Here is a 144,179-nt window from a genome sequence, read left to right on the forward strand (position 1 = left end):
CCCCAATCAAATCCAATGGATAAATTTAACTGGCTGTCCTTCTCCCTGGTCTTGTAGCAGCTAGGCCACATCCCCAAGTAGTACAGCTTCTTCAGCTGCTTCTTCCCTCCAACAGAAGGTGGGGCCATGAGGAAACTTATGACTAGCGATTAGCTTGTGTGCAAGCTGAATTCCCACCTGACCAAGTCGCTGGTGGTGCAAATTTGTGAGCAGAAACAAAATTTAGAAAAAGGTCACACCTTGGCCTAATTGTTAGACTGCATAGCTTGTCTGGGAATGGTCTATTCCCTATATCCAGCTTTAGTGAAGGCTTGATTTATGCATTACGTAGAGACGGCGCCTATTCTTGCAAGTATGTACCAACTGCCAAGTTACTTCAGTGGACTCATTTTCAGCTAAACCTGGCCTCAAAGCATTGTACCACTACCTTACAGTGCTGTGGCAATGTATTGCACCACATCAAGGGACCCCTGCCTTGAACCACAAGAAAAAAAAAAAAAAAGTCAAGGAAAAGGGGTTGCACCTTATTACACGGCCCAGGTAGTACCAGAGTGAGGACTGTCACCATGAGTACAACTGCCACCACTCCTGTCCCCTACCCTTCTCCATATAGGTTAGGACGCAAATCATTGTGTTGTAGTAGTGCTGCACAATGTGGCCTGCAGAGAACCAGAACTTTCCAATGCCATGTATAGGTCTATGCCATTTTGGAGTACAAGACTCTGCACCCATTTCCAGGCAGAAGACAGTGATTACACCATGCCAGGTTTGGTTTTTTTAGAAAAAGTTTTATTTCATTCTCAAAACAGTTAGCTGAAGATGGTCTTGATATTTACAGTCTTTTCTGTCACAGGTAACTTGCTGATCAGTAGAGACCTGGATTTCCGTTGTCTGTGCAGGGCCCAAGTCGTCAGGGTCAGAAGAACTACTGCCACAAACCCCATGGCTATGGCTGCTCCGTTTATCAGAGCCCCCGGCTGGGAAATTCTGAATCCGTAGATGTCTGGAGGTCAACAAGTCAGTGTTAAATGGAAGGTCTGTTCAATTTCGCACATATAAACTCCAATCTAAAAAACACATTAGGTTTTTGAAAGATTTAATTTTTTTTCCCCAGAGCGGTCATTATGCAGCAGGGCACATGTTCTTATGGCAGGGGCAAGGAATGGAGACATTGTAGTGTCATGCAACTAAAATTTTTATAACATGTCCTATTCTTGTCCGCAAGGATAGGACTGTTCTATTAGGGGCCAGCTGTTCCGCAAAATATGGAATGCACATGACACACTTTTATACAGATTTTTTTTGCAGACCGCAAAATACATAGTGAGCATGAGCCCTTGAGTTGTAAGAAACAGCTACTTAGGATATCCTATCAGAAGACTCAGCTTTACTGCACAGACTGGGACACAAGGCAATTTAGATACAGAAAAACAGGAAAAAGGTCCACCAGTTCCCAGAGTGGAAGTTGGAATACTGCAAAAAGTTTCATGTGGATTGTAAAAGAAAATATATCCACAAGAGAGGATAAGTGATTAGTTGGGTTTAACTGCTTAATCTCCCCAATGAGCGAGGCCCATGATCTTCCATTAGAATGGACCAGCAGTCACATGTGGTTGTGCCATTCAGCTCTATGGGAGCTGCTGGAGATACCAGAACACAAACTAAGGCAGGGATCAGCAACTTTTAGAACTCCAGCTGCTGTGAAACTAGCATGCTCCATTCATTTCTATGGGAGTTTGGAGAAGAGCCGAATATGCATGCTGGGAGTTGGTTTCAGAACAGCTGGAATGTCAGCGGTTGGCTACCCCTGCACTAGGGTTTAATGGACGTCTGCTGCTCCAGTTAAATAGGAAACACAAGCCAGCCCCCCCCCCCCCCCCCCATCTCATGATTGGGAGCCTGACCCCACCAGACACTTATTCCCTACACTGCATATATGGGATACGTTGTCTTGAGACAACAAGGCAGTTTATAGCAGCCACTACTTTGGCCATAAAACTGCAGACCCTCTGTGCAACCACAAACTAGACAATGGTCTGGCCTCAGTCATGAACTGCAGTCTCACAATGCTACTGTACACTACAGCGTGGGGAGGCAACGTGGTCGTATTGTGACCTGCCTCTAGCAAGTTCAAACCTGTAGAACTTCTGGCAACATATGTAACCTGAATCCATCACCATACTGTGATATTCGGCCACGTGATGCATTGCCATTAGGCCACAGCCTCATTTAAACAGCATTCAGTATAGAACACACAGCGATAACAACTCACCTTCCCTGTCATTCTGCATCTCTGGCAGAGAGTTGTCGAAGTAGATGGGAACATCTGATGATACCAGCACCACATCACTCTTATTGCTTAACATATAGACAGATCTTTTACCTAAAACAAGATACAATAACTGAATTAAAGTATTACAGCTATATACAGGTGAAACTCGACAAATTAGAATATTGTGCAAAAGTCCATTTAATTTCAGTAATGCAAATTAAAAGGAATTGCATTAATGCAGCTTAAAATTAGAATTTTGTGAAAGGGTTTAATATTCTTGGCTCAAGAATATTGAAATATCTCACTTTGCCTGTAATGAGTCTCATTAGTTTCACCTTTTAAGTTGGATTAAAAATTCTAATTTTTCGAGTTTCACCTGTAGGGTAAATCCTTGTACAATGAGCTCCCTCTAGTGGCAGCTGCAGGTAGACAGAATTTTATCATGTTACACGAAAGCAGTGTGTAGAGAAGTAGGGGGTTTGGAGTTCTGCATAGAAAGAGGATTTTGAGATGATAGTTGAGGTAATCAGGTTGGGCATTTGTAGACTAAACTTACGTCTGTTACACACGGTAGCGCAGTTGTCAATTGCAGAGGGGACACAGGCAGAAGCGCTGCAGTGAATGTATACCTAGAACATAAGGGTTACATGAAGTCTCATGGTCCAGCAAAGGAATTTCCTAGAGTCACACTGTCACATGTGGCCACACGAGGCAGTACGGAGCAGTGTTTTACCCATTTGTACAGTATTTTGGGGGTAGCAAGCCAATAAGCATCTCAGGTCATACCTGTCCTGCAAGAGGCATCTCGGTGTTCTGATCCACAAAGGTAAAAGTCATCACATCAAACCGCGAGTAATAAGAAGGGAAAGGTAAAGCAGAACCTGGAGCTACAGGAATCACATCAGACATGTAGTTGTCACCAATGAATGGACACCTGGAAACAAAGCCAAAAAACCTGTATAGAAGCAGTTCTAAAATACATACACACATCTCTGCTACATCCGTAGCCTTCACTGCCCTTTAAGCTTTCAAGTGAAATGGTCGTCTGGGATTAGACTACAACACAATTGTGAACCTCTAAGGATTTGTACTTACCCATCAATAAGTATTGGCCACTGGATGCTGCTCAGAGGGTCAGGAGATGGCGTGGACCAGCACTGGTGTAGGACAAGGACAAGATTCGGGTCACTTCTCTGCAAGATTCTGACCTCCACATACACTGGATCCCTCAGGATTTTTACCACTGGATAATCCGAGTCTGTATAATAATTGATGTAGCTGGAATCTAGGACAGAAATACTTCAATTACTCTTACCGGTAATATATGTTTTCCATGAGCCCATGACAGCACCTGTGATTGATCCTCAACCTTCCAGATCTTTAAATTGGTCCACTGCCTTCCACCACTCAGTATTTGACAAGATTCCTGGGACCAGCAACACCTATATACAGTGAAACTGAGAACATAAGGAAAACTGTGCCAAATATATGCCCCGGCATATCCCTTTGCCACAGAAATTGACTATATGTAGATAGATTTTTTTATGTTATTTTTTTTAGGGAGGGAATTATGTAGGTGCTGTCATGGGCTCATGGAAAACATTACCAGTAAGAGTAATTGAAGTATTTCCATTATGCCCCATGATAGCACCTGTGAGATTAGACTAGATGACTATTAGGGAGGGACTACAGCACCTCTCTCCCAAAAGACATGTCCTGCATAGATGAAAGGTCCGATCTGTAGTGCTGGTTAAAAGTGGAGGGAGAACTCCACATTGCTGCCCTACAAATTTGTTCAATGGTAGCACACCTTTTCTGCCCAGGAAGAGGCTACTGCCCTAGTGGAATGAGCTGAAAAATCCAAAGGCACCTGACTGAATATGCCAGACCTACCGCTCTCTTAATACATCTGGCTAGGGTACGGCTTGTGACTTTCAAGCCTCTGTTCTGACCCTGAGGCTGAACAAAGTTGTGGGGTTTTCCTAAAGTCAATCGTGTACTCTAAATATGCGCAGACACACCTTCTCACTGAATGCAATAAACAGATGGCTCACTGGATAATCACGACTGGTGCTCAGGTCAAAAAGAACCACCCCTTATTCTTCTCACGTCTAGAGTATGAAAGGACTCCCCCCTCATTCTTTGGGTTTTGACAAAAGGAGGGGAGAACCATTTCCTGAGATCTATGGAATACAGAAACTACTTTGGGTAGGAATGCAGGATCTGGTTTGAACACGATTCTGTCCTCTAGAATTTGGCTGAGTGCCAAGACCTGGACTTTGAGAGTGCTAGGTTTAAGTTTTGTTAAGGCCTTCCTGCAAGAAACTCCGAATTAAAGGAATGTTGGGTGAGCTCAAATCTAGGCCTGGCCCTGCAAACTGAAGGAAGGTCTTCCATACTCAGATTTTGGAGGGGGATCTTTTTCCTACTAGCTAGAAGAGTCCCAATCACTTGTTCTGATAAACCTCTGGACCTGAAGAATGGCCTCTCAAAATCCAGGCCGTCAGGTGCAGGTTCTTCACCTCCGGATGATGTAGAGGGCCCTGATATAGTTAGTCCTGCCTTTCTGGAAGTATCCAGGGATCCACTATTGATAGATAGTCTCCTCAACCAGGCAAACCAGACTCTTCTCGGCCAGAACGGCGCTATTAGGATCACCGTTGCCTGCTCCCTCCTGAATCACTCTGGGCAGTAGGCTGATGGGAGGAAACTCAGACTAGGTCCTTGCCCCATGGTTGTGAGAGCGCATCTGTGCCTATAGACTGATCTTCCCTGCTCAGAGAAAAAAAACTAAAAATATATATCTCACACGCACTGCTCAAAAAAATAAAGGGAACACAAAAATAACACATCCTAGATCTGAATTAAATATTCTTCTGAAATTGTTGTTCTTTCAATAGTTGAATGTGCTGACAACAAAATCACAATAAAAAAAGTAATCAAATTTTTCAACCCATGGAGGTCTGGATTTGGAGTCGCACTCAAAATTAAAGTGGAAAAACACACTACAGGCTGATCCAACTTTGAGAAATATATATATATATATATATATATATATATATATGTCAAAAAAATAAAAGGGAACACTTAAACACCACAATGTAACTCCAAGTCAATCACACTTCTGTGAAATCAAACTTAGGAAGCAACACTGAGTGACAATCAATTTCACATGCTGTTGTGCAAATGGGATAGACAACAGGTGGAAATTATAGGCAATTAGCAAGACACCCCCAATAAAGGAGTGGTTCTGCAGGTGGTGATCACAGACCACTTCTCAGTTCCTATGCTTCCTGGCTGATGTTTTGGTCACTTTTGAATGCTGGCGGAGCTTTCACTCTAGTGGTAGCATGAGACGGAGTCTACAACCCACACAAATGGTTCAGGTAGTGCAGCTTATCCAGGATGGCACATTAATGCGAGCTGTGGCAAGAAGGTTTGCTGTGTGTCAGCGTAGTGTCCAGAGCATGGAGGCGCTACCAGGAGACAGGCCAGTACATCAAGAGACGTGGAGGAGGCCGTAGGAGGGCAACAACCCAGCAGCAGGACCGCTACCTCCACCTTTGTGCAAGGAGGAACAGGAGGAGCACTGCCAGAGCCCTGCAAAATGACCTCCAGCAGGCCACAAATGTGCATGTGTCTGCTCAAACAGTCAGATTCCTCCTAATGAAAGACAATGCTAGACCTCATGTGGCTGGAGTGTGTCAGCAGTTCCTGCAAGATGAAGGCATTAATGTTATGGACTGGCCCACCCGTTCCCCAGACCTGAATCCAATTGAGCACATCTGGGACATCATGTCTCGCTCTATCCACCAACGTCACGTTGCACCACACACTGTCCAGGAGTTGGCAGATGCTTTAGTCCAGGTCTGGGAGGAGATCCCTCAGGAGACCGTCCGCCACCTCATCAGGAGCATGCACAGGCGTTGTAGGGAGGTCATACAGGCACGTGGAGGCCACACATACTACTGAGCCTCATTATTGACTTGTTTTAAAAAGGACATTACATCAAAGTTGGATCAGCCTGTAGTGTGTTTTTCCACTTTAATTTTGAGTGAGACTCCAAATCCAGACCTCCATGGGTTGAAAAATTTGATTTCCATTTTTAAATGTGTGATTTTGTTGTCAGCACATTCAACTATGTAAAGAACAAAGTATTTCAGAAGAATATTTAATTAACTCAGATCTAGGATGTGTTCCCTTTATTTTTTTGAGCAGTGTACATACACTATTAGTAAAAAGATCCTGGATGCTAGCTGCATTAGCTGAGGAAATCTTGTGCCCCCTTGTCTGTTGATATATGCTACTACTGAAGCGTTGTCGGATAGAATCTTGACATGTTTGAGGCAGTGATGGGAGACTTTACTTTAATGCGCACAGGACTGCCCTTAACTCCCTGGCATTTTGGGATTGAGCACTTTGGATTCTTGACCAAGGGCCTTGGAAAAACCCCTAAACTGAATGGCCCCCCTACCCCCAGGGGCTTGTTTTAGTGGTAATTAGGGGGATCCTGCTTCAACCATTCTACTCCCCGACTCAGGTTGGGCGTTTAGCCACCAAGTTAGGGACTGGGTCACTGACCCCAGGATCACAATCTTGCGATCCAGGGATTGCAACTCTCCGTCCCAACTGGACAAAAATGTGCAACTGAAGGATTCTGGACCTGAATTGGGCCTACTTCACAGCAGGAATGCAAGCCGTCAGACCCAGAATAGACATTGCTTTTCTTAGGGACACTTCCTTTGCTCTGCTAAATAGCTCTCCTTTTCTCTACCGGAAGATAGGATTTCTGCGTCTGGAAATCTAGTAAGACTCCTAGGAAAATACATCTGGAGTTGGAATCAGGGATGATTTGTCCCAATTTATTAACCAGCCGAGACTTGTCTGGGTCCCCGGGACCTCCTGTATTTGAGATATTGACACATCTGGGGACTGCCCTACCAAGAGCAGGTCGTCCAGGTGTGGGATTACAATGATGTCTGATCTTCTCATCTCTGCCATTAGTTTCATGGAGAGCCTCGGCGCCTGCGATATCCCAAAGGGAAGTGCTCTGAACTGCAGATGGACAATCGATTCCCCCCATCTTTACTGCTACCCTGAGGTATTTCTGAGATGACGGATGAATGGGTACGTGATAGTAGGCATCTTTTATGTCTATTGAGGCCATCACGCAGTTGGAGAACAGATGAAGGACTGTGGAGGAGATAGACTCCATCCTGAATTTTTGGAACGTCAGATATTGGTTGAGGTTCTTCAGATTTATTATCAGTCAGAATGTACCGTTGGTCTGGGAACCAAAAATAGGGTTGAATAGAAGCCCTCTCCTTGTTAGTTTTCCGGGACTGGTACAAGGACTGCTTTGGCCAGGAGGTTGTTTATTTCTTCCATAAGTGCCACCTGTTTTGGAGAACATTGGTTTATGGATGTGATTTTTAAGGTCTTGGGTGGCAGCTTTTTGAAGTCTAGGCAGTAGCCTTCCTCTAATACTCCTTACCCAGGCACTTGCGGTAATATTTCGCCAGGCAAGAGAAAACAAAGAAAGACGACCGCCTACCTGGGGCCTGGCGTCATTGCTGAGGGGAACTCGAAGTCTGAGGTCTGGATTTAAACATCACACTTTGACTTATCCGATCTCCATTACTTTTGATCCCAAAACCCCTTTTTCTCGCTGTTCCAAAAGGGCTTCCCCCATTTAGGAAAGGACGGTGTTGGAAATCTTTTTATCTGATGCCTTATCTAAAATGTCGTCCAAAGCTGACCCAAACAAGAAAATAATTCTTGACAAGGAAGGGCACACAGCTTAGACTTTGATGCCACATCACCCTTCCAACCATAGGGACCTTCTGGCTGAACTAGATAGTGCAGCTGCTCTAGCGGATAGTCTCAATGCATCAGAAATAAAGTCTACTGCTCTGGACATTGTTGGATAGCTTCCAGAAACTGTTCCCTAGGAGTCTTGTTCTCTATATGAGACTTTAGTTCCTCCAACCAGAATTTTAATGACCTTGCCACTGAAGTAGTTGCTAGATTTGGTTTGAAGGCTGACGTGGACACCTCCCAATTTCCTAATTAGGCGTCTTCCCTTTTGTCCATTGGATCCTTAAGGAATCCTAAATACTCAAAGCGAATAGCTGATTTTTTTATTTATTTTGCTACAGGGGCGTTTACCCTAGGTACCTCCTGCCAAGCTGATACTTAGTCATCAAAGGGATACTCTCTTAACTGCTCTAGGGATAAAGAATTTTTTGTCTGGCTTTTCCCATTCATGCTTAATCAGGTCTTTGATACAATCCTGAATGGGGAACACCCTAGACTTTGGCTTCAGGCTTTCAAACATGAGTTCTTGCCTAGACCTGCCCTCCTTTTCCTCCTCCAGCTCCATCGTGGATCTAACCGCCTTCAATAGTAGATCTGTATCCCTCTTTCATGTAATGTGTATGGAGGCCTCCCAACGGCAAGTGTTTGGGAGGCAAGGATTGGGCAGTTCGATTTCAATGGCCTGTCTCTGTATGGGGGAAGGGGGGGCATTCAATGCATATGGTCATCTGTAGGCTGATTCGAGGAGACTTTAGTCCTCTAGGCACTCCTCTGAGGCACAGAGTGTGGAATTGTAGGGGCGCTACTGTGAGCTAAAGCAAGATCAAACAATTTTATGGAGTTTTAGGCTCTGCACATATTTGATCCTTATGGATGAGATGTACACCCCTGTGACTTGGGATGGTAATCTATAGTGGCATTTCCCAAAGTTTATACTTCTCAGTATACATTTTGGTGACTCCTGCTGTATAGGAGAGCCAGATGTGCCATGCTGAAGCATACCAGCCTGATGTGAAGGACACTGCCTCCTTTGGATAAATGAGGGTATATGGATACAAACAAACCATCAGCACCCAGGCGTATAGATTAAGTGCAGCATTTAGATGCAGTGTGCACAGAGCCTGTAGAACACAATCATGTCGGCGTACACTTCCATATGCTCATTTTTGGGGGGCTGCTCAGAGAGTCAGGGAATTGCAGCTACTGCAAGATCATTCCTAGCCGACTGCCTGCTCTAGTATTGGACTATGCCAAAAATATTAATGTATGCAGATTTTAGGGTCCATTAGCAAAATTTTGTAATGGGGACCCCCTGCCCCACTTAGCTTCACAGTATGCAGCAAACATTTAGTGTAGAATGCAAAGTGCTGATTAATTTGTGATTTTTTTAAAATAAAAATTACCCTCCACTTCACACATTTGTTAGAAAGTGGAACATGTGCTTAAAAAGGCTCATCCTGGAAAGGATATGGTGAACCATCCCAACACCCCTGACGATCAGCTGTTTCAGGGAGCTGCTGTACTTGGTATTGCAGCTCATCCCCATTGACTTGAATGATGTGGCCGAGTTGCAACTAAGCCGCGTGAACGACGTATGAGATGTCACATGGCCTAGAAAGCAGCCTCAGCGTGCAGGTTCTTCCAATAGCTGATTAGCAAGGGTGTCAGATCCCCGCAGATTGACATTTATGGCCTATCTTAAAAACACGTTAATATCTGTTGATTAATAACCCCTTTTAAAATGGTAATCTCTGATCATATTTACATGAATACAATTTCCCATAGATTGTATAAAGTTGCTTCCTGCAGCCACCAATAGGGGGAGCTCAATACATAGGAATTTATAGTTACTAGTGAATAGAATCTCAGCTGTAAATGCTCTGCACTGAGCTCCCACAGTGGCGACTGATTGAGAATGCAGCAAATCTGTCAGGACCAGAAGACATTTCCCATAACAATCCTCAGCTACTCCTGCTAGCAGATCAGACACCATGTAAAGTGACTTTCTTTAAGGAATTTCATTTATGCAACAATTCTTATCCACAGTCATCACAATATCTTACCTAAACTGATTCTCAATTCAAAGTTAATAGGTCCTATACTTGACACAGGTGGTGGGGGTGGTAGGGTCACTACATCCACTTTCAAGGGGAGTAAGCCGCTAACTGCAAAACTACAGCGAACCAATAATCTGTGGAATAAAAGTACAAGTAAGATCCAGATACATTATTACTGCAGACACTAGTCCTTACATTACAGTCTCTACCACCCAAGTATCTCCCTTGCTGCCCCTCTAGTTTATGGAGAATTTGGCAGCAAGTATTTTATTTTCCTACAGTACCTCCGCAGGAGACATTGAGTACTGCAATTAATGCACAGAGCAAGTCATAAGATGCTGTCCTGAATAAAGATCCTGTAATTCAATATTATCCAAAGATATCTGAAAATGGGCTCTTAATTACCTGCAGAGTATCTTCAACTGAATAGACCTCAGAGGACATTCCACAGTTAAAGGGGTCATGCCAAGTTATCAAATGGTTTCCTCGTTCATAGTATAGGGAATAACTGAGCTGCAGGCCACACATGGAACTTTTGCTCAATTCATTCTCTATGGGCTGGGGTAGGGGGGAAACAGGACCCCAGTTCAGGATCAGTGGGTGTCCCAGCACTTGAACCTCCACAGATCAGTTATTCCCCATCCTGTGGGCAAGGAGACAAATTTGCCACAACTCCTTGAAGTCCACTATTGGACTATTGGAGTCTAGGGACTACACTGGGTAGGAGCCATGCTGTAGACCTACAAGCCACAGAAATGCTAATAGATCCCACATTTCCAGGAGGAATAGGACAAATCCTAAGCAGAACAGAGCCCTGTTGTAGTATTTTCTGAGCCCAGCTGTGTCCATAGTTTAGTTACCTGAAGGTGGAGTCTCTGGTTATTGCTATACTGTTCCAGGTCATCAAGGTTTTGGATGCCACCAGCTGGTTCTCATACACTGCCTGGTCCCCAACCAGCTACAAGATAGTAATTCAGCAGTTACCAAGTTTGACATTTATGGAATCCACAGAAGAAATGCTACAAATGCCCAGTGGTGTGGGTCTGACCTGAGAGCCCATCTCAAGAACAGGGCTCCATCTTGAGGCTGTTGTGATTACAGGTGGTCATGCATGTCCCTCTCCATTCACTTCTATGGGAGTCACTATATACACACTACATCCCTTCTCTGTACCCTGCCTACAGAGATTAGCGCCTGTCAGATGGTCCCATCATTGAGACCTGCACCTATATGGAGAACAGAGCCCTGAAAGTGGAGGGTGCACTGTACATGCACAGCTGTGCTCCATTCATTTTCTATGGGGCCACCAAAAATATCCAGGCCCTGGCTCAGCCATTTCAGTCGGGCCCATAGAAGTGAATGGGTGCAGTGGTTGCTCATGGAGAGCACGCTTGGTAGTGACCGGACCAGTCCTCCACCCACCACCTTGCAGGGCACTATTCCCCATTGTCCAAGATAAGAACCAGATGAGCACTGGTGCAGGCCTTAATAATCAACTGCAATTCTACTCCTAAGAGGAAGCCAGTCCTGGCATTACCAATATCACTCATAGCAGTATTTAACATTATACAGCACTATTACTGCTTTTTGGTCACTGTATGGTGGTACCATTTGAGTACTGTACAGTATATTTCAGTAGTGTGTAGAACTAGTATTAAAAAAGGCATAGTATTAGAAATACCATGGCTGCCTTCCAAAAAAAGGGTGCCTCACCTGGTTGTGTGAGGAACCATTTTTTGGAATTAACCATGCTTTTCTAAGGTAACCACATGATATCAATATCTGGGAGATTTACAGCACCATACTGGACAAGGCCAATTAGTCACCATATGTAATTGGTGCACACAGGTCACCCCATTGATGACCGCCCAGGACACCATTCAGTTCAAGCCCTACCTGTCTGCAGTTCCCAGGAAGAATTAAAGGGGGACAATTCAGTGGCAGACAGAAGGAAGTCTATGGTTTGAACAGCTCCATATGGATTTTCCCAATGGCATTAATATACCACGACTTACCTTGTAGGTGGTTCCACAAGCAGAAATCGGGAACTGGTAGAGGAGGAAATAGCCATTGCTAGCTGTTGGATTACATTCTGGGCCACCATTTTGGAGCAGTCGCACAGATGTCAGGTTCAGCGGGGGCACAGTCAAGGTGTTTGGAAGGGCAATGGAGAAGAGGCCGTCTGATGTGCAGCGGGCAGTCACTGGGGAAGAGAAAAGGACATTACAAGGGTTACCAACCAAAACAGAATTATAAGTGGTAAAGTATCTAGGCTACCTCCATAAAAAAAAATATATATCTTGGTAGCCAGCCATAGACACTCAACCTGTCAAACAAGCCATTACACAAGATATCAGGACCAGACTTCGAGCAGTGAGGATGCATGTCCCCCTCACAGTGCAAGAGGGGAAGTGGTGATGGGGAAGGATGGAACGAAGCAGGGCTCCGATTGCAGAAAGGAAGGTAGCAATGAACTTGCCATGATCAACCCTGTCAGAATAATTGCCTGGATCAACAACCTCTCTCCAGAAGAAGTCTAGTAATTCTATTCTTGGCCCCTTTAGATCTTTCCACCACCTCCGGCAGAGTTCCATAGCCTCACTACTCTTACAGTAAAGAATCCTCTGTGTGTAGAAACCTTCCCTCTAGATGTAGAGGATGTCCCCTTGTCCGTCCTGGATATAAATAGCTGAAGATCTCTGTAGTGACCCCTGATATTCATAGTCATTAGATTAGGTAGTCCTCCCATTCCAGTTATTACTTCAGCTGCACGCTCCAGCTCTACCTTGTGCATCGGGGCCCAGTACTCCATGTGCAGTCTGATTAGAGACAAAAGAGACAATGATTACACGCACACTTACCTTGGTTTCCATAGTAGCATGGAGTAATACTGTCAGCAGGATCATAGCAGCAGCCCATAGTTGCACACGAGTCCTGAGAACTTATACAGCTCAGTCTGTCTGGCATTAGGATGGAATCACACTGGCTTGGAATTGGAGAGTCATGGTCTGAAAATATAAATAAAATTTAAAAGTCCCAAATAGTGGATTAGGCAACATTGCAACTCTGCTGTTCCAATAAGAAAACAGAACTGAAAATAAAATCCCCAAGAGCACCCATCAGGGCTAATTCTATTAAACCAGGCATACTGGTAGGGTTGAGACTCTTGTGAAAATCTGTTTGTTGCAGTGCAGAGAACTAGGAACCACCCCACAGTGCACTGAAGCCCTCCTTAGTATAAAACTATAAAGTATTGTCAGTACCACCACAAGTAAAGCGACATTATAAATCAGCAGGAACAGGCCCTGCAGAGTTTTTTTTTTTGTGAGAGGTGTATTGTAAGGGTATTTTTTTTACTACAGATTGGTTCTGTCCCTTTAATTCTGTTTCTTATTACCATTGTGTAATGATTTGCCATGTAATCTAGTATCCATCCATCATTGTGCCGTGAATCACGTGATGAGGGCGTCTTGGTCTGTAAGGGTATGTTCATTTTTTTAGTGTGGATTCTATGCCAAATGCAGAGTTCTTCCTTATTGATTTTCACTAGGTGAGGAAGCTTGTAATCACTGAAAGATGTTTTATACCCTTTAGGTCACAGTAAAGTCAGACCCATTCCAAGCTTTGCTACAACTCCTTCCAATGTTGACACTCCCGCTTCCCATTTTTGAAAATAAGGGAATTGTCTGAAGGACCTCCATCAGTAGCCTGGCTAGGATTCTGCACCCCCATAGGCAAAGCAACACTAATACAAGTGCCACCTGTAGAAGTCAAGAAAACCAGGACTGGTCCATATTAGTTTATAGCTCATTCCTTATGTAGGGATGAGAAGGTATCATTTGCATTAGATATTACTTCAGTCTAAGCAAGGCTTGTACTCACAGATTCCCACAGCACAAGTCATCTCCTTCCGCACAGTGACTTTCTTTCCACCATTTTGTTTCTTAGTGAGCCCAAGAGTAAACACAAAGTGGGTGTCCTGAAAATTTAAAGAAAAAAATAAAAACGAGGACGTGGCCAATACTAAACAAAGTTCTCCATCACTGAAGACTGCAGAATTAACAACCCCCCAGTGCATCCTGGCCAAAAGGAGGAGTAATAAGAGAGCAGGTCACCTACTACAGCGTCCCTAATCCTCTCCCTGACTCCTCACTGTATGAGCAGCGGACCCCGATGGTAGGATGACTCACTCAGGATTCCTAAAGACCCCAAGTTGCCCTGGTAATCCCTCACCAAGGAGCAGGGAAGAGACGACCTGTTCATCCCAGTAATGGAGGAACAGGAGTCTGAGGCCAGGCTGTAAGGAGAGGGGAACACAAAGCATAAGGAGATGGCAGGTAAGCGAAACCCATAACACACTTACCTGCCAAAGACACTGACTGGAACCCGTGCACTAGTGCTGCTGTCCACACCAACATTAAAAAAGGACACAGCACACACCACAAACCACACAGGAACCCAGGGCACCCTTCGCTGAAATAAACATGACAGGGGAATGTCTAGTAAACATGCTGGACACTAAAAACCACCAGACATGTAACGCCAAACTAGACATACCAACTCTGAACATAACCCAGTGGCGTAACTGCCGGGGAAGCGGCTGCTTCAGGGCCCCGGCAGCGTGTGTGACAGTTTTAAAGTTAGTTAAATATGATCAATTCTTGTCTTAATGTTCAGGGCCCCTTCACAGCAGCGGACCCCCTCGCTAAGGTCTCCTGATGTGTCTGGGATTCGAACCCACAACCTCCATGTACAATGTATCAGAGGCAAAGCATTTACTCACACAACCATAAGGGCTGCAATACTACTGATAAGTGTACATCTATACACATGACAGCTGCCCCAGCACACTCAGCTCTACTACATCTATACACATGACAGCTGCCCCAGCACACTCAGTTCTGCTATATCTATATATCTACTGTATAGCAATACTCAGAGATATAGATGTAGCAGAGCTGGGTGTGCTGGGGCAGCTGTCATATATAGAGATATAGCAGAGCTGAGTGTGCTGGGACAGCTGTCATGTGTATAGATGTAGACTTAGCCAGCTATAACAGTAGAAGTCTCATTTTTTTCAGTCAGCAGCAAGGCAGCTCTTATGGTTGAGTGGTTAGGTGCAGATACAGAAGGTCGTGGGTTCGAATCCCAGCAGAAACTTTTCTGAAATACAAGCACTGACTCCATATATGGACATACAGGGCGGGACACAGGAAGAGGCTGACATGGAGGTAAGTATGTGTTTTTTTAATACCCGACCGTTACTGCCATGGGGGGAGCGGGAGGCACTTGATACTGGCACATGGGTGGAAGGCACTTGATACGGGCATGTGGGAGGGGGGTTTGGCACTATGATACTGGCACATGGGGGGAGAGGCACTTGATACTGGGACATGGGGGGGTGAAGAGAGGCACTTGATACTGGCACATGATGAGGGGTCATCTATGGGGACACTTAATGGCACATTATTGGGGGCATTATGGGGGACACTAGGCTGGCAGCCTATCAGAGGCCGGACACTGAGGGGCATCTACTGGGGCATTTTATACTGGGACATTAGCTCAACTGGGGGCATTTTTGCACTGTCACATTATAATGAGAATTATTTCTACTGGGGGGCATTATGGTGGGCTTTATTACTCCCCCATGGTATGAACCCCTAGTAGCAGCACCAGCCTCTCCCTGCTCTGCTATTCCTCTGCCCCTTCTCCAAATCCTTATTATGAAATCTCTCATTAGGATAAAGCACAACATAAGCTCCACCGAGACCCCCGGGCAAAGTGTGGAAGTGGCGTCCGAGATCCCCAAGTCAAGTAACTAAGTTTTCATATGAAATATGTTTATGTTATAAACATAGTCTACACTGTGCCCCACAATATACCGCTACACTGTGCCAAAGGAGTGGGTTTACACAGGAGGAGGGAGGTGCGAAGCGCGCTGGGGGGCCATTACAAATATTTGCTGTGGGGCCCAGTCACTTCTAGTTACACCCCTGCCCACTCCATACAAATATGGACAGGAAGGGAAGGACACACCGGGATAACATTGATGACCACAAGGGTGGCCCTCACTGGACAGAAGCAAAGCTCCAGCACCAACAGCTGAAGTACAACTCACTCCAGCCAGAAAACCACAGAAGATAAGCCAAGTGACCACACCCAGTCAGGGAGTTAACCCTTACAGCACCAGACAGAGGCAGGCTACAACTTAAAGGGGAAGTGCACACACAAAACACGTAGCCACCTGCAACAGCATGCGTGACAACCATGTCACGGCAATCACCTAGAAGGCTGAGACACTGCCACCGCATGCTCACAGCAACATGTTGCCGCGGGCAACCGCAAGTGTAGCAACAATGTCACAGCGTACACCATAGGCAGTGACACAAATCCATGTTCTGGAGCAATAGGCACCATATTCTGCTGCATTGATTCTTCTAGGAGAAGATACCTCCATAGTGCTGTGGCACATGCCACTTTTGGAATTGGTGGCACTTTCTGGAACCACCACACAAGACCCATAGATAACTCCTCCGTATACTTACAGTTTGAGACACATAGCAGCCATCATAAGAAATTCCAACAATTGCAGAACCATCATATTTCTTGGTCACCCAAATACCACAAGATGGGTCATTTCTCAGAGGCTCCATTTTGCCATCTTTATCTAAATAAAGCAAGGGAAACGTGGGTGAGTAGATGGAATCAGCACTACAGGGAGATCTCCTGTGAAGCAATGCTGTAATGTCAGATGTGGCCACCTATGTGTTGTCAGAATGGACCTGTGTTCTGGTGCTAAAATGCTTAGACAGGATCTAGTTCTTTCTGCTATTGGGAAACCTCTTTCTAACCCCTCCATTGTGCCAGAGGTGCCACAGAGGATATCCAGGACAGCCACTAACAAGAGTACGGAGCAGCTCGACTATAAAGGGGACACGACAGACCCTTCAGTTGTCCAAAAGTTGGGGTGCCAGTAATTAAACCAAATTTATAAACTATACCATGTATGAGCTACCGATCATTTATTTCCAGAAACCCCTGTAAGGGTCTAGTCACATACAAAATCATGATGTAATGTGTGAAAACCAATGGGAAGGCCCATTGCACATAGAATACGGCCAACAAAAGCACAAGTTTTGATTTGTATTTTTATAGCAGAGGGGTTAGCCCTTTCCAGCTACTCTTGATCAATGCGTTTGTGAGACTACTACATGGCACTTAACACCAGGCATAATAAAGCCCCTGCTCTGGCAGTGGTTCCTGCCGAAGTTTTGAAGAGGCACCGGCCTTACATTTAGGTCATTTTCTACACCTAAACCAGGCATAAATGAGACTGTCTGCTGGCCCATCCCCACCCACTTTAGACCTGGCACAAGATGGGAAAAGTCAAATTGTGGATATTGTGTGCCATTTTCAAGGTATTCTTAATTGTTGGCCAAGTCTTTTGTGCTGTCCATAAAATGGCTGCTGATTGAGGGTCACGTGACCAGCAAAATAACTCAGCCTCCCCCATTCAAATACACACCTGCACTAAATTCTCAACATTGCAAGTGCAGAAGTGGTGTCTTTCAGTGGAGAAGACAGAGTGATGTGTCTGGAGTTTTCTGGTCACATGACCCTCCAGAGGCCACAGCAAAGATGATTTGCCCAACAAGGGGACATAAAGTTATGAAATAAAGCAAACACAGAAAATCAAAGGGTATAGTAGTAAGTGTCGTAGTCATCATACATATTTGTGAAGAGTAGCCAGGAAGTGGCCAACCCCTTTAAGAACCCTCATCTGTAAAACTGTGCCAGAAGACATGAATTTCAGCGAGATGTGGTTTTGGCCACGTTGTTAGATTACATCCTTAGGGCTCATTTTACACAACAGGCACCAGCCATTTGTGCACCGCATCACGGATGCAGACCTATTCACTTGAATGGGTCCATAATCAGGAAGGAGTGGTGTGGAATGGAGGCACGGAACCCCCACAGAAACACTATGGAGTGCTTTGTGGGTTTTCCATCCGTGCCTCTGCACCACAAATTTAATTTTTTTCATGCATTCTATTTTTTTGCAGTGCAGACAGAAAACGGACCCATTCAAGTTGAGTCTGCATTCATCTGCGCCAGCCATGTGGACAGTGCCCATAATTTGCATTCCCCAATGCACAGACGGTACATGTTCATGAGCCCTTAAGGCATGTCCAGCTAAACCACCTGGCCATATCTAGGGTACAGCCAGATGGTCAGGTTTTTTTACGCAGTTTTTGAAGCCAGAACAAGGAGTGGATAACAAAAAACCCAACCTTTTATATTCTACTGCAGCCGTGCCCCAAGAGGACATGCACATTGTAGTGTAATTCATAGCTCCCAACTTCTTGTACATTCAAAGAGGGACACTTGTTCATTGTCCATTTTTCCTGCATATCTAAACATTAGTTCTTATTAAATGCAAAAATCTGTACAAATTCAAATTAGATCAAATGAAATAAGATATGGGAGCGAGACAAACTTTCTGGATCAATATTGTAACTGCAATAATGAAAGTCCATACCTCAGATCAAAAAGAGGGACATTTATACAGCAGAGAGGGACTTTGAACTGAGGGACTGTCCCCCCCAAAAGAGGGTCATGGATTTTCCCTGAATCCCACCCAGCGAAAACTGCACCGAAAGTATGAATAGCACTCATGGGAGGGGGAAGCTTGTGAAGCACGAGTACTGTGTGGTCACTGAGCTCTAGTTACACAGCACTGTTCAGTGGGTCTGTATGATCAGTGGCCACACGGTATTGAAGATGCTACACGGCCATTAACACTACAGACCCACTGAATAGTGCGGCCTCAGTTTAGAGCTTGCTGTGGCCCATACAGCTGCACAGTACTCAAACACAGCGTTGCATGCACCCAGGGCAGTCTTTAATATTGATTGGACCCTGGGCAAAAATTTACTTGGGCCCCCTGGATCCTGCCTTCACACACACCTTAGCAGGCAATCACGCCCTCCACCACAACACAAAAAATCCACACATCTGGTAGAGTACAGTGAATGACCAAATACTTCCAGTTCTGAAGACTCCAGCGGCTCAGGATCAGTGCTCTGGGCAGCTGGGCTCAGGCTGGAAGTGGGCACCGCTCTGTAGTTTACAGTATATTAACATAACAGCCCCTGTCACCTTTTTCTGATGTAATCTTCACACAAAAGAGCTCCACAGTTAACTTCTACAACACTCCACAGGACCTGTGATGACCTCATAGCCATGTGACCAGTAATTGCTAGGTTACTGGTCACATGGTGATGATGTCATTCAGGTCCTAAATCACAACTTCAACACAGTACGATCATGATGCCTGGAATCCTGGTAGAGCTGACAGCCTGACACCCGGGGCAGCTGCCCCTTGGTAAAGACGGCCCTGCATGCACCATATTTATATGTGCCCGATTTTCATTCACAGGCAACATTTAGGTGCACCTGTGAGGCCTGGGCCTTGTCAGTCTTGGGTGGGACTAAAAGCCTCCTCCCATTGCAAGCATGGCTGCCTGCTGGAGAGAACTGGGAGTTTACAGGGGCGTAAGGTCGGCCTCACAGCAATTTGCCCACTGGCTCCTGGTATTGCCCATACACTTTTGGCCTCGGACAGCTCATAGAGTCCCATGGCTTTCAGTATCACTCCTACGCTGACGACAAAAATCTACCTCTGGTCCAGACATCACCACCTTACCATCAAGAATCCCACAATGTCTATCTTCTATATCCTCCCTCTTCGCCTTCTAAAACTTAACATGGATAAAACAGAATTCCTAATCTTTCTCCCCACCCGACCCATCTATCACGATCAATGGCTGCACTCTCCCCGGTCAACCAAGTCCGCTGCCTTGGATTCTGCCCTCTCCTTCAGACCGCACATCCAAGCCCTTTCCACCTCCAACTCAAAAACATCTCCTGCATCCGCGCTTTCCTTAACTTTGAATCTGTGAAAATGCTTGTACATGCCCTCATCATCTCCCACCTAGATTACTGCAACACTCTGGCCTTCCATCTAGCACTCACACCCCTCCAATCTGCTGCCTGACTTATCCACCTTTTACCCTATTACTCCTCTGCCAATCCCCTCACTGGCTCCCCATTGCCCAGCGAATTCACTCCAAAGTACTAACAAATACATACAAGGCCGTCCATAACCTGTCCCCTCCTAACATCTCTGAGCTACTTTCCCGGTACATCCCCACACGCACTCTCCGATCCTCACAAGACCTTCTCTCATCGCCTCTTCCCACAATCGACTCCAAGATTTCTCCCGTGCATCCCCCATCATATCAGACTCACCTACAGTGGAATCCTTCAAAAAAAAAAAAAAAAACTGAAAACCCACCTCTTCAGACAAGCCTACAACCAGTGACCCTGCTGCCTCCATGACCAACTTCACTCACACCTACTGTGTCCTTCTCCCATACCATGTAGATTGTAGGCCCTCTCCTTCTGTACCAGTTTGTAACCAGTCTTGTTTATGATTAGTGCAATTGTCTGTATTATGCATGTATACCTCTTCTCATACGTACATCGCTATGGAATGAATGGCGCTTTAATAATTAATAATACTGCACAGGTAGGTTAGCGTTAGGTCCCAAGCTACTTGAGATATCTTGGTGTGGTGCTCAGACATGTCCTTCAGTTAAGGATATATTGGCTAAATTCTCAATTTTATCAGTTTGAGGGTTTAGTCAGACTTGTTTGCATCCACAGTGGTGCACCTTCCTTATTAAAGGGCTTCTGTCACCCCACTAAAGTCATTTTTTATATATTATTTTTTGGCAACTTAAATTCCTTATAATGCGATATATCAATATATAGTGCTCTTACTCATTTTGGTTCAGCAGTTTCTAAAAGACTTAATATGTAAATGAGCTCTCTACCAGCAAGTAGAGCGGCTACTTGCTGGTAGCAGCCACATCCTCCTTTCATAAAGACGCCCCCTCCTCATGTTGATTGACAGGGCCAGTGAACGCGATAGTCCTCTGGCTAGCCCTGTCTGCATTCAAAATCTGGCGCCTGCGCCGTACCCGTCTTCAGTCGGCGCAAGTGCACGAGGAGGATGCTCGCTCAGCCGCTCCATCCTCAGTGCGCCTGGTGTAGATGTCAAGTCATCGGCGCATTGAGGATGGAGCAGCCGAGCGAGCGTCCTCAGTGCGCCAACTGAAGACAGGCACGGCGCAGGCGCCAGATTTTGAATGCACAGGGCCAGCCAGAGGATGCTTTAAATAAATAAACCACCACATGGAGGCAATTTCCTGGTCACATGACCCTCCATCAGCCGCCATTTTATGGACAGTACAAAAGATTTACCTAACAAGGTGACACAGCTTATGAAATGACACAATATTAACAATGGCTATATTAGCTATTGCAATATAGTCATCTTATATACACATTGGTCACCAGTAGCCAGACCATGGCCAACCCCTTTAAGATGTTACATTCAGACCCTCACTGTACAATAACTATTACAAGCCCTGTGGTTGGGAGGACAATGGACCATCAAGATGTGGGACATGGTTACCTCTGGGTACCCCTACAGATGCATCAACAATTTTCTGTGGTAACTGGGGCTTCACATCTCTCCCATCCCAGTCTACAGGTCACCCACAAGGGGAGTACAGACCAGTACAAGTCAGCAGGTCATCACAGCCTCCTAACACAACATGCATGAGACACACCAAACACTTACTTAAAACCTTCATCGTGGAATTCTGCTTCAGGTGCTGGGGCACGATGATCTGCATGTTCTCCTCCCCACATTGTACCTCTGGAAGTTCTTGGAGGCCATGGCTGTTGTCAGCTAAAGCCCTCAGTATCTGAGCAGCTATGACCACCAACTTCCACCACTCCATCCTGACCTCATGCCAAACCACCTGCCATGAGCTCTTATATAGTGATGGGATCAGCCACATCCCCACCTGTGCATCCATTAACCCTTTCATAGTTGTCTCATCTAAGGCAAAGACAGAGTTCAGCTGCGGCTTCACCTTTTTTTTTCATTCACCTCCATACAAACACATTTGGATATTGAAGGGAATTTGAATATATTTTTTGCAGTTGCCATATATTTTGGCCATTGGACCCCCATGGAGCTACATTAGGTGTGATATCACCTCACCATATTATGCCAAGGCCCCATGTCGCTTGCCATAAGTGTGATGGTTGGGGGCACTGCATGCGTACGTGATACAATGAATTAATATAACCAAAACTGGTGTAAAGTAGAGCTGGCTTAGTTGCCCATAGCAACCAATCAGATTCCAGCTTTCAATTTTCACAGCTCCTTTGGAAAATGAAAGGTGGAATCTGATTGGTTGCTATGGGCAACTAAGCCAGTTTTCCTTTACACCAGTTTTGGTAAATCTCCCCCATAAAGTTTTTCGTAATGTTTTTCCCTCCCACAGTCCCTACATGCAAGTTTGTGCTGAGTTCTTCCATGAGATTGTGTCACAAGCCATGTCATTGTGGATTCCAGCACGTGAGGCCTCGTTCATATTTCAGTTTGATGTCCATGGAAAAATCCCCCCGTGTTTCTTCCGTGAAGGATCCATGTTTGGTCCATAGGTCATCCATATTCCGCAGACACTGCTCAGTTGAAAATAAATTTCCAGATCATCTCCCACCAGTGATCATCGAAAAACAGACCAAAGAAAGATGCCGTCCGTGTTGTGTCAGTGGCTTTTCACTGACATAGGGCTCATGCACACGACCGTATGTACTTTGCAGTCCACAAAAGACGGATCCGTAAAAAATGCGGATGACATCCGTGTGCATTCCGTATTTTGCGGAATGGAACAGCTGGCCCCTAATAGAACCGCCCTATCCTTGTCCGTAATGCGGACAATAATAGGACATGTTCTATTTATTTGCGGAACGGACATACAGTGTACATGGAGTAACTTCCATTTTATTTATTTTTTGAAATTGAAATGAATGGTTCTGCAAACGATCCGCAAAAAAAAAGCGTAACGGACACGGAAAGAAAATACGTTCGTGTGCATGAGCCCCTATAGACTTCAATGCGCATCACAGACTAAAGAAGTGCACGTCTCCTTGTTTTTTTTCACTTAGGCCTCTTTCACACGAGCGAGTTTTCCACACGGGTGCAATGCATGACGTGAACGCACAGAACCCGCACTGAATCCTGACCCATTCATTTCAATGGGTCTGTGCACATGAGCGTTGGTTTTCATGCATCATTTCTGAGTTGCGTGAAAATGACAGCATGTTCTATATTCTGTGTTTTCACGCAGACCTGGCGCCATAGAAGTGAATGGGGTTTCAGTGAAAAACGCATTTCATCCGGATGTAACCTGGATAAAATCCGGATGCAATGCGTTTTTCACTGAAGGTTGCTAGAAGATGTTGTTTATAATTCTTCAGTTTTTTTCACGCAAGTGAAAAACCCATCAACACTGATTGCACCCGTGCGGAATTTTTTTTAACACTGAACGGAATAGCAGACAAAACTGACTGAACTTTTTCGCAAAATGGTGCGAAATTCACTGAACGCATCCTGAGAGAATCCATAACGCTCCTGTGAAAGAGGCCTCAAGGGTAGGTTCACATCACTGTTTCGTTAAAAACAGGTCTTTTAGGCTACATGCACACGAACGTTAGGGCTCCGCATGTGGATAGCAGACCCATTCACTTGAATGGGGTCCGTGATCCGCATCGGACGGCCCGCACCGCAAAAAAGTAGTGCATGCGCTACTTTTTGGCGGTGCGGAGGCACGGCCAGAAACACCACGCAGTGCTTCAGTGGGGTTCCGATCCGTGCCTCCGTTCCGCATCTCCATGATTGCGGACCCATTCAAGTGAATGGGTCCGCGATCCGTGAAGCGGAATGCACACGGCCGGTGCCTGTGTATTGCGGACTCGCTGTATGCGGGCCGCAATACGGCCACGGGGGGGGGGGGGGCACACGGTCGTGTGCATGTAGCATTATTTTGAGCATCCTTTGTGCTCATTTTGCATCCGTTTAACCATTTCCATCTGAGATCCATCATTTTAGAGGAAAGTCCTTCATGTATATGTGAGATTGTGAAACAGCTATTTCTGCATAATGTCTGTATTTAAACTGTCATTTGGCATTCCGGGCACTAGAGGCCACTGTTTTGCAGCTACAGCCAGCACACTCTGAGATTTGAATATGTAAAACAGATGATGACTCATGCTGCTGCCTGTGAGTGAACCAGGAAGTGTTGATCTGGCATGGAGGAAGGATTCTGCTGTGAGGGACTGAATCCGATTCCATCCTGGCTTGCAGATGTCCGGTAGTTAATGGACACTCAGAAGGAGGAGAGTAGCTGTTATATCCTTTCTGTATCCAGCTCTTTTGAAAGAGAGTTTGTCCCAGGAAGACCAGTCCAGTATGTGGACAGAAGGCCTCACTATCAAGCAAGGCCACACGGTTGCTGAGAAGCTGGTGGCAATCTCTGGTAGGCTGCATCCTCGGGCCCAGAACGGACACAGGTCAGTACACCTGGTTACTGATTGCAATATATTGTGTGGCGCCTGAAGTTACCGAGACTAGCCTAGGCCTAGCATTAGTTAGTCAGTTAGGATTTATATAGTTTTGCTAGGATTTACTGTACTGGACTGCAGCGCAGTTATTGACTTGCAGGCTCTGCTGCGTTTGCCACTGGCTAGGGGTGTCCTCTGTAGCTGCACAGCACAACTTGCAGGCTCTGCTGTGTCCGCCATCGGCTAGGCCTGTCCATTGGGCAGGGACATTTACTGTGGGTCCGGGATATAGCGTTTCTATGCTTATGTTATTACTTGTTGTTTAAGTAAAGTTTTCTGTTCTTGCATATTAAGCTGGTGTCAGTGTCGCTTTCCTTGTCTGTAACTTCGCTGTATTCTGGGGAGCCCACCCCGGTACACGGCTTACATATACAAAACAACATGGTGAGCCTACCCTCACCACAGTCAGTGAAAAACTACTGGCGTATGAATGAACACATTAAAATCAATGGGTACGTGTGTTATCTGTCAGTGAAGAAAAATAATGTGAACGAGGCCTGAGGATACGGCCACACGGGCAGGTTTCTGCAGGCGGTTTTGGAAGCCAGATTCAGGAGTGGATCATAAAAAGGAGAGAAGGCATGAAGGAAAGATATGACTTCTCTTTTTTGAATACACTCCTGGTTTTGGCTTCCACACCAGCATGCAGAAACCTGACCAAGTGGCTGTACTCTAAGGTAAGGGCTACACGGCGACACTGGTCATTCAACACCTGCCGCGGCCAGGATCGCTGAGTAGTGGAAATGAAAGGGATTGCCACAGCAGTCGCAAGAAATCCAGTCGTGTTGCATTTCTTGCGACTGCCGCAGCGATCCTGGTTGCGACAGGTGTTGAATGACCAGTGTCACCGTGTAGCCCACAGCGACATGTGTCTCGCAAGACAATTTTAGAACTGCGATTTGGCTGTGAAAACACAATCAAGTCACAGGCAAGTCACATGTTGCATGCAACTTCTATTCAAGTCAGTGGAGAAAAAAATCACGTGTGACTTGCGACGTACAACACAAAATTTTGCGACACCATTGACAAACATTACATGACATCACTGGCATAGCTATAGGGGTCACACACAGCGGTCTCAGTTGCGACCAGGCCACTAAGCCAGTGGGGCTCAAAGGGCCCCCCTCGGCAGTGGCGCTGTATTTTTCCCTTTATAAGATGCAGTGCAGCGCTAGTATGCAGGAGGCGGGGGAGTGATGCGCTGTGAGCGCTGTACTTACCCCTCCTCCTGCTCGCTTTTCTTAGGTCCCGCGCTGCTGTTTCCCGGCAGCCTACAGCGTCAGGATGTACGAGCTCACTGTGACCTGACGCTGCAGGCATTCAGGTGACTGTGCAGCGTGGGCTCCAAGAGGAGAGCCTGGGAGACCACCGGACCTGGAGAGCGAGGGCAGAGCAGGAGAGGTGAGTTAATTTATTTATTTTAAAGTCCTGACCTGAGATCTGATTGGGGAGTGTCTTATCTGAGGTCTGAAGATCTAAAGGGGGTCTTATCTGAGGTCTGATATTGGGGGGTGAGGTCTAATGGGGGTCTGGTCTGAGATAGAGGTTTCTGAAATGAAGGTCTAATGAGGGTCTGAAACTGGGGTCTGACATAGAGGGTTTGGTCTGAGATGGGAGGGTCTCGCCTGAGGTTTGATATGGGGGTCTGATCTGAAAGGAAAGGGGGTATTTTTTGTACTGGCGCACACAATATAAGGCGGAATTTTGTTCTGGCGGACTATCTGTGTGATACTAGTATTTTTGGGGGGACTTTTTCTGCAGTATAGTATTTGGGGGGCACAGCAGGCACAGTATTGGGGTTGGCAGGATGGGATGTTCAGATGGTGGGAGAATGATGGAAAAGTAGGAAACTAAGATGTATGTTTGTTAAACTCTGCAGAGGAGAGATGGCTGAAATAAATCATCATGGCGGTCTGGTCTGGAAGGAGAAAATGAGGAAGGAGAATATCTACATCAGAGGAGACATCACTAGATGTAAGAGGTACACATGTGAGGTTGTATTACCCAGTATGTTCTGTAGCGCTGTATGTAATATTTTCCAAATATGTCTTTAAAGGGGTTGTCCGTTTTTTGTTTTTTTTAAATATGCGCTGCCTTCTCTGCTCTGTTTAACTGCTCATCACCGCAATTGCTGCGGCGAGCAGGTAACCAGAGCAGAGAAATCTCTCAAATGAACGCTGCCATCTCTTCAGACAGCTGTTTGTCTTGCATTGCTATGGGCAATAGCAGTAATTTGGGTGCAGACCCTTTAAGAGTCTCTAGCAAGCTCTCAGGCAGCGTTACTCTTAATAGAAGTCTTGGGAACCTTTTTCAAGATGGCGGCACACCTTTGCTTCTGGTTGGGTCCGGCCAGTGTTTCCCTACCTCCAGGGACTTTTATCGAGCTCTATAGTTCCACTAGGTGGGCTTTGACTTCAACAGAGTAGACAGGCCATTTCCTTTCTCGTAGACTCCTCAATCTTCAAGTGCTTGGTGGGTTGGGTGCAGCTTCGTCAATAAGATGACAGCAAGCGGGATGTCAGTAACTGCAATAACACATCTGTAGCACAGTGTGGCTGGTGAATCCCCACTACAAGCACCTTTAGCACAATAAAGTCTCTTTTCAAGCCAGAACAAACACTGTAGGACACAGAGGGCAGGAACCTGTTTGACGGAAAAATAACTGCAGCAGGCAGCCCATAGTTGCTGCTCAATCAAGTTCAGTAAACACGAGATGTTCTCGGAGACTGTTTAGACTGCAACCAAAATGCTGTGTGCCCTCACTGAGAGACTGCAACCAATACAGTGTGTGTTCTTTAAGACAGGCTGTAACCAAAATCCTGTGTGCCCTCTAATAGACTGTTCTGTTGCCACTAGTGACCAACAAGCTCTGTGCCTTTAATAGAATATGTAATTGCCAGGCCTTCTACCAATTTCAACTGTAACCATCAAGCGCAGTGCCCTCTGTTTGAGTAAAGCTTAATAAAATTTCACTGCCACATGGCTGCCTCTTCACTTTGCCGGTGTCCAATATTATGATCAAGGGCCACACACACCTGACTCTCTTACAGAAGTCCTTCCTTTATACTTTCCATTCTTATGAATCTGCTATGTGTGACTCCAGCCTTAGGGTCCATTCACACGTCCGCAATTTAGTTCCACATTTTGCGGAATGGAATTGCGGACCCATTCATTTCTATGGGGCAGCACAATGTGCTGATCGGATACGGAATTGCGGACACGCACTTCCGGGTCCGCAATTCCGTTCCCGAAAAAAATAGAACATGTCCTATTCTTGTCCGCAATTGCAGACAAGAATAGGCATTTTCTATTAAGTGCCGGCGATGTGCGGTCTGCAAAATGCGGAATGCACATCGCCGATGTCCGTGTTTTGCGGATCCGCAAAACACACACAAACATCTGAATGGAGCCTTAAAGGGGTTGGTTGTCCAACAAAATATGAGAGGGGGCTGGACAGTGATCCCCATCAGATGACATTTCATATACAGCATACACACATGACCGCTGCCAGCCAATCAGTGGTCTCAGCGGTAAGGTGTGCACGGGCAGCGTTAACGGCGGAGGCCATTGATTGTCCAGCAGCAGTACCGCGAGAATGTCATCACTTCCAACGTGACAGGATGAGGAGCCATGGTGGTAGAACCATCAAAAGGTGACCGCTTCTATGTTAGTGTTTTAAACGCTGTCCAGCCGCCCTCTTATTTTTAATGGATGACGGACAACCCCTTTAGACTTGGCTTAGCATAGAGCATGTGTCAGAAAAACACAATGTTTTTTGGAGGAAAATAAAGAAAACAAGCCCCCCCCCCCCCCCCCCCCCAAAGAGGCTCTTCGCTATTGGACTTGAAAAACAACAGAAAAAAATATATTTAAAAAAGTAATGAAGAGAAATGCCACCAAACATAATACCAACCAACCTGTTCTTCTACATCTTCATAATCTATATCTGGGACAATGACTAGCGGAGACAGAAGTATGACTGCGGGATCATCCACTGATCATCTTCGGTTTAGGCCTGTATTACACCAACAGATTATCTGATCAATATCCGTATAATCAGACCAAAAGATGTGTGTGTGTAATCGGCCATCTGACCAATGATTGGTCCAAAAATCTGTGAGATAAGGCTACAGGCGGGGATCAGCAAAAACGCTTCCGTCGTAATATTACAACCGTCTGCATCCGTTATGAATAGATCCGGTTGTATTATCTCTAAACTAGCCAAGACGGATCAGTCTCTAAAACCATTGTAAGTCAACGGGTGGGGGGGCGGATCCGTTTTATTTTGTGTCAGAGAAAACGCCTCCGTCTCCATTGACTTACATTGTGTGTCATGACGGATCCGTCCCGCTCCGCACCACATCACGGACAGAAAGCATTATGGTGCACTACGTTTCGTTCAGTTCTGTCCACATTGACAATGAACAGGGACAAAACTGAAGTGTTCCCCCCTATTGAGACCCTATGACAGATCTCAACAGCGGAAAGGGAAAGCGCAAGTGTGAAAGTAGCCTTAGCTGCCTGCCTCGGGGCTGCTTCACAAACAGTTATGTACCTGGCATTTTTGGCCAGACTTTATGGGTCGACCCCCCCCCCCCCCCCCCCCCCCATATAGCGTGCTTTAGCACCTTGTGACCTTGTGTTTGTTATTGGTGTTTTATGCACGCCTGCCACTTTTTATTTTTTTTACTAGGAAAGTATGTGCCTGCCGTGAGGTCTGTTCATCTGTAGACCTATATTGGGAAAAAAAAGCACTTAAAAAACACTGGACATGCCCTTGATGAAGAAAAAAACTAACAATCGAGGTCTATGGGAGAAAAACACCATGCCCAGAGAATGCTGAGACTTGGCCCAAAAGAAGGATCTCGAGGGTGAAAAAAAAATGCCACTACAAACTATATGCTTCCGGGCAACATGCGAAGCTGGCTTTATTTGGCTATAAAAACGCACCAAAAAAAACCAACCCATAGTGGTCAGTATTTCAGTGCGGATGGTGGCCATCATACAGCCAGAACCCGACTGTGTATGGCGCAAGCTCAGCTTGTGAGCCTACTCGACACACTCCCCGATCGCGGACGTACAGTCATGTGAAAAAATTAGGACACCCTTTGAAAGCATGTGGTTTTTTGTAACATTTTTAATAAATGGTTATTTCATCTCCGTTTCAACAATACAGAGAGATTAAAGTAATCCAACTAAACAAAGAAAACTGAAGAAAAGTCTTTTCAAGATCTTCTGTAAATGTCATTCTACAAAAATGCCTATTCTAACTGAGGAAAAAGATAGGACACCCTTGCCCCTAATAGCGAGTGTTACCTCCTTTGGCTGAAATAACTGCAGTGAGACGGTTCTTGTAGCCATCTACCAGTCTTCGACATCGGTCTGAGGAAATTTTACCCCACTCCTCAATGCAGAACTTTTTCAGCTGTGAGATGTTTGAGGGGTTTCTTGCACGTACAGCCCTTTTCAAGTCACCCCACAGCATCTCAATGGGATTCAAATCTGGACTTTGACTTGGCCATTCCAGGACTCTCCATTTCTTCTTTTTCAGCCAATCTTTGGTTGATTTACTAGTATGTTTTGGGTCATTGTCATGTTGCATGGTCCAGTTCCGCTTCAGCTTTAATTTTCTAACTGATGGTCTCACATGTTCTTCAAGCACCTTCTGATACACAGTAGAATTCATCGTGGATTCTATGATGGTGAGCTGACCAGGTCCTGCTGCAACAAAGCAGCCCCAAACCATGACACTTCCACCTCCATGCTTCACAGTTGGTATGAGGTTCTTTTCTTGGAATGCTGTGTTTGGTTTACGCCAAACATGTCCTCTGCTGTTGTGTCCAAATAATTCAATTTTGGACTCATCTGTCCAAAGAACATTATTCCAGAAGTCCTGGTCTTTGTCAACTTTATCTCTGGCAAATGTCAGTCTGGCCTCGATGTTTCTCTTGGAAAGCAAAGGTTTCCTCCTTGCACACCTCCCATGCAAGTTAAACTTGTACAGTCTCTTTCTGATTGTAGAGGCATGTACTTCTACATCAACAGTAGCCAGAGCCTGCTGTAGTTCTCGAGATGACACTTTAGGGTTTTTGGAGACCTCTTTTAGCATCTTGCGGTCTGCTCTTGGGGTGAACTTGCTGGGGCGACCAGTCCTGGGCATGTTGGCAGTTGTTTTGAAAGCCCTCCACTTGTAGACTATCTTCCGGACAGTGGAATGGCTGATTTCAAAATCTTTTGAGATCTTTTTAAATCCCTTCCCAGACTCATAGGCTGCTACAATCTTTTTTCTGAAGTCCTCTGACAGCTCTTTTGCTCTCACCATGGTGCTCACTCTCACTTCAACAGTCAGGAGCACACCAAACTAAATGTCTGAGGTTTAAATAGGGCAAGCCTCATTCAACATGCAGAGTAACGATCTACTAATTATGTGCACCTGGTGTGAGATCTGAGCCAATTTAAGAGGGAATACATGTGAGGGTGTCCTATCTTTTTCCTCAGTTAGAATAGGCATTTTTGTAGAATGACATTTACAGAAGATCTTGAAAAGACTTTTCTTCAGTTTTCTTTGTTTAGTTGGATTACTTTAATCTCTCTGTATTGTTGAAACGGAGATGAAATAACCATTTATTAAAAATGTTACAAAAAACCACATGCTTTCAAAGGGTGTCCAAATTTTTTCACATGACTGTAGTACCTGCACGCCATTTTGAACAAAGGGGTTAAGACCTACTCCACTTCATTTTTGATTTATTAGGCTAAAGAAAACCCACCACTGACCGTTTCGTAACTAATCTGGCCCACTGCCGAGGCTCCAATTCGTAGTCATGTCCAACTGCAGCAGCCATTCACTGGCCTCAGCAGTGACGTGTCCCCATGTGACATGTGACCACAGAGGCTCAGCAGTCCACATGAACATCACAACATGGACGTCAGGAAACTGGAAGTGTTAAAGGGATTGTGCAAGAATGAGAGGGATGGGGGGTGTTGGCAAACCCTCCAACTTTACCAAACCTGTAAAGGGAAGCTTACTAACCTACTTCCTGCCGCTGGCTCCTCAATCCTTCTCCTCCTGGCCTGTGATGCTCCTCTGGGCTCCCTTGCTTAAAACATCAGGTTTGACATGGCTGCAGCAGTGACTGGATCCCCTTGTGTCATGTCACCATTTGTCCTGATGTAAGGGGAGCCGGACACCTCTGCGGCCAGTGATTGGCTGCAGACATGTGAAACCCAATGTTTTCAACGAGGGAGCCCAGAGGAGAATCGCAGCCCGGGAGGAGAAGGGGCGGGGAGCCAGCACCAAAAACCCCTCATTCTTGCACAACCCTTTAAGGGTTGTTCAGGGTAATCATAAGGATCCCATTACAAAAGGGATGCAGGCAGGCGACATACACTCACCTAAAGAATTATTAGGAACACCATACCAATACGGTGTTGGACCCCCTTTTGCCTTCAGAACTGCCTTAATTCTACGTGGCATTGATTCAACAAGGTGCTGATTGCATTCTTTAGAAATGTTGGCTCATATTGATAGGATAGCATCTTGCAGTTGATGGAGATTTGAGGGATGCACATCCAGGGCACGAAGCTCCTGTTCCACCACATTCCAAAGATGCTCTATTGGGTTGAGATCTGGTGACTGTGGGGGCCATTTTAGTACAGTGAACTCATTGTCATGTTCAAGAAACCAATTTGAAATGATTCGAGCTTTGTGACATGGTGCATTATCCTGCTGGAAGTAGCCATCAGAGGATGGATACATGTTCTCCTTCTGTTTACGCCAAATTCGGACTCTACCATTTGAATGTCTCAACAGAAATCGAGACTCATCAGACCAGGCAACATTTTTCCAGTCTTCAACAGTCCAATTTTGGTGAGCTTGTGCAAATTGTAGCCTCTTTTTCCTATTTGCAGTGGAGATGAGTGGTACCCGGTGGGGTCTTCTGCTGTTGTAGCCCATCCGCCTCAAGGTTGTGCGTGTTGTGGCTTCACAAATGCTTTGCTGCATACCTCGGTTGTAATGAGTGGTTATTTCAGTCAACGTTGCTCTTCTATCAGCTTGAATCAGTCGGCCCATTCTCCTCTGACCTCTAGCATCCACAAGGCATTTTTGCCCACAGGACTGCCGCATACTGGATGTTTTTCCCTTTTCACACCATTCTTTGTAAACCCTAGAAATGGTTGTGCGTGAAAATCCCAGTAACTGAGCAGATTGTGAAATACTCAGACCGGCCCGTCTGGCACCAACAACCATGCCACGCTCAAAATAGCTTAAATCACCTTTCTTCCCCATTCTGACATTCAGTTTGGAGTTCTGGAGATTGTCTTGACCAGGACCACACCCCTAAATGCATCGAAGCAACTGCCATGTGATTGGTTGACTAGATAATTGCATTAATGAGAAATAGAACAGGTGTTCCTAATAATTCTTTAGGTGAGTGTGTATTAGTCGTCGTGTATCATACGTGATGTATTGATGTGGTTTTCTGCTGTGTGCAGCCCCCTGAAGTTTCCTCATACTCATCATGATTCCCATACTATAGACACACAGCATACAGAGGACCAGACATGTACACAGAAAGTGACAACTGCAAGGACGTTTATTACTGCCGGTGGATGGGGCTAGGTCCAATAATCTGCCATTTCAAACAGGTAGTGGTACATGTCGGTGCGCCGGGCGATCTCATAAGCCGTCTCCCCCAACTTATTGGTCAGTTGGGGTTTGATGTAGCGATTCATGAGGAGGAGCTCTAGGAGCTGGCAGCAGTCCCTGTTGGCGGCGGCCAGGTGCAGCGGTGTTAGGGAGCCCTTAGTCTGTGCGTTGATGTCTGCGCCGTTCTGGAGCAGGAAGGAGGCGACCGCGTTATTCCACTTGCAGGCGCTGTGCAGCGGGGTCCACCCATCTACTGTCACCGTGTGAACATCCGCCCCCTTCGCGATCAGCTCCCGCACTATCGCCAGATGGCCGTTGTACGAGGCTCTGTGCAGCGGGGTGTAATTGTCTTCATCCGTCACGTTCACAAGATCTGGGTGGAGCGACAGGATTCTTTGTGTGCATCCGTGGCCGTTGTGCCGTTTTTCGTTTTTTTTTCGCAGACCCATTGACTTTCAATGGGTCCGTGGAAAAATCGGAAAATGCACCGTTTTGCAGCCGCATCCGTGATCCGTGTTTCCTGGCCGTGAAAAAAATAGGACCTGTCCTATTTTTTTCACGGCCAACGGTTCACGGACCCATTCAAGTCAATGGGTCCGTGAAAGAACACGGATGCACACAAGATTGGCAACTCAGAACCGACAGTATATTCTAACACAGAAGCGTTCCCATGGTGATGGGGACGCTTCTAGTTAGAATACACTACAAACTGTGTACAAGACTGCCCCCTGCTGCCTGGCAGCACCCGATCTCTTACAGGGGGCCGTGATCAGCACAATTAACCCCTTCAGGTGCGGCAGACCCTCCCCCCCTCCCCAGTTTGAATATCATTGGTGGCCAGTGCGGCCCCCCCCCTCTATTGTAATAATAGGTTGGTGGCCAGTGCGGCCCCCCCCCCCTCCCTCTATTGTAATAATTCGTTGGTGGCACAGTGTGCGCCCCCCCTCCCTCCCTCTATTGTAATAATTCGTTGGTGGCACAGTGTGCGCCCCCCATCAGCCCCCCCTCACCTCTATAGCATTAACAACATTGGTGGCCAGTGTGTGGCCTCCCATCTCCCCCCCCCCCCATCATTGGTGGCAGCGGAGTTCCGATCGGAGTCCCAGTTTAATCGCTGGGGCTCCGATCGGTAACCATGGCAACTAGGACGCTACTACAGTCCTGGTTGCCATGGTTACTTAGCAATAGTACAATAGTAGAAGATTCATACTTACCGGCTGCTGCGATGTTCGTGTCCGGCCGGGAGCTCCACCTACTGGTAAGTGACAGGTCTGTGCGGCGCTAAATTGCTAAATGAACTGTCACTTACCAGTAGGAGGAGCTCCCGGCCGGACACAGACATCGCAGCTCCCAGGTAAGTATGAATCTTTTACTATTGTACTATTGCTAGTAACCCGCTGCCACCAATGATCGGGGGGGAGGGGGGGGTAGATGGGAGGCCGCACACTGGCGACCAACGAATTATTACAATAGAGGGAGGAAGGGGGGGGTACACACTGTGCCACCAACGAATTATTACAATAGAGGGAGGGAGGGGGGGGGGCCGCACTGGCCACCAATGATATTCAAACTGGGGAGGGGGAATGGGGTCTGCCCCCTGCTGCCTGGCAGCCCTGATCTCTTACAGGGGGATATGATAGTACAATTAACCCCTTCAGGTGCGGCACCTGAGGGGTTAATTGTGCTGATCACGGCCCCCTGTAAGAGATCGGATGCTGCTAGGCAGCAGGGGGCAGTCATGTACACAGTTTGTAGTATATTCTAACTAGAAGCGTCCCCATCACCATGGGAACGCCTCTGTGTTAGAATATACTGTCGGAAATGAGGTTTCACGATCTAACTCATATCCGACAATATATTCTAACATAGAGGCGTTCCCATGGTGATGGGGACGCTTCAAGTTAAAATATACCATCGGATTGGAGAAAACTCCGATCCGATGGTATAAAAGGGACTCCAGACTTTACATTGAAAGTCAATGGGGGACGGATCCGTTTGAAATGGCACCATATTGTGTCAACGTCAAACGGATCCGTCCCCATTGACTTGTATTGTAATTCAGGACGGATCCGTTTGGCTCCGCACGGCCAGGCGGACACCAAAACGACTTTTTTTTCATGTCCGTGGATCCTCCAAAAATCAAGGAAGACCCACGGACGAAAAAACGGTCACGGATCACGGGAAAACGGAACCCCGTTTTGCGGACCGCAAAAAAATACGGTCGTGTGCATGAGGCCTAAGGGTGCATTTACACGACTGTAATTCTAGGTCTGCACCCGTTCCGTAATTTTGCGGAATGGGTGCGGACCTATTCATTTCAATGGGGCTGCAAAAGATGAGGACAGTACACTGTGCACTGTCCGCATCCGTTGTTCTGTTCCCAGGCCACGCCAAAAGGATAGAGCATGTCGTATTCTTGTCTGCAATTGTGGACAAGAATAGGCATTTCCCACGAATCAGTCAGTCCTGTGTAAAGCATCCATGGCCTAACTGAAACATGGTATCAGTCATGTGACCCCAGGCAACAGTGTTACATGACATACATGTTCTGGGTCAGCACACATGACACGTCCATGGTATACTACATAGGACTAAGGGAGTAACAACAACTACTTTACTGTATGCGTGATTACGTGGCTGCCTGTTTCCAGGTGATATGTAAAATGGCTGCCTGTCTCTAGGTAATGCTGTCATGTTGGTAATAAGTTAACTATAATAAAAAAAAAAATAATTACAAACACAACACATACAGGGAGAACAATGTGAAATGTGCTTCTACATTGTCACTGACGGACATGATGAGAAGCTGCTGAAGGCAGTAATACTGTATGTATCTGTGCTCCATCTCAAATGGCTATTCACCTGTTAGATATCTGGACAGAATGCCAGCGGTCACATGACAGGATTGAAGGTCACATGACTGACGCCATTTTTAGTCCTATTCAGAATTCCTACAGTGCTTTTTAGAGGACTAAAATGGGCCGTACTTTTTAAAAAATGATATAATAAAGGCCCGAGAGCAAAAAGTTAAGCCCTGCACAACAAGTCAGGTCTTTAAAGATGGAGCCCATTCCGGACTGGAGTGAGCGCCATAGCTAGTGGGTGCCTGCTGTTTCTATTATGTAGAGAAAGTTAATACAAGGCACTTCCTAATGTATTGTGATTGCCCATATTGCCTCCTTTGCTGGCTGGATTAATTTTTCCATCACATTATACATTGCCCGTTTCCATGGTTACGACCACCCTGCAATCCATCAGCGGTGGTCGTGCTTGCACACTATAGGAAAAAGTGTCGGCCTCTCTAGTGGCCGGGATCGTGGAAGTGCACATAGGCTGGTGCCACAGGAATGAATCACAGCACAGCATTCATTTTGCAATCTGCTGCTGAAACATGAAAGCAGTGCTGCGATTGGTTGGTCTGACGGGGATTAGGCCGCCATTTACCACTGTGTGAACTTACTCTGTTATTTTCCGCAGCAAAAAGTATTAACTCCTTGTGGTTGTCCTTCAGGTTCTCCTCTGGGGTCTGGTACCACTCCTCGGTCCTTTCCTCCTCATCTTCCTCAGACTCCCCTGGCCAATGGCTCTGGGTTCCTGTAGGAATCAGATGTCGGTGGGTTTCCAGTAGATCCAGCTGGTTGAAGTCATCTGGAAAGTGGTCGAGTTTTTCTTGCAGTTCAATCTCATCCTCGGTCATGTTGTCAGTGCCCGGATCCTGTGGGGAAGCGTCCTTCTCCTGCAAGGTGGTCGTCTGAAAGACACTAGACATAAGGACCGGCATTCTGCTTGTCCACATGGCCGTTCCGCAAAAAAGTAGTTTATGTCCTATTATTGTCTGCAAATCACGGTCCGAGGCTCCATTCAAGTCAATGGGTCCGCAAAAAATATGGAACGTACACGGAACACATCTGTATGTCATCCGTATTTTGCGGATCCATACTGTAGAAATGCTATGCCCAGCCCATATTGCTCATGTGTTTGGTGATTAATAAGTTACTGTTTCTGTATATGATCCGCAAAAAACGGATCAAATACGCAAACCATACGGATATGTTTTGTGCAATAACGGAAGAGGACTTAAATCAGAGAAAAAAAAAACTCAGATACGGAACAACAGATCAATGGAAAAACGGACCGCAAAATAACAACGGTGATGTGCATGAGCCCAAACAATGTGTCATCCACAGGTCCCCCATAAGGCCTCTTTCACATGAACGTGTGCTGCCCGTTGCCTTATTGCGGATCGCATTCCAGGACGTTACTCACCTCCCCGATGTGATGATACCCAGACCGCGCTGCGCTCCACCTCCTGCTTGTGTACCCGACATGGCAGGAAATGGATGGAAATGCCCTTCTGCCAGTCATTGGATGATGGGAGTCATTGCCGCAGCCAGTGATTGGTGGAGCGGCATTCCCATCTATTTCCTGCCGTGCTGAGTCCACAAGCAGGAAGTGGAGAGCAGCGGCGCCCGGGCACCATCAGACCAGGAGCGACAAGGTAATAGAGTAATATCCTTTATTGTTCTCAGACATTCCCAGCCCATCGGGCCGGCTTTTCATGGCTCCGGAATCCCCCTTTAGTTCCTTATTGAGGTCTTTGTGGCTGCACGGTTATAACGCTCTGTGTTAGGACGTCTGTGGATCTTTTCTATTACAGTGTGAAATATTTATGGAGGAAAATGTCTTTAATCTACAATTGGATTTGGTGAGAAAATGATGGAAGTTTTGCTGCATGTAAAAGTCACTTACCTGGAAAAACTCCAAAGACTCTTACAGCAATTTCCACGCCCCCTCGGAGCACCGCGCAGTTTTCTTCTGTCTTGATGTTGATGACAGAAGAAGCGGATGTTGGTCTTGTGCTCCGTTAAAAGCAGTCCCTGCGGCACAGGGGACAGCGGGTGTTATTCCGGAGCCACTGGTCGATGCAGGCCTGGTGGTAGATGTGGCCGCAGGGCAGGGATGTCACCTGCTCACCCTGGATGAAGTCAGTGAGGCAGATGACACAAGACTGTTTCTCCTCTGCATTGATGGTCCTTGCAGGGAGGTCTCCGATTTGCGCGGCCCTGGAGCTTGGTGGAGGCTGGTGGGGCACACCCAGTGGAGCCGGCGTTGGGGGCTCTGGCGGTGGTATGGCCTGAGGTCTCATGGTGCCCATCCTCTGCAGCTGTATTATGATGTTAAAGAGGTGTTCTGCAGGGTGTATGGGAGACCTCCTGGGTGGCTGCATCTCCCTGGTCCTGCGTCTCGGTGGTATGGGCCGAGGATGGCGGAACTCGGGGGTGGTGGGCCCAGCACTCTCCCGGCTGCTCTCCCCAGATGGTCGGGGGTCTTGGGCCGGCGCAGGTGTTATTGGAGAGCGGCTCCTCTCTCTGGCAGATGGTATTTGCCGAGGAGGAGCTCTGACTCCGGAGACATTACGTTGTTGCCTGTCTCTCCTGGATGTTCTCTGAGCTGATCTTAATCGCTCTCGCCGGATAGTCTGACCTAAAAGAGTAAGAATAGAAGTATTTCTGGTATATGATTGATATAGAGCCCTACAGACCATAGACACAATGGTCAGGAGAGGACCTCACTGACTTCTATGGGAGAGTTTTCTAGGCATGCTCTGTGACCTGTGCAGAGGTCATTGTACAGGGAAAGAAGAGATAAGCTCTGACCATCACCTGGTGGATCCTGTGTTATCTGTCATCCAAATCCTGCCTGTAATGATATCATCTCTGTGTACAGATAAGCAGATAACTGCAGTAAAGTGATCTGGACAGACCAAGAAGTGGCGCCTATTATGAGGCTTAGTGGACAGGGCGAAAACTGCAGGATTTTATGGTTTTCATTTAAATATAAATCATGACATAGAAAATTTAAAATATCATTAAAAAATTCTTTAAAATGTTAAACATAAAAACTTGATTTAAACTAGGGATCGACCGATATTGATTTTTTAGGGCCGATACCGATAATCTGTGAACTTTCAGGCCGATAGCCGACAATTTATACCGATATTCTGTGAATTTTCATTTTCAATCTGCTGAAAATGAATGTTTATTGTTAACGTGTCGTGTTTTTTTTTTGTAAATCTTTCTTTTTCATTTATAATTAATATATATATTTTTTTTACTAACTAATAGCCCCCTTGGGGGCTAGAACCCTTGTCCTAGTCACCCTCATAGATCTCTATCAGGGTGAATAGGACCTTACACTGTCACTGCTGCTATGTGCTTTGTGCACACAGCAGCAAGGGAGCTGAACATGGTAGCCAGGGCTTCAGTAGCATTCTGGCTGCCATGGTAACCAATCGGAGCCCCAGGCTTACACTGCTGGGGCTCCTATCAGAACTGCCACTGAGGAGGAGGGGAGAGGGGACCCGGTGGCCACTGCCACCAATGATTAATATTGGGGGGTTTGGGGGGGCGCACTGCACCACCAATGATTAATACTAGGGTTGGGGGGGGGGGGCGCACTGCGCCACCAATGAAGATATCGCTCTCATTAATTCATATACAGGAGGCGGGAGCTGGCTGCAGAATCACATAGCCGGCTCCCCACCTCTATGAGCGTTAGGTGCGATCCGCAGCAGTTAACCCCTTAACTACCGCAGATCGCAGCTACTTGTCAGAGGTCAGGAGCCGGCTATGTGATTCTGCAGCCAGCTCCCGCCTCCCGTGTATGAATTAATGAGAGAGGTATCTTCATTGGTGGCGCGGTGGCCACAGCCCCTCCCCTCCTCTTGTCTTCTCTCCTGTCATTGGTGGCAGCGGCAGCACAGGGGGAGGAGACACTGCTTCCTTCTCCCCTGTACTGCTGAGGGAACCCGGAGAGCGCTAACAGCAGCGCAATCTGTGTTCCCGATTCGTTATCGGAATATCGGCAAAATAGATGCCGATACCGATAACGTTTAAAATCCTGAATATCGGCCGATAATATCGGTAAAACCGATAATCGGTCGATCCCTAATTTAAACAATAGGTCATTTTCTGGAGACACATTTCCTTTAAGTACAACAGTTCTGTCTTGAGATGTTCCTCCACTTTCTGCACCTTCCCTTCCCTGGAGCGAGATTGAAGCATTTTTGGGACTGTTTATAAAGTCTCCATTGATAATTGTGGCTTAAATCCGCTAGACAGGCTAATCAGCTCAGCGCCATTTTCTTGAGTTCACACCTCGGTGTAAACTGCTTTTTGGCTCTGGAAGAGAGAACTGGATTTTATTCTACCTGCCAACTGCTCACTATCTACAATGGTTGTTATCTCCTCTAGATTATTAGTCTCTTATTTTTCTATTTTCTGATATTTTATTAAACTTTTTCTTCTTTTTGGATCCCCTCCCGGCTTTGTCTGTAGGGAAAACGCATCATGAAGAATATGTGTGTCCAATAGTGGTGGAAAAAAGTCACAGATTGTGGCACATTCAGCATTTACACCATGTAATCCAGCTCCTAGATGGCGTAGAATTCAGTTTCTGGAGCACGAAGATATCTCTGATTTATTAAGAATCATCTTCCCCTTCATATATCTGGTCCATCTCACTCCGGGGCCCAGAAGATCAGGTCTGATGTAGGAATCTCCAGTCTGGATGAATCCGGGCACAGAGTCCCTGCCGCTCAGGACTGTGCAGTGTGGACCCTCATTGTGTCGCTGTATGGTGCTCTGTGGGGTCCATGTTACATAGAGAATACATTGGTTATATGGCACCCAGGGGAGCGTGCCGCCATTTATTTTCAGTGGATTGAATGGGCGACCCCTTTACTCCGCACACTGCAGGGCGCTGACATAGGAAATCCATCCCTCCCCATCTCTTAGTGCAGCTCACCAGTTCTTGGCCCCTCGCATGGATTCTGTGTGTAAACAGTTGACTCCAGCATCACGTCCATAGCAGTGAAAATGGCAGTTGAAAGCATTCAGCGCATGTGCAGACATACAACAAGTGCCCCTGTATCTGCACAGAAGAGGACACAGCCGGGCACACGGGTAAATGACGTGACCTCCGCCATCTTGATTGCTGTAGACGCGGCTGCTGCTGGCGGCCATTGTTTGCTCAAGGAGTCCATGGACAGCAGGTTTCCCATCACATACCTGTTTATGGCCTTGTAGAGGGGGCTTCAAAAAGTGACCGACCCCCTTTAATCATCTCCATGTGGAATACAGTAGAAGACCACCACCGGTATTTTTTGCTGCCAAGATTCATGGCACAGAGGTCAGCAGCCTTCCACACTCTAGCTGTTGTGAAACTACAATTCCCAGTATGCCCTATTCACTTTCAGGGGAGTTCTGAGAAGAACAGGGCAAATGTGCATGCTGGGAGTTGTAGTTTCACAACAGTTGGAGTATCGGAAGTTGCCTACCACTGATATATCATAATGTCCAACCTGTGCAACTGCACAATAACCCTGCAGGCGAGGGGTCCCACCGCTACTCTTAAAATAATAATACTGCCCCCTGGTGCCTATTAGACCATGAGTAGGAACTACACTCCTTCCCATCCACGTCTCACTATTACAGGGGTTGTCCATAAAGAAAACCTGTCTGCTATCCTAAGGTTAGGTGTGTGAACGATGGCTTCCAACTGCTGATCACGAGAATGGGGGCCAGTCCTTCCCATTTGAATGGAGTGATAGTCTAGATGTGAGTCCACTGCTCTATTCAGCTCCCTGTATATGTGACCACTGCTTCATTCAGCTTGGGAGCACAGGCCCCCATGTCCTTGTGATCGGCGAGCTGTCAGACCCCCAGCGACTCGGACACATCCCCCTATCCTGTAATTATAGGAATATTCCTGATTATAGAGGGAACGCACCCACTTTCTGCTTTTATTAAAGAATATCAGTAGTTGCCATAGAACGGCTGCTGGAATCCAGAGATGGTTGCTTCGGTTTCCTGGTGCTCGCTCTCCCCAGTTGGTCGAAGGTGTTTGGTCATGGAAGATCCTAAAGGAGAGCGACTTCTGTCCTTGCTGTCTTTTGGTGGCTGCGGAGGACCTCTGACTTGCCTCCCAGTGACATTATGATGATGTCTGTCTCTCTCAGGTCTTCTTTGGGAAGATCTCAATCTTTCCACAATACTGAGGCCACCTAATATAACCTAGTCTACAGAACACAGAGAAATAGATGAGACGGCAAGTAATAATGAGGTTGTTATTATGGGGGACATTAACTACCGAGATTTGGACTGGGTTATGTGAACTGCATCAGCATGATGTCGATTCCCAGAGACCCGGCCACCCTCCATTTTATACTATGGAAGTTCCAAAAACAGCTCGGCGCTGGTATGGCTAGTTCCGGAAGTCCCATAACAGCTTGCTCTTCTTGGCACTTCCAAAGTAGCTCACTGGCTCGAATATTTTTGGAAGTTCTACAGCCATGAATGGCAAGAACATTGCATTTGTGTGGTGCACTCTCCTTCGCTGCAGGTGCCCCGTTCTCAAAATTGGTGCAGGTACCGACTCCTTTCTGACTTTTGCGGCATATCTTAACGATGCGCCACATATGTTGAGATGTTAAAATTCAATTTTTTAAGTAGCCAAGCTTGCCGTTGTGGATATTTCTGAAAGTCCAACAGCAGCAAATGGAGAGGACACTGCATTTGTGCCACATGCGCCCCTTCACTTCAGATGCCCCCTTCTCGAGATAGGAGTTAGTCCCTGAGGTGAGGCCCACACCCGTCTGACATTTTGTAGCATATCCTAGCCATGTGCCACAAATGTTGAGATGTGAAAAGCCCCTTTTAAATTTGCCTTTTTCCACCAGATAAACTAGAAAATTGACCCTTGCAATCATGTTAGTTGATCAAGATCATATCGGTGAAACTGAGCATGTGCAGCCATCTCAGTAAGCAGTACAAAAAAAATAAGAAAGAGAACCAACAGCAGGTGGCGCGATACAGATACAGATTATTGAATAACTTACTGGCTATGCTAAATTTTTAATTAATTGCAAAAGTATTCATATCCAGGTGTTGGTTTGAAAACTGTAGATTTTTTATATTTTTTATGGGACAACCCCTTAAGGTAGAGGTTTTAATGTATGTCCCCCAACCCTTGCTCAATATGTTTCATGAAATTGTCTCCTCTTTCCTACTAACCACCAGTCTTTGTACTTATAATGCATATTCCCCATTTCCCTTAAAGGGGTTGGCTCATCATTGATGGCATATTGCTGCCACAAGTGGAAGGGACTCGGCAGAATGCAGCCAGCCGCACTGTCTGGTCTCACCCATAATCTGTTATAGCTCACAAAACATATGAGTTTTCTAATAGAGGCCTCTCTTGGTGTTACTTTTATTCCATCAAAACTTCCAAATGTTTTGAGTGCAGCATGAAAATAAGCCACTTCTAGTGCATCAATTCTTACTGATTGGCCTCCACAACAGCAGGAATCAGTCGCTGCCCATGCACAATGGGATCTAGGTGGTCTGACTTATTAGGTGTGCACTACCTCAGAACAGGGTTACTGCCAAAGGCCGATTGCTGTAATGTTATATTTAGAGATGAGCGAATCACAGTCGACAAAGTGGAATTCAATCCGAATTTCAGAATAAAAAATAGGATTCACATCAAATCCGAATTTCCTCACGCTTCGTGGTAACGAATCACATTTTTTGGCTGCTGCATGTGCAGGACATGGAGCAAAGAACTCTGGAAACGATGGATCACCCACAATGCCATGCATGCAGCCAATCAGCAGCCAGCAAGCCCCTGTGATGTCACAGCCCTATAAATACCATTCTGCATAGGGTTGTTGCGGGTATCGAAATTTCGATACCCAATCGATACTTTTGTCCCGGTATCGATACGATACCAGGATTTCCATTTTTTCGATACTGGCCTGCACTTCTGCACAGTCTAGTATCTCTGCACAGTCTCCTGCTCCGTATGCTAATAACTACTATCGGAGTGATAGGGAGGAGACATCAGCTTCTCTAGTGGGCATTCCTTCTCCATGGCTGTAGCGCTGTCCAATCACAGCACAGCTCAGGGAGAAGGAACGCCCACTAGAGAAGCTGATGTCTCCTCCCTATCACTCCGATAGTAGTTATTAGCATACGGAGCAGGGGACTGTAACTGGGGCAACAGCAGGTGAACAGAGCAGCGCCCAGGAATAATAGTAAGTGCAGGGAGATCCCTGGGCGCCGCTCTGTGTAGCCTGGTAACTTAACTTAGTCCGAACCCATGAAAGGTCCTCTTTAACTTTTAATACAGGAGGCAGGTGCCGGCAGTCAAATCACATTGCCGGCACCCTGCCTTTTACAGAGAGCTGCGATCAGTGGCAGTTAACCCCTTAGGTGCGGCACCCGAGGGGTTAACTGCCGCTGATTTGCTGCCAGTACCCGCCTCCTGTATTTAAGGTTAATTATCATTTGTGGTGCAGTGCGCCCCCTCCCCCCCCAGTATTAAAATCATTGGTGGCTCAGTGCCCTCTCCCCCTCTTACCCCCCCAGTATTAAAATCATTGGTGGTAGTGGCCACAGAGTCCCCTCACCTCCTCTCATTGGTGGCAGTGGCAGCTTCTGATCGGAGCCCTAGCAGTGTAATCCTTGGGATCCGATCAGTTACCATGGCAGCCAGGATACTACTGAAGCCCTGGCTGCCATGGTCGGCTCCCTGCTGCTGTGTGCACAGATCACAGGGCAGCAGGGACAGTGTAAAGTAGTAATCACCCTGATAGAGCTCACAGAGAATAGGACAAGGGATGAAAAAACCCCAGGTTCTAGCCCCTAAGGGAAGAAATAGTTATTAAATAAAATTAAAAAAAATAAAACACCAAAATATTAAGCATAAATCACATATAAAATATATAAACAATAAATAAACATATCACATAGCGCCACGTCCGAAAAGTCCAAACTATTAAAATAGAAAAAAATCTATGCGGTGAATGCAGGAACAGAAAAAAAAAATTATATAAAAACTGCGGGATTCGCCATTTTTTTAAAATGTGGAATGCACGTGGCTTTTTTTTGGCGTGGTATCGAATGGTACCGAGTATTGCAATACTTTTTTATAGTATTGAGATCGAATCAAAAATTTGGTATCGCAACAACTCTAGTCCTGCATTGATTTTACATGGTTTAACTTTTTTTGGGGTGTATTAATAGGAAAGATACATACGTCCCATTAGCCGTCCTGCATTGAATTTTTTATTTTTTATTTTCTATTAATACACCCCCCCCCAAAAAAAAAACCGATGTCAATTCAATGCAGGACGGCTAATAGGACGTGCGTATCTTTTCTATTAATACATCCCGTAAATGGCTGTAGTACAATGTAAATTCACCCCCCCCCCCCCCAAAAAAAAAATAACAAAGAAAAAATATATGTCATAAGTGCTGTTCGGCGGTGAAGTTACATTGTACTACAGCCATTTATGTGGTGTATTAAAAGGAAATATACATACGTCCTATTAGCCGTTCTGCGTTGAATTGTGATTGTTATTTTTTTTTGGGGGGGTGTAGAAATAAGAAGAAAAAGGAAAAAATATATGTCATAATTGGCGTTCAGCAGTAAAGTTACATTGTACTACAGCCATTTACATGGTGTATAAAAAGGATATATACGTACGTTCCATTAGCCGTTCTGTGGTAAATTGTAATTGTTGTATTTTCTTATTTCTACACCCCAAAAAAAGAAACAATTACAATTTACCACAGAACGGCTAATGGAACGTACATACAGTCAGGTCCATAAATATTGGGACAGCGACACAATTCTAACATTTTTGGCTCTATACACCACCACAATAAATTTTAAATGAAACGAACAAGATGTGCTTTACCTGCAGACTGTCAGCTTTAATTTGAGGTATTTACATCCAAATCAGGTGAACGGTGTAGGAATTACAACAGTTTGCATATGTGCCTCCCACTTGTTAAGGAACCAAAAGTAATGGGACAATTGGCTTCTCAGCTGTTCCATGGCCAGGTGTGTGTTATTCCCTCATTACCCCAATTACAATGAGCAGATAAAAGGTCCAGAGTTCATTTCAAGTGTGCTATTTGCATTTGGAATCTGTTGCTGTCAACTCTCAAGATGAGATCCAAAGAGCTGTCACTATCAGTGAAGCAAGCCATCATTAGGCTGAAAAAACAAAAACAAACCCATCAGAGAGATAGCAAAAACATTAGGCGCGGCCAAAACAACTGTTTGGAACATTTTTAAAAAGAAGGAACGCACTGGTGAGCTCAGCAACACCAAAAGACCAGGAAGACCACGTAAAACAACTGTGGTGGATTCTTTGCCTGGTGAAGAAAACACCCTTCACAACAGTTGGCCAGATCAAGAACACTCTCCAGGAGGTAGGTGTATGTGTGTCAAAGTCAACAATCAAGAGAAGACGTCACCAGAGTGAATACAGAGGGTTTTTTGGGGGGGGGGGGGGGGGTTATTAATCAGATACAAAAACATATGTCTTAATTGCCGTACAGCGGTGAAGGTAAATTGTACTACAGCCATTTATGTGGTATTGAAAGGAAATATACGTACATCCTATTAGCCGTTCTGTGGTGAATTGTGATTGTTATATTTCTTTGTTTGGGGTGTAGTAATAGGAAAAAGAATACGTCTTAATTGCCGTACTGCTGTGAATTGTGATTATTTGTTTTCATTTTTTTTTTGGGGGGGGGGTTTATTAATCAGGAAAAAAAAAAAATGTCTTAATTGCCATTCAGAAGTGAAGTAACATTCCCCGTAAGAAGGCAGGTGTGGTGAAATGGCATTGGGAGGAGGACGCTGCAGGGTTGGTTTGTAATATAGCAAAAAACCAGCCATATACCAAATATACCAGCCACTATATGTACCGCACGGCCACAAAATATTAAACTCCTATAAATGCAAAACACACCAGCGGTAATGTTCATACAAAATCTTTATTAAACATATATGCATACTAACAACATGAATAAATAATACATGATTTAAAACCCAGTAGAGAAATACAGAAAAGTGTGGATGAAATCCCCCCAAGACCAGTACATATATCAATGTATCAAGTTGCCGCTGCCTGTATAGTGCACCGGACACTGTATAAGACAAAATGGTCAGTGTGCTCAAATATCAGTCATCTCGATGAGTGCACAACCTCACCACAAGCTGCAGCAGCCAAACCTGGTAGGATTGAGACGACTGATGGGCATACCACTATGCACAGAACAGCATGCACCCGGTGACACCAAAGGGCAGAAAAATCAGCATATAAAGTACATAACAAATGCAAAAATACTGAACCTGGCAGGGGAGCGGCCCAAACGCTGCAGGGTTGGTTTGTCTCTCGGCTTATTTAATATCTCACATCTAAGATTGACTTAATTCACTGGGGTTATTTATTCCCATATGCATATTCTGTTACTGATGTATGACCTTCATATTTCTACTAGTATTTAGTGTGGCTGAGATAGCCGGCTGACTCTGCAGCCCCCTCTATATCCTCTCTTTGGGGTTTCCACTTGCTGCTAGTTCTGATAATCCATATTTCGATTGTGGTTTTTAATATGTGTAAATAAAAAGTATATATTTTCAACATTAAGTTTGGAGGATAATTCCTTTTTTTTGGTGGTTCAGGAAAAAGAATAAGTCATAATTGCCTTTCTGCCGTGAATTGTGATTATTATAATTTTTTTTATTTTTTTTTGGGGGGGGGGGTTCATTAATAAAAAATATATATATATATATGTCTTAATTGCCGTTCAGCGGTGAAGTAACATTGTACTACAGCATTTTTGGGGGGATATTTTAAAGTAATTATTTTATTATACAGTATGTCAGACAGACAGGTGACAGGCCCTTCAAAGGGAACAGGCAGTGGCCAAAGTGTTTCTGTCGCAGGCAGCAGAGGGGGGGGGGGGTGGCAGCAGGAATCTCAGCGAGAGGCCTGAGCTCCCAGTGTCATCTAGCGGTCGTGTCTTGACCAACAACCCAGCAGTGCTTGAATGGTTGACTTGGTCTTTGAGTTGAGTTTGACATCAGACACCCCCAGCCAAGAGTCGGTGGGTTAATCTGACACGACGCTTAGTTGGCATGGCCCGGGTGCAGGCCCTGTGCCCCCACCTGTCCTGAACCTTCCTCTGTCATTTTCAGTTCCCTCAGCATAAGAAGTATTATATGCCGTAGGCTCGGCTCCACTTTTCAGCTAGGACAATGTACTAGAGGACAGTCAGCAGCTACTGCCCAGCCAAGATCTGGAGGAGACATCTGCCGCTTCCTCCAGTAGGCGGGCAAGTAGTGATGATGAGAGTCGTGTGGGACCATGTGTTGTGAGCGGTCAGGCTCCTGGCCCTGAGACCGTTAAGGGGACATCAGTAGAGTTGAGCGAACACCTGGATGTTCGGGTTCGAGAAGTTCGGCCGAACTTCCCGGAAATGTTCGGGTTCGGGATCCGAACCCGATCCGAACTTCGTCCCGAACCCCATTGAAGTCAATGGGGACCCAAACTTTTGGGCACTAAAAAGGCTGTAAAACAGCCCAGGAAAGAGCTAGAGGGCTGCAAAAAGCAGCAACATGTAGGTAAATCCCCTGCAAACAAATGTGGATAGGGAAATGAATTAAAATAAAAATTAAAAAAATAAAAATGAACCAATATCAATTGGACAGAGGTCCCATAGCAGAGAATCTGGCTTCACGTCAGCAGAGAATCAGTCTCTTCATGCCATAGCAAAGAATCTGGCTTCATGTCAGCAGAGAATCAGTCTCTTCATGCCATAGCAGAGAATCTATTAATAGAGTAATTGCAGCACACAGTTTTGCTTGTTGCTTATCAAATTTCAAATTTTATTCAATTTTTGTCATCATATGACCAAATTCCAGTGCACGTTAGACAGCTCAATTATATAGTTTAGATAATGACCAGACGTTTCGGCCTGTCAAGGCCTTCTTCAGTGGTCTCAAATCTAAAAAAATAATATATATTCGTTATAAGTCACATGAAATACATATTGGGATTTCTGGTCTTGACGAAAAGAATTATACATGAAATATTTGCTATATACATATATTGAACATAGGGGAGAAAGTATATATGGTGAATATATTCTAAAAACAAATAGACAGCTTGTAATAATCCAAGAGCGAACCTACTGATATCAGAAATACAGTATGAGTGGATATAAACCATAACAGTTTCTGTCGGGTGTTTGCCCAATATAAGACACATAGACAACTGTGACCGTATTTGTGGGATAAGTGATCCACCTAATTGGTCATGTGGTCTATAATCTAAATGTGCACATGGTCACTGCCTTGTGTAGTCCATAGGGCAAACCCCCTGAGCAAGAGATCATAGTATAGCAGAGTGCAGACCTCATTATTAAAGCAGAGTGTAAATAACAAAGGGCAAGTAACAGACATAGTCTGGATGGCCTACATTACCCCCAACAATGGTCCAGACAAACTTCATCTTTATCATAATAATATTCAACATAAGCTGGAGTAGTTACCTTGCCGTGCTGTCCTTCAGGTGTGTGCGCCGGATGCACCTGGAGGACGCTGGCTATGTGCTTTTTATATCGGTGGTGGGCGCCATTATCATGTACGTCACATGGGACGTCTAAGTCACCTGACGCTGGTGGAATGCACGTGCGTTCCACCTGCGTCTCTGTTGTGCCGGCCGGCCGCTCAGTCTGTGCTGTTGCGCATGCGTGCATCGCGTGACGCAGGCGGAACTAACCTGCGTTCCACCTTGCGTGTCACCGGCTCAGGCCATGCTTTAACAGCATTAACAAGAGGGCTTACTGAAATGAATAGATATTATGGCATTTCCGATAATACATATGGGTAGGCACTCTGTAGCTGTTGATGGGGATAAATGGGTACTGGATAATCAATAGTAATACATCACAATGATTTGCATGCTGATAATCAATAAGAAATAATCTATAATATCCCTGTCATAATAAGTAATGGATTGATGAATGATGGATGGGGTGAGAAAAGGGGGGGGGAGGGGAAAAGGGAAAAGGAAGTGGAGGGGAAGGAAGGAAAAAAGGGGGGGGAAAGGGGGGGGAAAAGGGGGGCAGGTGGGGTGGGGGTGGGGGTTTATCTCACCCTTGCAAGTCGTGATTTCAACAGGTCTGTAGAGGAAAAATGAAGATATTGTTAATTGCATATAAAAAATTTTTTACAAAGCTGTACAGTTACATCAGATATTGATAGAGAAGTCGCATTCCCGGTTGAGGCCGTGTGGTGAGAGGGTTCCGAGTGTGTGGATCCAGTACGCCTCTCTTTGTTTTAGATGCGTGATCCGGTTGCCGCCACGTCTTGGATGATCGATTTGTTCCATTACTTGGAAACGTAATTGGGATACCTGGTGGTTTTTTTCGTTAAAATGATGTGGGACGGGTAGCATCGTGTGTCCAAGTCTAATGGTGGATTTGTGCTTACTTACACGATCACGCACGTGTTGGGTTGTCTCTCCCACGTACGCCAAACCGCATGGGCACTTCAACACATATATCACAAAACTGGATTCACATGTGAAGAAACCCTTAATCTGGTATAGTCGACCAGTTCTTGGATGGGTGACATGTTCACCTCTAATTACACTTGAGCATTGCGCACAATGTAAACAAGGAAATGTTCCTAGTCTTTGGCTTTTCAAAAAAGTTTGTTTAGGTAGCTTGGTAAGACTCCCTATATCGGCCCTAACCAATTTATCTCTGATGTTGTGGGGTCTCTTGTAGCAGGTGAGTGGGGGTTCATTGAATTCCGAGATGTTAGGGTATGCTTTAGTGAGTAATGGCCAATGTTTCCTTAATGCCTGGTGGATTTTGGGGGCCAGGGGATGGTATGTAGTTACGCAAGCTAATCTTTTATGTTCTTTTTTGCATAATTGTGCTCCTTCGGTAATGTTATTCAATGTGGAATCTAAGAGAGTCCGTGGATAACCTCTAATTTGGAATTTTTCCTTCATTTCTTCAAGTCTAACTGTTTTTACATTGGTGTCGGTGACAATGCGGTTTACCCGTACAAACTGAGATTTTGGGAGAGAGTTTTTTATAGCTCTGGGGTGACAGCTGTTATAATGTAAAAGGCTATTGCGGTCGGTTGGTTTGTTATAGAGATCTAATGTCATGTTGCCTGCTGGATCGAGTTTGACTGTTGTGTCGAGGAAACTTATTTCCTCCTGGCTCGTCTGCATAGTGAATCCTAATTCTGGGTAGACAGCGTTAAGATCATGTACAAATTCCTCGACGGTGGTGATGGGGCCCTTCCATATGCAAAAAATGTCATCAATAAAGCGTAGCCACATGACTGAAAACTGTTTAAACAAGGGGTGGGTGTATACGTAATCTTCCTCAAAGGCTATCATGTAGGCATTTGCATATGGAGGGGCCACATTCGATCCCATAGCGGTACCCCTTTTCTGACCGTAGTATGTGTCACCAAACATGAAGTAATTTTTTGTTAATATGGTTGTCAATAGCTCGATGCAGAATTCCTGTTGTATCTGGTGGAGTTTGGAATGGGTAAACAATAATCTAGCTGTGGCCTGAATGCCCTTTTCATGTTCGATTGATGTGTATAGGCTGTTCACATCTAGAGTGATTAATGTACAGTTTGTCGGTCTGTCTGATTGTTGTAATTTGGAGATGAAGTCTGTGGTGTCAAGGAGAAAGGATCTAGACATTTTGATTAATGGGGTGAGAATTTTTTCAAGGTAAATGGCTAGAGGAGAAAATACTGACTCTGTTGAGGCGACAATGGGACGTCCTGGGGGATCTTGTAAATTTTTATGAATTTTTGGTAAAGTGTAAAAGACTGGTATGATCGGATCCTGTTTAGTGAGGAATATAGCGGTCTTGGGATCAATTACCTCTAGGCTGGTGTATGTGCTAAGGATATTAGAAATTAATTCCTGAATTTGTCTTGTCGGATTTTGTCGTAGAATCTCGTATGTTGTTTCATCGTTTAGTTGTCCCATGATCTCCCTCATGTATTTAGATTTGTCCATAACTACTAGGGCACCTCCTTTGTCGGCTGGTTTAATTATGATGTCACTCTGTGTTTGTAGTGAATCTAGGGCCATTTTTTCTTCTGCTGTCAAGTTATTTGTATGTTTATAGTGGCCACTATAAACATACAAATAACTTGACAGCAGAAGAAAAACTAAACTAAACGATGAAACAACATACGAGATTCTACGACAAAATCCGACAAGACAAATTCAGGAATTAATTTCTAATATCCTTAGCACATACACCAGCCTAGAGGTAATTGATCCCAAGACCGCTATATTCCTCACTAAACAGGATCCGATCATACCAGTCTTTTACACTTTACCAAAAATTCATAAAAATTTACAAGATCCCCCAGGACGTCCCATTGTCGCCTCAACAGAGTCAGTATTTTCTCCTCTAGCCATTTACCTTGAAACAATTCTCACCCCATTAATCAAAATGTCTAGATCCTTTCTCCTTGACACCACAGACTTCATCTCCAAATTACAACAATCAGACAGACCACCAAACTGTACATTAATCACTCTAGATGTGAACAGCCTATACACATCAATCGAACATGAAAAGGGCATTCAGGCCACAGCTAGATTATTGTTTACCCATTCCAAACTCCACCAGATACAACAGGAATTCTGCATCGAGCTATTGACAACCATATTAACAAAAAATTACTTCATGTTTGGTGACACATACTACGTCAGAAAAGGAGTACCGCTATGGGATCGAATGTGGCCCCTCCATATGCAAATGCCTACATGATAGCCTTTGAGGAAGATTACGTATACACCCACCCCTTGTTTAAACAGTTTTCAGTCATGTGGCTACGCTTTATTGATGACATTTTTTGCATATGGAAGGGCCCCATCACCACCGTCGAGGAATTTGTACATGATCTTAACGCTGTTTACCCAGAATTAGGATTCACTATGCAGACGAGCCAGGAGGAAATAAGTTTCCTCGACACAACAGTCAAACTCGATCCAGCAGGCAACATGACATTAGATCTCTATAACAAACCAACCGACCGCAATAGCCTTTTACATTATAACAGCTGTCACCCCAGAGCTACAAAAAACTCTCTCCCAAAATCTCAGTTTGTACGGGTAAACCGCATTGTCACCGACACCAATGTAAAAACAGTTAGACTTGAAGAAATGAAGGAAAAATTCCAAATTAGAGGTTATCCACAGACTCTCTTAGATTCCACATTGAATAACATTACCGAAGGAGCACAATTATGCAAAAAAGAACATAAAAGATTAGCTTGCGTAACTACATACCATCCCCTGGCCCCCAAAATCCACCAGGCATTAAGGAAACATTGGCCATTACTCACTAAAGCATACCCTAACATCTCGGAATTCAATGAACCCCCACTCACCTGCTACAAGAGACCCCACAACATCAGAGATAAATTGGTTAGGGCCGATATAGGGAGTCTTACCAAGCTACCTAAACAAACTTTTTTGAAAAGCCAAAGACTAGGAACATTTCCTTGTTTACATTGTGCGCAATGCTCAAGTGTAATTAGAGGTGAACATGTCACCCATCCAAGAACTGGTCGACTATACCAGATTAAGGGTTTCTTCACATGTGAATCCAGTTTTGTGATATATGTATTGAAGTGCCCATGCGGTTTGGCGTACGTGGGAGAGACAACCCAACACGTGCGTGATCGTGTAAGTAAGCACAAATCCACCATTAGACTTGGACACACGATGCTACCCGTCCCACATCATTTTAACGAAAAAAACCACCAGGTATCCCAATTACGTTTCCAAGTATTTGAACAAATCGATCATCCAAGACGTGGCGGCAACCGGATCACGCATCTAAAACAAAGAGAGGCGTACTGGATCCACACACTCGGAACCCTCTCACCACACGGCCTCAACCGGGAATGCGACTTCTCTATCAATATCTGATGTAACTGTACAGCTTTGTAAAAAATTTTTTATATGCAATTAACAATATCTTCATTTTTCCTCTACAGACCCGTTGAAATCACGACTTGCAAGGGTGAGATAAACCCCCACCCCCACCCCACCTGCCCCCCTTTCCCCCCCCCCTTTTTTCCTTCCTTCCCCTCCACTTCCTTTTCCCTTTCCCCCCCCCCCCCCTTTTCTCACCCCATCCATCATTCATCAATCCATTACTTATTATGACAGGGATATTATAGATTATTTCTTATTGATTATCAGCATGCAAATCATTGTGATGTATTACTATTGATTATCCAGTACCCATTTATCCCCATCAACAGCTACAGAGTGCCTACCCATATGTATTATCGGAAATGCCATAATATCTATTCATTTCAGTAAGCCCTCTTGTTAATGCTGTTAAAGCACGGCCTGAGCCGGTGACACGCAAGGTGGAACGCAGGTTAGTTCCACCTGCGTCACGCGATGCACGCATGCGCAACAGCACAGACTGAGCGGCCGGCCGGCACAACAGAGACGCAGGTGGAACGCACGTGCGTTCCACCAGCGTCAGGTGACTTAGACGTCCCATGTGACGTACATGATAATGGCGCCCACCACCGATATAAAAAGCACATAGCCAGCGTCCTCCAGGTGCATCCGGCGCACACACCTGAAGGACAGCACGGCAAGGTAACTACTCCAGCTTATGTTGAATATTATTATGATAAAGATGAAGTTTGTCTGGACCATTGTTGGGGGTAATGTAGGCCATCCAGACTATGTCTGTTACTTGCCCTTTGTTATTTACACTCTGCTTTAATAATGAGGTCTGCACTCTGCTATACTATGATCTCTTGCTCAGGGGGTTTGCCCTATGGACTACACAAGGCAGTGACCATGTGCACATTTAGATTATAGACCACATGACCAATTAGGTGGATCACTTATCCCACAAATACGGTCACAGTTGTCTATGTGTCTTATATTGGGCAAACACCCGACAGAAACTGTTATGGTTTATATCCACTCATACTGTATTTCTGATATCAGTAGGTTCGCTCTTGGATTATTACAAGCTGTCTATTTGTTTTTAGAATATATTCACCATATATACTTTCTCCCCTATGTTCAATATATGTATATAGCAAATATTTCATGTATAATTCTTTTCGTCAAGACCAGAAATCCCAATACGTATTTCATGTGACTTATAACGAATATATATTATTTTTTTAGATTTGAGACCACTGAAGAAGGCCTTGACAGGCCGAAACGTCTGGTCATTATCTAAACTATATAATTGAGCTGTCTAACGTGCACTGGAATTTGGTCATATGATGACAAAAAATTGAATAAAATTTGAAATTTGATAAGCAACAAGCAAAACTGTGTGCTGCAATTACTCTATTAATTGTACGTGACTGAACAAGTCCTTGCAGGCACCAGCTAACCCAACAAACGGAGTGCGGTACTCCAAAACTAACACTATAGCAGAGAATCAGTCTTCATGTCATAGCAGAGAATTAGGCTTTACGTCACCCACCACTGGAACAGGCCACTGTCACACATTTAGGCCCCGGCACCCAGACAGAGGAGAGCGGTCCCGTAACAGAGAATCTGGCCTTATGTCAGCGCAGAATCTGTCTTCATGTCATAGCAGAGAATCAAGCTTCACGTCACCCACCACTGGAACAGGCCACTGTCACACATTTAGGCCCCGGCACCCAGACAGAGGAGAGAGGTCCTGTAACAGAGAATCTGGCCTTATGTCAGCACAGAATCTGTCTTCATGTCATAGCAGAGAATCAGGCATCACGTCACCCACCACTGGAACAGGCCACTGTCACACATTTAGGCCCAGGCACCCAGGCAGAGGAGAGAGGTCCCGTAACAGAGAATCTGGCCTTATGTCAGCACAGAATCTGTCTTAATGTCATAGCAGAGAATCAGGCTTCACGTCACCCACCACTGGAACAGGCCACTGTCACACATTTAGGCCCAGGCACCCAGGCAGAGGAGAGAGGTCCCGTAACAGAGAATCTGGCCTTATGTCAGCGCAGAATCTGTATTCATGTCATAGCAGAGAATCAGGCTTCATGTCACCCACCACTGGAACAGGCCACTGTCACACATTTAGGCCCAGGCACCCAGGCAGAGGAGAGAGGTCCCGTAACAGAGAATCTGGCCTTATGTCAGCGCAGAATCTGTATTCATGTCATAGCAGAGAATCAGGCTTCACGTCACCCACCACTGGAACAGGCCACTGTCACAAATTTAGGCCCCGGCACCCAGACAGAGGAGAGGTTCATTCAACTTTGGGTTGCCCCACAATATAATGGTAAAATGAAATTAAAAATAGTATTGAATGAGGAAGTGCCCTGGAGTAGAATAATATATTGTTAAGGGGAGGTAGTTAATATCTAATCTGCACAAGGGATGGACAGGTCCTGTGGGATCCATGCCTGGTTAATTTTTATGAACGTCAGCTTGTCCACATTGGCTGTAGACAGGCGGCTGCGTTTGTCTGTAATGACGCCCCCTGCCGTGCTGAATACACGTTCAGACAAAACGCTGGCCGCCAGGCAGGCCAGCACCTCCAAGGCATAAAAGGCTAGCTCTGGCCACGTGGACAATTTGGAGACCCAGAAGTTGAATGGGGCCGAACCATCAGTCAGTACGTGGAGGGGTGTGCACAGGTACTGTTCCACCATGTTAGTGAAATGTTGCCTCCTGCTAACACGTTCCGTATCAGGAGGTGGTGCAGTTAGCTGTGGCGTGGTGACAAAACTTTTCCACATCTCTGCCATGCTAACCCTGCCCTCAGAGGAGCTGGCCGTGACACAGCTGCGTTGGCGACCTCTTGCTCCTTCTCTGCCTTCGCCTTGGGCTTCCACTGGTTCCCCTGTGACATTTGGGAATGCTCTCAGTAGCGCGTCTACCAACGTGCGCTTGTACTCGCGCATCTTCCTATCACGCTCCAGTGTAGGAAGTAAGGTGGGCACATTGTCTTTGTACCGGTGATCCAGCAGGGTGGCAACCCAGTAGTCTGCACACGTTAAAATGTGGGCAACTCTGCTGTCGTTGCGCAGGCACTGCAGCATGTAGTCGCTCATGTGTGCCAGGCTGCCCAGAGGTAAGGACAAGCTGTCCTCTGTGGGAGGCGTATCGTCATCGTCCTGTGTTTCCCCCCAGCCACGCACCAGTGATGGGCCCGAGCTGCTTTGGGTGCCAGCCGCTGTGAACCTGCTTCATCCTCATCCTCCTCCACCTCCTCCTCGTCCTCGTCCTCCAGTAGTGGGCCCTGTCTGGCCACATTTGTACCTGGCCTCTGGTGTTGCAAAAAACCTCCCTCTGAGTCACTTTGAAGAGACTGGCCTGAAAGTGCTGAAAAAATGACCCCTCTTCCTCCTCTTCCTCCTGGGCCACCTCCTCTTCCATCATCGCCCTAAGTGTTTTCTCAAGGAGACATAGAAGTGGTATTGTAACGCTGATAACGGCGTCATCGCCACTGGCCATGTTGGTGGAGTACTCGAAACAGCGCAACAGGGCACACAGGTCTCGCATGGAGGCCTAGTCATTGGTGGTGAAGTGGGTCTGATCCGCAGTGCGACTGACCCGTGCGTGCTGCAGCTGAAACTCCACTATGGCCTGCTGCTGCTCGCACAGTCTGTCCAGCATATGCAAGGTGGAGTTCCACCTGGTGGGCACGTCGCATATGAGGCGGTGAGCGGGAAGGCCGAAGTTACGCTGTAGCGCAGACAGGCGAGCAGCGGCAGGGTGTGAACGCCGGAAGCGCGAACAGACGGCCCGCACTTTATGCAGCAGCTCTGACATGTCGGGGTAGTTGCGAATGAACTTCTGCACCACCAAATTCAGCACATGCGCCAGGCAAGGGATGTGCGTCAAACCGGCTAGTCCCAGAGCTGCAACGAGATTTCGCCCATTATCGCACACCACCAGGCCGGGCTTGAGGCTCACCGGCAGCAACCACTCGTCGGTCTGTTGTTCTATACCCCGCCACAACTCCTGTGCGGTGTGGGGCCTGTCCCCCAAACATATGAGTTTCAGAATGGCCTGCTGACGTTTACCCCGTGCTGTGCTGAAGTTGGTGGTGAAGGTGTGTGGCTGACTGGATGAGCAGGTGGAAGAAGAGGAGGAGGAAGCTGAGTAGGAGGAGGAGGAGACAGGAGGCAAAGAATTTTGCCCTGCGATCCTTGGCGGCGGAAGGACGTGCGCCAAATAGCTCTCCGCCTGGGGCCCAGCCGCCACTACATTTACCCAGTGTGCAGTTAGGGAGATATAGCGTCCCTGGCCGTGCTTACTGGTCCACGTATCTGTGGTTAGGTGGACCTTGCCACAGATGGCGTTGCGCAGTGCACACTTGATTTTATCGGACACTTGTTTGTGCAGGGAAGGCACGGCTCTCTTAGAGAAGTAGTGGCGGCTGGGAACAACATACTGTGGGACAGCAAGTGACATGAGCTGTTTGAAGCTGTGTGTGTCCACCAGCCTAAATGACAGCATTTCATAGGCCAGTAGTTTAGAAATGCTGGCATTCAGGGCCAGGGATCGAGGGTGGCTAGGTGGGAATTTACGCTTTCTCTCAAATGTTTGTGAGATGGAGAGCTGAACGCTGCCGTGTGACATGGTTGAGATGCTTGGTGACGCAGGTGGTGGTGTTGGTGGTACATCCCATGTTTGCTGGGCGGCAGGTGCCAACGTTCCTCCAGAGGCAGAGGAAGAGGCCGAGGCGGCGGCAGCAGCAGCAGAAGAGGCCGAGGCGGCGGCAGCAGCAGCAGAAGAGGCCGAGGCGGCGGCAGCAGCAGCAGAAGAGGCCGAGGCGGCGGCAGCAGCAGCAGAAGAGGCCGAGGCGGCAGCAGCAGCAGAAGAGGCAGCAGGGGGAGCCTGAGTGACTTCCTTGTTTTTAAGGTGTTTACTCCACTGCAGTTCATGCTTTGCATGCAGGTGCCTGGTCATGCAGGTTGTGCTAAGGTTCAGAACGTTAATGCCTCGCTTCAGGCTCTGATGGCACAGCGTGCAAACCACTTGGGTCTTGTCGTCAGCACATTGTTTGAAGAAGTGCCATGCCAGGGAACTCCTTGAAGCTGCCTTTGGGGTGCTCGGTCCCAGATGGCGGCGGTCAGAAGCAGGCGGAGTCTCTTGGTGGCGGGTGTTCTGATTTTGCCCACTGCTCCCTCTTTTGCTACGCTGTTGGCTCGGTCTCACCACTGCCTCTTCCTCCGAACTGTGAAAGTCAGTGGCATGACCTTCATTCCATGTGGGGTCTAGGACCTCATCGTCCCCTGCATCGTCTTCCACCCAGTCTTGACCCCTGACCTCCTGTTCAGTCTGCACACTGCAGAAAGACGCAGCAGTTGGCACCTGTGTTTCGTCATCATCAAAGACGTGCTGAGGTGGTATTCCCATGTCCTCATCATCAGGAAACATAAGTGGTTGTGCGTTAGTGCATTCTATCTCTTCCACCCCTGGTGAAGAGCAAGGTGGATGCCCTTGGAAAACCCTGGCAGCAGAGTCTTCAAACAGCATAAGAGACTGCTGCATAACTTGAGGCTCAGACAGTTTCCCTGATATGCATGGGGGTGATGTGACAGACTGATGGGCTTGGTTTTCATGCGCCATCTGTGCGCTTTCTGCAGAAGACTGGGTGGGAGATAATGTGAACGTGCTGGATGCACTGTCGGCCACCCAATTGACTAATGCCTGTACCTGCTCAGGCCTTACCATTCTTAGAACGGCATTGGGCCCCACCAAATATCCCTGTAAATTCTGGCGGCTACTGGGACCTGAGGTAGTTGGTTCACTAGGACGTGTGGCTGTGGCAGAACGGCCACGTCCTCTCCCAGCACCAGAGGGTCCACTAACACCACCACGACCATGTCCACGTCCACGTCCGCCTCCCTTATTAGATGTTTTCCTCATTGTTCCCGTTCACCACAATTTTGAGAATGGCAAATTTGGGAATGCTTTTTCAACCCAGAACAAAAAATCTGCTTTGACGGTCACTACAAATAACTTGACCAGCTAAAACTGTGCAGATTTGGTTGAATAGAGATGTGAGACCTGTTTTTTTTTGCGCTGTGTGACAGTTATAGGTTTAATCACAGAATGACACTTCTATCAGCACTCTAGCGTGTGTCTTAGGTTTTTCTGAATGATACTATCAATAACTTCAATGGAAGATTTTCTTTTTGGGATAGATTTCAAGTAGGCCTGAAATACCACAAACTAGTTATTTTCAGAATGGCAAATTTGGGAATGCTTTTTCAACCCAGAACAAAAAGTCTGCTTTGACGGTCACTACAAATAACTTGACCAGCTAAAACTGTGCAGATTTGGTTGAATAGAAATGTCAGGTCTATTTTTTAGGCGCTGGGTGACAGGCTCAACTTGCCCCTGATGTAATATATGGCCAAAAAATAACCAGACTGTTGATGGTTAAATGCACTTCGGTGACACAGGCTCAGCCTGCAGCTGATGTAGGATATAGCACAAAATAACCACACTATCGATGGTTAAATACACTTGGTGATAGCTCGTGCTGGCGCACCACAAGTCACAAAATGGCCGCCGATCACCCCAGAAAAAAAGTGATCTAAAAACGCTCTGGGCAGCCTCAAAAAAGTGAGCAAGTCAATAATAGCACTTCAATGATCCACAGCTGCAGATCGATCACAGAATGAAGTCTTTTGGAGGAGTTAATCTGCCTAATCTCGCCCTAACAGCAGCTGCAACCTCTCCCTATACTGATCATAGCAGAGTGACGTGCGGCGCTACGTGACTCCAGCTTAAATAGAGGCTGGGTCACATGGTGCACTGGCCAATCACAGCCATGCCAATAGTAGGCAAGGCTGTGATGGCCTCTTGGGGCAAGTAGTATGACGCTTGTTGATTGGCTGCTTTGCAGCCTTTCAAAAAGCGCCAAGAAAGCGCCGAACACCGAACCCGAACCCGGACTTTTACGAAAATGTTCGGGTTCGTGTCAGTTCAGGTTCGCTCATCCCTAGACATCAGTGACATGCAGACAGTAGCGGATGATGATGTAGCCGATCGCACTTAGGATCCGGGTGAAGGGGCTTTATCATCATCAGGAGAAGAGGGTGGCAGCTTGCTCGTGAGGCAGTGGCTGAGCCAGCAGGGTGGTAGCGTCGCTGTGAGTCAGCAGGGTGGCAGCAGTGGGAGGTTGGGAGCCAAACATGCCTGAGGGTAGACCACCCACTTTGCAGGAGCCTACTGGCCCAGAAAGTAGTGGTGCAGAGGTTCACAGAGGCAGCGGTAGCAGGACGTGAGCGCTGAGTGTTGGGGAAAAATGCCGTACTCGGCGGTGTGGCAATTTTTTGTTAGGCCGCAGGAGGAGGTGAACATGGCCATTTGCAGAATTTGTGGGCAGAAGGTGAAGCGTGGCCAGGGTGCCAATGTTGATATCACAGCCCTGCATCAACATATGCAGCATCACCATAAAGTGGCCTGAGAGAACCGTGGCTCCGATGTGGTAGTCCAGCCTGTAGCAGCAACCGCTGAATCACCCAGTAGCACGCACTTAATTTCATGCGGTCAAGGCTCCACCACCTCAGCTGAAGGGAGCTGTCTGTCCTTCCCATCATCTGCTGGTCCTGATGTTCCTGCTCCTCGTCAGTTATTCCATCAACAATCGATCACCGAAGCGATTGCCAAGAGACAACAGTATGCGTGCACTCGTCCAATGGTGCAGAAGCTGAATGTGCTCCTGTCCAAGTTGCTGGTGCTGCAGTCCCTCCCTTTCCAAGTTGTGGATTCTGCACCTTTCAGAGAACTGATGGCTTGTGCTGAGCCGAGGTGGAGAGTCCCAAGCTGTCATTTCTTTGCAAAAAAGGCCGTATCAGCCCTGCACACATATATAGAACAGAAGGTGGGCCAGTCCTTGAGCCTGTCAGTGTCTGCCAAAGTGAACGGCAGCGCCGACGTGTAGAGCTGTAACTACGGTGAAGGACAATATATGTCCTTTAAGGCCCACTGGGTAAATGTGGCTCCTGCCCAGCCACACCAGCAACTTGGCCAAGTAACGCCACTTCCACCTGCACGTTCTCAAGCCGTTGGTATTGCAACAATGTCCGCCTCTGCCTCCTCATCCTCTACTGAAGGGACCATTCACAATGCTCCTCCAGCATACCACATGTGCAAGGCACGGCGGCGTCACGCTGTTCAGCACCTAGTTTGCCTGGGCGAACAGAGTCACGAAGGAAGGAACTGCTCCACGTCCATCAGGAAATCGAATCCTGGCTTTCTACTCGACAACTCAAAATCGGAACCATGGTGACTGACAATGGGAAGAACAAGGAGGGCTGGACCATGCGCCCTGCATGGCGCACGCGTTCAATCTGGTTGTAAAGCGGTTCCTGAAGTCTTCACCCCATCTGCAAAACATCCTGAAAATGGCCAGGAAACTTTGCATGCACTTCAGCCTCTCGTACACCGCAAAGCACACCCCTCCTTGAGCTGCAGCATCCCCCAACATAGGCTGATATGCAACGTTTTTCCCCCGTTGGAATTACACCATCCATATGTTGGACCGATTTATATGAACAGAGAAAGGCCTTAAAAGATTTCTTGATGATACAGGCAAACAACCCCTAGTTTTGGAGCTACCTTCCTATATTCGAGACTCCCTTCATTTGATTGAGACATTGGAACATGTGACTTTTCCATCGGACGTACTATTGGTAACTTGCGACGTCGAGTCTTTATATACCAATATAGCGCATAAGGATGGGATTGGGGCTGTTTCTCATTTTCTGGACGGGTCGGCCTCTGCGGAGCCAGCCCACCGCGCATTCTTGGTGAGTCTCCTGCATTTTGTTTTGCATCATAATAATTTTGTTTTTGATCCTAATTTTTACAGGCCGGAGTCCGGAACGGCGATGGGGGCGCGTTGCGCGCCGTCATACGCCAACCTCTTTCTAGGTTGGTGGGAGGGGGTGCACGTACACCCGTTTTTCCATGAGTGTGTGGTGGGCTGGTTCCGCTATATTGATGACATTTTGTTTTTTTTTGGCAGGGCCCAAGAGAGAAATGCATCAAATTCATTGATGCACTAAATGACAACAACCTCAATATTCGTTTAACATACACCATATCGGAGATTTCAGTCGACTTCTTGGACCTAAAAATATGTAGAGAAGAGGGACGGATTAGCACTTCCCTCTTTGAAAAAGTACTGCCACTAACAGTTTGTTGCATTATGGGAGCTTTCATCCGGCACATATGAGAAATGGAATTCCGAAAGGTCAATTCCTCAGACTACGACGCAACTGCATGCATTTGACAGACTTTAGGACCGCCTCAGAAGACTTATCTTTACGTTTTAAGGACCGCGGTTACCCCAAGAAAATTGTATCCCGTGCTTACGAGGATGCCAAGAGTACCGATCGAACAAATCTGTTTACTCCAAAACACAAAACCAGGGATGGTAAGATACATCTCATTACAATAACCAGTGGACAGCACTTTTTAAGGTCTTGGAAAATCATTGGTTTTTACTCATGTCCGACCAAAAAATGGTACCCTACATAGATGAAAAACCAAAAATCATTGCACGCAAGGCACCTTCTCTTAAAGATCAACTTGTATGGAGTCACTTCCAGCGCCCCACACGGGGTTTGGGGAGGGGGGTCAGATTGAAGGGGACACATCCGTGTGGTCAATGCAATGTCTGCCCTTTTATGTTGGGCAAAGACACGTTTACAAAAGATGATCAATGCATACGTCTCAGACATTACATTAATTGCCGCACAAGAAACATCGTATATGGCATCATCTGTCCATGCAAGAAAATATACGTGGGGCAGACCTCACAGGAACTAAGGAAGCGAATCCAGCAACATATGTCCAATATCACTTTGGCTGCCCGGGATAGGTCTGAAAACGAGAAACCTCTCACTTCTGTGGCCACTAATTTTTTGGATTATCACGCTGGTAAGTACAATGGTTTAGAGGTGGTAGGTCTAGAAAAGATTCAGTCTAATATTAGGGGTATACATATGTCACAATGTCTACTCAAAGCTGAATCCCGATGGATTTTCAACTTAGATAATCTATCCCCTTGGGGTCTTAATGAGGAACTTCTATTTACAGGTTTCTATTCTGGGTAAAAAAGTTGTCACGTTACATTTTAATAACAATATAATATTCTTTTTTTCTTTTCTCTTTTCCTTTTTTAGATGTCTATTTGTAGTGTACATTTCTTCACTTTGATCACCGTTTCTTCACTTCGGCAATGACCGGAATTTATAATATTTCTCCTATCCTACCCGGAACAGTCGAATTTAAAGTACTAAGAAGTTTTTGGATCCTTACCTGCGGTTTCCTTCCTTTCTTATTGGATGATGCAACTTGGAAGACTCATTGTTCTTTTTATGGACTTTTCGAATAGTACCTTGAATTGCAACTTGGGACAATATATGGAATAATTCCATCATTAAATGTGTCATAGAGGATCTCCCTTGTTGGTTTCCCTTCTCTCTGGTCTTCCTTTTCCCCCCTGCCCCTCTCTCCCCTTTCATTTCTGGGATGTGAGTGGGGGCTCTGTGGACATTTGGCTTGCTTTTTCTGTTCATCTTCTCCTCTTTTTTTTTTTTTTTTTATATGTGAAAATTGATTCTATATGAATTATAAATCTCAAATGAAATCTAGAATCGAATGCAGTATGGTGCCAATATGGTATCAAAAACAAATATGTATATAAACTAATATAAATAAATAATAAAAATTAATATAAAAATATATAGTATATATAATAAATAAAATATATATAAAAAATAAAAATAAATATAAAAAATAATGTAATGCATAAAGAATATATATAAAAAATAAATAAAAAAATATTAAAAATTTAATAAATATAAAATATAAAATAATATCTAAAATATAGGAAATAAAATCACATAAAATAGTATTAAAATAGTATCTAAATAAAATTAAAATAAAATCATAATAAAATATTTAAAATAGAAGTTTGAAATCACAATGGAGAAATCACTTAATTGGGTTCATGACTTATATTTATTAAACAGTGAAGGGTGACTGCATGTATATATAGATATGGTGTATGCAGCAGGGGACTGAGTATGTGGGTAGATGGCATGTTGCCATATTGATTAGTGTGGGGGTTTGATTGATGTTATGGTCCACTGTTGCATATTTATGCATTCGATATTTGATATTTAATTTAGGTTGGACAAACATTTTTGGTCCTTTCTCTCTGTTTCCTATAAACTTTATTCCTTTTTATCCTTTTTTGTATTCTTTCCATATGCCGCCTTTGTCCGCAGAGCCCCCCCTCTATGCGCGCTGATGCTTTGACACGCAAGTTACAGCCTGTGAGCATGCGCGCCTTGCTGTTTCCGGTCTTTGGAACGCAAGACGCGCTGTCCCGGCGGCGCACATGGATGCGCACCATCCCTGGCCAACATTCATGCTGCCGGCGAATCATGGCTGCCGTTCGTTTGCAGCACATATATGATATATGGAGCCCTCTCTTTTCCCTCTCCCTCTTCACCCCTCCTCCCTCCTGTGTCTCTGGCCACTTGTTTGGAGGGCTGCAGGATCTATGCCCTCCCCCTTTTCCCTCCCTAACTCCTCCTCCTCCTCCGTTGCCGCCCTAGCACAGGTGATGTTTTTGATTATCATTAGTGATTGCTATCTGTGCATATAAGGATTCATTGTGGCATTCAGAAACAGGCACCCCTGAGGAAGCCAGCAGAGTATGGCGATACGCGTTGGGCTTGTTTCCTGACCACCACGTATACCTCCACCATGTCATCTTTCATGATCAGTATTTAGCTTTCCACTCATTTTATTGTTGATGGATTACATGTACTACATGCTTCTATTCATTTATATGTGTGGGGGTCTGCTCATTTTAGTGTGGTGAGTCAGGTAGGGCATGTTATATGATTCACCTACATGGCCCAGATTCATTGTATACAATGTTTTTATTGAATCTTGTGTCGTGTCTGTTGTCTCTAATAAATTTGATATTTTTATAGATGTGCGGCTTTTATCTCGGTATACTTTTTTTCTTTTGCATTAATACAGGCAAACAGAGGTACTCTACTGTGTAACTGCGATGTTAGCCAGTGGCAGCTCATGCATGACACCTGCCATTTGCTCAGACCCTTTGAGGAGGCCACTTTGTCAGTTGCTAGGACTACGGGATGAACAACATCATTCCACTGATTCATGTGCTGCAACAGATGCTGTTAAATCTGGCTGGCCAGGGGACGTGGCAACTACATCTCACGGCCACATGAGTAGAACAATGGCTGTTTTTTTTTCTACACAGGTGACCGGAGAGCAGAAGCAAGAGCAGCCAGAGGAGGTACAGGGTGATGAGGAAGACGAGGCAGATGACCCAGAAACACCGTGGCAATATGCAGTGGAGATGGAGGCAGGGAGTCTGAGTCACTTGTGTAAATGGCCCAATGCATGCTCAGTTGCTTGCGTAGTGACAGCCGAATTGTCACCATTCGGCAGAGGGATGACTACTGGATCTCCACCATGTTAGACCCTCGCTACCAGTCCAAAATGGGGGTATTTTTACACCCGCTGAGAGGGAGGACAAACTGAACTACTATCGAGACATCCCATGTAGTCAGTTGGCCGCTGCCTATGTGCGCATCGCCCATCCTCGCACAGGTCTGACCGGGGGGGTGCTCTCTGCACTCATGTTCCACTGCCATGGCTGCTGGTGGGGTTGGGGGGGGGGCAGGAGCAGTACCAGCTCCATCAGCAGCAACTTAAGTCTAGAGTCGCTGATGAGCAGTTTTCTTCACCCGCCTACTGAAGAAACTACTCACCAGCAGCCGCAGGTAGACAGAGGAGAACCTGAACCAGCAGGTTGTGGCATATAGGGATGAGCGAATCAACTTTGCATGAAGCATCCAAAGTCGATTCGAATAAAACTTCATTTTAATACTGTACAGAGCAGGAGCTCCGTACAGTATTAGAATATATTGGCTCTGATGAGCCGAAGTTATTGCTTCTCGCAATAACTTCATAAATTAATTTGTACTGTAAAAAAAACTTTTCCCGAACTCTGCAATAACTTCGGCTCATCGGAGCCAATACAATCTAATACTGTACGGAGCTCCTGCTCTGTACAGTATTAGAATGAAGTTTTATGCAAATAGACTTCGGATGTTTTATCCAAAGTCAATTCGCTCATCCCTAGTGGCATACATGGAGTGCATCCTGCTCCCCCACATCAAAGATCCCCTGGACTACTGGGCAGCCAAACTTCATTTGTAGTCGCAACTGGCAGAGTTTAACCTGGACAAGCTTTCCTGCCGGCCAGCAGTGTGGCATTAGAGCAGGTGTTTAGTGCGGCGGGGGCCTTAGTTACCCCAAGGAGAACGAGCCTGTCCACCCAAATTATGGAGAAACGTAACTTTGTGAAGAGGAATCAGGCGTGGATCAACCAGGATTTTCAAACACCACTATGTCACTGGGCCACTCTGGTCTTCTGATGCTGCTGCCTCTGCATGGTTCATTATACCTGGTGCTAACATTGACCTGTAAGGCTGAGTGCCCACTTGCGTTATTTGGTCAGTTTTGGCCCCGTAATTGACCAAATTAATGTGTCAAGTGACGCCTGTCATCTGCGTGTCATACTGACTCACAGTATTGTTTTACTACCACAGCAGACTCCCTAGGCGTGTTAATGCAAGACAGTGTTCTACACCACTTTACAGACTCTTTGCAGTGAAGAAAAAGCTGTTTAACGAGATTCACCATGAATAAATTCAGATCAAATCTTTTTGGAAAATTCAGCAAACCAACCAAATTTGAGAAATTCGCTCATCTCTAGTTATATTGTTAATCAAAACATTGATTCAAACTTGCCAGGAGATTGACTTGGATCCACCCCGAGTCTACTTCTGCCTGAAGAACAGAGAGGACCTACATGTGCAAGCTCCTCAGAACAAGCACCGAGTTTGAAGAACCTTCATATCCAAAAGGTCCTGTCAGTTTGGCCAGCTGTATCAGGAACCTGCACCCCTCATCCTGGGAATTTGCAAAGAGACTTGAGAGAGAAGGGAGGAGTACTACAACCTCTATCATTGCTGCTGTCTATACGTTTGCTATTGGGTATAGATTGCACTGTTATATACCTTGAACTGTGCTTTGTTATTTTTGGACGTACTATTACTTCTATTCTGCCCTTCAGTAAAGAGATGCATTGATGCCAACTGGCCTGGTTACTGGCCACAGCACCTGCCTTCCACCCAAACCACCACTTAAAATCAAGGGAACCCCCAACTACCACCAGGCCCAATACCAGGGTGTGCGCCGGGGGAAGAAAGAGCCCTTTAGTCACTGCATAGCACCAGGGAGCGCCAGAGGGAGAGTGCCAGTGGCTCTCCTCACAGTCACACCCTAGAGCCAGTGCGGTGAATGGAGGACGCACCCTTTCTTCCTGAGACACACCCCGATGTTGAGGCTCCTGTCTAATGGGACTTGCAGTGCTCTTGGTGTTAGCGTTTGTGTGGGTGTCAGGCATGGGGTGTTTGTACAGTGACCGGCCGATGGTGTTGGATACAGTAACCAGGCCAGATGTAACAGAATAAATGTCTCTTTACTGAAGTGTAAAGTGAGGGTTGTAGTAACTCCAACAGCATCAGAACAAAACACACAGCGCAAATCTCCCAGGGTGGCTTTGTATGGGTCTAGGCTTAGGATTGGAGGCTGGCCATAATTCTTTTAGTTGGATAGCTATAATACGCTACTGTGGCATACAGGGTTTTAAAGGGGTTGTCAGGGTTATTATTATTTTTTTTTATGTTTCTAACTAATCAAACGTAATCGCTTTACCATGCACTTATTGCATCTGTAGTTGCTCAGATTTCACTGAGGGTCACATGACCTGTGATATCAGCCTCTCACCCTGCTCTGATTATTATTTGTGCACAAGCCTAAGAGAGCAGATGTGTCTGTACATAATACGTCACAGTGATGGCCATGCCCCCAGCTGCTTATTGCTCCCTCCCTGGATTATTAACCCCTTCAGCAGCACAGACTCAGGGCTGAAGGTTTTACTGAGTAGCTGCAGGCAGTGAGGAGACAAATGCTGGGCACAGGAGCTGACAGAGGAGCTCTGCAGAGCATTGCACAACAGGCAGGGGGAAGATCCTGTGGTGTATCAGCAGTGTCATTGTAAAGCTGGGACTTTTAGTCCTACACATACAACATACTGCTGAGTATTCCAGCAGGCAGACATGTAACTCAGGGCATGACTTTTATTCACTCCCTTTGCAGAGCAGGGGGAGGGGCAGAGATTGTTTACCTGTAATGACAAAGGGCCAGGAGAGAACCAGGGAAATGAGGAAAGAATTTATTTTTACCTAAAACTTACTTCGCTCAGTTATATATTGCTGCCCATCAGATTTTACAGTGCTATATTTTTTTTTCTTAACTGTCAAATTATCTTCTATATAAAATTAATCTTCATATAAAAGAGATCTTAGAAAAATATAAAAATGATCGGATCCTCTAGGCTGACATATCACCTCTAAGTTCTTTGATAAGAAATCTTAATTCGTTTTGTGCAATCAGTGAAACAAGGGACAGATATTTATGTAAAAATATAGGTAATTTATAAATGAGTAAAATCCAATACAAAACAGACATAAGAAATGGATAGACAAATTGACGCAGTACCAACAAACCACCACTAGATGGTGGTGTAACCCACTATTGCTTTCTCACAAGCATAAAATTGTCCGAAGATGAAATACACTGCTCAAAAAAATAAAGGGAACACAAAAATAACATCCTAGATCTGAGTTAAATATTCTTCTGAAATACTTTGTTCTTTACATAGTTGAATGTGCTGACAACAAAATCACACAAAAATAAAAAAATGGAAATCAAATTTTTCAGCCTATGGAGGTCTGGATTTGGAGTCCCACTCAAAATTAAAGTGGAAAAACACACTACAGGCTGATCCAACTTTGATGTAATGTCCTTAAAACAAGTCAAAATGAGGCTCAGTAGTGTGTGTGGCCTCCACGTGCCTGTATGACCTCCCTACATCGCCTGTGCATGCTCCTGATGAGGAGGCGGACGGTCTCCTGAGGGATCTCCTCCCAGACCTGGACTAAAGCATCTGCCAACTCCTGGACAGTCTGTGGTGCAACGTGACGTTGGTGGATAGAGCGAGACATGATGTCCCAGATGGGCTCAATTGGATTCAGGTCTGGGGAACGGGCGGGCCAGTCCATAGCATCAATGCCTTCGTCTTGCAGGAACTGCTGACACACTCCAGCCACATGAGGTCTAGCATTGTCTTGCATTAGGAGGAACCCACGGCCAACCGCACCAGCATATGGTCTCACAAGGGGTCTGAGGATCTCATCTCGGTACCCAATGGCAGTCAGGCTACCTCTGGCGAGCACATGGAGGGCTGTGCAGCCCTCCAAAGAAATGCCACCCCACACCATTACTGACCCAATGCCAAACCGGTCATGCTGGAGGATGTTGCAGGCAGAACGTTCTCCACCGCGTCTCCAGACTCTGTCACGTCTGTCACATGTGCTCAGTGTGAACCTGCTTTCATCTGTGAACACAGGGCGCCAATGGCGAATTTGCCAATCTTGGTGTTCTCTGGCAAATGCCAAACGTCCTGCACGGTGTTCGGCTGTAAGCACAACCCCCACCTGTGTACGTCGGGCCCTCATATCACCCTCATGGAGTCTGTTTCTGACCGTTTGAGCAGACACATGCACATTTGTAGCCTGCTGGAGGTCATTTTGCATGGCTCTGGCAGTGCTCCTCCTGTTCCACCTTGCACAAAGGCAGAGGTAGCAGTCCTGCTGCTGGGTTGTTGCCCTCCTACGGCCTCCTCCACGTCTCCTGATGTACTGGACTGTCTCCTGGTAGTGCCTCCATGCTCTGGACACTACGCTGACAGACACAGCAAACCTTCTTGCCACAGCTCGCATTGATGTGCCATTCTGGATAAGCTGCACTACCTGAGCCACTTGTGTGGGTTGTAGACTCAGTCTCATGCTACCACTAGCGTGAAATCACCGCCAGCATTCAAAAGTGACCAAAACATCAGCCAGGAAGCATAGGAACTGCAAAGTGGTCTGTGGTCACCACCTGCAGAACCACTCCTTTATTGGGGGTGTCTTGCTAATTGCCTATAATTTGCACCTGTTGTCTATCCCATTTGCACAACAGCATGTGAATTGATTGTCACTCAGTGTTGCTTCCTAAGTGGACAGTTTGATTTCACAGAAGTGTGATTGACTTGGAGTTACATTGTGTTGTTTAAGTGTTCCCTTTATTTTTTTGAGCAGTGTATATATATATATATATATATATATATATATATATATATATATATCATACAAAATTGAATATAAAAAAAAAAGGATAAACATGGATTAATACTGGAAGCATAACTGACCCACTGTCTGCTTATAAAAATACCCCACTCAATCATACTATGGAAATATAATTTCCCAAGGGTTTTTCCTCTACTCAGATAATGTTCAATCTCCCATTAGCAATATGAATATTTGCCAAGAGGACAACTAGCATTAGGGAGGTGTTTAACACTATGTTCCCTCAGTATGGGGACTCTTGACTATATGCCGAGAGGAATATATCATTAATACCACAATCAGTGAGTACAAATATACATTACCAGGTCAAGGATAAACGGGGTTTCGGGTGTGATCAGTTCTCAAAAACTCTTCCAGTAGACAAAAAATAATCCAAGTTTCTTTGTGATGAATCCTTCTTATGGGCAATTTTCTGTGTTAATGTTTCTTTGTAGCAAGATTTTCTTGTGTTGTAGTTGTTAGTTGAAGTTCTGTCAGTTGAAAGTTTGTCTAACATTTTACATGCATACTTTATGCCCCAGGTTATCTAAGAACTAATCCCCTTCTAGATTAAGGATCTCCAATCAGACAAGGTGGGTGTATTCGTATGCAGATAGTCATTTTAACCCTTGAAATACTGGTAAAAATGACATATCCATCTACCTCTAGATGGCACTGTTGTACCACATAATTTCAAACATTAATTCTAAATATCTAATACATTCACATGACCTTCTTAACCTCTCCAATATACATCAGTAATAAGGGTTTCTTCCTGACATTTTAATGATCCATAATCTAGACATGTTGGGGTCACTATCTTCTACTGTCTTTTTAAATTCACGATAATGGACAATGGGCCTTCTTATTTGGCATCCGGGTTTATATATTTAACTTGTCCACATGGATGACTAATAACATGCAGCTCTCCTCATGAAATCCATGTTACACATAAATGACACATTATATAAATCATTGGTTAAGATATGTTGCAAATCTAAATATACCACACAGAAATATATAGATTATGAATACATGAATGGGACATTCACACCAAATGTTTCCCATAAGGCATGATTTCCTTAATGACCTTGTAATGAAGTAAAATACATTTCTATTTAAATGGTTATTTCTCAGACACATGTCTGTAGGACCCATTATATTAACAGATACACTACATCTGCTCACAATAATTTGAGACAATACACTATGTTCGCTATAAACATTTTACCCAAACTGAACTCTGCATAACCTCATCTCCGCCTATTTCAATCCAATAGAAATATTTTAGACTCTGGTTCTGTCTTTACACTTAAAAGGCAATGAGCATTGATATTTAGACTATAATATCTTGAGATAAGACTGTACACTTATGAAAATGCATGACATAACTCGGACAACCCCTTTAAAGGTATGACCAGGCATGTTGTGTCCTAGTGTGAAGAGACTTAATTTTCCACTCACAACAGTAAAGTCAAGATTTTAGGCAGCAATGTACCTTACTGACACCATTTGTTCAGCTGTTACAGATCCTAGAACTTCTCCCCTGGACTACTGAAATGTATAGATAATTCTCTCTCAGTAGATCAAGATATGGTCTCTGCAACCCAGGCCTTGTGCTATATGGAGTGAGCAACCTCCCTTCTGCAAACTCAAGGCAAACTGTCCACCTTAATCTCCTCGACTGGCTGTATCAGGGTAGGCTAACCCCTTAGGGCACAAAAAACCCACACTGGACATACAAAACATTAAATGACCAGCACTAAATGACCAGCTCTGTGAGGCTGGAGAGGTTTTATTCTTTGGATTTGCTCTGAAAGCTTCCACCTAATGAATCAGACCACCTGGATCCACCTGTAACAGCGATTGACTATTGTGAAACCCAGCTAATATGAATCCACGCTCTAGAAGTGGTTTCTTACAAATAGACACATTTAGTGGATGTTTTAAATGAATAAAAACAGCAGGGGGCGCCAGAAATATGCCACATTAATATCTAGCCAGATATCACGTTTTAAGGACTCCTGCACATAAACGCATTTTCTTTGTTCTTTTGCAGATCCATTAATTTCACATGTGCATTCCATTTCCCCCATTTCCATTCTGCAAATTAGAACATCCCATTAATGTCTGCATTACAGACAAGGATATGACTTCTATTATGGGCCAGCTGTTCCGCAAGATACGGAATGCACACCATCTGTATTTTCTGCGGACTGTAAAATACATATGCCACATGCATGAGACCAAAAAAATAAATAAAATAAAAATATGGTTGTTGTGTGATCTAATAGGCTTCTTGTTAAACTATGATCCAATTCAGGCACAAGACAGCACAGGCTATTTTCTGATTGGTTCATTTGTATTTAAGTAACTGGTTTGTCTGCCATGAGTAAAACTACAAGTATCATGTAAAATGCCTCGGAGGAGCAGTTTGTCTGCAAAGATTCTATGAACCATTTTAAAAACGGATTTCAATGTGCGATGAGAAAATCTGTTCTAAATGAGTAGACCCCATACCTAGCCGTCTTGATGGTAGTAGCTGTGGCGAGTTTACACATGGGGCAAATACAGAGGTGGGGCCAAGGAGCCAAACTGTTATGTCAGTCTGATAAAAGTGGTGGAGAGCGAGGACTGAGATGATTATGTCACAGATCCTGGGACTGATCAGGGTAATGAGGAGACAGGAGGGAGATTGCCTTGCATCTTGCCTTCTGTGGAAATGTATGGCAATTAAAAAAAAAATATATATATTTTTGATAGAGCTCACTATCTATTGCAGTCATCTCAAGCACTTAGTGATTCCTCTGATACTGCAGGAGCAGGCACAAAACATGCAAGACCTAGGCCAAGCTCAGTTGGCCCTAGCTGTGCAAGATATGGTGGATTTTCTCCAAAAGGCCGGCTCACAACCACAGCCTTGTGCAAGATGTGCAGTATTAAAATAAGCCGTAGGTGTTCAAACATACCATGGCTCTATTGCAGCCCATGAGATGCCATCAGATCTAGGGATGAGCAAATAGACTTCGGATGAAACATCTGTCAATTGGCATAAAACTTTGTTCCAATACTGTAGAGAGCAGGAGCTCTGTACAGTATTAGAATGTATTGGCTCCAATGAGCTGAAGTTATTGCTTCGTGAAGTCTGAGACTTAGTGTAATAACTTCATAAATTTGTACTGTAAAAATATTTCCTGAACTCTTGTTCGGTTCCAAGTGGTACCTTGGAACCAAAACAGAGTTTGGGAAATCGTTTACAGTACAAATTTGAAATTATGCAAAGTTTCACAAATCAATAACTTTGGCTCATTGGAGCTAATACTGTAAGGAGCTCCTGCACTGTATTGGAAAAGTTTTAAGCAAATTGCCTTCAGATGTTTCATCTGAAGTCGATTCGCTCATCCCCAATCAGAGCCAATGGAAAAATTGAACTGGCTGTCCTTCTCCCTGGTCTTTGTAGCAGCTAGGCCACATCCCCAAGCAGTACAGCTTAGTCAGCTGCTTCTTCCCTCCAACAGAAGGTGGGGCCATGAGAAAAATCCTCATGACCCGCGATTAGCTTGTGCGCAAGCTGAACTCTGACCTGCCCAAGTCGCTGGTGGTGCAAATTTGTAAGCAGAAACAAAATTGAGAAAAATGTCACACCTTGGCCTAATTGTTAAGACTGCATAGCTTTTCTGGGAATTGTCGTCTATTCCCTATATCCAGCCTTAGTGAAGGCCTGATTTATGCATTACATAGAGACTGCGCCTATTCTTGCAAGTATGTACCAACTGCTGAGTTACTTCAGTAGACTCATTTTCAGCTAAACCTGGCCTCAAAGCATTGTACCACTACCTTACATTGCACCACATCAAGGGACCCCTGCCTTGTACACAAAAAAATAAAAACCCACCAGGCCAAAAGTCAAGGAAAAGGGGTTGCAACTCATTACACGGCCCAGGTAGTCCGAGAGTGAGGACTGTCACCACTCCTGTCCCCTACTCCGTATAGGTTAGGACGCAATAATCATTGTGTTGTAGTAGTGCTGCACAATGTGGCCTGCAGAGAACCAGCACTTTCCAATGCCATGCACCATGTATAGGTCTATGCCATTTTGGAGTGCAAGACTCTGCACCCATTTCCAGGCAGAAGACAATGATTGCACCATGCCAGGTTTGGTTTTTTAGAAAAAAGTTTTATTTCATTCTCAACACAGTTAGCTGAAGATGGTCTTGATATTTACAGTCTTTTCTGTCACAGGTAACTTGCTGATCAGTAGAGACCTGGATTTCCGTTGTCTGTGCAGGGCCCAAGTCGTCAGGGTCAGAAGAACTACTGCCACAAACCCCATGGCTATGGCTGCTCCGTTTATCAAAGCCCCCGGATGGGAAATTCTGAAGCCGTAGATGTCTGGAGGACAACAAGTCAATGTTAAAAAGGAAGGTCTGTTGAATTTCTCAGTCAGGTCCATAAATATTGGGACATTGACACAATTCTAACATTTCTGGCTCTATACACCACCACATAGGATTTGAAATGCAACGAAGATGTGCTTTAACTGCAGTCTGTCAGCTTTAATTTGAGGATATTTACATCCAAATCAGGTGAACGGTGTAGGAATTACCACAGTTTGCATATGTGCCTCTTACTTGTTAAGGGACCAAAGGTAATGGTACATAATAATAATCATAAACCAAACTTATTTTAATACTTGGTTGCAAATCCTTTGCAGTCAATTACAGCCTGAAGTCTATGCGTTCCAGACATCACCAGATGCTGGGTTTCATCCCTGGTGATGCTCTGCCAGGCCTCTACTGCAACAGTCTTCAGTTACTGCTTGTTCTTGGGGCATTTTCCCTTCAGTTGTGTCTTCAGCAAGTGAAATGCATGCTCAATCGGATTCAGGTCAGGTGATTGACTTGGCCATTGCATAACATTCCACTTATTTCCCTTAAAAAAAAAAAAAACTTTGGTTGCTTTTGCAGTATGCTTTGGGTCATTGTCCATCTGCACTGTAAAGCACCGTCCAGTGAGTTCTAAAGCATTAGGCTGAATATGAGCAGATAATATTGCCCGAAACACTTCAGAATTCATCCTGCTGCTTTTGTCAGCAGTCACATCAATAAATACAAGAGAACCAGTTCCATTGGCAGCCATACATGCCCACGCCATGACACTACCACCACCATGCTTCACTGATGAGGTGGCATGCTTAGGATCATGAGCAGTTCCTTTCCTTCTCCATACTCTTCCCATCACTCTAGTACAAGTTGATCTTAGTCTCATCTGTCCATAGGATGTTCCAGAACTGAAGGCTTTTTAGATGTAGTTTGGCAAACTCTAATCTGGCCTTCCTGTTTGAGGCTCACCAATGGTTTACATCTTGTGGTGAACCCTCTGTATTCTCTGGGGAAGTCTTCTCTTGATTGACTTTGACACACATACACCTACCTCCTAGAGTGTGTTCTTGACCTGGCCACTGTTGAAGGGCATTTTCTTCACCAGTGAAAGAATTCTTCGGTCATCCACCACAGTTGTTTTTTATGGTCTTCCTGAGCTCACCGGTGCATTGCTTCTTTAAGAATGTTCCAAACAGTTTTGGCCAGGCCTAATGTTTTTGCCATCTCTCCGATGGGTTTGTTTTGTTTTTTTCAGCCCAATGATGGCTTGCTTCACTGATAGTGACAGCTCTTTGGATCTAATCGACAGTTGACAGCAACAGATTCCAAATGCAAATAGCAGACTTGAAATTAACTCTGGACCTTTTATCTGCTCAATGTAATTGGGATAATGAGGGAATAACACACACACCTGGCCATGGAACAGCTGAGAAGCTAATTGTCCCATTACTTTTGGTCCCTTAACAAGTGAGAGGCACATATGCAAACTGTTGTAAATCCTGCACCGTTCACCTGATTTGGATGTAAATACCTCAAATTAAAGCTGACAGACTGCAGTTAAAGCACATCTTGTTTGTTTCATTTCAAATCCATTGCGGTGTATAGAGCCAAAAAAAAAACACATTAGGTTTTTGAAAGATTTAATTTCCCCCCCCCCCCCCCCCCTCCCCAGAGCGGTCATTCTGCAGCAGGGCACATGTTCTTATAGCAGGGGCAAGGAATGGAGACATTGTAGTTTTATGCAATAAAGAAAAAATGTATAACATGTCCTATTATTGTCCACAAGGACTATTAGGGGCCAGCTGTTCTGCAAAATATGGAATTCCCATGACCATCCTTATTTTATACAGATCCTTTTTTGCAGACCACAAAATACATAGTGAGCATGAGCCCTTGAGTTGTAAGAAACAGCTACTCAGGATATCCCATCAGAAGACTCAGCTTTACTGCACAGACTGGGACACAAGGCAATTTAGATACAGAACAGGAAAGGTCCACCAGTTGCCAGAGTGGAAGTTGGAATACTGCAAAAAGTGTCATGTGGATTGTAAACAAAAAAAAAAGAAAAAAAAAGAAAAGAAAATATCCTCTATCCACAAGAGAGGATAAAGCAATTAGTGGGGTTTAACTGCTTAATCTCCCCAATGAGCGAGGTAGTATCGTGACCTGCCTCAAGCAAGTTCAAACCTGTAGAACTTTTGGCAACATATGTAACCTGAATCCATCACCATACTGTGATCTTTGGCCACGTGATTCATTGCCATTAGGCCACAGCCTCATGTAAACAGCATTCAGTATAGAACACACAGCGATAACAACTCACCTTCCCTGTCATTCTGCATCTCTGGCAGAGAGTTGTCGAAGTAGATGGGAACATCTGATGATACCAGCACCACATCACTCTTATTGCTTAACATATAGACAGATCTTTTACCTAAAACAAGATGCAATTGAATTAAAGTATTACAGCTATATACAGGCGAAACTCGACAAATTAGAATATTGTGCAAAGCTCCATTTATTTCAGTAATGCAAATAAGGAATTGCAGTAATGCAGCTTAAAATTAGAATTTTGTGAAAAGGTTCAATATTCTAGGCTCAAAGTGTCACACTCTAGTCAGCAATTAATCCATACCCCCTGAGCAAAGGGCACCTTAAAATTGTGAAACTGAGGTTTCATAAGCTACCATCCAAATTATAACAAATAAAGGCTTGAAATATCTCACTTTGCATGTAATGTCTCATATGTTAGTTTCACCTTTTAAGTTGCATTACTGAAATAAATTAACTTTGCATGATATTCTAATTAGAGTATCACCTGTACAGTAAATCCTTGTACAATGGGCTCCCTCTAGTGGCAGCTGCAGGTAGACAGAATTTTATAATGTTACACGAAAGCAGTGTGTAGAGAAGTTTGGAGTTCTGCATAGGAAAAGAGGATAGTTGAGGTAATCAGGTTGGGCATTTGTAGACTAAACTTACGTCTGTTACACACGGTAGCGCAGTTGTCACTTGGAGAGGGGACACAGGCAGAAGCGCTGCAGTGAATGTATACCTAGAACATAAGGGTTACATGAAGTCTTATGGTCCAGCAAAGGAGTTTCCTAGAGTCACTGTCACATGTGGCCACACAAAGGTAGGTGTAAGAAAAACCGCGGCACTCCAATCCTCAATCCAGTTGTATATGTATTGACTCCGAACCAAAGAAACATTTCGACTTAGACTTAAGTCGAAACGTTGCTTTGGTTCAGAGTCAATAAATATACGACTGGATTGAGGATTGAAGTGCCGTGGTTTTTCTTACACCTACCTTTGTTATTGTGGGGCCCGACACCGTGAGCACCGCCGCTCAGATTTGGACTTAATAGTAAGTGGTGATATCCTATTTTTTTTATTTTTCTTTGATGTGGCCACATGAGGTAGTACCGAGCAGTGTTTTACCTATTTGTACTGTATTTTGGGGTAGCAAGCCAATGAGCATCTCAGGTCATACCTGTCCTGCAAGAGGCATCTCTGTGTTCTGATCCACAAAGGTAAAAGTCTTCACATCAAACCGCGAGTAATAAGAAGGGAAAGGTAAAGCAGAACCTGGAGCTACAGGAATCACATCAGACATGTAGTTGTCACCAGTGAATGGACACCTGGAAACAAAGCCAAAAAACCTGTATAGAAGCAGTTCTAAAATACACACTCATCTCCACTACATCCCTTTAAGCTTTCAAGTGAAATGGTCGTCTGGGATTAGACTACAACACAATTGTGAACCTCTAAGGATTTGTACTTACCCATCAATAAGTATTGGCCACTGGATGCTGCTCAGAGGGTCAGGAGATGGCGTGGACCAGCACTGGTGTAGGACAAGGACAAGATTCGGGTCGCTTCTCTGCAAGATTCTGACCTCCACATACACTGGATCCCTCAGGACTTTTACCACTGGATAATCAGAGTCCGTATAATAACTGAAGTAGCTGGAATCTAGGACAGAAAATATTACACCAAATTGGTTCATGCGCTGCAGGCCTGATCGTTGTCCTGACTGAAGTTCAGAAATCTGAGACACCACAACCATTAATGAAGGTGTCCAAACCCTCCTTTTTCATGTAATGTGTATGGAGGCCTCCCAACGGCAAGTGTTTGGGAGGTAAGGATTGGGCAGTTAGATGTCAACATGTCCAATTCTTCTAAAGATGATCTGCTGCCAGGTACCCATCAGTGGCTTCCTTCTCAATCAAGGCCTATCATGTTCAGCCAAGCAGGCCTGCCTCTGTATGGGGGGGGGGGGGGCATTCAATGCATATGGTCATCCGTAGGCTGATTCTAGAGGAGACCTGGTGCCTCAGAAGAGTGCCTAGAGGACTAGTGTGGAATTGTAGGGGCGCTACTGTGAGCTAAAGCAACAGCAAACAATTTTATGGAGATTTAGGCTCTGCACATATTTGATCCTTCTGGAGCAGATCCCCCTGTGACTTGGGATGGCAGTCCATAGTGGCATGTCCCAAAGTTTATACTTCACGGTATACATTGTGGTGACCCCTGCTGTATAGGAAAGCCAGATGTGCCATGCTGAAGCATACCAGCCTGATGGGAAGGACACTGCCTCCTTTGGGTAAATGGATACATTCAACAAACCAACAGCACCCAGGCATATAGATTAAGTGCAGCGTTTAGATGCAGTGTGCACAGAGCCTGTAGAACACAATCATGTCGGCGTACACTTCCATATGCTCATTTTCTTGGAGTTGTTCGAAGAGTCAGGGAATTGCAGCTACTGAAGATCATTCCTAGCCGACTGCCTGCTCTAGTATTGGAATATGCCAAAAATATTGGAGGATGTATGCAGATTTTAGGGTCCATTAGCAAAATTCAGTAATGGGTCCCCCTGCCCCTCTTAGCTTCACAGTATGCAGCAAACATTCAGTGTAGAATGCAAAGTGCGACTCCCCAAAGTTCTGATCAATTTATGATTATTTTATATTATTAATATCAGTTGATTAATAACCCCTTTTAAAAATGGTAATCATTCTGATCATATTTACATGAATACAATCACAGATTGTATAAAGTTGCTTCCTGCAGCCACCAATAGGGGGAGCTCAATACATAGGAATTTATAGTTGCTATTGAATAGAATCTCAGCTGTAAATGCTCTGCACTGAGCTCCCACAGTGGCGGCTGATTGAAAATGCAGCAAATCTGTCAGGACCAGAAGACATTTCCCATAACAATCCTCTCAGCTACTCCTGCTAGCAGATCAGACACCATGTAAAGTGACTTTCTTTAAGGAATTTCATTTATGCAACAATTCTTATCCACGGCCATCACAATATCTTACCTAAACTGATTCTCAATTCAAAGTTAATAGGTCCTATACTTGACACAGGTGGTGGGGGTGGTAGGGTCACTACAGCCACTTTCAATGGGAGTAAGCCGCTAACTGCAAAACTACAGCGAACCAATAATCTGTTGAATAAAAGTACAAGCAAGATCCAGATACATTATTACTGCAGACACTAGTCCTTACATTACAGTCTCTACCACCCAAGTCTCTACCTTGCTGCCCCTCTAGTTTATGGAGAATTTGGCAGCAAGTATTTTATTTTCCTACAGTACCTCCGCAGGAGAAGTTGAGTACTGCAGTTAATGCACAGAGCAAGTCAAAAGATGCCGTCCTGAATACAGATCCTGTAATTCAGAATTATCCAAAGACATCTGGAAATGGGCTCTTAATTGCCCTTTAAAGGCCTGCAGAGAATTTCCAACTGAGGAGACCTCAACAGATGACATCCCACAGTTAAGGGGCCATGCCAGGTTATCAAATTGTCTCCTCATCCACAGTATAGGGAATAACTGAGCTGCAGGCCACACATGAGAACCTTTGCTTCATTCATTCTCTATGGGCTTGGGGGGGGGGGGGGGGGGGGGGGTCAGCAGGACCCCAATTCAGGATCAGTGGGTGTCCCAGCACTTAAACCTCCACAGATCAGTTACTCCCCATCCTGTGGGCAAGGAGACAAAATTTGCCACAACTCCTTGAGGTCCACTATTCTAGGGACTACACTGGGTAGGAGCCACAGATAAATGACAATAGATCCCACATTTCCAGGAGGAATAGGACAAATCCTAAGCAGAACAGAGCCCTGTTGTAGTATTTGCTGAGCCCAGCTGTGTCCATAGTTCAGTTACCTGAAGGTGGAGTCTCTGGTTATTGATATACTGTTCCAGGTCCTCAAGGTTTTGGATGCCACCAGCTGGTTCTCATACACCGCCTGGTCCCCAACCAGCTACAAGATAGCAATTCAGCAGTTACCAAGTTTGACATTTATGGAATCCACAGAATAAATGCTACAAATGCCCAGTGGTGTGGGTCTGACCTGAGGGCCCATCTCAAGGCTGTTGTAAGTAGACAGGTGGTCATGCATGTCCCTTTCCATTCACTTCTATGGGAGTCACTATATACACACACACACACCACATCCCTTTTCTGTACCCTGCCTACAGAGATAAGTGGTGCCTATCTGACAGTCTGATGAGACCTGCACCTATATGGAGAACAGAGCCCTGGAAGTGGAGGGTGCACCGTACATGCACAGCTGCGCTCCATTCATTTTCTATGTGGCCTCCAAAAATAGCCGGGCGCTGGCTCAGCCATTTCAGTCGGGCCCATAGAAGTGAATAGGTGCAGTGGCTGCTCATGGGGAGAGCGCTTGGTAGTGGCCAGACTAGTCCTCCACCCACCACCTTGCAGGGCACTATTCCCCATTGCCCGAGATAAGAACCAGATGAGCACTGGTGCAGGCCTTAATCAACTGCAATCATACTCCTAAGAGGAAGCCAGTCCTGGCATTACCAATATCACTCATAGCAGTATTTAACATTATACAGCACTATTACTGCTTTTTGGTCACTGTACGTTGGTACCATTTGAGTACTGTATTGGAAAATTAGCCCTATACAGTATTTCAGTAGTGTGTAGAACTAGTATTAAAAAAAAAGGCACAGCATTAGAAATATCATGGCTGCCTTAAAAAAAAAAAAAAAAAAACCTCACCTGGTTGTGTGGGATACCAATTTTTGGAAGAAATTAGCTATGCTTTTCTAAGGTAACTGCATGAATTCAATATCTGGGAGATTTACAGCATCATACTGGATGAGGCCAATTAGTCACCATATGTAATTGGTGCACACACAGGTCACCCCATTGATGACCGCCCAGGACACCATTCAGTTCAAGCCCTACCTGTCTGCAGTTCCCAGGAAGAATTAAAGGGGGACAATTCAGTGGCAGACAGAAGGAAGTCTATGGTTTGAACAGCTCCATATGGATTTTCACAATGGCATTAATATACCACGACTTACCTTGTAGGTGGTTCCACAAGCAGAAATCGGGAACTGGTAGAGGAGGAAATAGCCATTGCTAGCTGTTGGATTACATTCTGGGCTGCCATTTTGGAGCAGTCGCACAGAGGTCAGGTTCAGCGGGGGCACAGTCAAGGTGTTTGGAAGGGCAATGGAGAAGAGGCCGTCTGATGTGCAGCGGGCAGTCACTGGGGAAGAGAAAAATAAAAATGATGTCTTAGGTAGCCAGCCATAGACACTCAACCTGTCAGGACCAACCCTGTCAAACAAGCCATTACACAAGATACCAGGACCAGACTTCTGAGCAGTGAGGATGCATGTCCCCTCACAGTGCAAGAGGGGAAGTGGTGATTGGGATGGAGGGAACGAAGCAGGGATCCGATTGCAGAAAGGAAGGTAGCAATGAACTTGCCATGATCAACCCTGTCAGGCAGTCAGAATAATTCCCTGGACCAACAACCTCTCTCCAGGAGAAGTCTAGTAATTATATTCTAGGCCCCTTTAGATCTCATCGATTTCACCACCTCCAGTGGAGTTCCATAGCCTCAGTGCTCTTACAGTAAATAATCCTCCTTCCCTCTAGATGTAGAGGATGTCCCCTTGTCAGTCCTGGATATAAATAGCTGAAGATCTCTGTAGTGACCCCTGATATTCCTACAGTCATTAGATTTATTCAGGGGTCCTGTAGTCCTCCCATTCCAGTTATTACTTCAGCTGCATGCTCCAGCTCTGCTATGTCTACCTTGTGCATTGGGGCCCAGTACTCCATGTGCAGTCTAATTAAAGACAAAAGTGACAATGATTACACGCACACTTACCTTTGTTTCCATAGTAGCATGGAGTAATACTGTCAGCAGGATCGTAGCAGCAGCCCATAGTTTCACACGAGTCCTGAGAACTTGTACAGCTCAGTCTGTCTGGCCTTAGGACGGAATCACACTGGCTTGGAATTGGAGAGTCATGGTCTGGCAAAAAAAAAAAAAAAAAAAATCTAATTAGTCCCAAATAGTGGATTAGGTGACATTGCAACTCTTAAATCCTATTAAACCAGTGTCACGACCGCTATCCCAGCAGCAGTCGTGTCGCACCAGACGGAGGGGAAGGGGGACCCTAATCTACGGATGGGAAATAGAATGGCCACCCCTGACTAACCCTAAGCTGGCACCTGTCTGCCCTGATACCCTAGACGGGGTGTGAACCCGTGCGGTGAGCAGGATGCCTAAACCCTCAGCCACCCTAACAAGACTAGACTGGGGAAAGGCCGATGGGAGCACTAGTCACCATCACTCACGTCTAGGAGAACAGGGGAAGACAGCAACAAACAATCTATAGCAGAGATCGACTTATCCAGTCACGAGCAGAGCAGGCGATCCCAAACACGACAGTCCACGCCGGACAAGAGCTCCACAGCAACACCGTCAAACGATCTCCTTCAAAGGTCAGAATTGCACTGCAAGTAAGGACTATATCTGGCAATGACTGCAAGTGAAACTGAAACTAATATAGTAGCTGGGAGTGGCAGACAGGACTCACCTGAGAAGGATGCCTACAAACTCCCAGTCAGGACAAAAAGGTTCACAAGGCAAAACCCGGATGACATACCCTGAACCACGGAGCAAACTCACAAGCTATCGCGAGTAGCAAGTCGCTGCGACCTTCTCCTCCCAGACCTGTCTGGATCAGTCACAGTCGTGACAACCAGGTATACTGGTAGGGTTGAGACACTCCTCTTGTGAAAATCTGTTGGTGTTTGGGGATGGGGGGGGGGGCACCAATGGTCTAGGACCCACCCCACAGTGCACTGAAGCCCTCATTAGTTTAAAACTATAAAGTATTCTCAGTACCACCACAACTAATTGAGTGAATACATAGATTTACTAAGTCTGGTTAAATATATACGATAACGCAAACAAGTCATACTGAATACTACATCACTTGCCTAAATGGGGTGGAGACTCCATCGATCATGCTATAACACATGGCTGTCTACCACATAACATATGACCAACACCCCAGGGTGTACAAAATATGGGGCAAATCAATACTTGCATCCTACCTAGGAGTCTCCCAAATATATGTGTGCCCCAGCGTTTAAACCTTTTTAGCCCCTCCTTGTGTGCAGCGCACATGTCTAAGATCACTCAGAAATGTGGTCTTCTCGGCACAATTGGGGATGGATACTAGATTACAAGGCAAATCATTTCACAATGGTAATAAAAAGGAACAGAATTAAAAAGGGACAGAACCAAATCAGCACTTAAAATAAAAGTTACCCTTACAATACACCTCTAAAAAAACTCTGCAGAATTGACCATTAACCATGTGCTGTATGCATCCATTCTGCAAAAATGTCCTAGTCTTGTCAGACTGCAACCAGAGTGCTTATTCCCATTGTGAATGTAAGGGTCTGTTCAGTTTTTTTCGTTTGGATTCTATGCCAAATGCATAGATTTCTTCCTTATTGATTGTCACTAGGTGAGGAAGCTTGTAATCACTGAATGATGTTTTATACCCTTTAGATCAGTGGTCCCCAACCTTTTTTGCACCAAGGACCGGTTTCATGCAAGACAATTTTCCCAGGGACCGGTTGGGGGGGGGCGGAGTTCTGGGGCGGGGCTTAGGGGGTGGGCGGGACCAACTGATTCACACGCATAACAAAACACAAAGGTGCATATTAAAATATATAACACTATATAATGACTATATAAAGCTGCACTGGTCCCTGCTGCACTGGTCCCTGCTGCACTGGTCCCTGCTGCACTGGTCCCTGCTGCACTGGTCCCTGCTGCACTGGTCCCTGCTGCACTGGTCCCTATTTTTCGCCCTATAAGATGCACCTAGGTTTTAGAGGAGAACAATAAGAAAAAAATATTTTTCATTACACCTCAGGATAGACCAGCAATCAGACCCCCAATGTTAATCAGACCTCAGATTAGACCCCCAATGGCTCAGATCAACCACCAAACCTTTAGCCATAAGGCCCCCCCATGTCAGCCAGCCCATAAGGCCCCCCCATGTCAGCCAGCCCATAAGGCCCCCCCATGTCAGCCAGCCCATAAGGCCCCCCCATGTCAGCCATCAGTGCAAAACAAAAAAAAACAAAAAAAAAAAAAAAACTTACCTCTCCTGGTCACCATCGCGATCCTCTTCATTCTGCTGTCGGCTCTGGCTGTGTATAGCGGCGCACAGCGTGAGGTCACAGAGCGACCTCACGCTGTGCGCAGCCCTGCACAGCCGATAGCCGAGCCGAGGACCAGGAAGCAGTGAGTACAGATCCTTCACCGCTCCCTGGTCCTTCTGTACTAATGAAGCGCTTCCATAATGGAAGCGCTTCATTAGTACAGAGTTAAAGACTCCCCTGATCGCCGCGGCCCGGCTAACAATCTTCCACGGCCCGGCGGTTGGGGACCGCTGCTTTAGATCACAGTAAAGTCAGACCCATTCCAAGCTTTGCTACAACTCCTTCCAATGTTGACACTCCCGCTTCCCATTTTTGGAAATAAGTGAATTGTCTGAAGGGCCTCCATCATCAGTAGCCTGGCTAGGATTCTGCACCCCCATAGGCAAAGCAACACTAATACAAGTGCCACCTGTAGAAGTCAAGAAAACCAGGACTGGTCCATATTAGTTTATAGCTCATTCCTTATGTAGGGATAAGAAGGCATCATTTGCCTTAGATATTACTTCAGTCTAAGCAAGGCTTGTACTCACAGATTCCCACAGCACAAGTCATCTCCTTCCTCACAGTGACTTTCTTTCCACCATCTTGTTTCTTAGTGAGCCCAAGAGTCAACACAAAGTGGGTGTCCTGAAAATTTAAAGAAAAAAAATGAATATTTGAGTACGTGTCCAATACTAAAAAAAAAAGTTCTCCATCACTGAAGACTGCAGAATACAAAAATCCCCAAGCAAATCCATGTTCTGGAGCTATAGGCACCATATTCCACAGCAACAATGCTTCTAGGAGAAGATACCTCCATAGTGCTGTGGCACATGCCACTTTTGGAATTGGTGGCACTTTCTGGAACCACAGATAACTCCTCCATATACTTACAGTTTGAGACACATAGCAGCCATCATAAGAAATTCCAACAATTGCGGAACCATCATATTTCTGGGTCACCCAAATACCACAAGATGGGTCATTTCTCAGAGGCTCCATTTTTCCATCTTTATCTAAATAAAGCAAGGGAAACATGGGTGAGTAGATGGAATCAGCACTACAGGGAGATCTCCTGTGAAGCAATGCTGTAATGTCAGATGTGGCCACCTATGTGTTGTCAGAATGGACCCGTGTTCTGGTGCTAAAATGCTTAGACATGATTTAGTTCTTTCTGCTATTGGGAAACCTCTTTCTAACCCCTCCATTGTGCAAGAGGTTCCACAGAGGATATACAGTACAGCCACTAGCAAGAGTACGGAGCAGCTTGACTATGAAGGGGACACGTCAGACCCTTCAGTTGGCCAGAAGTTGGGGTGCCAGTAATCAGACCAAATTTATCCGATCATCTATTTCCAGAAACCCCCTGTAAGGGTCTAGTCACAAACAAAATCATGATGTGAGAAAACCAATGGGAAGACCAATTACACATGCAAGAATATGGCCAACAAAAGCACAAGTTTTGGTTTGTATTTTTATAGCCGAGAGGGGTTGGCCCTTTCTAGCTACTCTTGAGCAATGTGTTTGTGAGACTACTACATGGCACTTTAACGCCAGTCTTAATAAAGCCCCTGCTCTGGCAGTGGTTCCTGACAAAGTTTTGAAGAGGCACCGGCCTCTATATAACCTAGGCGCATCCTGCTTCCTAAAGGTCTTACATTTAGGTAATTTTCTACACCTAAACCAGGCATAAATGAGACCATCTGCTGGCCCATCCCTGCCCACTTTAGACCTGGCACAAGATGGGAAAAGTCAAATTGTGGATATTGTGTGCCATTTTCAAGGTATTCTTAATTGTTGGCCAAGTCTTTCGTGCTGTCCATACAATGGCTGCTGATGAGGGTCACGTGACCAGCAAAATCACTCAGCCTCCTCCACTGAAATACACAACACCTGCACTATATTCTCAGCATTACAAGTGGTGTATTAGCGGAGAAGACCGAGTGAAATGTCTGGAGTTTTCTGGTCACATGACCCTCCATCAGAGGCCATCCTATGGACAAGTTTCCTGTGTGGACAGCAAAGATGATTTACCCAACAAGGGGACATAAATTTATGAAATAAAGCAAACACAGAAAATTTAAGGGTATAGTAGTAAGTATCGTAGTCATCGTACATACACATTTGTGAAGAGTAGCCAGGACATGGCCAACCCCTTTAAGAACCCTCATCTGTAAAACTGCCAGAAGACATTAATTTCAGCGATACGTGGTTTTGGCCACGTTGTTAGATTACATCCTTAGGGCTCATTTACACAACAGGCACCAGCCATTTGTGCACCGCATCACGGATGCAGACCTATTCACTTGAATGGGTCCATAATCAGGAAGGAGTGGTGTGGAATGGAGGCACGGAACCCCACAGAAACATTATGGAGTGCTTCTTGGGTTTTCTGTCCATGCCTCTGCACTGCAAATTTTAAAAAAAGTGTATGCATTCTATTTTTTTTGCAGTGTAGACAGAAAAACGGACCCATTCAAGTTAGAGTCTGCATTCATCTGCGCCAGCCATGTGGCCAGTGCCCATAATTTGAATTCTCCACAGGCGGTACATGTTCATGAGCCCTTAGGGCATGTCCAGATGGCATGTCAAGTCATACTGCCAGCTAAACCACCTGGCCATATCTAGGGTACAGCCAGATGGTGAGGTTTTTAGCAGTTTTTGAAGCCAGAACAAGGAGTGGATAACAAAAAACCCAACCTTTTATATTCTACTGCAGCCGTGCCCCAAGAGGACATGCACATTGTAGTGTAATTCATAGCTCCCAACTTCTTGTACATTCAAAGAGGGACACTTGCTAATTTTGTGAAAGATCTATTTTTCCTGCATACCTACACACTTAGTTCTTATTAAATGCAAAAATTATCTGAACATAGAAGTTTCTAAAATTTAAATTACATCAAATTAAATAAGATATGGGAACCAGACAAACACTTTCTGGATAAATATTGTAACTGCAATAATGACAGTCCATACCTCAGATCAAAAAAGGAGGGACATTTATACAGCAAGGAGAGGAACTTAGTCAGAACTGAGGGACTGTCCCCCCAAAAGAGGGGCACCGGGGGGAGGTGGGTCTGGTGTAGTTCATGCAGATTGAGATTTTGTTATGGATTTTCCCTGGATCTCACCCAGCGAAATCTGCACTGAAAGTATGAATATCACTCATGGGAGGGGAAGCTTGTGAAGCACGAATACTGTATGGCCTCACTGAGCTCTAGTTACACAGCAATGTTCAGTGGGTCTGTATGATCAGTGGCCACACGGTATTGAAGATGCTAAACGGACATTAACACTACAGACACACTGAACAGTGCGGCCTCAGTTTAGAGCTTGCTGTGGCCCATACAGCTGCACAGTACTCAAACACAGCGTTGCATGCACCACATTTATATGTGCCCGATTTTCATCCACAGGCAACATTTAGGTGCACCTGGGCCTTATCAGTCTTGGGTGGGACTAACAGCCTCCTCCCTTTGCAAGAATGGCTGCATGCTGAAGATAACTGGGAGTTTGCTGTGAGGCGGACCTTACGCCCCTGTAATTTGCCTACTGGCTCCTGGTATTACCCATACGCCACAGGTAGTTTAGCGTTAGGTCCCGAGCTACCGGTAATACCTTGGCGCGGTGCTCAGGCTCAGATAGGTCCTTCATATAAGGATATATTGGCTAAATTCTTAATTTTAACACCAGTTTGAGGGTTTAGTCAGACTTGTTTGCTTGCATCCACAGTAGTGCACCTTCCTTATTAATGTTTACACCGTGTGGTCTTACCCAAAGATCGCCAAAATAACCTAAAGAAACGCACACAACATGGAACAGGCCAAACCTCATTACCAGTGTCTCTTCCCAATACAATGTTACTGTACATGTCAATAAAAGTCATAGGGCTCCATAAATATGTCCTGGATAACCATCTACCCTATAGTTGCCGGCTATACAGGGGGTGGGATAGCGGGAGGTTTGGGCACGCTGTGCCTAGAGCAGATGATGCAGCCTCCTGGCTCCACACACTGACAGCTTCTCAGAGGGTTATGCAGGGACCTGGTTTCTGAGGGATTACTATAGTCTTCCCTTTACAGAAGGAGACTCATAGAAAATTCAGGAGTGTGTAAAATATGATTGCACCACAAAACAGACATTGATAAAAGACACTATGGAGCGGTGGTTTACGGAGACCAGCTTTAAGTTTATGATTAGTCAGGCGCCCCTTTAGCAGGCCACACGCCTAGTGGAAAAACTAAACAAGCTCCTGGCTAAAGTAGTTTTTAGCCTACATTTAGACCCGTTTCCAGGCGCAAATGTGTCACAGCCTCTCCTAAACACTCCTTTGAGTCAAACAGCACAAAAACACCCAGGTCACACAAACTGGCATAAAAATGTTCATAAATGACCCAAATGTCCTAGACCTTGATACAAACACTGTACTTAGCCCTACCATGGCACTGCTAAACATGGTGGCACCATCACATCAGGGGTTGGCCAGTGTGTATGTAAGATGATTATATGGTACTTGATAATAGTCTGTTGGAATTCTGGGTCTAATTATATTTCATGAGGTATTACCCCTTGTTGGCCAAGTCTTTTGTGCTGTCCACACAGAAATCCTGTCCATGAGATAGCCACTGACGGTGATTTTCCTGGTCACATGACCCTCCATGTGAGGTCCTCTGTTCAAATACACTGCCCCTGCTCTTGAAATGGTAGGACTTTAATGCAGGTGCAGTGTGTTTCAATAGATAAACCACATGGAGGTGATTTCCTGGTCACATGACCCTCCATCAGCAGCCATCTTATGGACAGCATAAAAGATTTACCTAACAAAAGGGACACAGCTTATGAAGTATAGGAAATAACACAATATTAACAATGGCTATATTAGCAGTTGCAATATAGTCATCTTACATACACATCGGTCACCAGTAGCCAGAAAGTGGCCAACCCCTTTAAGATGTTACATTCAGACCCTCACTGTACAACAAGCCCTGTGTTTGGGTGGACAATGGACCATCAAGATGTGGGACGTGGTTACCTCTGGTACCCCTACAGATGCATCAACAATCTTCTGTGGTAACTGGGGTTTCACATCTCTCCCATCCCAGTCTATAGGTCACCCACAAGGGGGAGTACAGACCAGTACAAGTCAGCAGGTCATCACAGCCTCCTAACACAACATGCATTAGACACACCAAACACTTACTTAAAACCTTCATCTTGGAATTTTGCTTCAGGTGCTGGGGCACGATGATCTGCATGTTCTCCTCCCCACATTGTACCTCTGGAAGTTCTTGGAGGCCATGGCTGTTGTCAGCTAAAGCCCTCAGTATCTGAGCCACTATGACCACCAACTTCCACCACTCCATCCTGACCTCATGCCTAACCACCTGCCATGAGCTCTTATATAGTAATGGGATCAGCCTCAGCCCCACCTGTGCGTCCATTAACCCTTTCATAGTTGTCTCATCTAAGGCAAAGACAGAGTTCAGCTGCGGCTTCACCTTTTTTTTCATTCACCTCTATACAAACACATTTGGATATTGAAGGGAATTTGAATATATTTTTTGCAGTTGCCATATATTTTGGTCATGGGACCCCCATGGGGATACATTAGGTGTGATATCACCTCACCATATTATGCCAAGGCCCCATGTCGCTTGCCATAAGTGTGATGGTTGGGGGCACTGCATGTGTACATGATACAATGAATTAATATTATGGGGGAGATTTACCAAAACTGGTGTAAAGTAGAGCTGGCTTAGTTGCCCATAGCAACCAATCAGATTCCAGCTTTCATTTTTCATAGCTCCTTTGGAAAATGAAAGGTGGAATCTGATTGGTTGCTATGGGCAACTAAGCCAGTTTTCCTCTACACCAGTTTTGGTAAATCCAGGGATCTCAAGTCTCCCGGAGGTTCAGGGAGTCTCCCGCTATTAGATAGTGGCTCCCTGACACCCACATGTGAGACAATATATCCCAAGGTTTATCTCAGTCAGAAAGCAGAGCAGAGAGATAAGAGAAGTGACAGGACACAGAGTTTAGATTACAGGTTGAATTAACCCTTTAGGGTCAAATTGGCTTCTCAAGGAGATATATATGTTAAAGGCATCCCTTCTTCTGTCTCATTCAGTAGCTATATAACTATTGAGAGAGATGTATTTTTTTTAAATACATTTACACATTTAACCCTCCATTTTAATTATATTTACCCCAGTGTTAAATTCACCCCCCCCTGGATGCTTGTTTTTTCCTACAGTGGGGTAGATAATTACACACAGGGTTTTAAAGAATAAACTTCCTGACTCAGACCAAGAGCCAACTCAGCGAGTCAGCAAGTGAATGGAAGCATCCGCGCATGCGCAACCTAAGCTTCGGTTCACTTGCTTCTTGTCAGCTCAGCGAATGAACCGAAGATTAGATTCATGATTCGGTTCATTTGAATGAACTGATTCAAAATGAACCGATTCATGCGAAAGATCCGAACTTCCCATCTCTAGTTTACTCGCAGTAAACCTTTCCGACAACCTGTAGCAGTGTCCCCTTCTCGGCGCGTGCGCACAGTGCAAGAAGAAGCCGATGCCAGCAGTCCGCAACAGCGCATCAGGCTGAGCCTGTGCGCACGCGTGGGATCTCAAAGCGGGAGGAGGGAGAGGCGGCACTGAGGAGTAGAAGGCGGCGCTGGGCACGAACGGCGATGCGTGCGGCTGGGCACCATGCATCCACAGACCTCCCCTGCTTGGGCACCTTAATTCAGTGATTGACAGGTTAGTAAAACCTGTTTTTCCGCAGAATAAAGCCACAAATAGCTTTTATAAGGCCACCTTAGAAATCAGAATGCTACCCTGGACATGAGCAGATGTTTAGCTCACAGGGCTTATAGGTGGTGACAGAATCCCTTTGAAGGGAACCTGTCACCAGGATTTTGGGCATAGAACTGAGGACATGGGTTGCTAGATGGCCGCTAGCACATCTGCAATAACCAGTCCCCATAGCTCTGTGTGCTTTTATTGTGTAAAAAAAACCCGATTTGATACATATGCAAATTAACATAAAAGAGTCATATCTTACTTGTGTGACCAGAGAAGAGTCATATTTTCAAGCTCTGACTCATCTCAGGGTAATTTGCATATGTATCAAATCGTTTTTTATACACAATAAAAGCACACAGAGCTATGGGGACTGGGTATTGCGGATGTGCTAGCGGCCATCTAGCAACCCATGTCCTCAGCTCTATACCCAAAATCCTGGTGACAGGTTCCCTTTAATCATATACATAAATATGATAATTTGGGGCAGGGTAATGAGCCCAGTCCTCCACACCATAGAGCAAAGTGTGCAGATACTGCATATGTCTGGAAAATGTAATAAAAAGTTTGTGAAAGAAAAAAAAAGAAAACCTCCCTGAAATGAGAAGTGCACCTCCCTGAAATGGGTTTTTGCAGGTTGGGATGTCTGTAAATCTCCCCCATAAAGTTTTTCGTAATGTTTTTCCCTCCCCACAGTCCCTACATGCAAGTTTGTGCTGAGTTCTTCCATGAGATTGTGTCACAAGCCATGTCATTGTGGATTCCAGCACGTGAGGCCTCGTTCATATTTCAGTTTGATGTCCATGGAAAAATCCCCCCGTGTTTTATCTGTGAAGGATCCATGTTTGGTCTATAGGTCATCCATATTCCGCAGACACTGCTCAGTTGAAAATTAATTTCCAGATCATCTCCCACCAGTGATCATCGAAAAACAGACCAAAGAAAGGTGTTGTGTCAGTGGCTTTTCACTGACCTAGGGCTCATGCACAGGACCGTATGTACTTTGCGGTCCCCAAAAAACGGATCCGTAAAAAATGTGGATGACATCCGTGTGCATTCCGTATTTTGCGGAATGGAACAGCTGGCCCCTAATAGAACCGCTCTATCCTTGTCCGTAATGCGGACAATAATAGGACATGTTCTATTTATTTACGGAACGGACATACGGAAACGGAATGCAAATGGAGTAGCTTCCATTTATTTATTTTTTGCAGACCCATTGAAATTAATGGTTCTGCGAACAATCCGCAAAAAAAGCTTAACGGACACGGAAAGAAAATACGTTCGTGTGCATGAGCCCCTATAGACTTCAATGTGCTTCACAGACCAAAGAAGTGCACGTCTTTTTCACTTAGGCCTCTTTCACACGAGCGAGTTTTCCGCGCAGGTGCAATGCATGACGTGAACGCACAGAACCCGCACTGAATCCTGACCCATTCATTTCAATGGGTCTGTGCACATGAGCGTTGGTTTTCACGCATCATTTCTGAGTTACGTGAAAATGACAGCATGTTCTATATTCTGCGTTTTTCACGCAGCCCTGGCGCCATAGAAGTGAATGGGGTTTCAGTGAAAAACGCATTTCATCCCGATGTAACCTGGATAAAATCCGGATGCAATGCGTTTTTCACCGAAGGTTGCTAGAAGATGTTGTTTGTAATTCTTCAGTTTTTTTCACGCGAGTGAAAAACCCATCAAAACTGATTGCACCCGCGGGGAAAAAACTGAAACACTGAACGGAATAGCAGACAAAACTGACTGAACTTGTTTGCAAAATGGTGCGAGTTTCGCTAAACGCATCCTGAGAGAATCCATAACGCTCCTGTGAAAGAGGCCTCAAGGGTAGGTTCACATCACTGTTTCGTTAAAAACAGGTCTTTTAGGCTACATGCACACGAACGTTAGGGCTCCGTGCCCGTGCTGCGGACCGCAAATTGCAGGCACAGACCATGGGGCAACTGCATGCGGACCCATTCACTTGAATGGGGTCCGCGATCCGCATCCGACGGCCCGCACCGCAAAAAAGTAATGCATGCGCTACTTTTTTGTGGTGCCTCCGTGGGGTTCCGATCCGTGCCTCCGTTCCGCATCTCCGTGATTGCGGACCCATTCAAGTGAATGGGTCCGCGATCTGTGATGCGGAATGCACACGGCCAGTGCCTGTGTATTGCGGACTCACTGTATGCGGGCCGCAATACGGCCACGGGGGTGGGGGGGCACACGGTCGTGTGCATGTAGCCTTATTTTGAGCATCCGTTATGCTCATTTTGCATCCGTTTAGCCATTTCCATCTGAGATCCATTATTTTAGAGGGAAGTCCTTCATGTATACAAAACAACATGGTGAGCCATGGTGAGTTTTGGCTTCCACACCAGCATGCAGAAACCTGACCAAGTGGCTGTACGGACTACACGGCGACACTGGTCATTCAACACCTGTCGCGTCCAGGATCGCTGAGTAGTGGAAATGAAAGGGATCGCCACGGCAGTCACAAAAAATCCAGTCGTGTTGCATTTATTGCTACTGCCGCAGCGATCCTGGTTGCGACAGGTGTTGAATGACCAGTGTCGCCATGTAGCCCACAGCGACATGTGTCTCGCAAGTCTATCTTAGAACTGCGATTTGGCTGTGAAAACACAATCAAGTCACAGGCAAGTCACATGTTGCATGGAACTTCTATTCAAGTCAGTGGAGAAAAAAATCACGTGTGACTTGCGACGTACAACACAAAATTTTGCGACACCATTGACAAACATTACATGACATCACTGGCGTAGCTATAGGGGTCACAGCGGTCTCAGTTGCGACCAGGCCACTAAGCCAGGGGGGCTCAAAGGGCCCCCTTCGCCAGTGGCGCTGTATTTTTCCCTTTATAAGATGCAGTGCAGCGCTAGTATGCAGGAGGCGGGGGAGTGATGCGCTGTGAGCGCTGTACTTACCCCTCCTGCTCGCTCTTCTTAGGTCCCGCGCTGCTGTGTCCCGGCTGCCTACAGCGTCAGGATGTACGAGCTCACTGTGACCTGACGCTGCAGGCATTCAGGTGACTGTGCAGCGTGGGCTCCAAGAAGAGAGTCTAGGAGACCACCGGACCTGGAGAGCGGCGGCAGAGCAGGAGAGGTGAGTTCATTTATTTATTTTAAAGTCTGATGTGAGATCTGATTGGGGGGGGGGTCTCATCTGAGGTCTGATATTGGGGGGTCTGATATTTGGGGAGGTCTGGTCTGAGATAGAGGTTTCTGACATGGAGGTCTAATGAGGGTCTGAAACTGGGGTCTGACATAGAGGGTTTGGTCTGAGATGGGAGGGTCTCATCTGAGGTTTGATATGGGGGTCTGATCTGAAAGGAAAGGGGGGATTTTTTGTACTGGCGCACAATATAAGGGGTACATATGTGAGGTTGTATTACCCATTATGTTCTGTAGCGCTGTATGTAATATTTTCCAAATATGTCTTTAAAGGGGTTGTCCGTTTTATTTTTTTTCAAATGAGCGCTGCCTTCTCTGCTCTGTTTACCTTTTCATCAACGCAATTGCTGTGGCGAGCAGGTAAACAGAGCAGAGAAATTTCTCAAATGAATGCTGCCATCTCTTCAAACAGCTGATTGGCGGGGTGCCAGACCCCTGCCGATCTGATATTGATGTCTCTGGGGTGTCAGAACAGCAGAGATAACCTGACGTAAATGTTGGTAAATCTGGCAGGATACAGCGGCCATGCCCTCCTGCTTTTTACTTGCATTGCTATGGGCAATGGCAGTAATTTGGGTGCAGACCCTTTAAGAGTCTCTATCAAGCTCTCAGGCAGCGTTACTCTTAATAGAAGTCCTGGGAACCTTTTTCAAGATGGCGGCACACCTTCACTTCTGGTGGGGTCCGGCTAGTTTTTCCCTACCTCCAGGGACTTTTATCGAGCTCTATAGTTCCACTAGGTGGGCTTCGACTTCAACAGAGTAGACAGGCCATTTCTATTCTCGTAGACTCCTCAATCTTCAAGTGCTTGGTGGGTTGGGTGAAGCTTCGTCAATAAGATGACAGCAAGCGGGTTGTCAGTAACTGCAATAACACTTCTGTAGCACAGTGTGGCTGGTGAATCCCCACTACAAGCACCTTTAGCACAATAAAGTCTGTTTTCAAGCCAGAACAAAAACTTTGACCAATCCGTAGGACACAGAGGGCAGGAACCTGTTCGTGACGGCAAAATAACTGCAGCAGGCAGCCCATAGTTGCTGCTCAATCAAGTTCAGTAAACACGAGATGTTCTCGGAGACTGTTTAGACTGCAACCAAAATGCTGTGTGCCCTCACTGAGAGACTGCAACTAATACAGTGTGTGTTCTTTAAGACAGGCTGTAACCAAAATGCTGTGTGCCCTCTAATAGACTGTTCTGTTTCCACTAGTGACCAACAAGCTCTGTGCCTTTAATAGAATATGTAATTGCCAGGCCTTCCACCTATTTCGACTGTAACCATCAAGCGCAGTGCCCTCTGTTCGAGTAAAGCTTAATAAAATTTCACTGCCACATGGCTGCCTCTTTACTTCGCCGGTGTCCAGTATTATGATCAAGGGCCACACACACCTGACGCTCTTGCAGAAGTCTTTCCTTTATATTTTCCATTCTTATAAATCTGCTCTGTGTGACTCCAGCCTTAAACGGATCCGTTTTATGGGGACGCAATCAAACTGAATAGAAAGCATTATGGTGCACTCCGTTTCGTTCAGTTCTGTCCCCATTGACAATGAACAGGGACAAAACGGAAGCGTCCCCCCCCCACCTATTGAGACCCTATGACAGATCTCAACAGCGGAAAGGGAAAGTGCAAGTGTGAAAGTAGCCTTAGCTGCCTGCCTCAGGGCTGCTTCACAAACAGTTATGCACCTGGCATTTTTGGCCAGACTTTATCGGTCGAACCCCCCCCCCCCCCCATTTGTTATTGTTGTTTTATGCACGCCTGTCACTTTTTTTCTTTTTTTTTTACTAGGAACGTATGTGCCTCCCGTGAGGTATGCTCATCTGTAGACCTATATTGGGGAAAAAAAGCACTTAAAAAACACTGGACATGCCCTTGATGAAGAAAAAAAACAACATTTGAGGTCTATGGGAGAAAAACACCATGCCCAGAGAATGCTGAGACTTGGCACAAAAGAAGGATCTCGAGGGTGAAAAAAAATGCCACTACAAACTATATGTTTCCGGGTAACATGCGAAGCTGGCTTTTTTGGCTATAAAAATGCACCAAAAACCACAAAACAAAAAAAAAAAACATAGTCAGTATTTCAGTGGGGATGGTGGCCATCATACAGCCAGAACCCCACTGTGTATGGCGCAAGCTCAGCTTCTGAGCCTACTCCACACACTTCGCGATCGCGGACATAGTACCTGCACGCCTGTCAAGAGGGTATCAAGAGCCACGTCTGACTCCGTTATACCCGGGGTCAGGAGGTCGCAGCGGGTGGCTGCGCGCTCTATATCTAAAGATCACGTTGTTTCTTAGTGATTGTTTTCTGTGTTTGCCTTGCTATCCTTTTTGTCTCAATCAGGGATCCGTAGCTTCTCCTCCTCAGCTGTTTCTTGTCTGCCACTCCCAACCTCCTTATATTCTCCCCTCACACTTCTCTAGTTGCCAGTTATAGAGCTTCCTGCCTGGACATCTATACTGACCCACTGGAGTTGTGAATCCTGGTTGTCGTTCCAGAGTGCTACCCTCCGGATCCCTGTTGGGCTTCTTGTTGTCTCCTGTTGTCGCCCACCTGGGATTATATGTTGAGTTTGTATTGTCTGTCCTTCCCTTGGTGTTTTCCTTTAGAGCTAGTGGTGCGGACTAGTGTTCCCACCGCCCTGTTCACTATCTAGGGCTCAGCTTAGGGAAAGCCAGGGCTTTAGGCACGTGATCGGCGTACGGGTGAGGAACCCGTCTAGGGACGTCAGGGCAGCCAGGTGCCAGCCGCTAGGTGAGTCAGGGGTCACCACCTTCCCTCTCACTTGGGCAGGGCCTTCCTTGTTCCCTCCCTCTGTGTCACGTATGTGATAGTCACGCCGACCGTGATATTATAACTGGCCTTTACTTTTTGGGGAAAAAAATTAAAAATTTTCTTTTTGTTGTTTTTTTTTCTCTACTTAGAATCCAATATGGATCCTATTGCTGCCTTGGCAAAACAGCTTCAAGGCCTGTCTTTGGAGGTGGCAGGATTGAAGGCGTCTGTCCTCCAACAACAGCAGCAAATGCAGCAGACCGCACCCCCAGCGGTTGCTATGGGTAACCAGGTTGTTACAGAACCCAAGGTTGTTCTTCCTGACAGATTTTCTGGGGGAAGGGACAAATTTGCGACGTTCCGTGAGGCCTGCAAATTATACTTTAAGTTGCACCCTTACTCCTCAGGTAATGAAGAACAGCGGGTTGGGATTGTCATTTCCCTGCTTCAGGGGGACCCACAATCCTGGGCGTTCTCGTTACCCCCTGGTTCCCAGGCTCTCCGGTCAGTGGAGGGATTTTTTGGGGCTTTGGGTCTCATATATGATGACCCTGACCGTGTCGCCCTGGCTGAGTCGAAGTTACGGAGACTCCTACAGGGAGATCGGTCAGCAGAGGAATATTGCTCAGAGTTCCGTAGGTGGGCTACGGATACTCAGTGGAACGACCCGGCTCTCAGGAGTCAGTTCTGCTCTGGGTTATCTGAAAGGGTTAAGGATGCACTGGCGCTGTATGAGACCCCCCTTTCCCTTGATGCTGTTATGTCCCTCTCTATCAGAATAGATAGGCGTCTTAGGGAGAGATCGAAAATTCCTGAGCAATTGGTTACCTCTCCCAAGCAACAATTAGTCTGTACTGACTTAGATGAGCCTATGCAGCTAGGCGGAACTTCTCGTCAGGTCCGTCCTCCTGAGGTTCGCCGTAGGGGGGGGGGCTTGTTTTTTCTGTGGGGGGAGGGGTCATTTCATTATTGTCTGTCCCTCCTTTATCAAAAACAAAAGACCGTCGGAAAACTACTAACCCCAGGCTGTGCGGAGGATGTCAGCCGGGGGGTATACGTTTTCTCCATACGAACATCTCAATTTGTGTTACCAGCGGTTATTGTTTTTGGTGTTAAGACAGAGTCTATTTCTTTTTTTCTAGACAGTGGAGCAGGGGTAAATTTGATAGATGCCCATTTTGCCCGCACTATGGGTTTGTCTCTCTGTACGCTGCAGAGACCTATTCCCGTATTCGCTATAGATTCGGCTCCTCTGTCTCAGAGAAACCTCACCCACATTGTTCATAATTTACACCTTCGGGTAGGGGACCACCATAATGAGTGTCTTTCATGTTACGTTCTGGAGGGCCTTCCCTCTCCTGTGGTATTGGGTCTTCCCTGGTTGGTAGCGCACAATCCAGTGGTGGATTGGCAGGCCAGGGAGATATTGGAGTGGAGTGAGCATTGCAGAGAGAATTGCTTAAATAACAATTGCTTAATCGCCTCCATAGCTTCCCTACCTACATTTATTTCGGACTTTGAGGACGTTTTTTCTGAAAAGGGTTGTCAGAAGCTACCACCTCATCGTCCTTATGATTGCCCGGTTAACCTGATTCCCGGTGCAAAATTACCCAAGTCCAGGTTGTATAATCTTTCGGGTCCCGAGAGACAAAACCATGAAAGATTATATCTCCGAGAGTCTGGCTAAGGGACACATCAGACCCTCTTCTTCACCCGTGGCTGCAGGGTTTTTCTTTGTTAAAAAGAAAGATGGGGGCCTGCGTCCTTGCCTAGATTTCCGTGAGCTAAACCAGATAACCATCCGAGACCCATACCCTCTTCCTCTCATTCCTGACCTTTTTAATCAGATTGCGGGTGCTAGGTGGTTCTCCAAACTTGATCTTAGGGGGGCCTACAATCTGATTCGTATCAGGGAAGGGGATGAGTGGAAGACAGCTTTTAACACCCCTGAGGGGCATTATGAAAATCTAGTTATGCCTTTCGGTCTGACCAATGCCCCCGCTGTCTTCCAACATTTCGTTAATGATAATTTTTAGTCATCTCATCGGCAGGTTTGTAGTCATATACCTAGATGATATCTTAATTTATTCGGCTGATCTGAAAACACATGAGGTGCATGTCAGGCAAGTACTGCAGGTCCTACGGACGAATAAATTATATGCGAAAATTGAAAAATGTGTCTTCGCCGTTCAGGAAATACAGTTCCTGGGATATCTATTATCTGCTTCAGGTTTCCGTATGGATCCTGGGAAGGTCCAGGCAATTTTAGATTGGGATCTTCCTGAGAACCTTAAAGCCCTACAACGGTTTTTGGGTTTCGCAAATTTCTATAGAAAGTTCATTAAAAATTATTCAGTGATCGTTAAACCCCTTACCGACATGACTAGGAAGGGGACTGATTTTTCCAAATGGTCTGACGCCGCTAAAAATGCATTTTCCTCTCTAAAAGAGAGGTTTACCTCGGCACTTGTTCTAATTCAACCTGATGTCTCCCAGCCTTTTATTGTTGAGGTAGATGCGTCAGAGGTGGGAGTGGGGGCTGTATTGTCTCAGGGTTCGTCTCCTGGCAAATGGCGCCCTTGCGCTTTCTTTTCCAAAAAATTATCTTCTGCAGAGAAGAACTATGATGTTGGAAATAGGGAACTGTTGGCGATTAAACTGGCGCTTGAAGAGTGGCGTCACTTCTTAGAGGGAGCAATCCACCCCGTCACGGTGATTACGGATCACAAAAACCTTCTGTACCTAGAATCGGCTAAGCGTCTCACCCCTAGACAAGCTAGGTGGTCGCTATTCTTTACCAGATTTAACTTTGTAATCACCTATCGTCCTGGGGCAAAAAATACCAAGGCAGACGCGTTATCTCGTAGTTTCCCTGGAGGGGGTAATGTTAGTGATCCGGTACCTATTTTACAAAGAGGAGTGGTTGTCTCTGCTGTACACTCTGTTCTTGAGGGAAAGGTGTTAGAGGCCCAGGGGGACGCCCCGGCCTCTTGCCCCTCAGAGAAATTGTTTGTACCGTTAAACCTGCGTCTTGAATTATTAAAAGAACATCATAATTCGGCACTTGCTGGGCACCCGGGTAGTAAAGCAACTTTGGAGCTATTATCTCGTCGTTTTTGGTGGCCAAGGTTGCGTCAGGATGTAATGGATTTCGTGTCTACTTGCTCTACTTGTGCACGCGCAAAAGTCTCTCATACACGTCCAGCAGGGTCTTTATTGCCTCTTTTTATCCCCAATAGGCCATGGACACATCGGTCAATGGATTTCATCACTGACTTACCGTTGTCTGCGGGTAAAACAGTTATTTTGGTAGTAGTAGACAGGTTTAGCAAAATGGTACACTTTATTGCGCTACCCGCACTTCCTAATGCTAAAACTCTTGCTCAGGTGTTTATCAGTGAAATCGTGAAGCTTCACGGGGTCCCTTCCGATGTGGTTTCGGATCGGGGAACCCAGTTTATTTCTAAGTTTTGGAAAGCTTTTTGTTCCCGTTTGGGGGTACACTTGTCCTTTTCCTCAGCTTTCCATCCTCAGTCGAATGGACAGACTGAGCGTACCAACCAAAACCTGGAAACATATTTAAGGTGTTTTGTGTCTGAAAACCAAGAGTTGTGGTCATCATATTTACCGTTAGCTGAGTTTGCCATAAATAATCATTATCAGGAGTCCACTGGCAGGTCGCCATTCCTTGGTGCATACGGTTTTCATCCCCAATTTTGTACTTTCAAAGAGGGGGGGTCTTCTGGGCTTCCCGAAGAGGAAAGGTTTTCTTCATCTCTTTCTTCGGTATGGCAGAAGGTGCAAGTTAACTTGAAAAAGATGAGTGGTAAATATAAATGCATGGCCGATAAGAAACGGTCGCCAGGTCCGGACCTAGGGGTGAATGACTATGTGTGGTTGTCTACTAGGAATATTAAGTTGAAGGTTCCCTCTTGGAAACTGGGCCCTAGGTTCATTGGTCCTTATAAAATAGTAGCCGTCATTAACCCTGTGGCTTTTCGCCTGGAGCTACCTCAGACTTTTAAGATCCATAACGTCTTCCATAAATCGTTACTCAAGAAGTATGTTCCACCTCTAGAACCATCACCGCTGCCACCTCCTCCTGTTATTGTGGATGGTAATCTGGAGTTTCAAATAGCCAGAATTGTTGATTCTCGTCGGGTCCGCCGCTGTCTTCAGTATCTGGTGCATTGGAGGGGTTACGGTCCCGAGGAAAGAATGTGGGTTCCAGCATCAGAGGTAAACGCCAACAGGTTAATTCAGGCTTTCCATGCCTCTCATCCGGAGAGACCTGGTCCTGAGTGTCCGGAGGCCCCTCGTGAAAGGGGGGGTACTGTCACGAGGGTATCAAGAGCCACGTCTGACTCCGTTATACCCGGGGTCAGGAGGTCGCAGCGGGTGGCTGCGCGCTCTATATCTAAAGATCACGTTGTTTCTTAGTGATTGTTTTCTGTGTTTGCCTTGCTATCCTTTTTGTCTCAATCAGGGATCCGTAGCTTCTCCTCCTCAGCTGTTTCTTGTCTGCCACTCCCAACCTCCTTATATTCTCCCCTCACACTTCTCTAGTTGCCAGTTATAGAGCTTCCTGCCTGGACATCTATACTGACCCACTGGAGTTGTGAATCCTGGTTGTCATTCCAGAGTGCTACCCTCCGGATCCCTGTTGGGCTTCTTGTTGTCTCCTGTTGTCGCCCACCTGGGATTATATGTTGAGTTTGTATTGTCTGTCCTTCCCTTGGTGTTTTCCTTTAGAGCTAGTGGTGCGGACTAGTGTTCCCACCGCCCTGTTCACTATCTAGGGCTCAGCTTAGGGAAAGCCAGGGCTTTAGGCACGTGATCGGCGTACGGGTGAGGAACCCGTCTAGGGACGTCAGGGCAGCCAGGTGCCAGCCGCTAGGTGAGTCAGGGGTCACCACCTTCCCTCTCACTTGGGCAGGGCCTTCCTTGTTCCCTCCCTCTGTGTCACGTATGTGATAGTCACGCCGACCGTGATAACGCCATCTTGAACAAAAGGGTTAAGACCTACTCCAATTCATTTTTGATTTATTAGGCTAAAGAAAACCCACCACTGACCGTTTCAAAACTAATCTGGTCCACTGCCGAGGCTCCCATTCATGGTCATGTCCCACTGCAGCAGCCATTCACTGGCCTCAGCAGTGACGTGTCCCCATGTGACATGTGACCACAGAGACTCAGCAGTCCACATTGTGATGTTGATGTGTTCAGGAACGTCAGGAAACTGGAAGTGTTTATAGGATTGTGCAAGAATGAGAGGGATGGGGGGTGTTGGCAAACCCTCCCACTTAACCAGACCTGTACAGGGAAGCTTACCAACCTACTTCCTGCCGCTGGCTCCCCGATCCTTCTCCTCCTGGCCTGCGATGCTCCTCTGGGCTCCCTTGCTTAAAACATCAGGTTTGACATGGCTGCAGCAGAGACTGGATTCCCTTGTGTCATGTCACCATTTGTCCTGCTGCAGCCATGTGAAACCCAATGTTTTCAACGAGGGAGCCCAGAGGAGAATCGCAGCCCCGGAGGAGAAGGGGCGGGGAGCCAGCACCAAAAACCCCTCATTCTTGCACAACCCTTTAAGGGTTGTTCAGGGTAATCATAGGGATCCCATTATAAAAGGGATGCAGGCAGGCGACATATTAGTCGTTGTTAGGAGTTATACATGTTTACTGCCACCTGTAGGCTATATAGATATGACAGTTTATAACCTTTGTTATATTGTTTGTGTCTGAATAAAGTTTGTTGAATTACCTCACATCGCCTCAGGAAACATGGTGTCAGAAGTGGAGAGGGCTTTGGTGTTTTAGAAACCACTAAAGTCCTAATATCAGAACAAAAGATCAACAAGAATAGTTTCTCTGGTAATTTATTAATAAGAGACACACGTGTTACAGAAAATGGCTGCAAACAACTTCCCTGTGCCGTCTCCCATGGACTGTAAAGGGGACCTGGCAGTTAACTGGACATATTTCAAATCCCAGTGGGAAGATTATGAGGTGGCAACTGAACTTGATAAGAAAGACTCCAAGGTAAGGACAGCGACACTGCGCTCAGTGATGGGGAGAGACGGTCTGCGTATTTATCAGCACCTCTCACTCTCTGATGCCGACAAGCAGGACACAGAGAAAACTCTGGATGCATTACAGAGCCATTTTATGCCTTCACGTAACATCATTCATGAGAGGTACATATTCAATACCACAAACCAAGGCCCATTGGAAACTATAGATCAGTATGTGACTAGACTGAGGCAGCTCGCCGCCGCTACATGTGAGTTTGGAGTATTACATGATGAACTTATCAGAGACAGAATAGTTCTGGGATCAAAAGACATAAATGCTAGAAAGCGAATGCTCAGAGTACCAGACCTGAACCTACAGAGAGCCATTGACATGTGTAGAAGCCATGAACTTACAGAAATGCAAATACAAGCAATGCAAGAAAGCAAAAGTGAAACTGAAGCCGTACATTATACTGCTAAAACATATAAAAAGTCCATGAAAGAAAGCAAAGTAAAAACAATCAGATGTAGATACTGTGGAAACAACCACCCCTGGGGCAGAGACCACTGTCCTGCATATGGAGAAACCTGCAGTAAATGCAAAAAGCAAAACCATTTTTCTAGAGTATGCAGGCAGAAAGCAAATGCCAGAATACATATGGCCGCACAGATCAAGAGCAGCAGCTCAGAAGAATCAGTGTTCACTATTATTCATCAAATAGGAGCAGTAAGCAGTCCGGGATCACAGTGGTTTGTACCACTAGAACTCAGCACTGACGGAGAAGCAGGGGAAAGGTTACACTGTCAGACTGTGGGGCCACCTGCAACCTTATGACATACAAAGACTATTGCAAAAGTGTTAAAGAAGGAAAGCCAACATTACAGAAGAGTAATGTCAAATTAAAATGGTACAATGATACCTATATGATACCTATGGGCCAATGTAATCTAAGTTGTACATATAAAGATAAAACATATACACTGCAATTCCAAGTTGTCCAAGGTAAACACAAACCACTTCTCTCAGCAGAAACATGTCAGAAAATGGGCCTCCTTACACTGAATGTAGAACATAATGTATTATTACATGATGACCAGCAAACAACTACAACTTCACCCTTTTCTTATGAAATGATCACAACTGAATATAGAGACATTTTCAAAGGACTAGGGTGTCTACCTGGAGAGTATCACCTAGAAATAGATGAAGCAATACCTCCTGTTCAACACCAACCACGTAGAGTGCAGGCTCCACTTAAAGCAGACTTAAAGGCGAAAATAGAGAGATTAGAGACACTGGGAGTGATAAAAAAGGTCATAGAACCTACGACATGGATAAGTAGTATGGTTGCTGTTAAGAAACCAGGCAAGCTGCGAATATGCATTGATCCCAAAGACTTAAATAAAGCACTAAAACGCTCACATTATCCAATGCCCACTATAGAGGAAATCCTGCCAAGTTTAACAAATGCAAAAGTATTTTCGGTCTTAGATGCTAAGGATGGCTTCTGGCAAGTAAAACTGGACACTAAAAGCAGTTATCTCACTACATTCTGGACTCCCTTTGGGCGTTACCGATGGCTACACATGCCTTTTGGGATTGCTACTGCGCCAGAAGAATATCAACGTAGACAACATGAAGCAGTAGAAGACCTGCCCGGAGTGGAAGTTATTGCAGATGATATATTGGTGTATGGCTGTGGTGACACTACAGAGGAGGCCACAAATGATCATGACAAGAATTTGATTGGACTCTTAGAGAGAGCACGAAAGCTGAACCTAAAATTCAATAAAAAGAAGCTGAGATTGAGGCTATCTTCGGTAGCATACATGGGACATTTACTCACAGCAGAAGGCCTGCGTCCTGATCCAGAAAAAGTCAGAGCAATTTTAGAGGTACCAAAGCCTGACAATGTACAAGCAGTTCAGAGACTGCTAGGGTTTGTAAACTACCTTTCAAAATTCTTACCACATCTTTCGGATGTATGTGAACCACTACGCAGACTGACAGACAAAGACAGCTTGTGGGCCTGGCAATCCAGCCATGATGAAGCCCTCAAGCAAATAAAAGATATTGTTACTAAACATCCAGTTTTGAGATACTACAATGTCAATGAAGAAGTAACAGTCCAATGTGATGCCAGTGAAAAAGGTCTCGGAGCAACACTTTTGCAAGGTGGTCAGCCAGTGACGTTTGCATCACGTACACTGTCTTCAACAGAGCAAAGATATGCCCAGATTGAAAAGTCTTGCCATTGTATATGCATGCCAGAAGTTTAATCAGTACTTACATGGAAAAAATATTATTAACATTGAGACTGATCATAAGCCACTAGAGAGCATTTTTAAAAAACCTCTCCTAGTAGCACCAAAACGTCTACAGCGCATGATGCTACAGTTGCAAAAATACAACCTTAATGTGGTTTACAAAAAAGGATCAGAAATGTATATTGCAGACTTCTTATCAAGAGCAGCATTACCTCACAAAACAATGGACAAGGACACCCCAGATTATGAGATTTTCTTGATGCAATCAGAGGATGCCTTTTCTAAGGAACTGGAAGAGATAAACTTTGCAGAATATCTAAGAGTGTCTGATTTGCGCCTACAACAAATTCAGAAGTTCACAGAACAAGATAAAGTCTTGCAAGCATTAAAAACTAATGTTCTTACAGGATGGCCAGACCAGAAAGAAAAAATACCGATTTGTATCAGGGACTACTGGGGCTTTAGAGATGAGATAAGCATACAAAATGGAATTCTGTATAAAGGACACAGAGTTATCATACCAAAAAACATGCGCCCAGAAATGATAGCGAGGACTCATTCTAGCCACTTAGGAATAGAAGCATGCCTTCGCAAGGCCAAGGATGTCATCTTTTGGCCACACATGGGCCCAGAGATTATAGAGGCAATAAAGAACTGTAATACTTGCAATGAGTATATGCGTAAACAAACAAAAGAACCTCTGATGACTCACAAATTGCCCACTCTACCCTGGAGCAAACTAGGCATGGACTTATTTTCCTTAACAGGACAAGATTACTTAATAATTGTTGATTATTATTCAGATTTCTGGGAAATTGATTTAGTTTCTGATACCACCTCTAAAACAATTATAGATTGTTGCAAAGCACATTTTAGCAGACATGGAATCCCTGATTCTGTAATTACAGATAACGGACCACAGTTTGTCAGCTCAGAGTTTGCACGATTTTGTAGAGAGTGGGAATTTGAACATCTTACATCATCCCCATATCACAGTCAGTCCAACGGTAAGTATGACAACGGAGCGAGGCGCAGATGTAGCGCAGTGAAAATTGACTGGAAGGGGGAAGTGTCCAGACAGGTCAGGGTTAATGTGGTTAGGAAAAGGTGTAGTGTTTCTGGGGAGGGTCTGTGGGGGTGGCAGGGGGTTCGCGCGCCGTATATAGGCTGGGGTTAGGGGCGGGATCGGCATCAGTGTCCGTTGCGCCTAGGCGAGTTGCCCACCCACCCGCCCTGTTTTTAGTTGTTTTGGGGGGATTGTTTCATGTCATAGCAGGGGGCAGGTTAACGGGGGGTCCTGGAAGGCAATTCTACGTTTTATTAGGTGCATGACACGTTGGAGCGTGCATCTTATGTGGTTTGGTAAGCTGAAAGCTGGGGGGCTCCTGTTGGGCTAAAAGGCCTACAGGGGTAGAGGAAGATATGGATTCTGGAGGATTCGGTGCCCTTGGGTCGGAGAGTGCGGCCGAGGGTAAAAGGATAAGATGTGAGGAGTGAAGATAGCAGCTTGCTTGGGTTGCCTTCTAGGATCCTTCCGCAAAGTGATTGTTGGGACATTGTACTGTTGATGTTTGCATATATGTATATCTCATGTTTGCATTATAATGATGTTGGATTAAAATATTGTTATTAATAAACGGCTGCTATGGCCTTTCCACCAAGAATTCAGGTTTTGTGTGCTTACTGGGGAAAGGGGGAAGTGGCTGGTGGGAAGGGTCTGGAAATGATCTTACCTCCTTAAGTCAAGCTGAAGCTACTGTAAAAATAGCAAAAATACTCATAAAGAAAGCTAAACGAGATGACAAGGATATCTGGAAAGCGGTTCTTGACTGGAGAAATACCCCATCAAAAGGCACCAGCAGTAGTCCTGTACAACGGCTAATGTCAAGAAGGACCCGGACTTTACTTCCGACTGCTCAGAAACTGCTGTTTCCAAAGGTTATAAAAGGAGTGGTCGAGAACCTAAATGAAAGACGCAAAAAAGCAAAGGCATATTATGATAAAGGAGCCAAGGAACTTCCCGAACTAAGCATTGGTCAGCCAGTGCGAATACAACCATTGCCGTCGTCAACAGATAAAATTTGGCGACAAGGTATTTGTTTGGAGAAAGTTGCTCCACGATCTTATAAAGTGGAAGAAAATGGACAGTTGTACAGAAGGAATAGAAAGTTTCTGAGGATTGCAGATGACAAATCTGACATTGAAATAAGTGAAGTGATTACACCAGGTACATCTCCAGATGAGACAACTCCCAAAGAAACAGTGATGGATGATCATATGCAACAATGTGAAGCTCCTGCCACACCAAGACGTACTAGAACTAGGGTTATTAGAACACCAACAAGATATAAGGATTTTGTATGCTAGATACATTATAAAAAACATTGTCACCTTTGGAATGTATTGTGGTATCCAATCATCTTATGTTATATATTACTTGATTTCACAAGAAAGGGAGGATGTTAGGAGTTATACATGTTAACATGTTTACTGCCACCTGTAGGCTATATAGATATGACAGTTTATAACCTTTGTTATATTGTTTGTGTCTGAATAAAGTTGTTACCTCACATCGCCTCAGGAAACAGTCGTCATGTATCATACGTGATGTATTGATGTGGTTTTCTGCTGCGTGCAGCCCCCTGAAGTTTCCTCATACTCGTCATGATTCCCATACTATAGACACACAGCATACAGAGGACCAGACATGTACACAGAAAGTGACAACTGCAAGGACGTTTATTACTGCCGGTGGATGGGGGCTAGGTCCAATAATCTGCTATTTCAAACAGGTAGTGGTACATGTCGGTGCACCAGGCAATCTCATAAGCAGTCTCCCCCAACTTATTGGTCAGTTGGGGTTTGATGTAGCGATTCATGAGGAGGAGCTCTAGGAGCCGGCAGCAGTCCCTGTTGGCGGCGGGCAGGTGCAGCGGTGTTAGGGAGCCCTTAGTCTGCGGGTTGATGTCTGCGCCGTGCTGGAGCAGGAAGGAGGCGACCGCGGTGTTATTCCACTTGCAGGCGCTGTGCAGCGGGGTCCACCCATCTACCGTCACCGCGTGAACATCCGCCCCTTCGTGATCAGCTCCCGCACTATCGCCAGGTGGCCGTTGTACGAGGCTCTGTGCAGCGGGGTGTAATGGTCTTCATCCGTCATGTTCACAAGATCTGGGTGGAGCGACAGGATTCTTTGCGTGATTTGTAGCGGTCAGGATAGAATAACCAAAATATGAGTAAGGGTGCATTCACACGACTAATTCTGGGTCTGCACCCGTTCCGTAATTTTGCAGAATGGGTGCGGACCTATTCATTTCAATGGGGCTGAAAAATATGAGGACAGTACACTATGCGCTGTCAGCATCCGTTGTTCTATTCCCAGGCCACGCCAAAAAGATAGAGCATGTCCTATTCTTGTCTGCAATTGTGGACAAGAATACAGGGTGGGCTATTTATATGGATACACCTTAATAAAATGGGAATTGTTGGTGATATTAACTTCCTGTTTGTGGCACATTAGTATATGTGAGGGGGGAAACTTTTCAAGATGGGTGGTGACCATGGCAGCCATTTTGAATCCAACTTTTGTTTTTTCAATAGGAAGAGGGTCATTTGACACAAACTTATTGGGAATTTCCCAAGAAAAACAATTGTGTGCGTGGTTTTAACTTTATTCTTTCATGAGTCATTTACAAGTTTCTGACCACTTACAAAATGTGTTCAATGTGCTGCCCATTGTGTTGGATTGTCAATGCAACCCTTTTCTCCCACTCTTCACACCCTGATAGCAACACCGCAGGAGAAATGCTAGCACAGGCTTCCAGTATCCGTAGTTTCAGGTGCTGCAGATCTCGTATCATCTGAAGGCAATCGTCTATGCTGTGAAGATACGAGATGTGCAGCACCTGAAACTACGGATACTGGAAGCCTGTGCTAGCAGGGGTTGCCTTATAAATGGGGTTGGGACCATCAGTTGCGTTGAGGTGAAGTCAGGTGGATACACAGCTGATAGTCCTACTGAAAAGACTTAGAATTTGTATTATAGCAAGAGAAAAGCAGCTAAGTAAAGAAAAACGAGTGGCCATCATTACTTTAAGAAATGAAGGTCAGTCGAAAAATTGGGAAAACTTTAAAAGTAAGGGCTATTTGACCATGATGGAGAGTGATGGGGTGCTGCGCCAGATGACCTGGCCTCCAGTCACCGGACCTGAACCCAATCGAGATGGTTTGGGGTGAGCTGGACCGCAGAGTGAAGGCAAAAGGGCCATCAAGTGCTAAGCATCTCTGGAACTCCTTCAAGACTGTTGGAAGACCATTTCAGGGGACTACCTCTTGAAGCTCATCAAGAGAATGCCAAGAGTGTGCAAAGCAGTAATCAAAGCAAAAGGTGGCTACTTTGAAGAACCTAGAATATGACATATTTTCAGTTGTTTCACACTTGTTTGTTATGTATATAATTCCACATGTGTTAATTCATAGTTTTGATGCCTTCATAGTCATGAAAAGAAAGAAAACTTTGAATGAGAAGGTGTGTCCAAACTTTGTAAAAATATATATATATATATATATATATATAGTCAGGTCCATAAATATTGGGACATCAACACAATTCTAAAATCTTTGGCTCTATACACCACAATAGATTTGAAATGAAACGAACAAGATGTGATTCAACTGCAGACTTTCAGCTTTAATTTGAGGGTATTTACATCCAAATCAGGTGAACGGTGTAGGAATTAAAACAGTTTGCATATGTGCCTCCCACTTGGTAAGGGACCAAAAGTAATAGAACATAATCATAAATCAACCTCACTTTTTAATACTTGGTTGCAAATCCTTTGCAGTCAATTACAGCCTGAAGTCTGGAACGCATAGACATCACCAGACGCTGGGTTTCATCCCTCGTGATGCTCTACCAGGCCTCTACTGCAACTGTCTTGAGGTCCTGCTTGTTCTTGGGGCATTTTCCCTTCAGTTTTGTCTTTAGCAAGTGAAATGCATGCTCAATCGGATTCAGGTCATGTGATTGACTTGGCCATTGCATAACATTCCACTTCTTTCCCTTAAACAACTCATTGGTTGCTTTTGCAGTAGGCTTTGGGTCATTGTCCATCTTCACTGTGAAGCGCTGTCCAATGAGTTCTGAAGCATTTGGCTGAAAAGGACACTTGAGAATTCATCCTGCTGTTTGTCAGCAGTCACATCATCAATAAATACATGAGAACCAGTTCCATTGGCAGCCATACATGCCCACGCCATGACACTACCACCATGCTTCACTGATTAGGTGGTATGCTTCGGATCATGAGCAGTTCCTTTCCTTCTCCATACTCTTCCCATCACTCTGGTACAAGTTGATCTTGGTCTCATCTGTCCATAAGAGGTTGTTCAAGAACTGTGAAGGCTTGGTTAGAGGTCGTTTGGCAAACTCGAATCTGGCCTTCCCGTTTTTGAGGCTCACCAATGGTTTACATCTTGTGGTGAACCCTCTGTATTCACTCTGGTAAAGTCTTCTCTTGATTGTTGACTTTGACACACATACATCCTGGAGAGTGTTCTTGATCTGGCCAACTGTTGTGAAGGGTGTTTTCTTCACCAGGGAAAGAATTCTTCGGTCATCCTCCAGTTTTCCGTGGTTTTCCGGGTCTCTTGGTGTTGCTGAGCTCACCGGTGCGTTTTTTTTTTTTTAAAGAATGTTCCAAACTGTTGTTTTGGCCACGCCTAATGTTTTTGCCATCTCTCTGATGGGTTTGTTTTGTTGTTGTTTTCTGCCTAATGACGGCTTGCTTCACTGATAGTGACAGCTCTTTTTGGATTTCATCGAGAGTTGACACATCAGATTCCAAATGCAAATAGCACACTTGAAATGAACTCTGGACCTTTTATCTGCTCATTGTAATTGGGATAAGGAAATAACACACCTGGCCATGGAACAGCTGAGAAGCCAATTGTCCCATCACTTGGTCCCTTAACAAGTGGGAGGCACATATGCAAACTGTTGTAATTCCTACACCGTTCACCTGATTTGTATGTAAATACCCTCAAATTAAAAGCTGACAGTCTGTAGGTAAAGCACATCTTGTTAGTGTAATTTCAAATCATTGTGGTGGTGTATAGAGCCCAAAATGTTAGAATTGTGTCGATGTCCCAATATTTATGGACCCGACTGATCGATCTATCTATCCATCTATCTATCACACACTCCAAGAACTTGGTGATGCCTCCGATACTGCAGGAGCAGGCTCAAAACATGCAAGACCTAGGCCAAGCTCAGTTGGCCCTAGTTGTGCAAGATATGGTGGATTTTTCCAAAAGGCCGGCTCACAACCACAGCCTTGTGCAAGATGTGCAGTATTAAAATAAGCCGTAGGCGTTCAAACATACCATGGCTCTATTGCAGCCCATGAGATGCCATCAGATCTAGGGATGAGCAAATAGACTTTGGATGAAACATCTGAAGTCAATTGGCATAAAACTTCGTTCCAGTACTGTACAGTATTAGAATGTATTGGCTCTGATGAACCAAACCTGAGTTTGGGAAATTGTTTTTCCCAGTACAAATTAATTTATGAAATTATGCGAAGTCTCACAAGACTTCAGCTCAGAGCCAATACATGCTAATACTGTACAGAACTCCTCCACTGTACAGTACTGGAACGAAGTTTTCTGCGAATTGCCTTCAGATGTTTCATCCAAAGTCGATTCGCTCATCCCTAATCAGATCCAATGGAAAAAAAATATATAGTTGAACTGGCTGTCCTTCGTAGCAGCTAGGCCACATCCAAGTAGTACAGCTTCGTCAGCTGCTTCTTCCCTCCAACAGAAGGTGGGGCCATGAGAAAACTCCTCACGACCAGCGATTAGCTTGTGTGCAAGCTGAACTCCCACCTGCCCAAGTCGCTGGTGGTGCAAATTTGTAAGCAGAAACAAAATTGAGAAAAATGTCACACCTTGGCCTAATTGTTAAGACTGCATAGCTTGTCTGGGAAATATTGTCTATTCCCTATATTCAGCCTTAGTGAAGGCTTGATTTATGCATTACGTAGAGACTGCGCCTATTCTTGCAAGTATGTACCAACTGTTGAGTTACTTCAGTAGACTCATTTTCAGCTAAACCTGGCCTCAAAGCATTGTACCACTACCTTACATTGCCACAGCACTGTATTGCACCACATCAAGGGACCCCTGCCTTGCACAAAAAAAAAAAAAAGCCAAAAGTCAAGGAAAAGGGGTTGCACCTCATTACACGGCCCAGGTAGTGCCAGAGTGAGGACTGTCACCATGAGTACAACTGCCACTACTCCTGTCCCCTACAGGTTAGGACGCAATAATCATTGTGTTGTAGTAGTGCTGCACAATGTGGCCTGCAGAGAACCAGCACTTTCCAATGCCATGCACCATGTATAGGTCTATGCCATTTTGGAGTACAAGACTCTGCACCCATTTCCAGGCAGAAGACAATGATTGCACCATGCCAGGTTTGGTTTTTTAGAAAAAAAGTTTTATTTCATTCTCAAAACAGTTAGCTGAAGATGGTCTTGATATTTACAGTCTTTTCTGTCACAGGTAACTTGCTGATCAGTAGAGACCTGGATTTCCGTTGTCTGTGCAGGGCCCAAGTCGTCAGGGTCAGAAGAACTACTGCCACAAACCCCATGGCTATGGCTGCTCCGTTTATGAGAGCCCCCGGCTGGGAAATTCTGAATCCGTAGATGTCTGGAGGACAACAAGTCAGTGTTAAATGTAAGGTCTGTTCAATTTCTCATATAAACTCCAATCTAAAAAACACATTAGGTTTTTGAAAGCATTTCAAAAATTTCCCCAGAGCGGTCATTATGCAGCAGGGCACATGTTCTTCTAGCAGGGGCAAGGAATGGAGACATTGTAGTGTCATGCAATTAAGAAAAAGAAAAATTTTATAACTGGAATTCACATGACCATCCTTATTTTATACAGCTTTTTTGCAGACCGCAAAATACATAGCGAGCATGAGCCCTTGAGTTGTAAGAAACAGCTACTCAGGATATCCCATCAGAAGACTCAGCTTTACTGCACAGACTGGGACACAAAGGCAATTTAGATACAGAACAGGAAAGGTCCACCAGTTGCCAAGTTGGAATACTGCAAAAAGTTTCATGTGGATTGTAAAAGTAAATATATTTCTATGGGAGTTTGGAGAAGAGCCAAGTATGCATACTGGGAGTTGTAGTTTCACAACAGCTGGAATGCCAGAGGTTGCCTACCCCTGCACTAGGGTTTAATGAACGTCTGCTGCTCCAGTTAAATAGGAAACACAAGCGCCCCCCCCCCCCCCCCCCATCCTCATGATTGGGAGCCTGGCCACTGCGACCCCACCAGACACTTATTCCCTACACTGCAAATATGGGATACATTGTCTTGATGGGTCAACACAAAAGGCAGTTTATAGCAGCCACTACTTTGGCCATAAAACTGCAGACCCTCTGAGGCCAGACCATTGTGTCCAGCTTGTGGTTGCACAGCCATGAACTGCAGTCTCACAATGCTACTGTACACTACAGCGTGGGGAGGCAACGTGGTCGTATCGTGACCTGCCTCTAGCACAGGGGTCTCCAAACTTTTCAACAGGAGGGCCACATTGAAGATTTTACAAGTATTCGGGGGCCGGAAAAAAAAATCAGTTATGTATTAAATTAAATGTATATATTTTACATGGATCGTTTTTGTAATCAGCATGATATGACTGAGAACAAAAGAGAAAAAACTTTAGCAAAACAACGCAAAGACACCCATGTCCCCATCAGCACAGCAATGTCCCCATCAGCACAGCAATGTCCCCATCAGCACAGCAATGTCCCCATCAGCACAGCAATGTCCCCATCAGCACAGCAATGTCCCCATCAGCACAGCAATGTCCCCATCAGCACAGCAATGTCCCCATCAGCACAGCAATGTCCCCATCAGCACAGCAATGTCCCCATCAGCCGTGTCACCCTTAAGCACAGCAATGTCCCCCATCAACGATGTCCCCATCAGAACAGCAATGTCCCCATCAGCGGAGTCCCCATTAGCAGCTGATAGGGGCCACCACTGATGGGGACACTGCTGTTGGGGACGCGGCTGATGGGGACACCATTGATGGGGACACCCGTGTCCCTATCAGCGGTGTCCCCATCAGAACAGCAATGGCCAAATCAGAACAGCAATGTCCCCATCAGAAAAGCAATATTCCCATCAGAAAAACAATATTCCCATCATGGGGACACCCACTGATGGGGACGCTGCTGTTGGGGACATTGCTGTGCTGATGGGGACACCATTGATGGGGACACCCGTGTCCCTATCAGCGTTGTCCCCATCAGCACAGCAATGTCCCCATCAGCGGTGTCCCCATCAGCACAGCAATGTCCCCATCAGCGGTGTCCCCATCAGCACAGCAATGTCCCCATCAGCACAGCAATGTCCCCATCAGCACAGCAATGTCCCCATTAATGATGTCCCCATCAGAACAGCAATGTCCCCATCAGCGGAGTCCCCATTAGCAGCTGATGGGGACACTGCCTTTGGGGACGCGGTTGATGGGGACACCCGTGTCCCTATCAGTGGTGTCCCCATCAGAACAGCAATGTCCCCATCAGAATGGGGACGCTGATGGGGACATTGCTGTACTGATGGGGACACCATTGATGGGGACACCTTTGTCCCCATCAGCAGTGTGCCAATCAGCGGTGTCCTCAGCAATGTCCCCATCAGCACAGCAATGTTCACATCAGCAGTTTCCACATTAGCAGCGTCCCCATCATTGCTGATGGGGACGCCGCTGTGCTGATGTGGAAACCGATGATGGGTCACCGCTGATGGGGATACCCATGTCCCCATCAGCGGTGTCCCCAGCAATGTCCCATCAGAACAGCAATGTCCCCATCAGCAGTGTCCACCGCAACATCCCCATCAGCACAGCAATGTCCCTGTCAGCGGTGTCCCCAGCAGCATGTGTCCCCATCACCGCTGATGGGGACATTGCTGTGCTGATGGGGACATCGATTATGGGGTTACCGCTGATGGGGACATTGCTATCCTGATGGGGACACCATTGATGTGGACACCCATGTCCCCATCAGCAGTGTGCCAAACAGCGGTGTCCCCAGCAATGTCCCCATCAGAACAGAATTGTCCCCATCAGCAGTGTGCCCATCATCGCTGATGGGGACACCTCTGATGGGGACATTGCTGTGCTGATGGGGACACCATTGATGGGGACACCCGTGTCCTCATCAACGGTGTCCCCATCAGCACAGCAAAGTCCCCATCAGCACAGCAAAGTCCCCATCAGCAGTGTCCCCAGCAGCACAGCAATATCCCCATCAGTATGTGTCCTCAGCAGCTTGTGTCCCCATCAGCGCAGCACAGCAATGTCAGCGTTCCCCATTGTGTCCCCATCAGCGTTGTGCAACACTTGCCTCCGCTGTAGCCGGCTTCTGCTCCTCTTCTTTTTTTTTTCTTCTTGGACTCCTGAGTCCCGACTCCCGCCCGCTGCTACACACGTGGATTTGTTATTTCAAACAGCGGGCGGGAAGAGGGGAGGTGCCGCACCTGTGACGTCACTGGTTGCCGGGACATCGGCGGTCCCAGCAGCCAATCAAAAAGCACAGCGTGACAGCATGGGCGGTTGTGCGGCTTTCGTTCCTGCAACCTGTCAGCTGCGGGCGGGCGGGCTCGAACGCACAAGCGGGCCGGTTGTGGCCCGCGGGCCGGGGTTTGGAGACCCCTGCTAGCAAGTTCAAACCTGTAGAACTTCTGGCAACATATGTAACCTGAATCCATCACCGTACTGTGATCTTCGGCCACATGATGCATTGCCATTAGGCCACAGCCTCATGTAAACAGCATTCAGTATAGAACACACAGCGATAACAACTCACCTTCCCGGTCATTCTGCATCTCTGGCAGAGAGTTGTCGAAGTAGATGGGAACATCTGATGATACCAGCACCACATCACTCTTATTGCTTAACATAGACAGATCTTTTACCTAGAACAAGATGCAATAATTCAGTTATTGTATTACAGCTATATAGAGTAAATCCTCATATAATGAGCTCCCTCTAGTGGCAGCTGCAGGTAGACAATTTTATCATGTTACACGATCGCAGTGTGGGGAGAAGTACTGGGTTTGGAGTTCTGCATAGGAAAAGATGATAGTTGAGGTAATCAGGTTGGGCATTTGTAGACTAAACTTACGTCTGTTACACACGGTAGCGCAGTTGTCACTTGGAGAGGGGACACAGGCAGAAGCGCTGCAGTGAATGTATACCTAGAACATAAGGGTTACATGAAGTCTCATGGTCCAGCAAAGGAGTTTCCTAGAGTCACATGTGGCCACACGAGGCAGTACAGAGCAGTGTTCTACCAATTTGTATAGTATTTTGGGGTAGCAAGCCAATGAGCATCTCAGGTCATACCTGTCCTGAAAGAGGCATCTCTGTGTTCTGATCCACAAAGGTAAAAGTCTTCACATCAAACCGCAAGTAGTAAGAAGGGAAAGGTAAAGCAGAACCTGGAGCTACAGGAATCACATCAGACATGTAGTTGTCACCAGTGAATGGACACCTGGAAACAAAGCCAAAAAACCGGTATAGAAGCAGTTCTAAAATACACACTCATCTCTGCTACATCCGTAGCCTTTACTGCCCTTTAAGCTTTCAAGTGAAATGGTCGTCTGGGATTAGACTACAACACAATTGTGAACCTCTAAGGATTTGTACTTACCCATCAATAAGTATTGGCCACTGGATGCTGCTCAGAGGGTCAGGAGATGGCGTGGACCAGCACTGGTGTAGGACAAGGACAAGATTCGGGTCGCTTCTCTGCAAGATTCTGACCTCCACATACACTGGATCCCTCAGGACTTTTACCACTGGATAATCAGAGTCCGTATAATAACTGAAGTAGCTGGAATCTAGGACAGAAATAGACCAAATTGGTTCATGCGCTGCAGGCCTGATCGTTGTCCTGACTGAAGTTCAGAAATCTGAGACACCACAACCATTAATGAAGGTGTCCGAACCCTCCTTTTTCATGTAATGTGTATGGAGGCCTCCCTACGGCAAGTGTTTGGGAGGTAAGGATTGAGCAGTAAGATCAACATGTCCAATTCTACAGAAGATGATCTGCTGCCAGGTACCAGTCAGTGGCTTCCTCCTCAATCAAGGCCTAGCATGTTCAGCCAAGCAGGCCTGCCTCTGTATGTGGGGTGGGGGGGGGGGGCATTCAATGTATATGGTCATCCATAGGCTGATTCTAGAGGAGACTTGGTGCTTCAGAGGAGTGCCTAGAGGACTAGTGTGTGGAATTGTAGGGGCGCTACTGTGAGCTAAAGCAACAGCAAACACAATTTTATAGAGGAGATTTAGGCTCTGCACATATTTGATCCTTCTGCAGGAGAACCCCTGTGACTAGGGATGGCAGTCCATAGTGGCATGTCCCAAAGTTTATACTTCACGGTATATATTGTGGTGACCCCTGCTGTATAGGAAAGCCAGATGTGCCATGCTGAAGCATACCAGCCTGATGTGAAGGACACCGCCTCTTTTGGGAAAATGAGGGTATATGGATACATTCATAGATATATCGATTAAGTGCAGCGTTTAGATGCAGTGTGCACAGAGCCTGTAGAACACAATCATGTCGGCGTACACTTCCATATACAATTTTTTTTGGAGTTGTTCAAAGAGTCAGGGAATTGCAGCTACTGCAAGATCATTCCAGCCGACTGCCTGCTCTAGTATTGGAGTATGCCAAAATTATTGGAGGATGTATGCAGATTTTAGGGTCCATTAGCAAAATTCAGTAATGGGGTCCCCCTGCCCCTCTTAGCTTCACAGTATGCAAACATTCAGTGTAGAATGCAAAGTGCGACTCCCCAAAGTTCTGATCAATTTATGATTACATATTAATGCACAAGAAAAGGAGTGCGTAACACACCACTATAGAATGGTAAAAAAAGAGTCTAATTTTATCAATGTATCACTAAAATATGGACATGAACAACAATATATGTCACACAATAAAAAAGCAGGGACAAAAACAGTCATACACCACCCTGCTAGCAGCCCTATCCCAGTGTAATGAGTACATCCCTGATCAGTGCATAGTCGAATAAATATCCTATTGAAAAGTGATCAGGGCAAAGGTTATACAATAGACAAATACAAGGGTGCCCCCTATAGTATACAGCAACACTACTAAGTCCCAGAACAATTAAGTCAACCGACCAAGAGGTGCATAAAATAGTGGGGCAACATACCAGTATTTGGAGGGGGCTGGTGCCAGGGCGGAGGTGCTCCTCGACGCGTGTTTCGTGTCTAGTTCGCTTCCTCAGGAGGAGTTAATGGCTGGAGGAAAGGGGCAGGTTTACAAAGTGCCGCTTGCCAATCAGAAGTCCCGATATGGCTCATATGGTATGTCCCATCACTATGGCGGCGCATGGCCAATCTGCACCTGCCACGTCAAACAACTTCCGCCCTTCCCCTGAGGCCGATGACGGAGAGGGCAGTCAAGCAAAGATGATGCTGATAATCGTCACCATACCTACACTAGAGGGCGGAAGCGGACACACGGGCAGAGCGGACATGCGCACAAGTGACCTCGGTGAATCGCAGCGATGGTGAGATGCAAAGTAATCTATGCATCTCAATGCTATCTTTATACAGGGTGGGCCATTTATATGGATACACCTTAATAAAATGGGAATGGTTGGTGATATTAACTTCCTGTTTGTGGCACATTAGTATATGTGAGGGGGGAAACTTTTCAAGATGGGTGGTGACCATGGCGGCCATTTTGAATCCAACTTTAGTTTTCTCAATAGGAAGAGGGTCATGTGACAAACTTATTGGGAATTTCACAAGAAATACAATGGTGTGCTTGCTTTTAACGTAACTTTATTCTTTCACGAGTTATTTACAAGTTTCTGACCACTTATAAAATGTGTTCAATGTGCTGCCCATTGTGTTGGATTGTCAATGCAACCCTCTTCTCCCACTCTTCACACACTGATAGCAACACTGCAGGAGAAATGCTAGCACAGGCTTCCAGTATCTGTAGTTTCAGGTACTGCACATCTCGTATCTTCACAGCATAGACGATTGCCTTCAGATGATACGAGATGTGCAGCACCTGAAACTACGGACACTGGACGCCTGTGCTAGCATTTCTCCTGCAGTGTTGCTATCAGTGTGTGAAGAGTGGGAGAAGAGGGTTGCATTGACAATCCAACACAATGGGCAGCACATTGAACACATTTTATAAGTGGTCAGAAACTTGTAAATAACTCATGAAAGAATAAAGTTACGTTAAAACCAAGCACACCATTGTTCTTCTTGTGAAATTCCCAATAAGTTTGATGTGTCACATGACCCTCTTCCTATTGAAAAAACAAAAGTTGGATTCAAAATGGCCGACTTCAAAATGGCTGCCATGGTCACCACCCATCTTGAAAAGTTTCCCCCCTCACATATACTAATGTGCCACAAACAGGAAGTTAATATCAACCATTCCCATTTTATTAAGGTGTATCCATATAAATGGCCCACCCTGTACATTTAATATGAAGGTCCCTTCCATAACTAACAATTGAATCGTGATCAGTTAAAAATAGCATAACAACCTGTTATTCAAAGTGCAAAGAAAGTGCAATATAATTGGTACCAAGACAATTGATTATAAATTAAGTCCATGAAATATTTGGACATAATTATTCATAATTAGTAGACAATATTGTGAATCATACATAAATATTAAAGTACAAAAATTTATTGTAGTGAAAATATAAATTCATAATGGTGCTCAGTACATGTGTCATCTTTATAATACATTATATGGTGCATAATATAAAATCCTGAAACATAAAATGTGAGCTCATAAAGAGCAAATAATAATTCATAAGTAATATATAATATTCGTATGCTATTCATTACTACATACATATTTAAAAACACAATTCCAGCATGATGCTGTGGATGCTAGTTCCCCAAATAATGCATAAAATTCATGAGATCAGAGAGTATATTTCCTGCATGTCAACCGGGATCATTTATTATGCTGTTTGCCCAGGTGATAAAATCTACATCGGTCTGACCACAAGGGAGTTTCGCAAAAGGGTACAAGAACATGTGCGAGACATTGAAAAGTCCAAAGATGTTCAGGACCTAAATGATCTTAAAACTCCCAAAACATTTTAAAATTCACCACCAAAGTAATCCAAGTGGATTACGATTTAGAGGCATTGACCAAGTACATTTGGGGATCAGAGGGGGCAACTATAGTAAAATTCTGGCCCAAATTGAGACTAGATGGATATTTAGACTCAAGACCCTGACCCCCAAAGGATTAAATGAAAGCTTTGGTTTTGGCTCCTTTCTCTGAACAAGTGGCATCATTTTAGGGGTATAGTGGGGCTAATACCCATTTTTTACACTTATTACCTTTGGGATGTGACTGACATGTACATGCATATGCTAATTTTCTTTTTCTTATATTTCTCTAGTTTGCCGACTTGCTATGAATTTTGATGTTGTCCATGATCTCCCGTCACTATGAATTTTATGCATTATTTGGGGAACTAGCATCCACAGCATCATGCTGGAATTGTGTTTTTAAATATGTATGTAGTAATGAATAGCATACGAATATTATATATTACTTATAAATTATTATTTGCTCTTTATGAGCTCACATTTTATGTTTCTGGATTTTATATTATGCACTGTATAATCATGTATTCTAAAGATGACACATGTACTGAGCACCATTATGAATTTATATTTTCACTACAATTAATTTTTGTATTTTAATATTTATTATGTATGATTTACAATATTGTCTACTAATTATGAATAATTATGTCCAAATATTTCATGGACTTAATTTATAATCAATTGTCTTGGTACCAATTATATTGCACTTGCACTTTCTTTGCACTTTGAATAACAGGTTGTTATGCTATTTTTTAACTGATCACGATTCAATTGTTAGTTATGGAAGGGACCTTCATATTAAATGTATAAAGATAGCATTGAGATGCATAGATTACTTCTTTGCATCTCACCATCGCTGCGATTCACCGAGGTCACTTGTGCGCATGTCCGCTTCCGCCCTCTCTCTAGTGTAGGTATGGTGACGACAATCAGCATCATCTTTGCTTGACCGCCCTCTCAGTCATCGGCCTCAGGGGAAGGGCGGAAGTTGTTTGACGTGGCCATGCGCCGCCATAGTGATGGGACATACCATATGATCCATATCGGGACTTCTGATTGGCAAGTGGCACTTTTTAAACCTGCCCCTTTCCCCCAGCCATTAACTCCTCCTGAGGAAGCGAACTAGACGCAAAACGCGTGTCGAGGAGCATCTCCGCCCTGGCACCAGCCCCCTCCAAATACTGGTATGTTGCCCCACTATTTTATGCACCTCTTGGTCGGTTGACTTAATTGTTCTGGGCCTTAGTGTTGCTGTATACTATAGGGGGCACCCTTGTATTTGTCCATTGTATAACATTTGCCCTGATCACTTTTCAATAGGATATTTATTCCACTATGCACTGATCAGGGATGTACTCATTATTACATTGGGATAGGGCTGCTAGCAGGGTGGTGTATGACTGTTTTGTCCCTGCTTTTTTATTTTGTGACATTTGTTGTTCATGTCCATATTTTAGTGAAACATTAATAAAATTTGACTTTACCATTCTATAGTGGTGTGTTATGCACTCCTTTTCTTGTTGTGTTATTTACATATTATGTTAATTAATAACCCCCTTTTAAAATGGTAATCATTCTGATCATATTTACATGAATACAATTTCACATAGATTGTATAAAGTTGCTTCCTGCAGCCACCAATAGGGGGAGCTCAATACATAGGAATTTATAGTTACTAGTGAACAGAATCTCAGCTGTAAATGCTCTGCACTGAGCTCCCACAGTGGCGGCTGATTGAGAATGCAGCAAATCTGTCAGGACCAGAAGACATTTCCCATAACAAACCTCTCAGCTACTCCAGCTAGCAGATCAGACACCATGTAAAGTGACTTTCTTTAAGGAATTTTATTTATGCAACAATTCTTATCCACAACCATCACAAAATCTTACCTAAACTGATTCTCAATTCAAAGTTAATAGGTCCTATACTTGACACAGGTGGTGGGGGTGGTAGGGTCACTACATCCACTTTCAATGGGAGTAAGCCGCTAACTGCAAAACTACAGCGAACCAATAATCTGTTGAATAAAAGTACAAATAAGATCCAGATACATTATTACTGCAGACACTAGTCCTTACATTACAGTGTCTACCACCCAAGTCTCTCCCTTGCTGCCCCTCTAGTTTATGGAGAATTTGGCAGCAAGTATTTTATTTTCCTACAGTACCTCCGCAGGAGAAGTTGAGTACTGCAGTTAATGCACAGAGCAAGTCAAAAGATGCCGTCCTGAATACAGATCCTGTAATTCAGAATTATCCAAAGACCTCTGGAAATGGGCTCTTAATTGCCCTTTAAATTCCTGCAGAGATCTCCAACTAAGGAGACCTCAACAGATGACATCCCACAGTTAAGGGATCATGCCAAGTTATCAAATTGTCTCCTCATCCACAGTATAGGGAATAACTGAGCTGCAGGCCACACATGGGAACCTTTGCTCCATTCATTCTCTATGGGCTGGGGGCACAGGACCCCAGTTCAGGATCAGTGGGTGTCCCAGCACTTGAACCTCCACAGATCAGTTAATCCCCATCCTGTGGGGAAGGAGAAAAATTTGCCACAACTCCTTGAAGTCCACTATTCTAGGGACTACACTGGGTAGGAGCCACAGATAAATGACAATAGATCCCACATTTCCAGGAGGACTAGGACAAATCCTAAGCAGAACAGAGCCCTGTTGTAGTATTTGCTGAGCCCAGCTGTGTCCATAGTTCAGTTACCTGAAGGTGGAGTCTCTGGTTATTGATATACTGTTCCAGGTCCTCAAGGTTTTGGATGCCACCAGCTGGTTCTCATACACCGCCTGGTCCCCAACCAGCTACAAGATAGTAATTCAGCAGTTACCAAGTTTGACATTTATGGAATCCACAAAAGAAATGCTACAAATGCCCAGTGGTGTGGGTCTGACCTGAGGGCCCATCTCAAGGCTGTTGTGAGTAGACAGGTGGTCATGCATGTCCCTTCTATGGGAGTCACTATATACACACACACACCACATCCCTTTTCTGTACCCTGCCTACAGAGATAAGTGGTGCCTATCTGACAGTCTGATGAGACCTGCACCTATATGGAGAACAGAGCCCTGGAAGTGGAGGGTGCACTGTACATGCACAGCTGCACTCCATTCATTTTCTATGGGGCCTTCAAAAATAGCCGGGCGCGGGCTCAGCCATTTCAGTCGGGCCTATAGAAGTGAACGGGAGCAGTGACTGCTCATGGGGAGCGTGCTTGGTAGTGACCGGACCAGTCCTCCACCCACCACCTTGCAGGGCACTATTCCCCGTTGTCTGGGATAAGAACCAGATGAGCACTGGTGCAGGCCTTAATAATCAACTGCAATTATACTCCTAAGAGGAAGCCAGTCCTGGCATTACCAATATCACTCATAGCAGTATTTAACATTATACAGCACTATTACTGCTTTTTGGTCACTGTACGGTGGTACAATTTGAGTACTGTATTGGAAAATTAGCCCTATACAGTATATTTCAGTAGTGTGTAGAACTAGTATTAGAAATACCATGGCTGCCTGAAAAAAAAAAAAAAAAAAAGGTGCCTCACCTGGTTGTGTGGGGTACCAATTTTTGGAAGAAATTAGCCATACTTTTCTAAGGTAACTGCATGAATTCATTATCTGGGAGATTTACAGCATCATACTGGACGAGGCCAATTAGTCACCATATGTAATTTGTGCACACACAGGTCACCCCATTGATGACCGCCCAGGACACCATTCAGTTCAAGCCCTACCTGTCTGCAGTTCCCAGGAAGAATTAAAGGGGGACAATTTCAGTGGCAGACAGAAGGAAGTCTATGGTTTGAACAGCTCAATATGGATTTTCACAGTGGCATTAATATACCACGACTTACCTTGTAGGTGGTTCCACAAGCAGAAATCGGGAACTGGTAGAGGAGGAAATAGCCATTGCTAGCTGTTGGATTACATTCTGGGCCGCCATTTTGGAGCAGTCGCACAGAGGTCAGGTTCAGTGGGGGCACAGTCAAGGTGTTTGGAAGGGCAATGGAGAAGAGGCCGTCTGATGTGCAGCGGGCAGTCACTGGGGAAGAGAAAATAAAAATGATGTCTTAGGTAGCCAGCCATAGACACTCAACCTGTCAGGACCCACCCTATCAAACAAGCCATTACACAAGATATCAGGACCAGACTTCTGAGCAGTTAGGATGCATGTCCCCCTCACAGTGCAAGAGGGGAAGTGGCAATTGGGATGGAGGGAACGAAGCAGGGCTCTGATTGCAGAAAGGAAGGTAGCAATGAACTTCCCATGATCAACCCTGCCAGGCAGTCAGAATAATTCCCTGGATCAACAACCTCTCTCCAGGAGAAGTCTAGTAATTATATTCTAGGCCCCTTTAGATTTCAGCGATTTCACCACCTCCGGCGGAGTTCCATAGTCTCACTGCTCTTACAGTAAAGAATCCTGTTTGTGTAGAAACCTTTCCTCTAGATGTAGAGGATGTCCCCTTGTCAGTCCTGGATATAAATAGCTGAAGATCTCTGTAGAGACCCCTGATATTCATACAGTCATTAGATTTATTCAGGGTCCTGTAGTCCTCCCATTCCAGTTATTACTTCAGCTGCACGCTCCAGCTCTGCTATGTCTACCTTGTGCATTGGGGCCCAGTACTCCATGTGCAGTCTAATTAGAGACAAAAGTGACAATGATTACACGCACACTTACCTTTGTTTCCATAGTAGCATGGAGTAATACTGTCAGCAGGATCGTAGCAGCAGCCCATAGTTGCACATGAGTCCTGAGAACTTGTACAGCTCAGTCTGTCCGGCCTTAGGATGGAATCACACTGGCTTGGAATTGGAGAGTCATGGTCTGGCAAAAAAATAAAATAAATCTAATTAGTCCCAAATAGTGGATTAGGTGACATTGCAACTCTTCAATCCTATTAAACCAGGTATACTGGTAGGGTTGAGACACTCCTCTTGTGAAAATATGTTGCAGTTTTCTGAAAGGGGGGGAGGGGAGTGCACCAATGGGCTAGGACCCACCCCACAGTGCACTGAAGCCCTCATTAGTATAAAACTATAAAGTATTCTCAGTAACACCACGACAAATTAAGTGAATACATAGATTTACTAAGTCTGGTTAAATATATACGATAACGCAAACAAATCATATTGAATACTACATCACTAGCCTAAATGGGGTGGAGACTCCATCGATCATGCTATAACACATGGCTGTCTACCACATTATAACATATGACCAACACCCCAGGGTGTACAAAATATGGGGCAAATCAATACTTGCATCCTACCTAGGAGTCTCCCAAATATATGTGTGCCCCAGCGTTTAAACCTTTTTAGCCCCTCCTTGAGTATGCAGCACACATGTCTCAGGAATGTGGTCTTCTCGGCACAATTGGGGATGGATACTAGATTACAAGGCAAATCATTACACAATGGTAATAAAAAGGAACAGAATTAAAAAGGGACAGAACCAATCAGTACTTAAAAAAGTTATCCTTACAATAGACCTCTAAAAAACTCTGCAGAATTGACCATTAACCATGTGCTGTATGCATCCATTCTGCAAAAATGTCCTAGTCTTGTCAGACTGCAACCAGAGTGCTTATTCACATTGTGAATCACGTGATGAGGGTGTCTTGGTCTGTAAGGGTATGTTCAGTTTTTTTCGTTTGGATTCTATGCCAAATGTATAGTTCTTCCTTATTGATTGTCACTAGGTGAGGAAGCTTGTAATCACTGAATGATGTTTTATACCCTTTAGATCACAGTAAAGTCAGACCCATTCCAAGCTTTGCTACAACTCCTTCCAATGTTGACACTCCCGCTTCCCATTTTTGGAAATAAGTGAATTGTCTGAAGGGCCTCCATCATCAGTAGCCTGGCTAGGATTCTGCACCCCCATAGGCAAAGCAACACTAATACAAGTGCCACCTGTAGAAGTCAAGAAAACCAGGACTGGTCCATATTAGTTTATAGCTCATTCCTTATGTAGGGATGAGAAGGTATCATTTGCATTAGATATTACTTCAGTCTAAAGCAAGGCTTGTACTCACAGATTCCCACAGCACAAGTCATCTCCTTCCTCACAGTGACTTTCTTTTCACCATCTTGTTTCTTAGTGAGCCCAAGAGTCAACACAAAGTGGGTGTCCTGAAAATTTAAAGAAAAAAAAAATAAAAAATGAATATTTGAGTAACTGTCCAATACTAAAAAAAAGTTCTCCATCACTGAAGACTGCAGAATACAAAAATCCTCAAGCAAATCCATGTTCTGGAGCTATAGGCACCATATTCTGGCCATTACGCGGGATCTGAATATCTCGCGGGATCATGACGCGTTTGGTCAAAGGGCGCAGCTGCACTGGCGCAATCGGCCACTGCGCAGTTCACCTGTGTCTTTGAACAGTCTTCCGGGTATCACATGATTGACTAACGTGTTTTGGATTGGTGGCACATGTATTTAAATACGAGCTCTCCAGTGGAAAGATTGTACCCCCAGAGGAAGGTTTCAAATCGAAACGCGCATCGGGGTGTGCCGTCTTCCTGTAGACCTGTTACTTTTTACATACGGTATGGGACCTTGTTCTATTTGGACCGCATGTTTAACGTTTCTTGTTGCTGTTCTTTGCCTTTTGAACCAATTTTGGTCATGTTATTTATTTATCATATCCTGCAGCTTGCACATGCACTTTACTGCTCGTTATATCCGGCTGTATAGATATAACTATACATCTAAAAAGATCCACATCTGAGTGTTGACATTTTTCCTCTTTTATTTATAAAAGATAACATGCACTTTATATTTGATGCAACTATTTGCACTCTTACTAATAGTGGATACTCTTTTTAGTGTATATGTTGGAACAGGAACTTTTCTATGTATAGGCGCTCACATCTTTGGTCACTTGCCTTATTTGTCATACTGGATAAACTCTCCCAGGATTGTACTGCACTTCTTGCATTTGTTTGTCATCTCTTTATACATGTTTTTAACTATATACTTAATAAAATATATACATTTTTTAGCTTAATAGTTCTCAGTAGGTTATCTAGTCATCTTCTGAGTTAAGCTCCAGTTAGGGGCTTTGTTTCTCCTACGCCATTCTTTTGTAACCTATTTCTGCACTAATTAGGCACCATATTCTGCAGCAGCGATGCTTCTAGGAGAAGATACCTCCATAGTGCTGTGGCACATGCCACTTTTGGAATTGGTGGCACTTTCTGGAACCACAGATAACTCTTCCATATACTTACAGTTTGAGACACATAGCAGCCATCATAAGAAATTCCAACAATTGCAGAACCATCATATTTCTGGGTCACCCAAATACCACAAGATGGGTCATTTCTCAGAGGCTCCATTTTTCCATCTTTATCTAAATAAAGCAAGGGAAACATGGGTGAGTAGATGGAATCAGCACTACAAGGAGATCTCCTGTGAAGCAATGCTGTAATGTCAGATGTGGCCACCTATGTGTTAGCAGAATGGACCAGTGTTCTGGTGCTAAAATGCTTAGAAATGATTTAGTTCTTTCTTCTGCTATTGGGAAACCTCTTTCTAACCCCTCCATTGTGCCAGAGGTTCCACAGAGGATATCCAGGACAGCCACTAACAAGAGTACGGAGCAACTTGACTATGTCAGACCCTTCAGTTGGCCAGAAGTTGGGGTGCCAGTAATCAGACCAAAATTTATAAACTACCATGTATAAGCTACCGATCATCCATTTCCAGAAACCCCCTGTAATGGTCTAGTCACATACAAAATCATGATGTGATTTTGTGTGAAAACCAATGGGAAGGCCCATTACACATGGAAGAATATGGCCAACAAAAGCACAAGTTTTGATTTGTATTTTTATAGCAGAGAGGGGTTAGCCCTTTCTAGCTACTCTTTAGCAATGTGTTTGTGAGACTACTACATGGCACTTAAACGCCAGTCTTAATAAAGCCCCTGCTCTGGCAGTGGTTCCCGCCGAAGTTTTGAAGAGGCACCGGCCTCTATATAACCTAGGCGCATCCTGCTTCCTAGAGGTCTTACATTTAGGTAATTTTCTACACCTAAACCAGGCATAAATGAGACCGTCTGCTGGCCCATCCCTGCCCACTTTAGACCTGGCACAAGATGGGAAAAGTCAAATTGTGGATATTGTGTGCCATTTTCAAGGTATTCTTAATTGTTGGCCAAGTCTTTTGTGCTGTCCATAAAATGGCTGCTGATTGAGGGTCACGTGACCAGCAAAATCACTCAGCCTCCTCCAAATACACAACACCTGCACTACATTCTCAGCATTACAAGTGGTGTCTTTTAGCGGAGAAGACCGAGTGATGTGTCTGGAGTTTTCTGGTCACATGACCCTCCATCAGAGGCCATCTTATGGACAGGTTTCCTGTGTGGACAGCAAAGATGATTTACCCAACAAGGGGACATAAATTTATGAAATAAAGCAAACACAGAAAATCAAAGGGTATAGTAGTAAGTATCATAGTCATCGTACATACACATTTGTGAAGAGTAGCCAGGACGTGGCCAACCCCTTTAAGAACCCTCATCTGTAAACTGTGCCAGAAGACATTAATTTCAGTGTGATGTGGTTTTGGCCACGTTGTTAGATTACATCCTTAGGGCTCATTTACACAACAGGCACCAGCCATTTGTGCACCGCATCACGGATGCAGACCCATTCACTTGAATGGGTCCACAATCAGGAAGGAGTGGAATGGAGGCACAGAACCCCACAGAAACATTATGGAGTGCTTCGTGGGTTTTCTGCCCATGCCTCTGCACTGCAAATTTTAAAAAAAGTGTATGAATTCTATTTTTTTTGCAGTGCAGACAGAAAAACTGACCCATTCAAGTTGAAGAGTCTGCATTCATCTGCGCCAGCCATGTGGCCAGTGCCCATAATTTGAATTCTCCACAGGCGGTACATGTTCATGAGCCCTTAGGGCATGTCCAGATGGCATGGCAAGTCATACTGCCAGCTAAACCACCTGGCCATATCTAGGGTACATCCAGATAGTCAGGTTTTTATGCACTTTGAAGCCAGAACAAGGAGTGGATAACAATAAAACCCAACCTTTTATATTCTACTGCAGCCGTGCCCCAAGAGGACATGCACATTGTAGTGTAATTCATAGCTCCCAACTTCTTGTACATTCAAAGAGGGACACTTGTTCATTTTGTGAAAGATCTATTTTTCCTGCATACCTACACACTTAGTTCTTATTAAATGCAAAAATTATCTGAACATAGAAGTTTCTAAAATTTTAATTACATCAAATTAAATAAGATATGGGAACCAGACAAACACTTTCTGGATAAATATTGTAACTGCAATAATGACAGTCCATACCTCAGATCAAAAAAGGAGGGACAATTATACAGGAAGGAGAGGGACTTAGAACTGAGGGACTATCCCCCCAAAAGAGGGGCACCGGGGGGGGGGGGGGGGGTCTGGTGTAGTTCATGCAGATTGAGATTTTGTTATGGATTTTCCCTGGATCTCACCCAGTGAAATCTGCACTGAAAGTATGGAATATCACTCATGGGAGGGGAAGCTTGTGAAGCACGAGTACTGTGTGGACACACTGAGCTCTAGTTACACAGCACTGTTCAGTGGGTCTGTATGATCAGTGGCCACACGGTATTGAAGATGCTACACGGACATTAACACTACAGACCCACTGAACAGTGCGGCCTCAGTTTAGAGCTTGCTCTGGCCCATACAGCTGCACAGTACTCAAACACAGCATTGCATGCACCACACAACCATCATATTTATATGTGCCCGATTTTCATCCACAGGCAACATTTAGGTGCACCTGTGAGGCCTGGGCCTTATCAGTCTTGGGTGGGACTAACAGCCTCCTCCCATTGCAAGCATGGCTTCTTGCTGGAGATACTGGCAGTTTGCTGTGAGGCGGACCTTACGCCCCTGTAATTTGCCTACTGGCTCCTGGTATTACAGCGTCAAGTCCCGAGCTACCGGTAATACCTTGGCGCGGTGCTCAGGCCCATATATGTCCTTCATATAAAGATATATTGGCTAAATTCTCAGTTTTAACACCAGTTTGAGGGTTTAGTCAGACTTGTTTGCTTGCATCCACAGTAGTGCACCTTCCTTATTAATGTTTACACTGTGGCCTTACCCAAAGATCGCCAAAGAAAACTAAAGAAATGCACACAACATGAAACAGGCCGAACCTCATTACCAGTGTCTCTTCCCAATACAATGTTACTGTACATGTCAATAAAAGTGATAGGGCTCCATAAATATGTCCTGGATAACCATCTACCCTATAGTTGCAGTCTATACAGGGGGTGGGATAGCGGGAGGTTTGGGCACGCTGTGCCTAGAGCAGATGATGCAGCCTCCTGGCTCCACACACTGACAGCGTCTCAGAGGGTTATGCAGGGACCTGGTTTCTGAGGGATTACTATAGTCTTCCCTTTACAGAAGGAGACTCATAGAAAATTCAGGAGTGTGTAAAATATGATTGCACCACAAAACAGATAAACATTGATAAAAGACACTATGGAACGGTGGTTTACAGAGACCAGCTTCATGTTTATGATGAGTCAGGAGCCCCTTTAGCAGGCCACACGCCTAGTGGAAAAATGAAACAAGCTCCTGGCTAAAGTAGTTTTTAGCCTACATTTAGACCCGTTTCCAGGCGTAAATGTGTCACAGCCCCTCCTAACACTCCTTTGAGTCAAACAGTACAAAAACACCCATGTGGCAAAATAGTCACAAAAAGAGGGTGACACAAACTGGCATAAAAATGTTCATAAATGACCCCAATGTCCTAGACCTTGATACAAACACTGTACTTAGTCCTACCATGGCACTGCTAAACATGGTGGCACCATTACATCAGGGGTTGGCCACTTTCTGGTCACTGTTGACCAGTGTGTATGTAAGATTATATGGTACTTGATAATAGTCTTTGTTGGAATTCTGGGTCTAATTATATTTCATGAGGTATTACCCCTTGTTGGCCAAGTCTTTTGTGCTGTCCACACAGAAATCCTGTCCATGAGATAGCCACCGATGGTGATTTGCCTGGTCACATGATGCTCCATGTGAGGTCTTCTCTGTTCAAATACACTGCCCCTGCTCTTGAAATGGTAGGACTTTAATGCCGGTGCAGTGTGTTTGAATAGATATCACCTCCTTGTGGTGGTTTCCTGGTCACATGACCCTCCATCAGCAGCCATCTTATGGACAGCATAAAAAGATTTACCTAACAAAGGGACACAGCTTATGAAATAACACAATATTAACAAAGGCTATATTAGCAGTTGCAATATAGTCATCTTACATACACATTGGTCACCAGTAGCCAAAAAGCGGCCAACCCCTTTAAGATGTTACATTCAGACCCTCACAAGCCCTGTGGTTGGGTGGACAATGGACCATCAAGGTGTGGGACCTGGTTACCTCTGGTACCCCTACAGATGCATCAACAATCTTCTGTGGTAACCGGGGTTTCACATCTCTCCCATCCCAGTCTATAGGTCACCCACAAGTACAGACCAGTACAAGTCAGCAGGTCATCACAGCCTCCTAATACAACATGCATTAGACACACCAAACACTTACTTAAAACCTTCATCTTGGAATTCTGCTTCAGGTGCTGGGGCACGATGATCTGCATGTTCTCCTCCCCACATTGTACCTCTGGAAGTTCTTGGAGGCCATGGCTGTTGTCAGCTAAAGCCCTCAGTATCTGAGCAGTTATGACCACCAACTTCCACCACTCCATCCTGAACTCATGCCCAAGTACCTGCCATGAGCTCTTATATAGTAATGGGATCAGCCTCAGCCCCACCTGTGCGTCCATTAACCCTTTCATAGTTGTCTCATCTAAGGCAAAGACAGAGTTCAGCTGCGGCTTCACCTTTTTTTTCATTCACCTCTATACAAACACATTTGGATATTTTAGGGAATTTGAATATATTTTTTGCAGTTGCCATATATTTTGGTCATGGGACCCCCATGGGGATACATTAGGTGTGATATGACCTCACCATATTATGCCAAGGCCCCATGGCTTGCGATAAGTGTGATGGTTGGGGGCACTGCATGCGTACGTGATACAATGAATTAATATAACCAAAACTGGTGTAAAGTAGAACTGGCTTAGTTGCCCATAGCAACCAATCAGATTCCAGCTTTCATTTTTCACAGCTCCTTTAGAAAATGAAAGGTGGAATCTGATTGGTTGCTATGGGCACCTAAGCCAGTTTTCCTTTACACCAGTTTTGGTAAATCTCCCCCATAAAGTTTTTCGTAATGTTTTTCCCTCCCACAGTCCCTACATGCAAGTTTGTGCCGAGTTCTTCCATGAGATTGCGTCACAAACCATGTCATTGTGGATTCCAGCACGTGAGGCCTCGTTCATAATTCAGTTTGATGTCCACGGAAAAATCCCCCCGTGTTTCATCCGTGAAGGATCCATGTTTGGTCCATAGGTCATCCATATTCCGCAGACACTGCTCAGTTGAAAATTAATTTCCAGAACATCTCCCACCAGTGATCATCGAAAAACAGACCAAAGAAAGATGCCGTCCGTGTTGTGTCAGTGGCTTTTCACTGACCTAGGGCTCATGCACAGGACCGTATGTACTTTGCGGTCCACAAAAAACGGATCCGTAAAAAATGTGGATGACATCCGTGTGCATTCCGTATTTTGCGGAATGGAACAGCTGGCCCCTAATAGAACCGCTCTATCCTTGTCTGTAATGCGGACAATAATAGGACATGTTCTATTTATTTACGGAACGGACATACGGAAACGGAATGCAAATGGAGTAACTTCCATTTATTTATTTTTTGCAGACCCATTGAAATTAATGGTTCTGCGAACAATTCCTCAAAAAAAGCGTAACGGACACGGAAAGAAAATACGTTTGTGTGCATGAGCCCCTATAGACTTCAATGTGCTTCACAGACCAAAGAAGTGCATGTCTTTTTCACTTAGGCCTCTTTCACACAAGCGAGTTTTCCGCACGGGTGCAATGCATGACGTGAACGCACAGAACCCGCACTGAATCCTGACCCATTCATTTCAATGGGTCTGTGCACATGAGCGTTGGTTTTCACGCATCATTTCTGAGTTGCGTGAAAATGACAGCATGTTCTATATTCAGCGTTTTTCACGCAGCCCTGGCGCCATAGAAGTGAATGGGGTTTCAGTGAAAAACGCATTTCATCCCGATGTAACCTGGATAAAATCCGGATGCAATGCGTTTTTCACTGAAGGTTGCTAGAAGATGTTGTTTATAATTGTTCAGTTTTTTTTCACGCGAGTGAAAAACCCATCAAAACTGATTGCACCCGCGCGGAAAAAACTGAAACACTGAACGGAATAGCAGACAAAACTGACTGAACTTGTTTGCAAAATGGTGCGAGTTTCGCTGAACGCATCCTGAGAGAATCCATAACGCTCCTCTGAAAGAGGCCTTAAGGGTAGGTTCACATCACTGTTTTGTTAAAAACAGGTCTTTTAGGCTACATGCACACGAACGTTAGGGCTCCGTGCCCGTGCTGCGGACCGCAAATTGCAGGCACAGACCGTGGGGCAGCTGCATGCGGACCCATTCACTTGAATGGGGTCCGCAATCCGCATCCGACGGCCCGCACCGCAAAAAAGTAATGCATGCGCTACTTTTTTGCGGTGCCTCCGTGGGGTTCCGATCCGTGCCTCCGTTCCGCATCTCCGTGATTGCGGACCCATTCAAGTGAATGGGTCCGCGATCTGTGATGTGGAATGCACACGGCCAGTGCCTGTGTATTGCGGACTCGCTGTATGCGGGCTGCAATACGGCCACGGGGGTGGGGGTGCACACGGTCGTGTGCATGTAGCCTTATTTTGAGCATCCGTTATGCTCATTTTGCATCCGTTTAGCCATTTCCATCTGAGATCCATTATTTTAGAGGGAAGTCCTTCATGTATACAAAACAACATGGTGAGCCATGGTGAGTTTTGGCTTCCACACCAGCATGCAGAAACCTGAACAAGTGGCTGTACTCTAAGGTAAGGACTACACGGCGACACTGGTCATTCAACACCTGTCGCGTCTAGGATCGCTGAGTAGTGGCAATGAAAGGGATTGCCACGGCAGTCGCAAGAAATCCAGTCGTGTTGCATTTATTGCGACTGCCACAGCGACATGTGTCTCGCAAGACTATCTTAGAACTGTGATTTGGCTGTGAAAACACAATCAAGTCACAGGCAATTCACATGTTGCATGGAACTTCTATTCAAGTCAGTGGAGAAAAAATCACGTGTGACTTGCGACGTACAACACAAAATTTTGCGACACCATTGACAAACATTACATGACATCACTGGCGTAGCTATAGGGGTCACAGCGGTCTCAGTTGCGACCAGGCCACTAAGCCAGGGGGGCTCAAAGGGCCCCCTTCGCCAGTGGCGCTGTATTTTTGCCTTTATAAGATGCAGTGCAGCGCTAGTATGCAGGAGGCGGGCGAGTGATGCGCTGTGAGCGCTGTACTTACTCCTCCTCCTGCTCGCTCTTCTTAGGTCCCGCGCTGCTGTGTCCCGGCTGCCTACAGCGTCAGGATGTACGGAGCTCACTGTGACCTGACGCTGCAGGCATTCAGGTGACTGTGCAGCGTGGGCTCCAAGAAGAGAGTCTGGGAGACCACCGGACCTGGAGAGCGGCAGCAGAGCAGGAGAGGCGAGTTCATTTATTTATTTTAAAGTCTGATCTGAGATCTGATTTGGGGGGGGGGCCTTATCTGAAGTCTGATATTGGGGGGTCTGATATTTGGGGATGTCTGGTCTGAGATAGAGGTTTCTGACATGGAGGTCTAATGAGGGTCTGAAACTGGGGCCTGACATAGAGGGTTTGGTCTGAGATGGGAGGGTCTCATCTGAGGTTTGATATGGGGGTCTGATCTGAAAGGAAAGGGGGTATTTTTTGTACTGGCGCACAATATAAGGGGTACATATGTGAGGTTGTATTACCCAGTATGTTCTGTAGCGCTGTATGTAATATTTTCCAAATATGTCTTTAAAGGGGTTGTCCGTTTTATTTTTTTTCAAATGAGCGCTGCCTTCTCTGCTCTGTTTACCTTTTCATCAACGCAATTGCTGTGGCGAGCAGGTAAACAGAGCAGAGAAATCTCTCAAATGAATGCTGCCATCTCTTCAAACAGCTGATTGGCAGGGGTGCCGGACCCCTGCCGATCTGATATTGATGTCTCTGGGGTGTCAGAACAGCAGAGATAACCTGACGTAAATGTTGGTAAATCTGGCAGGATACAGCGGCCATGCCCTCCTGCTTTTTACTTGCATTGCTATGGGCATTGGCAGTAATTTGGGTGCAGACCCTTTAAGAGTCTCTATCAAGCTCTCAGGCAGCGTTACTCTTAATAGAAGTCCTGGGAACCTTTTTCAAGATGGCGGCACACCTTCACTTCTGGTGGGGTCCGGCTAGTTTTTCCCTACCTCCAGGGACTTTTATCGAGCTCTATAGTTCCACTAGGTGGGCTTCGACTTCAACAGAGTAGACAGGCCATTTCTATTCTCGTAGACTCCTCAATCTTCAAGTGCTTGGTGGGTTGGGTGAAGCTTCGTCAATAAGATGACAGCAAGCGAGTTGTCAGTAACTGCAATAACACTTCTGTAGCACAGTGTGGCCGGTGAATCCCCACTACAAGCACCTTTAGCCTAATAAAGTCTGTTTTCAAGCCAGAACAAAAACTTTGACCAATCCGTAGGACACAGAGGGCAGGAACCTGTTCGTGACGGCAAAATAACTGCAGCAGGCAGCCCATAGTTATTGCTCAATCAAGTTCAGTAAACACGAGATGTTCTCGGAGACTGTTTAGACTGCAACCAAAATGCTGTGTGCCCTCACTGAGAGACTGCAACCAATACAGTGTGTGTTCTTTAAGACAGGCTGTAACCAAAATGCTGTGTGCCCTCTAATAGACTGTTCTGTTGCCACTAGTGACCAACAAGCTCTGTGCCTTTAATAGAATATGTAATTGCCAGGCCTTCCACCTATTTCGACTGTAACCATCAAACGCAGTGCCCTCTGTTCGAGTAAAGCTTAATAAAATTTCACTGCCACATGGCTGCCTCTTTACTTCGCCGGTGTCCAGTATTATGATCAAGGGCCACACACACCTGACGCTCTTGCAGAAGTCTTTCCTTTATATTTTCCATTCTTATGAATCTGCTATGTGTGACTCCAGCCTTAAACGGATCAGTTTTATGGGGACGCAATCAAACTGAATAGAAAGCATTATGGTGCACTCCGTTTCGTTCAGTTCTGTCCCCATTGACAATGAACAGGGACAAAACGGAAGCGTTTTCCCCCCCTATTGAGACCCTATGACAGATCTCAACAGCGGAAAGGGAAAGTGCAAGTGTGAAAGTAGCCTTAGCTGCCTGCCTCGGGGCTGCTTCACAAACAGTTATGTACCTGGCATTTTTGGCCAGACTTTATCGGTCGACCCCCCCCTCCCCATATAGCGTGCATTAGCACCTTGTGTTTGCTATTGTTGTTTTATGCACGCCTGTCACTTTTCTTTTTTTTTTTACTAGGAACGTATGTGCCTCCCGTGAGGTCTGCTCATCTGTAGACCTATATTGAAAAAAAAAGCACTTAAAAAACAATGGACATGCCCTTGATGAAGAAAAAAAAAAACGAAAAACAACATTTGAGGTCTATGGGAGAAAAACACCATGCCCAGAGAATGCTGAGACTTGGCACAAAAGAAGGATCTCGAGGGTGAAAAAAAATGCCACTACAAACTATATGTTTCCGGGCAACATGCGAAGCTGGCTTTTTTTGGCTATAGAAATGCACCAAAAACCACAAAAAAAAAAAAAAAAAAACATAGTCAGTATTTCAGTGGGGATGGTGGCCATCATACAGCCAGAACCCCACTGTGTATGGCGCAAGCTCAGTTCTGAGCCTACTTCACACACTCCCTGATCGCGGACGTAGTACCTGCACGCCATTTTGAACAAAAAGGTTAAGACCTACTCCAATTCATTTTTTATTTATTAGGCTAAAGAAAACCCACCACTGACCGTTTCAAAACTAATCTGGTCCACTGCCGAGGCTCCCATTCGTGGTTATGTCCCACTGCAGCAGCCATTCACTGGCCTCAGCAGTGACGTGTCCCCATGTGACATGCGACCACAGAGACTCAGCAGTCCACATCAACATCACAACATGGACGTCGGGAAACTGGAAGTGTTAATAGGATTGTGCAAGAATGAGAGGGATGGGGGGTGTTGGCAAACCCTCCCACTTAACCAGACCTGTACAGGGAAGCTTACTAACCTACTTCCTGCCGCTGACTCCACAATCCTTCTCCTCCTGGCCTGCGATGCTCCTCTGGGCTCCCTTGCTTAAAACATCAGGTTTGACATGGCTGCAGCAGTGACTGGATCCCCTTGTGTCATGTCACCATTTGTCCTGATGTAAGGGGAGCCGGACACCTCTGCGGCCAGTGATTGGCTGCAGACATGTGAAACCCAATGTTTTCAACGAGGGAGCCCGGAGGAGAAGGGGCGGGGAGCCAGCACCAAAAACCCCTCATTCTTGCACAACCCTTTAAGGGTTGTTCAGGGTAATCATAAGGATCCCATTATAAAAGGGATGCAGGCAGGCAACATATTAGTCATTGTTAGGAGTTATACATGTTTACTGCCACCTGTAGGCTATATAGATATGACAGTTTATACCTTTGTTATATTGTTTGTGTCTGAATAAAGTTGTTGTTGTTGAATTACCTCACATCGCCTCAGGAAACATGGTGTCAGAAGTGGAGAGGGCTTTGGTGTTTTAGAAACCACTAAAGTCCTAATATCAGAACAAAAGATCAACAAGAATTGTTTCTCTGGTAATTTATTAATAAGAGACACACAGCGTTACAGAAAATGGCTGCAAACAACTTCCCTGTGCCGTCTCCCATGGACTGTAAAGGGGACCTGGCAGTTAACTGGACATATTTCAAATCCCAGTGGGAAGATTATGAGGTGGCAACTGAACTCGATAAGTAAGACCCCGAGGTAAGGACAGCGACACTGCGCTCAGTGATGGGGAGAGACTGTCTGCGTATTTATCAGCACCTCTCACTCTCTGATGCCGACAAGCAGGACACAGAGAAAACTCTGGATGCATTACAGAGCCATTTTATGCCTTCAAGTAACATCATTTATGAGAGGTACATATTCAATACCACAAACCAAGGCCCATTGGAAACTATAGATCAGTATGTGACTAGACTGAGGCAGCTCGCAGCTACATGTGAGTTTGGAGTATTACATGATGAACTTATCAGAGACAGAATAGTTCTGGGATCAAAAGACATTAATGCTAGAAAGCGAATGCTCAGAGTACCAGACCTGAACCTACAGAGAGCCATTGATATGTGTAGAAGCCATGAACTTACAGAAATGCAAATACAAGCAATGCAAGAAAGCAAAAGTGAAACTGAAGCTGTACATTATACTGCTAAAACATATAAAAAGCCCATGAAAGAAAGCAAAGTAAAAACAATCAGATGTAGATACTGTGGAAACAACCGCCCCTGGGGCAGAGACCACTGTCCTGCATATGGAGAAACCTGCAGTAAATGCAAAAAGCAAAACCATTTTTCTAGAGTATGCAGGCAGAAAGCAAATGGCAGAATACATATGGCTGCACAGATCAAGAGCAGCAGCTCAGAAGAATCAGTATTCACTATTATTCATAAAATAGGAGCAGTAAGCAGTCCGGGATCACAGTGGTTTGTACCACTAGAACTCAGCACTGACGGAGAAGCAGGGGAAAGGTTACACTGTCAGACTGTGGGGCCACCTGCAACCTTATGACATACAAAGACTATTGCAAAAGTGTTAAAGAAGGAAAGCCAACATTACATAAGAGTAATGTCAAATTAAAATGGTACAATGATACCTATATGATACCTATGGGCCAATGTAATCTAAATTGTACATATAAAGATAAAACATATACACTGCTATTCCAAGTTGTCCAAGGTAAACACAAACCACTTCTCTCAGCAGAAACATGTCAGAAAATGGGCCTCCTTACACTGAATGTAGAACATAATGTATTATTACATGATGACCAGCAAACAACTACAACTTCACCCTTTTCTTATGGAATGACCACAACTGAATATAGAGACATTTTCAAAGGACTAGGGTGTCTACCTGGAGAGTATCACCTAGAAATAGATGAAGCAATACCTCCTGTTCAACACCAACCACGTAGAGTGCTGGCTCCACTTAAAGCAGACTTAAAGGCGAAAATAGAGAGATTAGAGACACTGGGAGTGATAAAAAAGGTCATAGAACCTACGACATGGATAAGTAGTATGGTTGCTGTTAAGAAACCAGGCAAGCTGCGAATATGCATTGATCCCAAAGACTTAAATAAAGCACTAAAACGCTCACATTATCCAATGCCCACTATAGAGGAAATCCTGCCAAGTTTAACAAATGCAAAAGTATTTTCTGTCTTAGATGCTAAGGATGGCTTCTGGCAAGTAAAACTGGACACTAAAAGCAGTTATCTCACTACATTCTGGACTCCCTTTGGGCGTTACCGATGGCTACGCATGCCTTTTGGGATTGCTACTGCACCAGAAGAATATCAACGTAGACAACATGAAGCAGTAGAAGACCTGCCCGGAGTGGAAGTTATTGCAGATGATATATTGGTGTATGGCTGTGGTGACACTACAGAGGAGGCCACAAATGATCATGACAAGAATTTGATTGGACTCTTAGAGAGAGCACGAAAGCTGAACCTAAAATTCAATAAAAAAAAAGCTGAGATTGAGGCTATCTTCGGTACCATACATGGGACATTTACTCACAGCAGAAGGCCTGCGTCCTGATCCAGAAAAAGTCAGTGCAATTTTAGAGGTACCAAAGCCTGACAATGTACAAGCAGTTCAGAGACTGCTAGGGTTTGTAAACTACCTTTCAAAATTCTTACCACATCTTTCGGATGTATGTGAACCACTACGCAGACTGACAGACAAAGACATCTTGTGGGCCTGGCAATCCAGCCATGATGAAGCCCTCAAGCAAATAAAAGATATTGTTACTAAACATCCAGTTTTGAGATACTACAATGTCAATGAAGAAGTAACAGTCCAATGTGATGCCAGTAAAAAAGGTCTTGGAGCAACACTTTTGCAAGGAGGTCAGCCAGTGACGTTTGCATCACGTACACTGTCTTCAACAGAGCAAAGATATGCCCAGATTGAAAAGTCTTGCCATTGTATATGCATGCCAGAAGTTTAATCAGTACTTACATGGAAAAAATATTATTAACATTGAGACTGATCATAAGCCTCTAGAGAGCATTTATTAAAAAAAACTCTCCTAGTAGCACCAAAACGTCTACAGCGCATGATGCTACCGTTGCAAAAATACAACCTTCATGTGGTTTACAAAAAAGGATCAGAAATGTATATTGCAGACTTCTTATCAAGAGCAGCATTACCTCACAAAACAATGGACAAGGACACCCCAGATTATGAGATTTTCTTGATGCAATCAGAGGATGCCTTTTCTAAGGAACTGGAAGAGATAAACTTTGCAGAATATCTAAGAGTGTCTGATTTGCGCCTACAACTAATTCAGAAGTTCACAGAACAAGATAAAGTCTTGCAAGCATTAAAAACTACTGTTCTTACAGGATGGTCAGACCAGAAAGAAAAATACCGATTTGTATCAGGGACTACTGGGGCTTTAGAGATGAGATAAGCATACAAAATGGAATTCTGTGTAAAGGACACAGAGTCATGATACCAAAAAACATGCGCCCAGAAATGATAGCGAGGACTCATTCTAGCCACTTAGGAATAGAAGCATGCCTTCGCAAGGCCAAGGATGTCATCTTCTGGCCACACATGGGCCCAGAGATTATAGAGGCAATAAAGAACTGTAACACTTGCAATGAGTATATGCGTAAACAAACAAAAGAACCTCTGATGACTCACAAATTGCCCACTCTACCCTGGAGCAAACTAGTCATGGACTTATTTTCCTTAACAGGACAAGATTACTTAATAATTGTTGATTATTATTCAGATTTCTGGGAAATTGATTTAGTTTCTGATACCACCTCTAAAACAATTATAGATTGTTGCAAAGCACATTTTAGCAGACATGGAATCCCTGATTCTGTAATTACAGATAACGGACCACAGTTTGTCAGCTCAGAGTTTGCACGATTTTGTAGAGAGCGGGAATTTGAACATCTTACATCATCCCCATATCACAGTCAGTCCAACGGTAAAGCTGAAGCTACTGTAAAAATAGCAAAAACACTCATAAAGAAAGCTAAACGAGATGACAAGGATATCTGGAAAGCGGTTCTTGACTGGAGAAATACCCCA

General features: G+C 45.2%; 5 protein-coding genes across 5 annotated transcripts; all 5 read right to left on the reverse strand.

Annotated features, from left to right (window-relative positions):
- Positions 1 to 809: 809 nt before the first annotated feature.
- Positions 810 to 22,019, reverse strand: LOC120994021 (zona pellucida sperm-binding protein 4-like). The gene is made up of 12 exons (XM_040422482.1): positions 21,857 to 22,019; positions 16,692 to 16,813; positions 14,029 to 14,125; positions 13,008 to 13,154; positions 12,162 to 12,349; positions 11,007 to 11,104; positions 10,153 to 10,280; positions 3,368 to 3,557; positions 3,059 to 3,206; positions 2,829 to 2,901; positions 2,273 to 2,383; positions 810 to 1,003 (listed from the first exon to the last, which is right to left on the reverse strand). Exons 1-12 carry the CDS (start codon positions 22,017 to 22,019, stop codon positions 810 to 812), a joined length of 1,659 nt encoding a protein of 552 aa, XP_040278416.1.
- An 11,293-nt stretch (positions 22,020 to 33,312) lies between these two features.
- LOC120994023 (ankyrin repeat domain-containing protein 49-like) lies at positions 33,313 to 37,116 on the reverse strand. The gene is made up of 2 exons (XM_040422483.1): positions 36,790 to 37,116; positions 33,313 to 33,739 (listed from the first exon to the last, which is right to left on the reverse strand). Exons 1-2 carry the CDS (start codon positions 37,110 to 37,112, stop codon positions 33,313 to 33,315), a joined length of 750 nt encoding a protein of 249 aa, XP_040278417.1. The 5' UTR covers positions 37,113 to 37,116.
- A 1,091-nt stretch (positions 37,117 to 38,207) lies between these two features.
- Positions 38,208 to 91,845, reverse strand: LOC120994024 (zona pellucida sperm-binding protein 4-like). The gene is made up of 12 exons (XM_040422484.1): positions 91,683 to 91,845; positions 88,399 to 88,490; positions 87,034 to 87,130; positions 84,141 to 84,287; positions 83,323 to 83,510; positions 82,150 to 82,247; positions 81,299 to 81,426; positions 79,752 to 79,941; positions 79,460 to 79,607; positions 78,949 to 79,021; positions 78,290 to 78,400; positions 38,208 to 38,827 (listed from the first exon to the last, which is right to left on the reverse strand). Exons 1-12 carry the CDS (start codon positions 91,843 to 91,845, stop codon positions 38,208 to 38,210), a joined length of 2,055 nt encoding a protein of 684 aa, XP_040278418.1.
- An 18,449-nt stretch (positions 91,846 to 110,294) lies between these two features.
- On the reverse strand, positions 110,295 to 110,737 carry LOC120994025 (ankyrin repeat domain-containing protein 49-like; the record flags this gene model as incomplete). The annotated part of the gene is given in 2 exon segments (XM_040422485.1): positions 110,295 to 110,611; positions 110,614 to 110,737. Coding segments are annotated over 2 exon segments (441 nt in total), but the record flags the coding sequence as incomplete, so codon positions are not given.
- A 4,314-nt stretch (positions 110,738 to 115,051) lies between these two features.
- On the reverse strand, positions 115,052 to 134,532 carry LOC120994026 (zona pellucida sperm-binding protein 4-like). Its single transcript, XM_040422487.1, has 12 exons — positions 134,370 to 134,532; positions 130,020 to 130,141; positions 128,820 to 128,916; positions 127,463 to 127,609; positions 126,633 to 126,820; positions 125,483 to 125,580; positions 124,655 to 124,782; positions 119,277 to 119,466; positions 118,970 to 119,117; positions 118,651 to 118,821; positions 118,431 to 118,539; positions 115,052 to 115,245 (listed from the first exon to the last, which is right to left on the reverse strand). Exons 1-12 carry the CDS (start codon positions 134,530 to 134,532, stop codon positions 115,052 to 115,054), a joined length of 1,755 nt encoding a protein of 584 aa, XP_040278421.1.
- Positions 134,533 to 144,179: the final 9,647 nt, after the last annotated feature.

The sequence above is a fragment of the Bufo bufo genome, chromosome 3 (assembly GCF_905171765.1).
Source record: "Bufo bufo chromosome 3, aBufBuf1.1, whole genome shotgun sequence".
NCBI lineage: Eukaryota > Metazoa > Chordata > Amphibia > Anura > Bufonidae > Bufo > Bufo bufo.

Bases quoted from the DNA above. Each gene is read 5' to 3' on its own strand.
- LOC120994026 (XM_040422487.1), bottom strand. From the start codon at position 134,532: ATGGAGTGGTGGAAGTTGGTGGTCATAACTGCTCAGATACTGAGGGCT. The intron at 128,917-130,019 runs GTAAGTATATGG...TTAAATTTTCAG, and splicing joins GCTGCTATGTGTCTCAAACT to GACACCCACTTTGTGTTGAC. The intron at 124,783-125,482 runs GTAACTGAACTA...TTTATTCAACAG, and splicing joins ACCAGAGACTCCACCTTCAG to ATTATTGGTTCGCTGTAGTT.
- LOC120994023 (XM_040422483.1), bottom strand. From the start codon at position 37,112: ATGTCTAGTGTCTTTCAGACGACCACCTTGCAGGAGAAGGACGCTTCC. The intron at 33,740-36,789 runs TGGTAAATGGCG...CGGATGCACACA, and splicing joins AACAGAGTAAGTTCACACAG to AAGAATCCTGTCGCTCCACC.
- LOC120994021 (XM_040422482.1), bottom strand. From the start codon at position 22,019: ATGGAGTGGTGGAAGTTGGTGGTCATAGCTGCTCAGATACTGAGGGCT. The intron at 10,281-11,006 runs GTAACTAAACTA...TTTATTCCACAG, and splicing joins ACCAGAGACTCCACCTTCAG to ATTATTGGTTCGCTGTAGTT. The intron at 2,902-3,058 runs GTATGACCTGAG...CTTATGTTCTAG, and splicing joins AGATGCCTCTTGCAGGACAG to GTATACATTCACTGCAGCGC.
- LOC120994024 (XM_040422484.1), bottom strand. From the start codon at position 91,845: ATGGAGTGGTGGAAGTTGGTGGTCATAGTGGCTCAGATACTGAGGGCT. The intron at 81,427-82,149 runs GTAACTGAACTA...TTTATTCAACAG, and splicing joins ACCAGAGACTCCACCTTCAG to ATTATTGGTTCGCTGTAGTT. The intron at 78,401-78,948 runs GTAAGTTTAGTC...ATCTTGTTTTAG, and splicing joins CGCTACCGTGTGTAACAGAC to GTAAAAGATCTGTCTATATG.